Raw genomic sequence first — 125,417 nt, 5'->3', positions numbered from 1 at the left:
AAAAGTGTTTTAATTTATTGCACTCATTCTTTTTGATGCTCAAATTGTCCTGTCTTTGGCCAGAGAGCACCTTCAAGTTAGCTCTAAGTGTATGAACATTTTTAAGGCTTTTGATGTATACCTTATTGCTCTCCAGGAGAGTCATATGACTTTACACACCCACAAGTGGCATGAGAATGTTGGTTTTCTGCTATGGTCACCTACAATGGGCTCTGTAATATATATATATAAAAATATCTGCCAATTTCATTTATAAAAATCACATAAATTTTTTATTGTAATAAAATATATCTAATATTAAATTTACCATTTTAACGGTACAATTCAGTGGCATTAAGTACATTCATATTGTTATGTAACCATCTCTACTATCCATCTCTTTTCATCATCCAAAACTCTTTTTTGGTTGGTTTTACCTAATTATTTCATCTTTATACAAATCTCTATGAACCTCAATTTGCTCTCCTAATACATTATACATTCTTCTATGGTTTAAGTCAATATAGGCAAGTGTTATCTTCACTTGAATCTTTACTACAAATATTGAGGAGGTCAAGGCCACACACAAAGCTGTATAGCTTCCCATTAGAGAGACCTTTCTGTTGATAGTAACCACTTCAGGGGAAGGGAAGTTAAATTTTATTATTACTACATTCTAGACACTTTAGAAACTGACATTAAGAGAGGTTATAGCACACAAATTGAAGTCTGACTGAGCCAAAGCCCACTTTAGTCATATATACCACATTTAGCTTTATAGTTTGTATTATTAAGTCTTGACATCTGGTACTATTAATCTTCAACTGTTTTCTTCTTCTTAATGATTATCTTGGCCAAAGATCAGCAAACTATGGCCCACAGGACAAATTTGCCCCACAGTCTGTTTTTATAAATAAAGTTTTATTGGAACACAGTCATGCCCATTTGTCTATGTATTGTCTACGTTTGCTTTTGTGTTATAAATGCAGACTGAGTAGTTGTGACAAAGATGGAATGGTCTCCAAGTCAAATATTTCTGGCCCTTTACAGAAAAAGATTTTGCAACCCCTAGTCGTGGCTATTCTAAGTTTTTTGTATACTTATAGTTTTAAAATCCTGCTGGGATTTTAGTTGAGATTGCATTGAAACTTTAGGTCAATGGCATCTTGCAATATTGAGTCTTCCAATGTATGAATACGGTGTCTCTCTCCAGTTATTTGTCTTTACCTCAGCAATGTTTTATGGTTTTAGTGTAGCTCTTGTGCATCTTTTAATAGAATTATTCCTAAGTATCTGATATTTTAATGCTATTATTAATATTATTTAAAACTTTATTTTCATCCAGCCAGGGTGGCTCAGTGATTGAGCGTTGACCTATGAACCAAAGGTCATGGTTCGATTCCCAGTCAGGGCTCAATCCCCAGCAGGGGGCATGCAAAAGACAGCTGATCAATGATTCTCATCATTGGTATTTATCTCTCCTTCTCACTTCCTCTCAGAAATTAATAAAAACATATTAAATTTTTTAAAAAATAATTTCAAACCTAAAAAATGTTGCAAAATTAGTACAAAGAATTCTATGTACCATTCTTTTCAGATTCCCTAAATCTTAATATTTTATTACATCTGTTTTATCATTCTCCCTCCTCTTTCATACACACACACACACAACACACACACACACACACATTATTGGTAAGTGGTATTTTTAAAATCTTGTTTTTCAATGCTGCTAATATAGAGAAATAAAATTGATGTTTTATATTGACCTTGTAGCTAATGACTTTGCTAAATTCACTTGATAATTCCAGTCAGTAATGGATTATTTGCCTTTTTAACATACGTCATCTGTAAAGTAAATGACAGTTTTACTGCTTTCTTTCCAATCTTCTATTTCTTTTCTTGACTTATTGCATTGGCTAGGACCTCTGGTAAAGTCTTGAATGTAATTGGTGATAGTGGACATTTTTGTCTTGTTCACAAACTCATAAGAAACGTGTTCAATATTTTACTATTAAATTGGATGTTAGCAGTATTTTGTTGGTATTATAATAAAGGGTATCAACAAAATACCTACAAAACCCAAATGCCCATCAAATCAATTTACATAGCAATGAAAAAGAATGAATTACTGCTACATTTGACAATACAGGCATTCTCATAGGTATAACAAGGAGCTAAGAATGACAGAAACAAAAGAGTGTGTGAAGTTCTCTATCTGGTCACGTACAGAAAGTTCTGGAACAGGCAAAGCTAATCAGAATAGCGTTTTCTAAAGCAGGGGATTGACAAGAGAGGGACATGGAGAAACTTTCAGGCAGCTGGAAGTGTTATATTTTGATCTGAGTGGTGGGCATGTAGGCATATATATGTAAAAATTCACCGAGCAGTATACATACAACTCCTGCACTTTAATAAAAAATGTAAAGTTCTGCTTCAATAGAAAATTCGAGGTTCTCTGCCTTTTACACGGACTATACCGTGTTTCCAGCAGCAGCAGCTGTTATCATCAGCTAGCCCACATGCCTCCAGCTTATCTGCGAAGCTTTCCTGAGAGGTTTTGTCAAATATCCTCTTTGATATCGGGTCTTACCACATCTATGATAGTGTTTCTCAAACTATTTTTCCCCTTTTGTCCAAGCCCTGTGCAATGATGATTTATTCTGGGTTTTAAAATATCCCTATCAGTCAAGGAGATTCGGTGGAAACTCCCTCTGAGAATTCTGATAGTTGTCAGGGTTGTCTGCCCACATAGTCTGAGAGTCACTGGTCTCATGATGCAATGCTTCTTTTGAAAAAGTAAAAAAAGACAATCTGCAGATGACTTGTTCTTGGTGAATTTGGGTTGGAGAGGTCAAGACACTCATAGAGCATTTATTTAATAACCAGTCTAGAATTTTTCCAGCGGTGGACAGTAAGCTCTCTGATGGTGAAAATGCTATAATGATATCACAAACTGGTAAAAACCCAGGACTTTTACTTACTTTGGCACATTTCCTTGTTTGCTTGAGCCAAGTTCAGTGTGGCTATCTGCTATTTGCAATTGAAAACATTCTAATTGACGAAGAAAGGAAACTAACCCTGAAAAATTATCCTGTGGCAAGCACTTCAGAGCCACTTTAAAATTTAAATCTTAAAACAGCCAAATGATGCCATGGCCCGTGTGGTTCAGCGGTCAGAGTGTTGGCCCATGCACTAAAGCACTGCAGGTTCAATTCTTGGTCACGAGTATGTACCTGAGTTGTAGGTTCAATCCCTAGCCCCGGTCTGGGTATGTGTCGGAGGCAACCAATTGATGTGTCTCTCTCACATCGGTATTTCTCTTTCTCTCTCTCCCCCTCTCTCCCTCCCTCCCATCCATTCTCTCTCTAAAAAAAAAAAAAAAAAAAAGGAAAAAATATTGAGTGAGGATTAACAAAAAACCAAAAACAACAACAAAACCCACAGCCAAATGAAGTGAATGTTACTCTACTAACTTAGAGATGAGGAAACTGAGGTTCTGAGAGAACAAATGACCTGCCCTTGCAGCGGAGTCAGGATCCGAATTCAGATCCCAGTCTTACCCCGGTGCTCATGTTCTTTCCACAACTCCTCATCTCCCTCTTCACCACCACACCCAAGTGTGCTCTACACTTTCTGGTTTGAAGACATTTTCTTAGATGGAGACCGACATGAAAATAGACGGTGACTAGTTCTGCTACCTTCTAATCCAGTGATGGCGAACCTATGACACGCGTGTCAGCACTGACACGCGTAGCCATTTCTGATGACACGCGGTCGCATGCCAAGGATGAAACATTTGCTGCTCCTGAGGATGAAACATTTGCAAAATAATGTTTTTTCCTCAAAGTGACACACTACCTGAGTTATGTTCAGTTTTTTGGCGAAGTTTGACACACCAAGCTCAAAAGGTTGCCCATCACTGTTCTAATCACACCTGCCCTACAGTGTGACCTAGCATCTCCAAGAGCCATTTTCCACGGAGCCCTAATGTTTCTCTAGGTTAACAGGTATGGAGTGAAAAAAACAAATGTTTAATGGTCCATTGACTGGGGAAATGCCACTGCGCCTTAGAGTCACAAGTGCATCAGCACTTGACAAGGCTCTGGTAAATCGTGCTATATACAGGACTGGGCAAAAGTAGGGCTACAGTTGTTCGTATGTGAAACACAGTTTATTCTTGTATTATTCTTTATGAATTATTGTATTCTTTTCCATATGAACAACTGTAGCCCTACTTTCGCCATGCTCTGTATAACCCGTTTAATTTCACTTAATTTAATGTTCCTCAAACTTATTTAGGTCACAAAACCCTGTTTTGAAGAGATATTTATTAAAATTTTGGTGATGAGCCCTGACCGGTTTGGCTCAGTGGATAGAGCGTCGGCCCTGGGACTGAAGGGTTCCAGGTTTGATTCTGGTCAAGGGCATGTACCTTGGTTGTGGACACATCCCCAGTAGGGGGTGTGCAGGAGGCAGCTGATCGATGTTTCTCTCTCATCGATGTTTCTAAATCTCTATCCCTCTCCCTTCATCTCTGTAAAAAATCAATAAAATATATTTTAAAAATAAAATAAAATAAAATTTTGGTGATGAGACAGTGTTCATTGGAACAGAGTTTGGGAAAGGCTGAGTAATGGCTCAAACCCTTGCTATCAGAGACTCTGTCTTCTAGCTCTTATGAAGTTTATGTATCTAAACTTTGGTGTAGCAAAGGAAAATAGGCCAACAATCTCTTCCTGCCTTACAGGGTACTATTATAATTCAAATAAGAGATGCGCCATCATAGGTCACATCGGTTGTGTGTGTGTTTGTGCCAGGCATTGCTTACACACTATATACATGAACTCATTTCCCCCTTACTCATTTCCCCCTGACTGCACCCTGTGCGGTGGATTCTGTCACTGTGCAGGGGGAAATGCTGCCCCTGAACGGCTCACAGTCTCTGGTGGAAAAGCCAGGATGTGATCCCAGATAGCGTGGGCCTAGAACCTGAACCACTGCCCCACCCTGCCTCTCTGCCTTTACACGTTGCTGGTGACCAGGAGGCCCTTTGACAGCCTTTACTGTACTTTCCAACCTTCTGCCCCTTCTGCACATCAGCCTTCCTGCTTCTGCCCTGGCCACTTTCCCCCCAAAACAATCTTGGAACTCCTTTCCTGGCGGAGCTGCTGGAAACTCCACCTTGGCACACCACACAGCGTTTCCACCCGGGCTGTGGGCACGACTGCGAGACCGCACATTCCTACCACAACCTGTGGATGAAGCTCTGGAGGAGGGTGCCCAGCCACGGGGGACAGACGCGGCTTCATGGTGTGGCCAGCGGGAGCCCTGCGGGCCTGGGCTTGCTTCTTTCCCTGGGACAGCTCTGGCTTTTCGAGAACTAATGCCCACCTACTAATCCTCTCCCCCTTTTCCTCTCCCTCCCTCTCTTCCTTTCTTCCTTATGTTCTTTCTTAATGTTTAATTTACTAATGGAGAAAATGTATGCAGGGTAAAAGAAATCAAACAGGACCAAAGAGGGTAGTATAAAATGAGGTCTCACTCCTTGATTCTCTCCACACCCAGCTCCCTTTCCCAGGGGCAACCTCTGTGCCAGTTTCCTGTATTTCCCTCTGAGACGTTTAATGCATGGAGGCATATATAGATGTATCACGCCCCATCGGTTTTTCACGAGTCATATGATACTTTCTTTTTTTTTAATATATATATTTTATTGATTTTTTACAGAGAGGAAGGGAGAGGAATAGAAAGCTAGAAACATCGATGAGAGAGAAACATCGACCAGCTGCCTCCTGCACACCCCCTACTGGGGATGTGCCCACAACCAAGGTACATGCATGCCCTTGACCGGAATCGAACCTGGGACCTTTCAGTCCACAGGCCGACGCTCTATCCACTGAGCCAAACCGGTTTTGGCCATATGATACTTTCTTTTTTTTTTTTTTTAAATATATTTTTATTGATTTTTTACAGAGAGGAAGGGAGAGGGACAGAGAGCTAGAAACATCGATGAGAGAGAAACATGGATCAGCTGCCTCCTGCACACTCCCTACTGGGTATGTGCCCGCAACCAAGGTACATGCCCTTGACCGGAATCGAACCTGGGACCCTTCAGTCTGCAGGCGGACGCTCCATCCACTGAGCCAAACCAGCTAGGGCAGTGATACTTTCTATGTTGCTTTTTACACTTAAAAATCTACATGAGAGGTCATTGCATATTCGTGCATGAAGACCTGTTTTGTTCTTTGTAACAGCTACAGAGGACTTAGTTTATTTAATGTTATGTTTAATGCAGACTCTTCTGGCCACAGTGTCTGGCTCAGTTGGCCTTGCCCATGATAGTGAGTTAGGGGTCCACACAGGTGTCTGTGTACACACCTACACAGATACCTACCTGAATTGGGGGGGGGGGGTGCGGCTAGCTTTAAACCTGGACCTTATGGACGAACCCAGAGGGTCTGATGGCAATGACTGACCCTAAGTGCTGGAAGGAGGAGCAGATACATTTATTTTTCAGGGTGGTCATCAAATCTGGATGTGACTAAGTCTCTGTGGACCGCTTCTTTCTCATCCTGGAAGGCTGGGCCAGCACTTTAACACACCTGGGAGGTAGCACATCAGAGCACATTCATAAGAAATGGTTCTTTACAACACTTTGGTGGCGAGATGGGGAAACAGCTTTCCATTACACGCTACACAACTTCACAAAGATCCCCAAACCCCCTTCCGATGCTCAGCACTGCATCGCCCTGCTCCCCAACCTCACTCATCTCCTCTTCCGCTGCAACTTCCTCTCAGCACTACCCTCCCCCACTGTCTGGTCTGAGCAATTTAGCTCGCTAGCCTTCTCCCCTTGGTGCCCTCTCCCTTCCTGCTGCAGCCTGCACAGCAGCGTTTCTCAAAGTGTGTTCTCTGCATCTTCTGCAGCAGATTCACCTGTAGGACTTGCCACCGGGCTCTGAAAGGACTAGGGATTGGGAGAGGAGGGGTCGGGGATCGGCATCACTAGCAAGCTCTCAGAGGCTGCGTAGGTGCACTCGGTAAAGTGTGAGGGCCGGGTGTAAGGTGGCTTTGGGCACCACCCATCGGAGTCAGGTATGTGGAACCAGGTGGATGTGATCAGGTGGCCTGTGGGTAAAAATGCCACCTTCTCAGCATGTGTTCTTCACAAAGGAGCCGTGGTGTAATTACCAAGCCCAGCCTCTGGGGTGAAGGGTGAAATCCCCCTACTGTGCTTTGCACATGGCAGACCCTGCTTGGAGGTGGCATTTTTTTTCCTTTAAAAATTGAGGGAGAATTTATTTGCTGACGTGCACAAAAACTATCTGTGCCGCCTGATACATTTTTGCATAATTACACACCCATAGAACCACCACCCACATCATGAGATAGAGCATGGGCTCCCTCGTGCCCTCCTCCTCGTACCCCCTGCCCAGAGGTAAGCACTATTTTGACCTCCATCATCGTAGGTTTAATTTTGCCCAGTTTTGACCTTTATCTAAATGGAACCATATAAGATGCACTCTTTTGTGTTTGGCCTTTTTGCTCCACATTTGTCTGTGCAATTCATCCAGGTTTGGCATGTAATAGAGATTCAGTCCTTTTTTGTGTGTGTGGCTTTTATTTCATCCTCACCCGAGGATATGTTTTTCATTGATGAGAGAGAAAGAGAGAGAGAGAGAGAGAGAGAGAGAGAGAGAGAGAGAGAGAGAGGAAGGAAGAGGGAGAGGACAGAGAAAAACATCGATTGGTTGCCTCATGCACACACCCTGAATGGAGATCAAACCCACAACCTGGGCATTTGCCCTAACCAGGATTCGAATCCAAGACCCTTACGGTGCACAGGATAGCAGTCCAACCACTGAGTAACACTGGCCAGGGCGAGATTCGGTCTTTTTCATTGCTGTGTGCAAGGGATCAGCAGCCTGTTTCTGTAAGAGGCCAGTATAAATATTTCTTGGCTATGCAGACTCCGCCATTGTAGCTCAAGTGCAGCCACAGCCAACATGCAATAGACTACAAGTTGGCCCGTGGAGCATAGTTGCTGAGCCCTGCTGTATAAGATTTGTTATATGGATTTCACAGCGTATTTAGCTATCCAGTCTCCTGCTGTGGGCATGTGGGTTATCCCCTCTTGGATGCAATGGCTCGTGCTGCAGTGTGTGTTGTGAACATATGCACTCTGTGGAGTGGAAGGTGTGGGACCCTCAGGTCATAAGATGGACGTGCGTGCAGCTTTAGTAGATACTTCCAAACAGTATTCCAACGTGCTTGTGCCAGTTCACACTCACCAGCAAAGTTTCTTCACGTCCTCAATAATACTTGGTATTGCCATTTTTTATTTATTATTTATTTATTTTAGTTTTAGCTATTTGGATAGGTGTATCGTGATTTCTCCTTGTGGATTTTAATTTGCATTTCCCTGATGAGTAGTGATGTAGAGCATCTTTTCCGATGCTTGTTGGCCTCTTGGGTATACTCTTGTTTGAAGTAAAAACTGTGTACTATTTCTAAAAATGGAATCATCTGGGGTTTTTTTCTTGTTTACTTATAGAAGTTTGTTATGTATTTTGGATACAAATCCTTTGTTAGATATAAGTATGGCCAATACCTTCTTTCAGTCTAGGGCTTGCCTTTTTGCTTTCTTTTTTTTAATTTAATTTTTTTTTATTTTATTGTTTAAAGTATTACAAATAGTAGTACATATGTCTCCTTTTTTTTCCCCATTGACCTTTCCCCGGCCTCCCCTACCCCCCAGGCACATGCCCTCACCTCACCCCTTTTTTGCTTTCTTAATAATATATTTTGCCCGGCCGGCCGGCATGGTTCAGTGGTTGAGCATCGACCTACGAACCAGGAGGTCGAGGTTCAATTCCCAGTCAGGGCACATGCTCAGGTTACTTGCTCCATCCCCAGTAGGGGACATGCAGGAGGCAGCCAATCAATGTTTTCTTTCTCCCTCTCCCTTCCTCTCTGAAATCAATAAAAACATTTTAAAAAATAATAATATATTTTAATGAACAGAAGTTTTTAATTATAATGAGGTCCAATTTATCAACATTTTCTCGTATGGCTAGTGCTTTTGGTGTTGTTTAAGAAATCTCTGCCTGCCCCCAAGGTCATGAAGACATTCTTCTATGGTTTCTCCGAGAAGCTTTATGTTTTACCTTTCACATCTAGGCCATTCATTCATTATGAATTAATTTGCTTGTTTGATATGAGATAGGGGTCAAAGTGTCACATGGAAACCCAGTTGTCCCAGTACCAATTAGTGAAAAGACCATCCTTTCCGGTGTGGTGAAGACTGCATTTCACGTTGAACTCTAGAAGGGATCTGGACACCTGTAGTGTGTTTGAAGCTGAGGCTGGTCTCTAGACTATGCCCCGGAGGGAAGAGATGAAGGGGTGGCGTCCGGATACTCTGGGCTGGAATTGTATGGAGGCATCAACTCTCAGGGGGACGAGACAGAGGGAAAGGAGGTTGCTTCCCTCCGTCTGTGAAAGTCTCTGTCTCCATCACCCTTAGAAGGATGTCTCACCAGGCCCAGATGTTTCCGCGGTTGCTGGAAGAACAAGATTTCCAAGAAACTACCCTCAGAAAAAAAGGACCTGGCTTTGCATTTTAAAATGTTTTCATTATTCTTCATATTGCTCCCGCCCAACTTTTGCTTCCGGAAGAAAACAGGCTTTCAACCAAGAAGGACTAAGTAAGCCAGTACTGGCAGCAGCGGTAACCAGGGAAAGTCCTGGATATTTTGAGACTCAAAACTGTTTATTTCTCCAGCAGAAAAAGTGTCCCAGGCTCAGGTTCTGCAGACATCAGACTGCGGACTAATATTTTCCAGGCAGATGACTCCTGTCCAGAGCTTTCCTGGACCGCACCCCAGGGCCTTCTCTCTGGCTACGTGCGCCCCGGCAGGCACTCTGCCATGTGCAAGGGACAAGAAGGCGGCTTTTGTATCCATCGCACTGACACTCGGAGGATGGGGCAGAAGAGTGCTTGCTATTTCTCACCATTTCTGGAGCGTGTGGGTGGGCATGGAGCCAGGGAGCAGACATGGGGTGAGGGCCTTGGCGCTTGAGTTAATGCTGGAAGAGTATTTCATTCTCCGACTCCGGTGTTATCGCTGAGGACCTGGAGTCTGCAGGGGCAGCTGCACCTGGGGAAAAGGACCTGGGTGGGAGGGGTGGGCTCCACCAACCAAGGATTGCAATGGACAAATGCTTTATTTTCTGTCCTATCATGGCAGAGAATGTCAATCATTCACCTAACAAAGACTGAGGCAGGCACCGTGCTAGGCACTGGGCATACGTATATGAACAAAGACAAAAATTCCTGCTCTCATGGGGCCTGCATGCTGGTGTGTGGGAGGAGCAGACAATAAACAAATAAGTAAATTATATAGGATATGAAGTTAAGTTCCGGGGTGATGCATAGAGCAGGCTAAGGGGAATCAGGAGGGTCAGGGGAGGGCAAGGCCTGTCATTTTAAATAGGGAAGGCAGGGTTGGCCTCAGAGAGGAGGTGACACATGAACAAAGGCTCCAAGGAGGAGAGAAAGTGAGGCATGGGTTATCTGGGGGAAACATTATTCATGCAAGGCTTTGGCTCACCCTTAGATTAAGCAAATTCTAGTTTTAAACCTCCATTCCTCCTTTTTTTCCCTTCCTTCCTCCCTTCCTCCCTCCCTCCCTCCCTCCCTCCCTCCCTCCCTCCCTCCCTCCCTCCCTCCCTCCCTTTCCTTTCCTTCCTTCCTTCCTTCCTTCCTTCCTTCCTTCCTTCCTTCCTTCCTTCCTTCCTTCTTTCCTTCCTTCCTTTCTTCCTTCCTTCCTTCCTTCCTTCCTTCCTTCCTTCCTTCCTTCCTTCCTTCCTTCCTCCCTTCCTTCCTTCCCTCCTTTTTCCCTTCCACACACATTAATTAAATGTCCATCATATACCAGTCACTCTCTCACCCCCTATAGTTTTCCTCTCACTGAGAAACAATGGGCAGATGGACTCAGTTGCTGAGAGCTCTCCAGTCCTCATGAAACAGGGCCTGGACTTCTTCAGAAATGCCCCCAATATGGCAGAAGAGATGAGAATTTAGTGATGGATTGTCACTAGAACCTCATAGATACCCCCTGGAATGATACTAAATTGTAATATGTTCACTCCAACTATTTTTTATTTCATCCCAACTAACCTCTATCTTCTGAGGCCTTTGATGGGCATTTTAATTAAACCATGAAGAGCCCTTTGTCTCCTGAGAAGGAGGACTGAAACTTTCCCATCCCTCATCACCCCTCCGCTCCCCCCCCCCCCGCCCCCCGGCCTGGCTGCTGAGGAATGCACAGAGTCCCGAGCAGGGTGGGGATGGCAGGACCCAGTTCTAGAGGCAGTGCCCACCGTGCCCTCCTCCTAGGCTCAGAAGGAGGCTTCCTGGTAGGAACAGCGGCAGCCTCTCATGGGTGGAGCAGTTGCTGGATCCCGGGTTCTGGATAAACATTGTTGAAAACAACCTGCCCCCAGTTCTTGCGTGTCCGTGTGTCTCTCTGCTCTGGCCTGTTGTAAGCAGCTGCGACCCTTTTCAACGTTACACTCCGGCTTCATGGCTTCCCTGGCGTGACTGGCCAGAGCTGTCTGCTGCTGGGCTGTAAATGTCCTTGCCCGGGGGAGGGTCCTCCATCCATCCATTCATCTGTTTTCATTCTGGGGTCATTTAAACATTTTCACTTTCATGTCCCACAGACCTTAACACATCCAACGTCAACTTCCTAATCAGATCCCACCCCTGCATCAGCTCCTCCCCCTGGCTTCCCCGGATCAGTAACTGGCGCCATCAGTGGGTGCAAGAGGCAGCTGCTGCCCCAATCACCCCTCAGGAGCAGGGGAAGGTGGAGAAGCCCTCAGGGACAATCAGGGCTGGCAGCTGCTGCTTGCACCCGCTGATGGCGCCGAGTGATCGGACCAGCGCTGGGCACTGGCAGCCGGTGTGAGTAGGGCTGGTGCTGGCAGCAGGTGTGAGCGCCAGGCAGGACCGCAGTGCCTGGGAGCAAAGAATTTTTAGTATCCACCAGAGGCTCACCCTGATGACAGCAACCAGCGCCCTGCCTTAGTCTGGTGGCCCCGCTCACCTGCTCCACCATCCTGCAGCAGCCAACGCTCGTCATGTTCTGCACACGCCCCCTGGTGGTCATCACACGTCATAGCAACCGGTGGTTCTGGTTGTTCCGCAGTTCAGCCTATTTGCATATTAGCCTTTTATTATATAGGATGTCTAGAACAGGCAAATCCATAGAAACAAAAGACTAGTTAGTGGTTGCTTAGGGCTGGGGGCAGAATAAAATGGGGAGTGACTACGGATGGAAGCAGCACGAAGGACAGAGAAGGGAGGATGTTCTGGGGTGTGTCGACAAGAAAATTCTTGGCTGGACACCCCCAAGAGCCCCAGCTGGTGAGGTCCTGGCCCACTGTGCCAGCCCTGCCCGTGAAGTGCCAGGCTTGCGCCAGCCAGCATGAGTCATGTTCTAGGGATTCAGCGAGCAAAGCCATCCATGTCTTGGTCCACCCTAGGTCTGTCCACCGCAGGTGACCAGCTGGGCATTTCCAGCAAAAATCCCTCTGCTTCTGTCATTTCCATGTCACTCAAGTTAGTACACACTGGGGAGACCTTGGCTACTGAGCAGCCTGGAATTTGTGTGACTCACGCCCTCCAGTGGTCAGTCAAGAAATGACGTGGGGCTCAGGGCCTGTTTGAGACCTAACGCTTGATGGTTACCAGAACTGGAAGGGTTCTTAGAAAGCCTCTTCCCAGCACCTTCCTTTGACAGGGGCGTTGGACATGTGACTTGCCATGGGACACACACGCACGCGCGCACACACACACGCACACACACACACAGCCAAACTCACCTGTCCCCTGGTATACTTTCCTTATGGTTATTTGTGTCCCACTTTCTTAATTTCTGTCACACCTGCAGACCACCTACACTGTTATTGTGGAAACATATTTTTCCCTTGAATTCACTTTTTAAAAAAAAACAACTTAAATGTATTTCTAAAATAAATTTGTATAATTTTCCACAAGTGGAAAATCAGTGAACTGTCACAGACAGTAATCACATCAATAAATACTTCAACTATTACAAGGGGGAAAAAGGTTATTCCAGGTGCCACCCCAAGTCCCCTCTGGATTGCCTTAGGTACAATGACCCCGAGGGCAGGTGGCATGACCCTCTGACCTCCCCAAGAGCCCTGTGGCTCACCATGACAACCACACTCTGATGTGTTGTTTCGTGACTCCTGTAGGGACACCAGGGGCCAGGGCTACTGAGCTGGAGCTTCCTGGATGAGAGTGGGAATTCGCTGGGCCCAGAGACACGTCATCTCCACCGCAGAGAAGGGACACTGACGCTCTCATTTAGAAGCGATGGAAATTGAGGCTTTGCCACAGGCCTAAGCCTCCCTCCTCTGTCCCCTCACCCTGTCTAAACTTTTCCCTCCTTCAAGTGCCCCTTTTGCCTGAAGGATCTAAGCCTTCTCGAGCAACCCCTCCCCCCGTCCCCTGCAGGTCTGGTGCCCTTGACATCTGGGCAACACAGCTGAGCGCTTTGTAGAGTTCTCGAGTCAGTGCAGTGCCCCTCGGCACAGCTCCCTGTCTTCGGAGCCGGGAGGACGCAGGTCTGCATTTCTGGCTGTCCAGTTTTGATCCATGGGTTCTTGAGCAAGTGGGCCACCTCTCTCAGCCTCAGTGTCCCATCCCTCCCCTCCGTCCCCACCCCCCCACCCCCGTAAAATGGGAATGTTGTAGGTGGTGGGACCGGCACCAGGTGTTAGATCCATGGGGTCAGATGGGACCTGGGTTCAGCAACCTCAGTACTTGAGTTCTGGCAAGGAAAGAATTCAGAGCCAAGACTCAAACGATAAGAAAACATTTATTGGGTAAATCACAGAGGTTGGAGAAGTAATTCCTAAAAAAAATGGACTTAAAAAGCAAGTTACAGAGGTAAAGAAAGGACCCTGAGAGCTTAGAAGTGAAGAAGGTAAAGGTGAAGTGCCTGGGAGGAGTGGGAGGGGTGGGGGTGGGGAGGGAAGGAAAAGAGGCAGGCAAGCTGGGTCCTCCTTCCTAAGGGCTGAAGGGTGGAGGTTTTAGGGGAGGTCCCATGGGAAGGTCTCAGTAGAATATTCAGTAGTTTTCCAGGTGTGCCCTTTCCGGGTCTAGGTCTCCACCGATGGATTGGCACCAGGGCAGGGGGTCATCATTCAGTGCAGCTGGTCCTGAAGTCAGCCTTGGTGTCGCTTGTCTGGTTTTGCTGCTTTTCTGGGCCTGGAGCTGAAATACAACTGCGGCCTAGACGTTATCTCTAGGAGGAAAGGTCAGGGGGGTCCAAACAGCATGACCAGTGATATGCTCGGGGAGGAAAGGTCACCCTGGGGACTAGGTCCCACCCTATAACTGTCCTTTGCTAGACACCCAGGGCTTCCGCCAAGGTCACCTTCTGCCCCTGGCCATTGCCCTTGCTCTACTCCTGTCTGTCTAACTGCCTCCCAGCGGAACAACGGCTCTTTCCTTGCAAGGTTGTCACAGGTTGCGTAAAGTGCCATGCACATCGGAAGCGCACGATTCTCCGTGCAGGCCATGTTTGAGCGCCCACTTACTGCGAACCACGGGCATACAGCCGAGAGTGTGACAGGCGCCCCACAAACACATGACATAGAAAGAGCCTGCCTTTGGAGTCTGACAGTTCTGGGTTCAACTCCCAGCTCTGCCCCCAACTCCCTGGGTGATTCTGGCAAGTCGCCTTCCTTCTCTGAACTACAGGTTCCTGCTCTGTAGTTGGAGATGACAGCAGCTTCCTCAAAGAGCTGGTGAGAGGATGCCACGGGGGCTTCTGTGAAGCAGTGGCAGACAGCAGGGTCTCCTTCTTCCTCCCCCCCTCCCCATATTGCTGGCACCAGAGGCTGGCTCTGGGGGAGAGGGGGGAGAACATTCAACCCCAGGTCATACTCAGCTCTTACCTTGGCCTCAATTTTCCACCCCCATCCTGCCACTTCTTCACCTTGCCCCTGGGGTGTGCCCACATGCAGAAATGGGCATGCCCACAGAGGAGCATGAGGTGGGAGGGGGGTCACCTGCAACCCAGCGAGGACCTTGGTCTCAGACCAGGGCCAAGCCTCAGCTCTGTCCCTTATGAGTTGAGGGACATAGGTCTGGTGGCTCACCTCTTTTGTGTCTCGGTTACTTTACCTGTGAAATCGGCGTAATGACAGTACCTTCACAGGGGGCTGCTGGAGGACTGAGTGGGATGATAAAAGCTCAGGACCTGCCTATAGTTTTTGAGCAAGTGCTCCACGCAGGAGCTGTGATTATTCTCGTCTCCAATTATTATTACAGGAGGGCCGGGGAGAAAAGACTCCAAGACAGGCCGTGGAGGTGGTGCAGGAGCCTGGGGCTGTGTCCGGGTTCTGCCCTTCGCAGGGGGAGGGTGGGAGAGGCAAGGCAGGGGACTCCAGGGTTTTAGCTTTGCCACTGCCTGGCTGTGTGATCTTGGACAAGCCATTTAATTTTGCAGAGCCTCAGTTTCCCCACCTATAAAATGGGACCAGTAATAACTCTCACCTCAGCCTATTGCGTGGATTAAACGGTTGATGCGTATAAGTGCTTTCATTAGTAAGTGTCCTCTCTGATCATTGGTTCGGTAGGAAGAGCTTCGAAGTTGCTAACTCCCAAGGGTCCAACCGGAGCGGAACCATCTCCACAACCTGGTGTAGGGACAGATCAACTTTACTTAATGGAAAAATCAGCCCCAGAATGACTGAGAAGCTCCAGTGCTGGGTGGTATTGGTGTGGTGCCCATGCTGTGCTGTAATGAAGAGAGGAGAGCCTGTCTCCACAGCGGCCTCAGAAGCCTCCATCCCCACCCTCCCGGTGGCCCACCAGCTCCCACTCTGCCCTCAGGTGCCCGGCAGCACGCATCTGCAGTGCCCATCCTCAGAAGGAGCCCAGGAGTGCGGCCTACAGGGTGAGCTGGGCCAAGGGCGAGGCAGCCGTGGAGCTCAGATAGCCACGGGGCATGCAGAGAGGGAAACCCAGGCCAACCTCCAGGAGGGGGCCGGCCCTGGACCCACAGACTAGAGCTCTGGCTGGGCATCAGGACTCCCTGTTTGTCCTGGCTCTGAGACTGCCTGCTGTGCGTCCAGGGTGACCCTCTTACCCTATCTGTGTGTCACAATCCTTCTTGTTATTTTTACTCCCCTCCTCGCTGCTCATCAATGAAGAGAGCTTTGGGATAGTGGAGACAGTTACACACAATATTGTGAGCACATCAAAAACCGCTGACGTGTACACTTTAAAATAGTTAAATGGATGAATTTTATGTTATGTGAGTTTTATCCCAATTAAAAAAAAAATAACTGAATGCAGTGTTACAAAAAGAGAAAGAGTAGGGATTTCAAAGCAAATGTGGTGGAGCCCTGCCCGTCTGCAGAAGGGTAACACTTACATTACCCTTCTTGCTCATATTACCTGCTTGCTCTTTGTCAAAAGGTAAATTATTATTCTCTGACACAGCAGGGACCAACAAGGCTTGCTTGGCTGCCTTTTTGCACCACAGCTCAAAGCGTTTTCTTATATCTCATTCCCCACTTTATCGTGGCCGCCCTTTGTCATGTAAAAAGTGGGGCTCACCCTAACCGGTTTGGCTCAGAGCGGAGTGAAGGGTCCCAGGTTCGATTTTGGTCAAGGGCATGTATCTTGGTTGCGGGCACATCCCCAGTGGGGCATGTGCAGGAGGCAGTTGATCGATGTTTCTCTCATCGATGTTTCTAACTCTCTATCCCTCTCCCTTCCTCTCTGTAAAAAAAAATCAATAATATATATATATATATTTTTTAAAAGTGGGGCTTCTTTGAGGTCCCACAGCAACTCAGTAGTCTATTCCGAGAACCCATGACCTTTCAAGTGAATTCCAGCCATGTACTCAAAGCCTGGTGCTCCGATTGGACAGTAACTGCCGACCTAAACCCTGCCGCGGGCCAAGAGTGCCACGTTTGGCGGATGACGGGTTAGAGCACGGCCTGAGGTGATGTGGTAGCCTTGAAACTCAGGCTCATAACTTTCCTAGAATCACAGGGAAATGATTACTAAGCCTTTGCCTTGCACCAGGTGTGGGAGGCAGTTAGACAGACATGAGCAGAGCAAGGACAATGGGCCAGGTGCAGAAGGTCAGCCTCGGGTGTCTAGCAACAGACAAAACTGGCAAAATGAGGACTCACCCTTTGGGTGACCCTTTTCTGCCCTAGCATATTGCTGGTCATGCGGTTTGGACGCCCAGACCTTCCATATCTCTGGTCATGTGGGTTAGACCCCTGACCTTTCCTCCATAGGGATAACATCTAGGCCCCAGTTGTGTTTCAGCTCCAGGCCTAGAAAAGCAGCAAAACCAGACAAGTGATGCCGTGGCTGACCTCAGGACCAGCTGCGTTGACTAAGGACCCCCTGCTCTGGTGCCAACTATTTAGTGGAGATCGGGACCCTGAAAGGACACACACTTGCAAAACTGATGAATGTTCTATTGAGATCATCCCGTGGGACCTTCCCTAAAATCTCCACCCTTAAAAGCCCTTAGGACAGAGGACTCCCTCCCGGAGGCAGGCCCTTGCCTTTTTCCTGCCTTCCTCTCTCCTCGCTACCCCCCTGCCCCGGGTGAATTACCTTTACCCTCCTCTCTCCTAGGCTCCAGAGGCCTTTCTTTTGTCTCTGAAACTTGTTTCCTGAGCCCATTTCTTCTACCACTCACTTCTTACTTCTGTGACTTTCTAAATCAGTGGTTCTCAACCTTCCTAATGCCGTGACCCTTTAATACAGTTCCTCATGTTGTGGTGACCCCCAACCATAAAATTATTTTCGTTGCTACTTCATAACAGGTTGAGAACCGCTAGCAGGGTCGCTTAAGACCATCGGAAAACACAGATATTTACATTACGATTCATAACAGTAGCAAAATTACAGTTATGAAGTAGCAACGAAAATAATTTTATGGCTGGAGGTCACCACAACATGAGGAACTGTATTAAAGGGTCGAGGCATTAGGAAGGTTGAGAACCACTGTGATGTGCTCTTATAGTCTGGGTCTTGGCTCTGAATTCTTTCCCAGCCAGAACCCAAGTACCGAGGTTGCTGAACCCAGGTCCCGTCTGACCCCACCATTCCCACCGCCACCAACACAGGCAACCCAGACACCCTTTGATTAACACCACTCCTCATTCATTCATCATCCCATTATCATACCTTCGGCTAATGGTTTTGTGAGTGCCACTCTGTGCCAATCAGTAGGTGTTGGGGATATTGGTGGTAAGGACAGCACAGTCCCTACCCCTATGGGTAGGGGAGACTCAGAGGGGAGCCAGTCAAGAGATTTGGGTTCCTGCCTTTCTGTGCCACAGACTCACCTGAGACTCCAGGTGCCTGGATTTCCACACCTGTTCAGGGTATGAGGAATCAAAGAAGGCAATGGACACACAGGTAGCTGGGTGGTTATAAGCATCACACACTTGGGGTGGGTCATGCAAGGGAGGCCCCTTGAGGAGGTAAGCTGCCAAGATAATGAGGACGTAAAGGTGCCCCAGGGACTGCATCTGGGAGCGGTCCTCTCCATCCAGGGTGGGAGCATCCAAGAGAGTGAGCCATGCATCAGCCTCAAGTGAAGGGCAGTGCACGCACGTCCTGGGATTTCACTGCCCATGCAATCACATGTTTAACGGATTGAATAACTGCATTTTCTGAAGCAAAACCAACCAGGTGTTCTGATGCCAAGTAGATGGGATTCTAGAGGATTCCATGAAAGGCAAGTAATAGTACCCACCTCGTAGGGTTGTTTAAGAAGTTAATACATGTATTTGCTGCAGGTATAGCCAAAATATGTGAAAGCAGGTACAGGAGTTAGAGTGAAACGAACTCTTAATCATCCCACAAAACGCTGCTCTAGAGTCCTCTACCTTGTGAACCTTCCCTGAGCAATGCAGATTCACCTACTTTGGTGCCGTTCCATCCCTCCATCACTCCATGTACATAATTGTTCATTCCTTTCTTTAGGCTTTGCACTCCTTAGGCTCAGGGACTTGATCTTTCCTCAAGCAATACTGGTTTTCTTGAACAAACTGGCTGAAGTCTCAAAGAGGATGGCTTTGGTATGTTGAAACTCATTGCAGTCGACTACTATTTTCATTCATTTATTCAATTAACAAAGATCCTATTCATGTCTTTTTTTTGGTAACTTTGTCTTCAACAAATTCAATTCATCATAATGCTGCATTTAATTTGGGAAAGATGGCAAGGAAATGAATGGATGATGGCCGAGATGCTTTAGTTAGTGAGATCCAGGGTGTGTGTGTTTTTTCCTTCCATTTTTGTACTCTTCCCTAATGTAGTTGTTATTTACTTTTCTTTAAATATATTTTTATTGATTTCAGAGAGGAAGGGAGAGGGAGCGAGAGATAGAAACCTGAATGATGAGAATCATTGATCGACTGCCTTCTGCACGCCCCCTACTGGGGATTGAGCCTGCAACGTGGGCATATGCCCTTGACGGGGAATCGAACCTGGGACCATTCAGTCTGCAGGCCGATGCTCTATCCACTGAGCCAAACCAGCTAGGGCTATTTTACTTTTCTAATGGAACAATTCATACCATATAGCAATATTTTCTTTGAAGTACTATAATAAGTGAAATTATAAAAAAGCTTATAATTTAAAAAAATAAATTAAAAAATGGTTTCCATATTAGAAGTTATATGATAAAGTCTATGATCACGAAGGAATTTTTTCTCTGTAGAAAATAATTCTACCGTAGCTTATGTAGAGCTGCAGGGTGAGACGTTAGTGACACCACCATCTGAGAGGTCTCTCTGTGCCAATGGCTCCTCTTCCCTTCCCACAACCTCAAGCTGAATATTTCCGGGACCTGTTTGGAACACTGGCACCACCCAGCATCACTGGCCTGCTGTAATCGGGCATTTTCCAGTGTATTCCATACTGTCACTGCTCCCAGCTTCCTGGACTCCTGCCACAAACTGGAAAACTGAAAGGCTGGACAGGAATTAACCAGAGCCACCTGCTGAGATTTTTTTTTAAAAAAATCCCCAGATGTTGAAAGTGAAGCACTGTGGGCTTACCAAAATAAAACCTGGCTCCAGGATGACCCCTTAATCATCCTTGCTACCTGCTAAGGAGCTACTTAACTGCCTTGGACCTGGGACCAGGAAGAGGTGGATTTATCGAGCATCTACCACACGGGGTGATGTCACAGCAGAGTCAAGTCACCCATGGGCCAGGAGTTCTCATCATAAATGAGCTAACTGCACACCCAGCCCGGGAAACTCCCTTTGGAAAAAAAAAGGACCTTTATGCAAAAACGGCTCCCTGAGCAGCACAGGGGGATATAAATACCTCTTAGCTTTCCAGTGTGATCATAACTTTGCAACGAGTTGAAGACTAAGGCTCTCTGGCCCTAGGAAACTCAGCATCGTTGGTTTAAAACCTCTCAGCCAGCCTTGGTGAGGGCAGTTATAGACGGTTCCGAAGGTCTCAAGGCTCAGGTCTTCTCCCCAGTTTGCTTGTCTGTCGAGGCAGCACAGCCGAGAGGTGAGTTGTCTTCATTTCTGGGGAAGCTGCTGTTTGGAGAGGGTTTGCTTCTTCCTGTTTGGGAAGGCTCAGAAAACTTTGGGAATTTTCTGCCTGCAAAGATAAACTGGTGGAAAGCCTGAGAAATGTCAACAAGAGGCCTGGCCATTGGAACAGGGCATCTTATTCAGATTTTTCTTTTTCCTGCAAAAATTTGCTGAGGTTGCTACATTTCAAGAAAAACACTTTTTGGAAATTTCAGACTGGAGAGTGGAAAGTAATCTAAGATTTTTTAAAAAACAACACATAGATTATCTTATCCAATTCTTATAACATGCACCTCTCCCCTCCTGAATAAATTCTTTTCAGATGGATATTTGTTAAGCCCATATTATGGATGAAGAAATAAGTCTGCGTTAAATAACTTGGTCCAGGTCATGTAACCAGTAGGGGCTCTGGAATGCTTACCTGGACCACATTGCCTCCCACTGTAAGGGGTTTTCCAGTGAGGAGGTATGCTGGCTGCAGCCCAGCCCAGACCTGGGCCTCCACTTAGGTTTCCTTTTATTTATTTACTTACTTACTTATTTAATTTTTAAATATACTTTTATTGACTTCAGAGAGAGAGAGAGAGAGAGAGAGAGAGAGAGAGAGAGAGAGAGAGATCAATGATGAGAATCATTGATCAGCTGCCTCCTGCACGCCCCCTACTGGGGATGGAGCCTGCAACCCTGGCATGTGCCCTGACCGGGAATCGAACCGTGACCTCCTGGTTCATAGGTCAACGCTCAACCACTGAGCCACACCGGCCAGGTACTTAGGTGTCCTTTTAGTCTTTTTAAAAGAATACGATTGATCTCAAATATTAAGAGTTGAGTGCATTTTTCACAAATAATTATTTCCCTCCCAAATGACAACAATTGCAACATCTTAAAAGAAAGGCAGCTACAATTTGAGTGCCTTCCCCAGTAACCCGTGTAAAACCGACAGTTGGCCGTTGCTAATTAGAGCTGCTGGAGAAGATCTTGCAGCCTCAGGCAAAGGCGCCCAGGTTTCAGGGCCAATCAGCGATAACTCTTGCTCAAGTCAGGTGGGCTAGCAGGTCCTGTAAAGGAACCCCTCAGGGGCTGTACCCTGACCTTTGAGCTACGGCCCAGCATTTTTCCTTTAGATTGTTATGTAGCTTTGTAGAATGAGAGTCTATATCCGCAGGATCCCCAAAGCCAGCATTGCTGAAGTGGCTGTTCAAGACCTACGTTAGCTTTTGTGTGATCCTTTAGTAAACCAACCCGATTGAGAAGGCCCAGTTCTGTAAACGCTTCATCAACCTTCTGTCACCATCTCCTTCCCTTTCCTCAGCCCCACAGTGAAGAACCTCTGAGTTCAAATCCAGAGAAGTGACCTGCTTTGCAAGACCACAGAGATGGCTCATCACTGGAAGTTTCTGTTCAAAGCTAAGTCACTCTTGACGAAGGAACCAGATATCAACAACAATATCGGAGAAGCCATCCGTGCTCCCAACAGGTAAGCTTTCCCCTGCCACCTCCACCGTCTGCTCATCTCCTCTCTGCTTTCATTCCCCCACCCTTCGCCACCAACTCATAGTTCCTCTCTCTGACCCTGGCTTCTCACTGGAGGACATATCTTGGATGTCAGGTCTGATCTAGTTGCTTCTTGGATGTACCTGTTGGAATTTGATGCAACCACTGTTTATTGTGTGCCTCATTGTGCCTGATGCTGTGTGATGAAGGAGGGGACATGGCACAGTCCTGGCCCGCAAGGAGATGGGACTCTCTAGGGGAAGTATATGGGAAGGGAATGTGGAATCCTTGACTTGAGAATGGTTAGAACTGGGGCAGCACCCTGGCCAACATCTTATTATCCTTTTTGTTTTTTTTACAAGGTTGAATTATTTACTCAAGGTCAATATCTGGAAAGTGGTGGAACTGAGGTTTGAACCAAATTCAAACTCATAAGCTCTACAGTATATGGGTTCTCCTTGAGGGCCTACCATGTGCTGGGCTGGGAAAGGGAGAGAGAAGAGACCCAGTTCCTGCTGTCAGGGAGGGGTGGGGGAAATGGTGCCTTCCTCATTGGTCTGGGGAGGAGTGCATGCAGAACGGGGGGTTAACGAGCTCCATAAATTGGGCTGGGCTGGGACAGAGGTAGGAGGTGACAGGAGAATGCCCAGGCTCTAGGAGCTCTTCTGAGGTAGGCCCAGCTGGACTGCAACCTACAGTTGCAGGGAGCTGGGGGCAAGGGGTGGGGGAGGATATTACTGGAAGAGGAAGCAGCATTGCAAAGGGGATTTTATACCGAAAGCAATGGGAACCAATTAATATATTTTGATTTTTAAAAGTCATTTCCAAAACCATTCAGGTATAAAAAAATAAGACCCAGAACCTATTGTATGTGACTTGGAACACAGTTGAGCTGGGTTGCAGTTGGCTCAGAGTAAATGTGTACCTTCTTTCATTCCACTGTATTCTGGGTTGGGGTTAAATGTACTGGAATAAGTCCAGGAGGGCTCTGTGTACTCTACTGTCGGGGGGCCTGCTGCTCTGTCTTTCTGGACCCCAGGAGTTCTCCTGCTTCCTGCGGAGCAAAGTCAAGAGGCCCTGTGCCTTCCAGATTGCAAGGACCAGGATCTGGGAAAGGACCTGAGGGGGCTCCTGGTGCAACTGCCCGCCCCCCATGTCTCCCACTAAAAGTGATTCCCAGTCCTCCTCTTTCTTTGGCTTCCTCCCTGGAATCACACTGAATGTGCAGAAAAGAAATACACTTCCCAGGGCAGCCCTGCGAGGTGTGTGGGGGGGTGGGGGGTGGGGGGGGTGGGGTAGAGAGCTTGGGCGCTGACCCTGGGGCTGCTGTGTGGCCTGGGGCAAGATCGTTAACCTCTCTGTCCCGCCCCTCCCCAATAAAGCGGGGATGGCAATATGGATTTACCTTCTTGAGTGGATTCAGTAAGGAGGAGATGACATAACAGGATAAGGTTTGCTTTGTAAACTGTAAAGCACTACTGTGCAACCTCCCGGTCCTTGCCCAGGGGGCTTAGCCCAGAGAAAGTCTAGTGGCATCCAAAGGGCAGACTTCCCTGCGAACGGACGCCTGTTGCGGGCATGCGGGTCCCACCAGGACACTCTGGCCCTCTGACCCTCTGGCCCGGGGCTGTGCACGGGCTGGATGGAGCCTGTGCCCAGTCCCGGCCGACTTTCCTGTTTGCTCCTCCCCGGGGCGGGGCTGCGGGGCGGGCGGCTATAAAGCGGCTGGCGTGGAGCGGAGAGGGGAACCCTTCGAACTGCGCCCAGCGGGTACCATGCGCGAGGGCCTGGGTGCGGCGTGCGAGGCGGCCCGGCCCCGGCTCTGCGGGCTTCTCCGCAAGATCCTGCGGCCGCAGCCGGCCTGCGGCTCCCGCCGAGCCAGGTACTGCCACCGGCCGGGTCCGCCCCGGGAGGGAGGCGGGCGGCTCCGCGCGGGCACCGGGCTCCAGCCCGACGTGGCACTGACCCTCTCTGAGCGTCGGTTTCCCGTGAAAATAGGAGGGTTGGAATACCCGTTCCTGCAGGATTCCGATGAGGGTTCGCCGAAAGTGCTCTCTCCTCGGTTGGGACGCCTAAGAGGTTGCAATGCAGTAGCCACAGAACCCAGGGAAGCCCCGCGTGCGCCCGCGAGCCGCGTCGAGGAGGGCTGGAGTGGGAGTTGTGGGTGTTTGGGCACCTGGGTGCTTGCTAGACCTTTCAGCACTGGGGCTGCTGCACCCTTTAGGCCAGATATAAGAGAGCTAGAAGGTTCTTGTTTTACAAAAGAGGTCCGTTTTCCAGAGCTCCTCCCTGACCCCCTCCCTCGGCGGTTGGGTAGGGAGGAGTGGGAACAGCAGGAGAGTCAGGGCCAGGTCAGCCCCTTCTCCCCCCAAACCAGACTGCAGCTCTGGTTCTGGGTCTGAGCGAGCACCACGCTGGCAGAGGGCAGGTCCTAAGGGTCCCCTGTTCCCACGAAGGACCAAGCAGGACCAAGCACAGCTGTGGTTACCCAACTTGCACGGAGTGTCCGAGTGGACAGTGCAATCGTTTGTCAGTCAGTATCCAGAACCTTCATATGCTCATCTGGCTTCTGGTCACCCATCTCCCAACAGCTAGCCTAAGGAAACCTGCTAACCTGGGGAGAAAGGTGACTGTGCATCGCTTTGTTTATTCATTTTCAAATTTAAAAATTGTCCCCATTTACGAAAGGAATTTGTGATCACTGTAAAAAGTTGGAAAATGCAGAGAAGTCTAAAGAAAGATTTTAAATGTCCATGCTCTCATCACTTAATGCTAGGCACTGTTAACACTGACCGGTGTTTTTCTAAGCTTTTACTAGTACACACACACACACACACACAATCAGACCATGTTCACAGTTTGGGGTGTTGTTTATTCTAGTGAAGAAACTGGGCACAACCTAAATATTACTTTTGTCAGTAATAAAAGCGATGCGTGCCCATTTGTCACATTCCAACATCACAGATTTGCATAAAGTGGAAATTGAGAGGCCCTTGTAATACTCTCCAACCCCCTCCCCCTTTGATGTGTGTGCACACCCGGAAAATAGTGCAAAGAACATGGAACACAACCAGCTTTCCTACTAAAGTGCCCCTGTCGTGTGACCCACCCCGGGAGGAGGCATGTGTGGGGTGTGACGCTTGGAGGGGTGCTCATGAGTATGCAGCCAGGGGAGTCACACGTCTTCTGTCCCCTGCAGCATTTGCCAGGAGAGCGAACCTGAAATCCCAAACTAGAACCAATGGTTTCTCTGTGATTTCAGACTATCAGGGTTTTCTCCAAAGGACAGGCTAAATTATTATTTTTTAAAATATATTTTTATTGATTTTAGAGAGGAAGGGAGAGGGAGAGAGAGATACAAACATCAATGATGAGCGAGAAACATTGATTGGCTGCCTCCTGCACACCCCACACTGGGAACTGAGCCTGCAACCCAGGCATGTGCTCTGACTGGAAATCGAACCATGACTTCCTGGTTCATAGGGTAATGCTCAAACATGAGCCACACTGGCTGGGCCAGGTTAAGTTCTTTAAATCTATTGTTTTAAGATAATGCAACCAATATGTTTTATTTTAAAGAGTCCTTATCTTCCAGAAACGCTTACTGAGATATTTAAGGACAACAGGGCATCTCAGACTTGCTTTAGCCAGGGTTCCTCAAACTTTTTAACCAGGGGGCCAGTTCACTGTCCCTCAGACCGTTGGAGGGCCGGACTATAGTTTAAAAAAAAACTATGAACAAATTCCTATGCACACTGCACATATCTTATTTTAAAGTAAAAAAACAAAATGGCAAAAACACCCGCATGTGGCCTGCGGGCCGTAGTTTGAGGACGCCTGCTTTAGACTGATGGTGGGGGCTGAAAGAGTGGAGCTGCAACAGGGCTGGCCATGGGTTGATAATTGTTGATGGGGTTGAATCTGGGTGAAGGGCCCATGGGGTTTATTATTCTATTATCTCCATTGTGTATGTTTAACACTTTTCATAATAAAAATTTAGAATATATAAATAAACCGAGACAAACGGAATGCTTTAAATAAAAATGCTCAAGTCCTCCAAAATGAGTGGGTGGTGGGCAGTGTTGCTGGGCTGGGAGAAGCCGTTATCCGCCCACCCACGATTGTACTCGGCTTTAAAAAAATACTTTTATTGATTTCAGAGAGGAAGGGAGAGGGAGAGAGAGATAGAAACATCAATGATGAGAATCATTGATCGGCTGCCTCCTGTGCGCCCCAACTGAGGATCGAGTCCGCAACCCCGGCATCTGCCGTGACCCGGAATAGGACTGTGACCTCCTGGTTCATAGGTTGATGCTCAACCACTGAGCCACGCTGGCCAGGCTGTACACGGCTTTTGAGGGAGGCATCTCCTGAAGCTTCTGTGGGTCGTCCTTTGGCCCCCAGCATTGGCTCAGCTCTCTTCATGTTGTTTTGGCTTTGTAGAGGGAAGGCAAGAGGAGAAGAGGGAGGGAGGGTGGTGATGGTGGGGTGACTGGATCTGACTGACTGCTTCCCCTGCCACATACACACATCCTCCTTGGCTGGAGACCATGAGCAACTCATCCCCACTCTCCGGACCTCGGTCCCCTCACCCATCAAATGACAGGCTGGCAGAAGGGACGCTGAGACCCCTCTCTGCCCTCAGGTACTCCATCTCATCACAGTTGTTTCCTTTCACAGTCCAGTGACACAGGATGACCCCAAGAGTCACAGCCTCAGCAAGCACCGGAATGAGGCCCCCCAGCGCTTCACGGGGACGGCAAAGGTCAGTGAGTCACAAGGGTGTGGGAAGCCCCTTCCTCCCTCGCCCAGGCAGATGCAGGCTGAGCAGCCTGGTGGAAGCTGGGGTCTGAGCAGTGAGTGGAGACCCAGGGAACACAGGCAGGGGTGAGGAAGGGCTTTGGAGAGCACGATGATCCGTGGTGATCTGGAGTGGTGGCCCCCAAGGTGCACTGGCACCTGGAGGACTTGGCCTGGGTGAGAGGAGACCATTCATGGAGTCAGAAGTGGCACTCCGAAATTGCCCCAGACTCGACAGCTGAGGCTTTTGGTCCCAGCCGCAGCCTCTGTCCCACTGGTTCTCTCTTCCCTAAGTGCTTTGGACCTCAGCATTCCAGGGAGATGGGCAGAGAATGGGGGGGGGGGGGGGAAGGAGGGAGGGAGCTAGGAGAGAAGATGGTTTTCATTTTCTTAAATGCCTCTGTGGAAGGCAGTGGTAGGTTATTCCTCATCCTGGTTTCTGTTCTCAGCAGTATTGACTGTGACAGTAGTCTCCTTCGCATCTAACCTTAGTCCCCACTGTTGCAATTCTTCTGAGGGAACGTTTGGCAGGGTCTTGGGTGAGGAGAGAAGCCTGGCCAGTGGCCCAGGCACCTGGAACTCTGAGCAGGCGCTGGTCCAGGTGGCCGGGCTGCCAGGAAGGGAGGAGGGACATGGATTGACACCCTGGCCTGAGTACCCACCCTACCTCCCCACCCCACCCAAAGCCAAGGCAGGGCCCAGGGGCCAGGGAGAGACCCATGGAATCCTGGAGTTAGAGGCATTTGGAAATCCCTATTTTCTTCTCCCTTTTAGAAATCTCCAGAATCCCTGGTTAAGCTGGATGCACCCCCATCGGCCTGCCCACGACATGTGAGGGTCAAAAACTGGGGCAGTGGGATGACTCTCCAAGACACACTTCACCACAAGGCCAAAGCGGTGAGAAGTCTGGGGCTTCAGGGGGAACCTTTGTCCCAAGTCGGTGAAGCCATCAGAGCCCTTAGAGGATCAGACAGATGTCCCCCTGGGCAAGCAGTCTTCCACTTGGGTGAAGGGTACCGGGAACAGAGACCTGTGTTCCTCATAAATAACAGTAGGAAGTAAATGAGGCCAACTCCCTGTGAACCCCCCTCATGGATAATGGATAATCCAGAGGTGATATTAACGGTTACAGGATCAAATTAATTCTTTTCCAGAGAGACATAGATTTTAGCATAGTATCAGGGAGAACTTTGTAACAGACCTGCCCAAACTTAACTGAACTACATCAAGAGGTAGTGAGTTTCCTGTCACTAGAAGGATTCAAGAGCTATTTATATATATAAAAGCCTAAGCGACCATTCAACCAGTAGCTATGATGTGCACTGACCACCAGGGGGCAGATATTCAATGCACAGGTATGGAAACATGGAACAGACTGATGAATCTCAGAGGGAAGAGGGGAGGGCAGGAAGAGATTAACCAAAGATCTTATATGCATACTAGAGGCCTGGTGCACGGATTTGTGCATTGGTGGTGTACCTTGGCCTGGCCTGTGGGGATTGGGCCGAAACCAGCTCTCTGACATCCCCCAAGGGGTCCCAGATTGTGAGAGGGCGCAGGCCAGGCCAGGTCGAGAGACCCCACTGGTACACAAATCTGTGCACCAGGCCTATAGTTTAGGGATATTAGAGAGGGGTTCAAGCACCCAATGAGTAGTTGTACTAAGTGTTCTTTAAAGCCCTTTGATTTTCTACGTTTGGCATTCTCAATTTAGAATGCATTCTATCTAATGCATCTATGTGGGAAAGAATTGAAAATTTCAAGACTGTGAAAGCAGAATGATTTCCCACACTTTCCAGAAATTATCACAGTTAACATTTGGATATATTTCCCTCCAGTACTTTTTCTATGCCACCCTCTGACTTTGGGATTTCCACCATCTCATTTCAGTTCATTATGGCTGAACACCAATAGTGTGTTCCCAGGAGCCACATCAGCCTCTTTAACTGAGAAGGTAGTTGAGATGTCCCCAGGGATAGAGCTGTTGACTTTGCTCTGGGTCTGGGGCCGGCTGGGAATAGGACCAAGGGGCTGAATCTGGGTGAGGGGGAGCAACCTCAGGTCACACCCAGTGGGGTCCAGCCAGTAGAGGAAAAGAAATCTAGGTGGGGAGAAAGCCTGGTGGACACCAAGGAGGAGGTGCCAAAGGGGTGGAGAGGGTTGGTGGGGTCCTGGAGCAGCCAGAGTGGAAGGACATGGCCCAGAGAGCTAGCCCTGGAGAGGATGGCCATCAAAACTGCCCACCTCACCACCCACCTCTCTCTTTGCAGGATTTGGCTTGCAAGTCCAAGTGTTGCTTGGGATCCATCATGTACTCCAAAAGTTTGACCAGAGGACCCAGGGACAAGCCTACCTCCCCAGATGAGCTTCTACCTCAAGCTATCGAATTTGTCAACCAGTATTACAGCTCCTTCAAAGAGTAAGGCTCACTTCTTGCAGGACCCGCTGCCTCCCCCTTCCTGGGAGCTCTCCTGTCTCCAGCTATTTGTTTCCCTCTGACTCCAGGCCCCTTTCCTTCCCAGATTCGCGATGGATCCAGGGCTAAAGCACAGTCTCCCAAGGGAAAAAGACCCAGAGTGGGTTTTCATCATCCTAAGACCAAGAGGCAGAGCAATAGTGGTTAAAAGTGTGGGTCAGGAGTGTAACTGTTTGAGCTCGAAGCCTGACTCCCCCAGTAACTAGTCCTGCATCCTTGGGAAATCTGTTCACCCTCTCTGTGCCTCAACTTCCTCATCTGTAACAGACGGGGGTGGCAATAGAATCTTGCTCATAAGATTGTTGTGAGGATTTCAAACCATGTCCTGGCTCAAAGTCACCTTGATTGTGACTTGATATGCACATTTTCATTATTAAATGTTTGCAATAGATAGGACCTTGGAGACCACCTAGCCAAGTCCTTCTACAGGTATGAACAGGGAAGCATAGGGACACACCTGAGGTCACCCAGTAGCTAGAATTCTGGCCACCCGACTTGGAGAAGGCTGGCCATGCTCTTTGCACTGAACTTTGTGGGGTTCTACACGCCTGGGTTTCATAAAATATATGACTTTTCACTTAGGCCCCTTTAAAACTTTAAAATAAGAAATGCACAACGGATTGTGAGGCAGAATGGCCAAGAGCATGGATTGGCTGGTTTATGAGCTGGGAGGGGAGCGTGGCTCTTATAGTGCAGCCCCATGTGGCACTCTGCTGCATGAAGTGAGCTACAGAAGTGCTCCTGGGACCCCCATGGCAGAAAGAGTGGTTCTGGTGAGCCCACATGCCCTCTCCTATGGCCAGACAATGTCTGAGCCGCGGGGACCACTTCCTTTTTTTCAGAACTAACAGGCATCATCGCATTTTCAGTGCCTCAGAAATGTGACCTCACGGGGCCAGTGGTCCTCAACCCTGGCTGCGCAGTAGAGTCGCCTGAGGACATTGAAAAATGCTGATGTCAGGGTCCCTTGGGCCACGAGGGTCAGGGCCCCAGGAAGTGGGGGGGCAGCAGACATCCAGGTTCTTTCAAAGCTCTCCAGGCGATGCTAACACACAGCTGGACTGAGAGCCCTATTCACGCGGGCGAGCGCGGGCTGTGTGTTGTGAAACTGGAACCCCTGCAGGGTTCTGGGTGACTGGGAGGCTCCGGCTCCTTGGGCTGTCAGTGAGGTTGTTGACTAATGAGCCTTTCAGGGGGCGGGAATTTTCCCCAAGGGCTTCCTTGGGCCACTATATCGATGCTAACACATTCTGAGCGCTAAGTATGTTCTGGGCCCTGCGTAGGTGCCTTGTGAGTAATGCTCACCACGCCTCGATGAGATTGGCACCATTATTATCCTCCGCATGTTTCAGACATGGAAACCGAGGCTGTGGAGGAGATGAACCTACTCAAAGTCACACATTCTGAAGTCCCAGAGCTAGGGTTTGAACCCCAGCAGCTTGGTGCTAGAGCCCCTGCTTTCACCTCAATGTTCCATGCTGGTCCTGGGGGCTCCTGCTGGTGTCTGGAAGGCAGCTGGGCGGATGTTAGCTGGGGGAGGCCCCCGGGCTGCTCTGCTTCTCCCTGAGGGAAGAGCCGTTTCTCATAGTCACAAGTCCATACCTGGGACCCCCATGAGGTCCTGGGGCTGTGGAGGACAAATGGCAATCCATCTCCACAATTACACGAGCAGCCACAGGCAGCTGGGCTGGTTCAGTCTTTCATGAAGGAAGGAATGTATAGATAGAAATCATAACTTGCTCAATATTCTGTTTAAATCCAATTCACTGATGCCAAGAGCCACTTTTTTTTTTTCTTTTTTCAGAACTAATAGGCATCATAGCATTTTCACTGCCTCGGAAATGTGACTGTATGAAAGTAGTGGGAAAATGTAAAACTGTAAAGGAATGGGGTAAAGATGTAAAAAAGAATTCTTTCTTATATGGTCACATGGTAACAAGCATGCACGAGGCATCTGTGTCCGGGTCATGGCTGCTGTTTCCATGCTTGGGTGCAGCGCAGCCAGTGTTGCTAGGAGCTTTGTTTAGGGAGAAAGGGCTTCCTCACCCTTCACCCAGCAGAGGCGGATCCTTGAAGATAAATGGTGTCAAGTGTTTTGTCTTTGAGCTTTTTCTTTAATCAAGGAAGAGTCACCGGGACACTCTTCATCCACAGAAAGGCCATTTTGTTCTGAGTTGTCCACTCTCCTTAATCAGGAGTCCATTCCTTAAATAGTTTTGTTTGTTGCCATTTCAAACATTTTTGGTGCTGATTGGAAATCCCAAGGTTGTGGTGTGCCGTGTGTGTGTGTGTGTGTGTGTGTGTGTGTGTGTGTGTGTGTGTGTGTTTCAAAGCCTTTCTGCCTGAATGCCTCCCTGTGGGGTATTTTTGAAGCCTGGGAGGGGAGGGGAGGGGAGGGGAGGGGAGGGGAGGGGAGGGGAGGGGAGGGGAGGGGAGCCAGTGTAGAACCCTCTCCTGGGATTGCTGGCAGAGAGGGGCAGAGGTTGAGAAACCCTGGGCTGTGGAGAGCCTGGGCTGTTGGACCCGGCTGTGGAGGGCTCCTCCCAGAGCAGGCCCTGGGGCCCTGCAGGCAGCGTCCTGAGAGCCAGTCCCTGTCAGAGTCTGAGCAGGAGAGCGTGGGAAGGCCCTCAGCATCTCTGGGCTTGCACTCCCCCTAGGGTAGGAGGTGGAAGGTGAAGAGCCTGGGCGTGGCTTCAGGGAAACCTGAATCTGAGTCCTGACTTTGCTCTTTATCACACTTCCGTTCTGTGGGGGTACTTAGCCTCCTAGAACCTTGATACATTTGACTATAACATGGACACAAAAATGCCTCCCTCACAGGCCCAGTGAGACATTGACTGTGAGGGACGTCACCAGTACCTGGCTCCTAGCAGGTACTCAGTGCACAGGAGATGCTGGGGAGGGATTGATGGACTCATCTCTTCACCATGGGAAGGGGGTCGGCTGCTCCCCAGCCGAGTGGCAGGAGGGGACTGTGGCGTGATGGATGCTCCTCTGGGTCTCGCGTGTGTCTGAGGGGGATTGCACACACTCCTTGCTCGTGCTGGCCAAGCAGAGATGTACATGATTAGGGAAGAAGTGCCTAGAAACCACAAGGGTGCTGATGGGATCGGGAGCAGCGACATAGCTTGCAGGGCCCAGCGTAGAATTGAAAACACGGGCTCCCTGTTCCAAAGTGATTCCGAATTTGAACACAGTGACAGCAGAGCGTGAAACCCGGCACGGGGCCCTTCCAAGCTCAGGGCCCAGGTCACTCACCCACGAAGCTGACCTGGCGGGGACGGTCTCCAGGAGGCATCTTGACCTCCTCGTGTCCTGATTCCGTTCCTGCTTCTGTGGACTGAATTAGTGCCCGTGTAAGGCTATCTCCTTGTTGATCTCCCTGATGTCTTCCTGTCCCCCAGGGCAAAAATAGAGGAACATCTGGCCAGGGTGGAAGCTGTAACAAAGGAGATAGAAACAACAGGAACCTACCAGCTGACGGGAGATGAGCTCATCTACGCCACCAAGCAGGCCTGGCGCAATGCCCCACGCTGCATCGGGAGGATCCAGTGGTCCAACCTACAGGTGCACTTCCTTAGAGCCTAGCGGGAGAGGAAGCGGTGGACGGACGGGCCCTGGGCAGGGGCCCCCCCGAACAGCCAACCAGAGCTGTGCCCAGGGCTCCCGGACTGAACCCAGGGCCTCAGCTTCTCTCTGCACACCCCTGAACCTGAGAGGGGCCCCTGTGGGAAGTCTAGAGTCCGATTTCAGCCCCAGGGTTTCCCGCTGATCTTCTCTGTCTGATGTTCAAGTTGGGAGAGACTAGGGGCCAACATCAAACCAAATGACCTTGTTATTATTATTGTGGCAGCCCTGGTGCCGCAAGAGAGGTCGTCTGCCCGGACTGTTTGGATCCTTGGCCCCTAGAAAACATTTTCTTTATCTTAGCCTCCTAGGACAGCTTTACATCGAGGGGATCTTGTATTGCTGGAGAATATGGCAAGCCCTGGGACAGAGCAATCGATGAGCGATGCCAGTGAAAGCAACTCCGCCTGTAACAAAATGTGCTGGAGGCCTGGTGTCCCAGGGGCTCACCTTGGAAAGAAACTAGGCTGGGCTGTGGGAATCCTGACTCATGGTGCTTGCCATCGAGTTTTCTTGGGATTTGGGTTTTGATAGGATCTTCCAAGTGGGGGTGCTTGGGCTCCCCTAGGAGAGCAGGAGAAAGGCTGGACGGGGCAGCCCTGAGGTGGGAGGTGTCGATGCAGAGATGAGAAAGCACTTCTCTGCTCGGTGTTTGGCCCCCGGGGTCTGGGGCACACCCTCGGATCCTCGTGATTTAGCTTCTGATCATCCCTGAGACCCCTGAGTTCTCACGGATCTTGGTGGGCGGGGTCTGGGGGGCTGTGTGCAGGTCTTCGACGCCCGGAGCTGTTCCACTGCCCGGGAAATGTTCGAGCACATCTGCAGACACCTGCGTTATGCCACCAACAACGGCAACATCAGGTGGGAGCCCCTTTCCCGAGGCGATGGCTGGGGTCCACCCACCTCCAGACGCAGCCAGATGATACACATGGGTTTAGGGGTGGCATCTCTGGCTCCAGGAAAAACCAGGGAGAAAGAGAGCGGAGACTCGGGCTTCTTTAGGGAGCCCTAGTAATGAGCAGAGCCTCTGCGAGCTTAGCCCCCCCTCTCGATAGCCTGTATCCTTGGTTTCCTTCAGACTTGGAACCATTTGGAGGGGATGGGGGGTCTTTAAGATGGAAGAGGGAAGGAGACAGTATTTCAGGGAGCGGGGAGGGTTACACAGAGGCCAGGGAGATCTGGGCATGTTGGGGAGCTGCAGGAGTTGGGTTCAGTAGGCTCAGGTGCAGAGGGCTGGGGAGTGGGGGGAAGACAGGAAGGGGCAGGGGACCGGAGGGGGATGGCTGGGAGCCCCCACCAGAGCCAGGTGGTAAACAGCACTGTCCTTGTCTTGGGGAAGGTCGGCCATCACTGTGTTCCCCCAGCGGAGCGATGGGAAGCACGACTTCCGGGTCTGGAACTCCCAGCTCATCCGCTATGCCGGCTACCAGATGCCTGATGGCACCATCAGAGGGGACCCTGCCTGCGTGGAGTTCACCCAGGTACCAGATCCAGCCTTGGAGGGGGACAGTGGAGCCCAGAGGGGGCAAGGTGCCTGGGTCTGCAGACTCACTGGCCTGTCTCGTCCCCAGCTGTGCATCGACCTGGGCTGGAAACCCAAGTACGGCCGCTTCGACGTGGTGCCTCTGGTCCTGCAGGCCGGCGGCCGCGACCCCGAGCTCTTCGAAATCCCGCCTGACCTTGTGCTCGAGGTGCCTATGGAACATCCCAAGTAAGCAGGCTGAGGGTGCTGGGTGTGAGTTAACAGGCATGTCCCCCTCCTTTCCTGAGTGAGACCTCAGTCCTCAGGCCTCTCTTTGCATCTCCTCCAAAGCCCAGTCAGCAGCAGGTGCCCAAAAGGGCTTGCTTTCAAGGTTCCCCTTGTCAGCCTTATACAGCAACTCTGCACTTGTGTCTGGGGCTTCAGACTTATGAGGGTATGTTGATGAGGAGGGGGAAGCGCAGGCTGGGACAGGTGAGGCCCTGGGAGTTTGGGAAGCAGTGACCTTGGGAGAGGAACCCTTGGAGGACTCTGAGATTCTCACTCTGAGCAGCCCAGGCCTCTGTGGCCTTCCTGCCAGTTCTCTTAGCTGTGCCTCGCCTGACTGTGATGAAAGCATAGGTTACAGTGACTTCAAGAGCTCATCTGGTTCAGGCCTTGCTCCAGACAGCTCTCACCATCACAGAAATACCTGCCTATGTTGAGACTCACTACGTCGCGATCATTGGGCCGGGCTCTCTTTCTGTGTGTGCGCCTTGAATATCCTCAACCCAGTCCGCCTCAGGGCCTTTGCACTCGCTGTTCCCCCGTGCCCTTTCCTCGGAGTTCATTTCTTCTTGTCAGGGCGGCATTCCTGCATGTTACCCCCTCCCAGAAGCCCCTCCTGATCTGGAGTAGCGCCCTCACCCTCTGTTTAACACATCACCTGGTTTTTATTTTCCTACTTATTTGTTTGTTTACCTGTTTATAGTCTAGACTGGAGTCTACAGACTGTAAACTCCTTGAGAATAGGGATCTTGCCTTTTTGTTGTTGTTAATCCTCATGTGAGGATATTTTTCCATTGATTTTTTTGGGGGGTGGGGGAGGAAGAGAGAGAGAGAGAGAAATATAGATGTGAAAGAGACACATAGATCGGTTGTCTCCCGCATGTGCCCTGACTGGGTATGTGCCTTTGATCGGGAACCAAGTCCACGACCCTTTGGTGCGTGAGGTGACTCTCTTACCACTGAGTACATTGGCCAGGGCAGGGTCTTGCCTTTCTTGTTCAGCAATATATCCTCAACACCTAGCAGGGTGCCTAGCACATAGTAGGTGCTCAATTATAAATATTTCTGGAATACATGAATACACAAGTGAATGATACTGCGATCTTCACAGTAATCTCACGAGTTTGATGCTATTATCTCTGTTTTGTTGGTGAGGATAGTGAGGCTCAGAGAGGCTAAATAACATCCCAAGTTCACACAGCTGGTCAGCCGTAAGGCAGGACTTGAAACCAGGCTTTCTGACACTGGAGTCCTGAACCACTATGTATTGTTGGGTTCTCAGCACTTGGCACAGGGCCTGTCACATACTTGATGCTTACTACACGACTGGGTGAATTAATGAATGAGTGAATGAATGAATGCATAATCAGTGAAGGACACCTCGTGCACCCATTCACCCCTCCAGGGGCGATGAACTTAGAGATCAACCCTTGGAAAAGAGCTTTCTTGGCTGACTCTTTCTGAAGCTTTTTTTTTTTTTTTTTTTTTTTTTTTGGGGTGGGAAGGTGAGAGTGGGCAGAAGTGAAGGCCCCAATACCCATTGGCTGTGTGTCCCTGCCAGGTACGAGTGGTTCCGGGAGCTGGGGCTGAAGTGGTACGCCCTGCCCGCCGTGTCCAACATGCTGCTCGAGGTGGGTGGCCTGGAGTTCCCAGGGTGCCCCTTCAACGGCTGGTACATGGGCACAGAGATCGGGGTCCGGGACTTCTGTGACGTCCAGCGCTACAACATCCTGGAGGTGAGGAGGACCGTCCGGCTGGGCCAGCGGGAGGTGTGGGCCTGTGGTTTGGTCCCAAGGACTGATGCAGCGCCGCTTCTCTGCCTCTGCAGGAGGTGGGCAGAAGGATGGGCCTGGAGACGCACAAGCTGGCCTCGCTCTGGAAAGACCAAGCCGTCGTTGAGATCAATGTCGCCGTGCTCCACAGTTTCCAGGTATGACTGGTGTCCTGTGGGCCTTTCTGGCTAGAAGGTCAGCTGGCCCAGCCTCGCATGCCATGCTTGACTTGCCCTTACAGCACTGTTCATTTATTTATGCACCAAACAAGCATGGGACACCCAGCTTGCACCACACACGGTGCTAGGTGCTGGGGACACCGACAGATAAGCCCTCTCCCTGACTCGAGGTCTCCTAGTACAGCTCGCATGCTTCTAGCAACAGGCAGCTACTTTCCTCCCAAGACTGGTCCACCCTGCGTTTAAGCACTGAATCCTGTCCTCTCTCGATTTCTCAAGGACTTTAATCCTGAAAATTGGCCCCTTCTCTCTCCTGTCTCATCAGTGTCTCCCTCTCCACCAATATCAATATGGATATTGATATTCCTGTCAATATCAATAGGCTGTCATGGTTCTCATCTCAAAGAAATCAATGGCTAGCTAACCAAATGCCTCCCCCACCCACCACCTTGTTTGCTGTGTCCCTTGACAACAAAACCAAGGAAGGATTTCCTTACACTTCCGCATCCCCCAGCCACTCCCGCCAGGCCTTTATCCCCCACCAACCTTCCGGTCACACTAGAATTCTTGCTGTTTTTCAGACTCACCAATATAGTTCCCACCTCAGGGCCTTTGCGCTTGCTTTTCCCTCTGCCTAGAACACGCTTCCCACAAATCATCCCACAACCGGCCCCTTCCCTTCATCGAGGTGCCAATGTCACCTCCTCAAGAGGAGCCCTTCCTGACCATGCCATATAAAACGGCACCCTCACCCCATCTCCACCCTGTCTCTCTCTCTCTCTTCTTCCCTTAACGCTCTTTATTTTTCTTCACAATACTTATTAGCTCCTAGTATATACTACATCTAATTCTTTCTTTCTTTGTTGTTTTGTCCCCACCCCAGAATGTAAGCTCCATAGGGCAGCAGGTGTCTTGTCTCTCTTGTTTACTGCTCTACCTCTAGAGTCCAGAAGAGTGTCTGGCACATGGTTAAAAAAAAATAAGTGTGTGAAGTGAATGAATGAGAGAGCCCACATCCACATGATCAGTGGTGCTCTTATTTCTGAGCGACAGTGTCCACCCCTTGGACCTACACACAGCAGGTTGGTTCCTGCGTGAGACTGAGCCCACTGGACCCTCTGCGGCTCTTACGCATATAAACACACCCCTTTCTTTTGGGAAGGAGGCATGGGATGTGTGAAGATATTACTTTAGAAGCTGGGACCACCTCCACAAAACTGGCAGGTGCCCTGGTGGCCAAACCACTGGGCAGAGAGTCATTCATTCATTCATTCAGCAAAGTTTTATTGAACTTTTTCCATGTGCCAGGCCCTAGTCTGGGCCACAGACATGAGTGGTGAACAAACTAGACAAAAATGTGTCCTTGTGAAGCGCAGTGGGGAGCTGACATTAAACAATCACCCAGTAAATATTTACGATCACACACTGTTCCCCAGGGCAGGTCACCCCATAGGTAGGTCAAGCTTGTGCTTGATTCAGGGCGGGGGTGGCCTTGAGACAGGACAGGAAGAGCCCCCTGGGGCTGGCCCAGCTTGGGAAGGCCCCACTGGCCACCCATGGACCACACATCCTGACTCCTGGGGCTCCCAGCATCAGCCCCGACACTGGCAGGATGCGGATCTGTCTCAGAAAATCTGCTGATCCTTCACTGGCTCTTGACCATTGCTGGTCATGTCCCGTCACTGTTTTTGAGTCTCCAAGACTTCCTTGTCACTGACCCTCCTTACGGTAAACTTCAAAAGACTTGGCCTCGTTTCCTAATTTGTAAAACAGAGATAATAATTGTCCCTCCCTCCTTAGGTTACTGTAAGAATTAAATGAAATAGATGCAATTTAGCAGAACTGCCTGGCCCATAGCGAACACTTAGAAAGCACTCGTTTTGTTGTTATTATTATTTATTATTTTACTGTCCTTATCACAACAATCATCAATTCCAGAGCTTAAAACTGATCTGGAACCCGGGAGCTGCAATATGTGTATGTGTAAATTTTGGAAGGTGTGAGGGGGCCTCCTGGGACCTCCAGCAGCTAATAGTATCTCCTCTCCTCCTCTTGGCCTTGACCTTGGTTTGTGTCCTCTTTCAGGATTGCCCGTCTCTGGCCTAATTTGTACCCATCTCTCAGGACTCACCTCCTCTTATAAGCTGTCCCTGGAAGCCCCATCTCTCCTCCAGGCCTCTGAGCTAAGCACTCTCCTCTGCCCTCCATCAGCACCTGCACCCACCTCCACGTACCTGCTATCAGACCACGTGAAAAGCGGACTTTTCTTCTTCCTCCCCTAGTTAGAATACAATCTGATGCATGAAGGGGCCTTGTCTTTCATGTCTATAGTGCCAGTGCCTTATGCACTGCCTGGCAGATAGAAATAATAGCAGGGGCCATTATTTGTCCTGTGCTTTACTTGTAATAACGTGTTGCATCCTTTCAATGACCTCCTGAGGAACTGTTAGCATCCCCACTTTACAGACGAGGCAACTGAGGCTTAGTGAGGTTCAGGAACTAATGACTTGTGGTCACAGGGCCAATAAGAGGCCAACGTTGGAACCATTACATGAAGCAAATGTCTCCTGGCTGCATGGGTGGCCTCTGGCATTGAGGGTGTGGCCCTTGTTGGGTCATTGTGGGAAGCTCAGACCCCGTGGCTTTTAATTTGAGGATTTTGGTCACTTGTCTTCCAGACACTATGGTTCCCCCAGTGCTTCCATCCTCTTCAGAGGGGTCTAGTTCCTTCTTGGCCAAGAGAGCCACATCCGTGGGGAAGTGACTCCTGGGATTCTCTCCCAACCAAAATGCACTGTGGTTTGATTTATCAGCATCCAGAGAGAGAGAGCCACCTGCGGGAATTTGGGGAGACCTGTGGGCATGGCCTGAGAAGCTGGACACTGCCCCAGAGGGCCAATAGGAGGCCACCATCTGATCTGTGGGCTGACCATGGTGATGGTGATCTTTCTGGCTCCTTCAGAGTGCTTTCCTTTTGGATATTTATTTTCAGTCCTGAGGAGGGACCAGGAGAAATTGCTGTTCCATTTTACAGATTCCCAGGCCTTCCCATGGTTTACCTGGGAACCCTGCAGTCAACAGACCGCTCTCCTGATTCCCCCATCCCTTGTCTCAACTCCCCCTCTTGCCTCCTTCTGATTTAGAAGCAAAATGTGACCATCATGGACCACCACTCAGCTGCAGAATCCTTCATGAAGTACATGCAGAATGAGTACCGGTCCCGAGGGGGCTGCCCCGCCGACTGGATTTGGCTGGTGCCCCCGATTTCTGGAAGCATCACCCCCGTGTTCCACCAGGAGATGTTAAACTATGTTCTGTCCCCTTTCTACTACTACCAGGTAACAGAGGGCTTTCCTCTTTTCTCTGTCTTGGGAGCTCAGGGGTAGAGACAGTGTGTGTCTGCACATGTATGCGTGTATGTACACATGCATGCATGTGTATGCGTGTGCATCCGCGTGTGCATGTGCATGCTCACTTGTGCAGAACAAATGGGAAGGACCAAGAACACAGACATTCTTAATACTTTTTATTTATTTTGTAAAGGTATTCTTTTTTAAAAAAAAAAAACATTTTTTTATTGATTTTTAGAGAGAGAGAGATGGAACATCGATGAGAGAAAGACACTGATTGGCTGCCTCCTGCATACCCTCTACCGGGGATTGAGCCCGCAATCTGGGCATGTGCCCTGAATAGGAATCCAATGGGGGAAATCTTGGTTCATGGGTAAACGCTCAATCAGCATTCCCAAGTCCAAGCTGAGCTGGGGCCTGCCTGGCTCTCACATGTGCCTTCTTTCCTGAAGGTGGAGGCCTGGAAAACACATGTCTGGCAGGACGGGAATCGGAGGCCACGGAGAAGAGAGATTCGGTTTCAAGTCTTGGTTAAGTAAGTGGGAGTGGCCAGTGTTGACATCTTCCTTCCAGTCAGCCTGCCCTTCTAGGCCTTGAAGGGCAGGGGACAAAGAAAGATGATCTTGATGGAGTTTGGCTCCCAGAGGTCACCACACAAATTCCAAGGGTCACCTGTCACTATTGTCCCAACCTCCTCTCTCCTCCATTTTCCCAAAGGGGCTAAGCAGCAGGTGGAGCGGGCGAGGGGAGGAGAAGGTGGCGAGTCAGGGTTGATAGCTGGTGAGAAACGTGGGTTCTTTTAACTCAACCTGCCCACTTCGAACACTGTCCCCTCACACCCTCCTGGGCCCCCATCTTCCTCTGGAAGGATGACCCGGCACAGTATCTGTCTGTCTGTCCCCACAGAGCCGTGCTCTTTGCCTCTATGCTGATGCGCAAGACCATGGCGTCCCGAGTCAGAGCCACCATCCTCTTTGCGACAGAGACGGGAAAATCGGAAACGCTGGCCCAGGACCTAGGGGCCTTGTTCAGCTGTGCCTTCAACCCCAAGGTACCTGACCCAGCTGGACAAGTGCCGTTCCCCTGCCTGTGTTCAGGGAAGTCTGGGAAAGTGAGAGTGCTTGCTCTGCTCCAGGATGTCTCAGAGCCTGGATGTATGGCTCTACATTGTAAATCAGTGATAGGAGGATAGGTGTGTCCAGGGGTTCTCAAACTTACACAGTTGGTACATTTTTCAGAGTGTTCCAGGGAACATAGGTTGAGAAACCCTTCCTTCCTTCCTTCCTTCCTTCCTTCCTTCCTTCCTTCCTTCCTTCCTTCCTTCCTTCCTTCCTTTCTTCCTTCCATATATTTTTTATTTCAGAGAGGAAGGGAGAGAAAGATAGAAACATCAATGATGAGAGAGAATCATCCATTGGCTGCCTCCTGTACACCCCCACTGGGGATCGAGCCCATAACCTGGGCATGTGCCCTGACCGGGAATTGAACCATGACCTCCTGAATCATAGATTGATGCCCAACCACTGAGCCACATTGGTCAGGTGAGAGACACTTTCCTAATGAGTCCAAGTCTCAGTTTCCATGAGCTGCTCTAGATGAATTTTATTCCCATTCACTGCACACCTTCCCTACAGGGTGCAGTGCTAAATGTGAAGGAGGCAAAGGGTGAATAAAATGCAGACAAATAAAACCCCCAAGGGTGACTAACCCATCCCGTCAGTGCTGGACTTCATTCCTCACCCCTGCAGGCCTCCCAAGGCAGGTGGGCTGGGTAGGAGTGAGGCAGTGACACTCTTTACTTGACATTACCAGAGGAGTTGTCATTTTTGTAACCTGCTCACCCCATTTTTGTGGAAGATACATCCATGCACTAAGAATCCAAAATAGCCATGGAAGTGGTGAAAGTGTTTTGATTTGGGACAGGCAGTAGTTTGGAGGCGGACCCCCCAGCTTGCTGACGTGGTAGTGGTGGGGCTTGAGGCGGGGAGAATCGAGGCCGTGTATTCAAGGAGGTTCATCTGATGGATTTGTTAAGCACTCGCCTTCTCTGTGTCACACCTGTGCTGGGGGAAGGCGGGGGGCCTGGGTGATGAAGGGGGCTAAGGGCCTGGGTTGGGGCAGGAAAGCGCAGGGTGTCTGGGGAGGGCACAGAGGGCTCCAGCGTGGGAACCAGGGCTGATGCCCACCCTCGGTGCCATGCAGGTTCTCTGCATGGACGAGTACAGGCTGAGCAGCCTGGAGGAGGAGCAGCTGCTGCTGGTGGTGACCAGCACCTTTGGGAACGGAGACTCCCCCGGCAATGGAGAGGTAGGTGGCCCAGGTCCCAGGGGTCTGGGGGATGGTAGGGCCCAAGGAAGGGATGTGGGGCTTCAGCATATCCTAAGGCGGACATTTGGGGGGTGAGTGCTCAGATCTCTCTGGGTTGCCTAACATCAGCCATTTGCCTGTGTCCTTCGTAATGATCGCCATACCATGTGCCACCTTTCCTATGACACACTTAATAGATTTCAGCAAACTGATCTACCTTTCAAATTCAACAATTCATGTTTAGAGGAAACTCTACCTCACTGTCACAAATCCAGTGAAAGCCAAACGGAGTTATTGAATTTTAGCTAGATACTATTAGCTGACCATGGCTTGCTTATGTTTTTTTTAAAAAAGAGTAGTAGGCAAGTATTAGAGAGGTGTTAAGGCTCCATTAATACCAATCTGAGACTTTCTCCCTAGTGTTTGAGTACAACAACAACAAAAAGTTGAAATGGGAATAACTAAAAAAAAATGACAGAGGAGAGAATGCTATCTTACCATGAGATCTGACACTATATCTGCTAGGTCATGTGCCACCTAAAATTATCTTGAGGTCCTGGGAAATCAAGGTTATTTTAGAAAATACGGGAACCCTTGTTGCTCTCACCAGGTTCCAAACAGGAAGGAAGCGAGGCTCACTCGCGCCCCCATTAGGAAACCCTCAGGAGCTGCCCTGCTGTAAGGCAGGCCCCCTCTACTGGGCTGGGTGCGGTGGGGGCTGGGCTGTTTCCGGGTCCCGTACTGAGGGTCAAGGCCACATGAGTGGCTAAAGCTGGACTTGTCCCTGAGCCCCAGCCAGGTACACATAACCCAACTTGCATCTGTGGATCTTGAACCTTCTGTCAGATGTGGCCGGTTCTGAAATGGGCCACCAGAAGAAAAGAAGCAGCATTTGCTTTTAGAAATCCTGTCCTGAGACCTTTGTGCTTCTCTCTCTTTCTAGAAACTGAAGAAATCCCTCTTCATGCTGAAAGAGCTCACCAACAAGTTCAGGTAAGGCTGTTCCCACACCCTCTTGTCGGAGCCCTGCCTGATGGGCCCAGAGTCTGGCACTGGGTGTATATTAGAGGGGCCCCTCTGGGATGTCCAGGCATGGAGAGAGCCTGACCTCAAGCCAGGGGATCCAAGCCCCTCTTACAGGTCTGCAGGCCAAACTTAGGGCTGGACATGGGCGTTGGTGACAAGCTTCTGGAGCTAGGGAAGCCCAGAAGGGGGCATACACTGTTTGGCCCTGTGCCTGGCTGCACTGGGAGTGCCTGAGCCCAGCCTATGGGCTGTTGGAGCTGCTGGGAGATGCTTGCATGGCTGGCTCACGCCAGTCTCTGTGTGTGTGTCCTCCTCGGGCAGGTATGCCGTGTTTGGCCTCGGTTCCAGCATGTACCCTCAGTTCTGCGCCTTTGCTCATGATGTCGACCAGAAGTTGTCCCACCTGGGAGCGTCTCAGCTCACCCCGACAGGGGAGGGGGACGAGCTCAGTGGGCAGGAAGAGGCCTTCCGCAGCTGGGCCGTGCAAACCTTCAAGGTCAGTTCATAGCTGGTGCTGCCCCACAGCACGGACAGGGGGTAGTGGTACATTTGTGCCCAGGACATCTGTGCCGGGCATCCTGGGTGGCATGACCTCTGCCTAGTCCTGTAGGCATGGTCCCAGCTGTGGCTGGGGTTGCAGGCCTGTGAGCTCAGGTCGCTGCTGCTCTTCCTCGACCCCCTGGAAGAGATCCACTTGAGACATGTGTCCCTGGGAAGGAGAAGGTAGCAGGACACCTCCCTGACTCCTGGGAGCTTTGGCTTAAGATCCTTTCCCCTTGGATTATCCAGGGCCTCTTGACAACCTGGTCTTGTTGGGGACAGAGAGCTTGGGGATGGGGACCACACAGTGCAGGTCTTTGTTGCCTGAGGTTTGACTCCTCTGATTTAGCAAACTTCTCCCTTAAGCAAAGTGTTTCCCCAGTGGTGGTGGTGCCGCTGATGACGATGGCGCTCACGAACACGGATTCCCTCTGTCTCCTTCCAGGCAGCCTGTGAGGCGTTCGATGTCCGAGGCAAACACTGCATTCAGATCCCCAAGCTCTACACCACCAATGTGACCTGGGACCCGCACCACTACCGGCTCGTGCAGGACTCTCAGCCTTTGGACCTCAACAAAGGTACCTGCCTCCCTGCACCACACGGGGCTGGTTTGCCCTTCCTGCCCGGTGGGGTCTTTGAGCACTGGACCCTCTGAACAGGGGCAGCTGGCCTAGGGCTGCCCGGCGTCTCTCTCTTGTTGCCTACAAGAGCCGGTTGGGGTGCCAGAATCAAGGCCTTGCTTTGTCTCTGAGGGAGGCCATTTAAGGAGGAAGCCCTGGGAGGGAGGGAGGTGGAGAGAGAAGGGGGCCACACCAACTGAGGGCCTCTGTGTGCCAGACACTGTGCTGGGCTCTTTGCCCACCCGCTCTGAGAGAGCCCTGACACTCATCCTGCACGACAGGCACAGAGGAAATGAACTTCAGGGAGGCGATGTGAGTTGCTAGCATGTGGCCAAGTTGAGATCTGAGCCCCACCCTTTCAGCTCCGATGGCAGCCACGTATTGTAAAGAACATTCTGCAGAGGCAATTCCAGAACATTCTGCAGCCTGTGAACGCTCAGTGGTGCCCCCCAGATGCTGTGCCTCCGTGCTTCCCCTTTTGTTATCCCATGCGTCCGGTGGTCCTGCAGATTTCTGCTTGTTTAGGATATCCCCGACTTCCACGATGCTCTCCTGAGGATCCAGGATGTCCTCGGAATCCCCATATTTGGGCATCTGAGTTGCATTTCTCAACACCCAGCAGCAGCACAACCACCCTGGGTCAGACCAAAGGTCCTTATTTGTGATTCAGACACAGCGGGGAAAAGGAAAGAAAACCCTCCCACGCCCACAGCAGGGCCTCCTGAGGGCAGTGTCCGGATGGCATTGACCCAGGCACACGGAGGCTGCCCCGCCAGTGCTTGGGAGCCATTGGCCATTTCACCATCTCTGTCCCCACAGCCCTCAGCGGTATGCACGCCAAGAATGTGTTCACCATGAAGCTCAAATCGCGGCAGAATCTACAGAGCCCACAATCCAGGTAGGGTAGAGCACAGGGCTCTGGGCGATGGTCCACAGGTTTCATTTTAATGAAAGGAAGTGCAGGGCAAGTCAGTCTTTGAGCAGAGAGATGTGTCCACTGGCATCAGCAGTGAGGACCAGCTTGACCGGCAACCCCGTGGCCACCAGAGCCTCTACGTCTGGTCTCCAGTCATCCTGGGCCAGTGTCCCAACTGGGGGCCTGCCTCACTCCCTGCCCTTTGTCACTTAACTCTCTCACCAAAAAGGGGGGTAAGAGAAATTCAACCATTTGGCTCTTTTTTTCCAAAAATATATTTTTTTATTGATTTCAGAGAGGAAGGGAGAGGGAGAGAGATAGAAACATCAATGATAAGAGAGAATCATCGGTTGGCTGCCTCCTCCATGCCCCCTACTGGGGATCAAGCTGCAACCCGGGCATGTGCCCTTGACCGGAATCGAACCTGGGACCCTTCAGTTCACAGGCCGATGCTCTATCCACTGAGCCAAACCAGCTAGGGCCATTTGACTCTTAAGAACTTGCGGGAAAAGTCTAGCAGGGAAGGACTTTCCCGCCAGGGTAGACTCGTGCTGTGGATTCTCTGTAGGTTTTGTTTCTCTGTGCTGTCCTCCCCATTCATTAGCAAAACTGGGTTTTGTTCCAGCAAGAACCGGATTTGCCTCCATCTCTCCTGGAGGGATGCTTTCTTTAGGCAGAGTCTGTGGTCAGGCCCTCGTGGGCTTGGGAGGACTGCACAGGGAGCGGTGCAGCCCACCCTCTCCCCACAGAGAAGCCTCAAGTAGTCTGGTCAGCCTCAGGTCCCCTTGGGTGCCCCGCCTCAGGGGGTGCTGGTGACCATGCTCATGGGATCAGGCAGGAAAGTGAAAGGAGTGCGTATTTCCAGGGGAAAGCGGCCCACCTGCTGGGAGCTCTGGAGGAAGTCCTGGTGGGTTACCAGCAGCTTCTCCTTCCATTTCCAGCCGCGCCACGCTCCTGGTGGAACTCTCCTGCGAGGGCAGTCCAGGCCTCAGCTACCAGCCTGGAGAGCACCTGGGGGTTTTCCCAAGCAACCAGCCAGCCCTGGTTCAAGGCATTTTGGAGCGAGTGGTGGACGGCCCGGCACCCCACCAGCCCGTGTGCCTGGAGACCCTCAGTGAGACCGGTGAGCCCTCTACACGAACCCTCTGCTGAGGCAGCCCCAACATCCTTCCCCCAACCCCCCAAACCCCCAACCAGCTGATGGGCTGGGGCTGGGCCTGCACTGCAGGCAGCTAACCCTGCCCTTCCTGCTGGGGGAGTGGGCCACCCCGGCCTGCGCCTTACAAACAGTTCTCAGCCAGGTGGCAGGCCAGCAAAAAGCGGTGCTTCTTTGGGACTCTGTGCCCAACATCAGAGGCTGGAAAGCCGTTTCCCTTCATTCTTTTGCTTATCTGGCCACTTTTTAAATGATTGACTGATTCCTTTATTTTTCCAGCGCAATTTTAACTGGTCTCGTCTATATAACAGCCAGGCCCTGGGCTAATAAATGAAGAAGACTTGGTGTCTGCCCTCAGAGAGCTCACCACCTAGTACAGGATGCAGATATGCAAGAATATTATTCACCATAATACAATTATAACAGTAACAGCTAGCATTTGTTGGTAATTACTATATGCCAGCATTTTACATGCACTGCCTCTTTAGTCCCCACCGAAGGCATGGTGACATAGAGAGAAATGGGGAAACAGTGTAAAAATGGTGAGGTTTGAAGGTTCAAGTCCCTGATCCAGCTATGTGACCTTGGGTATATGAGTTAATTGCTCTAGGCTTTATTTCTTTTCTCTAAAATAGAAATGATAAGAGCCTTCTCTGTAGGCTTGTTGTGAAGAACAAATGAGTGAATATAAATGCAACCTTCACCACAATTCCTGGCAGCAAATAAACTCAGGAATGGAGGGAGGTTCACTGCCCCACAGGCTAATGAACATCTGTCCAGAAGTCAGAGAATACACCATAAGAGCCTCCTCAGATCCCCAAATATATAACCTCTTCACATTTTCATGGCATTCTAATGTCATACTGCAGCCCTGCCAAGGGTCTGGTTTATTCCCACCCTCCCAGGGCAGTGAGCAGGGCTCACTGAGAGTGTGGCTCCTATTGGCCATTCTCACCGGGGAGAGGACACTGTCCTAAGAAGACAACAAGGCACCCTCTTCCTGTGCTAAGGGGAGGCTCTCCGTCCATGTGGAGAGCACAGCACAGGGTGACAGGCAGGAGGAGAGGTAAACTAGTGAAATCTACCATCTCGGGCCTCCCAGCCGTAGGACTAGCTCCCCGGCCTTAGTTTCCTCAGTGATAATGACACGGTCAGGAATGTGTCCCCCTAAAGAGAGTGGCCAAAGTCGGAAAGCCGGGGTCAGAGAAGCAAAGTCTGGCATTGGACCCCAATGTCCTGGAGAATGTGAGAGAGCCTGACACTTAGGGATGAGGAGACAGAGATGTCCTTGTGACTGTAGGGAGACAGATGTGGCTCATTGGGCCTTGGGTCTAGATGAAACAATGTAATACTAATATTTTTACTTAACGTTTATTGAGCACCTGTGTCCCAGACACTGTACCAGCTATCATACTGCACTATTTCATTCAATGCTCCTACAAACCCAGCGAGACAAGTTGTGTTATTACATCCATTTCAGAGGCAGAATCCAAGGCTCAGAGAGTTCAGTTACCCAGCTAGTAAGTGGGGAGCCAGAGTTTGAACACACATCTACTGGTCCAAGCACCCATGCTGTGACCACCCTGTATAGAGCCCCTCAAGACTCCTTGAGACTCACTACCTCACTCAGGGTGATTGGTGGCTCTTCTAGCACCTCCTGGTATAGGACCCCAGGGGACTGCAGTCATGGGCTCTTCTCTAAACAAGGAACTGGCCTCTGGGCGTACATCAGTCTTTGGTGGACTTAGTCACTATGAGTCTGTAATTCACCTGTGGGTATCAGGTCTGGGTGAGGGAGGGACTGGACTCTGGTGCATAGTTAGTTTATAGGATTGAGTCACCCTGGGTGCCCCTTAGAGGGCTGTTGACCAGCCTTCCCTGCACCCATATGTCTGAGCCCATCTTCCTGCACATGAGTTGGGCACATGAGCCCTGCTGCTGTTCCTGGAGCCAGAACTTCAGTGTCTTCTCACCCCTGAAAAGACAGCTGGAGGGAGGAGGGGGTCTGCCCCAGAGGCCTCATCTCCCTCTGGGAAACCTAAATGGGACCTTTTCCATCTGACTGTTTCCCAGGCAGCTACTGGGTCAGGGACAAGCGGCTGCCCCCCTGCTCCCTCAGCCAGGCCCTCACCTACTTCCTGGACATCACCACGCCCCCAACCCAGCTGCTGCTCCGAAAACTGGCTCAGCTGGCCACAGAAGAACCGGAGAGGCAGAGGCTAGAGACCCTGTGCCAGGTGAAGTTCGGGGCTGCTGGGTGAGGCAGTGGCAGGGGCCTGGAGTTGGGGGAAGCCAGAGCTCAGAGCTGGCCTTTCACTTCCAAGTGGGATCCACCCCAGTTGTCCAAAGAGAGACTTGTCAAAGTCAGGTGGGAAGTCAGGCATCCTGTCCCATCCCATTTCTAGGCACAATTGTGTTGAGTAAACTGGATTTCTCTGAGTGTCTGCAGGATGCAACCAAAGTGCACGTCCTTAGAAATTATCTAGGAAAAGTGAGCCACTGTGTCTTGTCTTTGTATTTCCAAATCTTGGACATGCCTGAGACAAGCCTGGGATGTAGAAAGTGTTGGAGGATGGATGGTGTAGCTGAATGGATAAATGGGCATAATGACAGGTGGGTGGTTGAATTAATAAATTAATAAGAGAATGCGTTAACCCACCTGCAACTTTCTAGGCCCAAGTCTTTGCAAAAAGCACTGAATGTCATTATTACATCATCATTATTGCTAATTATCGTGATTCCATACACCTCCACGGCCATTATTTCGAGGCTGTGCTGCTGTAACTTGGCACACATTTTCTCACTTAATACTAGAAAGTAGGTGATGCTATCTTTATTTCACAGAGGTTAAACAATTGGGACAGGAAATAAGCTCTAAGACAAGCATCCAGTCAAGATTTGAACCCAGGCCTGTATGGTTCCAAATGAGATTATAATAAAGATTTGGCTCATGCCCACACGTTGCTGACAATGATGTTCTCAGCACAAAAGTGAGATCAATGCTACTCACTGGCCTGTGTTCTTCCAGGATAGGAAATACTAGTATTGTCTCTCCAGCTTCATAGTCTCAGCACCCTGGACAGCGCCTGGTATTTTTAAGTCTTTGTTGAGGGAGGGAATGAATGAGAATGAATGAATGAATGAATGAATGAACGAACGAATGAAACCTGGACGGTGACATCCTTTTCCCTCGGAGTGGGGCAGGTGCCCTGAGTAGCTCACTCTGCCCTTACCTTCTAGCCCTCAGAATACAACAAGTGGAAGTTCACCAACAGTCCCACATTCCTTGAGGTGCTGGAGGAGTTCCCGTCCCTGCGGGTATCTGCCAGCTTCCTGCTCTCCCAGCTCCCTGTCCTGAAACCCCGGTACTACTCCATCAGCTCCTCCAGGGACCGCACCCCCACGGAAGTCCACCTCACCGTGGCCGTGCTCACCTACCGCACCCGAGGTAAGGCTGAGGCAGAGGTTTTGGTGCAGTCCAACTCTGCTATTTACTGGACAGCTGTTCAACGTGTCTGAGCTTTGGTCTCGTCAGTAAACACCCACCTTGCAGAGTTGTTACAGCAGTAGGAGGTGTGCGGGAGAGAGATTACTCTGAACCAGGCACTGAGCTCTCCCCTTTGAATGCGTATCATCAGTAATCATGTGAGATGGGTACTGTGTGCTTTTTACAGGTGAGGAAACTGAGGCCACTTGTTCGAAGTCACACCATCAGCAAGTAGAGAACTGAGATTCAAACCCAGGTCGTCTGCAGAGACCAAATACTTAACCACCCTACTCCACTTTGCAGTCCTACTTCTATTGGGGCAACTTAATGAGATCAAATGTGGAAAACACCCAATACTTAGTGGGAGCCCAATGAGTCTTAGTTTCCTGATAGTCCAGCCTGAACACAGGGCTGATTCCGCGTTGGTTGTTCATTCCTTCACACACTCACCCAGCGATGGTTTGTTTCATACTTCTCTACCCTTGGCACCATGGTCAGTGTGGAAATACAGCACACGGAGCCCCTGCCCTCATGGAGCCTCCCATCAAGAGGGTGCAATGAAGAGACCCACAGAAATAGACAGTTTTCATTGTGGATGTGCTGAGAAGGATGTGCAGGGTGCTATGAGGGCAGGGGATGGGGATGGACTGACACAGACTTGAAGGTCCAAAACCTTGTCCAGTTGGGCTTGGCTCCTCCCCTGGAAGGACTGTGCCCCTGCCTTGCCCTTGGTAACAGACCATTGCCTGGGGTGGCAAAGCAGGGGAGCCAGCACACACCTCAGAGCCCTCTGTGCTCTGAGCAGCGCAGTCACACAGTTCTAATCTCTGGGCAGAGACCATTTGCCATGCTAGACAATGTCGCACAGGCCCAGGCTTAGTCCTCAGCCCAGGAGAGGAGAGGCAGGCACGTTCCAGGAGAGCAAGATTCCATCCAGAGGAAAACCAAAGGGACTTCTCAAGTTGGTTGGAGGTCCCTTAAATTCTGGGCCATTGGGAAAGGAATGTACTCCAGAAAAAGCTGGGGTTTCCAGAAGTCAAGGAGGGGCCACACACCATGTCAGAACCGACCGGAAATCTCAGGAGGTTGTCCATCACCCAGGCTTCCTTCCAGTCGGGACTATATTTGGGAAGACACTCTGGGCCAGTGACAGTAGTCATCTCCAAGAGCCCCTTTGTGCAATTGTCATTGGAGCTGAGTGGTGGCTGGGAGGGTCCCTGGAGAAACTCTTAGAAGGAGCATTGGAGTAGGGGTCAGGGAAGCTGAGCTGTGGCATGCTTCTGCTGCTACCTGAGTGGCCTTGTGCAAGTCGCTGTTCCTCTGAGACTCAATTTCTGCAGTGGCAAAGGAGAGGCTTGCCTGCTCTCATGTCCCGTTCCACGTTCACCAGCTCTGAGTATATGGAGGGCAGATCTCAGTACCAGGAGAAAAACAGCTCCCATATTAAAGCCCACAGAGTTCCAAGAGCCACTGGGGCAGTTCACACACTGGGGGTGGGGGCTATGTTGGTCAGGTCTGTGCTGTCCTTGCAGATGGCCAAGGTCCCCTGCACCACGGTGTCTGCAGCACATGGCTCAGCAGCCTGAAACCCCAAGACCCAGTGCCCTGTTTTGTAAGAAGGTAAGCACCCCCTCCATTCTGCATGCGGTGGAACCACTGGCTCTGGGAGTTTGGGGTTGAAAGGGAGGGACCTGGGTGCAAGTGCCACTCTGGACCCCTTGGCCCATAAAGAAGGCATAGGGGTCACACGGGGCCTCTCCATTCTACCTCCTGGCTAGAGGACATGGCCAAGACTCTAGCAGGGATGGAGATGACAGTGATGATGAAGCCCAGAGGACAATGAGGCTCAGCCTCTTTAAAAAGGAGCCCAGGGCAAGGTGATGGCGGGTCAGGCCAGAGGAAATGAAGCTGCCTGCAGGACTTGGGAATCAAATTTGAGATAACTGTCTTCTCCACACCTCCCAACACTACCCCCCAAAGCACACACCCCAGCTACCCAGTCTCTGTCCTGCATGTGCATCCAGCCCCTGGTGTCTGAGGACTAGGGCCTCTCTCTTTCTGTCCCCATCAGTGCCAGCGGCTTCCAGCTCCCCGAGGACACCTCCCATCCTTGCATCCTCATTGGGCCCGGCACGGGCATCGCTCCCTTCCGCAGTTTCTGGCAGCAGCGACTCCATGACACTGAGCACAAAGGTACTGCTGGGGGGTTCTGAGTGTTGGAATGGGGGGCACCAGGTGGCCAGCACCTGCCAGAACTGAGCTGCAACAGAGTTGTGCCACTGCCCACAGACATTGCTTGGCCCCTATCCCAGTTGGCCTCAGCCTGTGTGGGCAAGTGATATGCATGCCCTGGGCATCAGCTTCCTCATCTGTGAGGTGGGCAAAGTACTAGATAGGACACTCGCAGGGATGAAATGAGAATTCAAGTCGGGTGGCCAGCTAGTCAGGCCTTGAAGCCGGCCCTCTGGTGGCCACCCTTGTAACTGCAGCCTGCTGGGTCTTTCAGGGCTCCAGAGAGGCCACATGACCCTGGTGTTTGGGTGCCGGCGCCCAGATGAGGACCACCTGTACCGGGAGGAGATGTTGGAGATGGCCCGGAAGGGGGTGCTGCATGAGGTGCACACAGCCTATTCTCGCCTGCCTGGCCAGCCCAAGGTAATGGGGCAACAGCGTTGGCTGGGAGGAGCATTAAAAGCACAGACTATGGAGGGTGCCCTGGCTCCCCACACACATGCCCCTCACATCTCTGAGCCTTCATCTCCTCAGCTCTAAAATGCAGACAGTTACACTGTCAGAGCGATGCTGGGAAGCTCTACCATTCACCCTTCCAGGAGAAGAGACAGGCCCTGAGACCTTCAGGACTAAGTCAGGGCCACATGGTGGGTTAATCCCCGGGCACAGCCTGCTGAGATCCTCCCCATGAAACTCACTTGCCTGGGGAGAGGTGGTCCAGGCCGCTTTATGCACAACCACAGCAAGGCTGGAGGGCGGCCACTGCTCCCACCACAGGCCCAGGAAACTCTTTACCCCTCGAGCCTGGGGAGTTGGGACAGACTCTTGGCTCCCCCCTTATGAACTTGTCCCATCAGGGCTCCTCCCAGAGCCAGTGCTCCAGGCCCAGTGCTGGGGTCACTGGGAGCCCCGATTGACTTCTGGACTTGTATGTCACTGGGGGGCCCAGGACTCTGTGCCCTGCTCTGCATTACAGTGGAGAGCCCACAGACAATCTGCACTGAGAGAATCCCTTTCTGGGGTGTAGGCAGGTGGGCCTCAGAGCCCTGGGCAGGACAAGCCGCTTGATTGATGCCTCTTTGAAGCATGGTGAATGCAGAATACATCCAGTACCCCATTGGACCACCAACTCCTCAAGGGCAGGGCTGTGGCCAGAATTCATCTCTCTAGGCCCAGCCCAGGACTGTGCAATGTTCTAGGAGGGAGATGCTCAGCATGCGGCCCATCACCCACCTCGTCACCTCCTGATGGCCAGCAGGCCTGACTGCACGCTTGGCTGCCCTCCCCACCCAGCAGCAGGGGCCTGGGCTCACCATCTCCCCTGCTTTCAGGTCTATGTTCAAGACATCCTTCAGCAGCAGCTGGCCGACCAGGTGCTCCACGTGCTCCACCAGGAGCAAGGCCACCTCTATGTCTGTGGGGACGTGCGCATGGCCCGGGATGTGGCCCACACACTGAAGCAGCTGGTGGCTGCCAGGCTGAACCTGAGTGAGGAGCAGGTCGAGGACTATTTCTTCCAGCTGAAGGTATGGCAGCCGGGGTGCGGGCTAGGGATGCAGGTCAGGGCCTGGGCCAGGGAGCCAGGACCAGGGGAGCCAAGCTCAGCACAGTCATGAACATCTAAGGAATCCTAGAGGTGACGGAGGCCAGAGCTGGAGGGTGTCAGAGACCTGACTGTGCAGCCGGGTCTGGTTGCTCAGGTGAACAAAGGCTGACACGCTGCTTTACGATAAGACTCGCAGAGCCTCTAACATGCTCCTGTGCAGAGTGACGCTGCTTCTAAATGTGGAGAAAATATGTAGCATTCACCCAACGTGTATATATCACAGCCCACATTTCTGGGAGCTTCCTGTGGGAAGAGCACTAGGCCAGCTATTCTGACCATCATAAAGCCTGGAAAGATGTTTGGGAGGTCCCCATCAGAGCACGCAGAGGAGGGGTTAAAGATTCTAAGTGAGGTTCAAGCATGATCTAAGCATGACATTTGGGAAGAGAAATAGCTCATGAGTGTAGGAGTGATGGGGAAGCTGGGGAATCTCAGAGCTCATCCTAGCCTGGACCTGATGAATGAGAGGTAGCTGGACCAGCAGGACTGACACAGTGATCCTTTTCCCTTAAAGAGCCAGAAGCGCTATCACGAAGACATCTTCAGTGCGGTATTTCCCTACAAGGTGACAAAGGATGGGGCAGCGGGGCAGCCTAGCGATCCCAGAGCTCCAGCTGCCCTCAGGAGAAGCTAAAGGTGCTGCCGCAGAATTGCAGGATGGAGCTAACTCTCCATTATCTGACGTCACAGGGTCTGGGGAGATGGTGGGAAATTATATCCCCAAGTCTCCCATCTTATTTCCCCATCTCCTTCCCCTTTACTTGACTTGCTACCAAGTAGCAGCCTGCACTGAGTGGAACCTCTTGTCTCCTTTGAGCCCACCCTTCCCTGGATCATGGAGAACTGGGTTGTCCCTGGTCCCTTGGAGAGCAGATCTGCAATGTCAGGCCTGGCCAGTGGGTGAGGATGGATCCTTCTTCTGATTGCACCTCGAGGAGGGACCACCAGGAGGCGACGAGGAGCCACTCTGTGTTTAGCCCAGCCCTTCTCCCCATGTACAGTTATTTATGCCTGTGTATTTAAAAAGCAAACACTAGTCAGCTCCTGAGGCTATTTAGGCCTTCCCTGTATGACTCCTTGATGGAGATATTTATATGAAATGCATTTTATTTTAATCACATTGTGTGTGTGTGTTTTATAAGGGAAACAGCCCTAAGTTATAGAGACTTGGAGACTGTTGGGTGCAGCAGCCTGACAAACCCCTCCCCCACAAAGGGATATGCTAGTTTGACCTGAAATGGATAGGAGGGCAGCACACATGCACCTCATCTGACAACCCGGGATGGAGGGAGGGAGCACAGGCCTCAGCTGAGCCCCACACAGGAGGCATCTCCCGTGGGCGACGGATGGGGTGATGCCAGCTGTTTAGCAGAGGCCTGAGCACAGCCTGTCTTACAGTCTCTGTGTTTTGCTCTGGGGTCTCCAGCATCATGAGAGTTTGGCTAATGATGATTGGGCACATGGATGACAAAGCCTGTGAGGTGTGGCTAAGGTCAAGGACATGGCAGTGAATGAAGGACACACATGTTCCCCGGGGAAGGCTGCTGAAGGGACTGAGCCATGTTTCCTGCCTTCAGTGGGAGCCAGGAAGGCACTCAGCCAGGGCTAAGTGGGAACTGGCAAAATCTGGCTCCCAGCTTGGGTTTGGCGTCTGATTCGTTGGCTCCCTGGCCTCCCTACTCAGATGGGGTGATGGGGCAGGTGAAGAGGACATGCCAACCTACAGGGTCCCAGCAGATCATCAGAACAACGGTGGTCAAGGACACGGTCACCTGGACCAGTGACTCTCATGCTTTCATACACGCAACCTCCTGGGATCTCCTTCCAGTGTAGACTCTGATCCAGGTCTGTAGCTGGGCCCAGATTCTGCATTTGTAACAAGCTCCCAGGTGCTGTAGAACTGCTGGTCCCAGGACTACACTTTAGCCAGCACCCTGGTTCCTGGGGCCCTGGATTCTTCATGGGATTAGCAGGATGTGGGCACGGACCTGGGTCCCTCGGCACTGGCCCAGGGGCTGGCAGAACCCAACACACTGAGACACTTTCCCCAGCACACTAACCCCTAATGCCGGGGGCCCACAGTGGAACAACACACACAAGCCTCTCTTCTGAGTCAGCTTCTCCTGGCTCCAGCTGCCACCTCCTCCCACTGGGACACGGGGCTCTGAGGAGCCGGCCCTGCCGTCAGCCCTCCTGGCCCTGTCCTGGCCCTCCAGGCGCTGGCCCAGCCCTTGGCCCGCCTCAGAAGCTTGGGGCTGTTTCCTGGGTTCACCTCTGTTATCAGGCTTCCTGGCAGAGATTCTGTCTATAAAGCCTGAGGCCGGCTGCTTTCTCCCACACCTGGTGAGGTTTTGGGGGACCCACTGAGAGCAGAAATGGAACTGCACCCCACCCCCACAAAGTAACCCTATGCTCTCTCCTTGGCCAGGACGCCCTGATCCCAGACATCAGCATATCTCCAAACACATTGAATAAATCGCCATGGGTATGTGCCAATCCCGACTTTTTTTTCTCTCTTTATTTGAAGGGCACTGGGAAAGGGGGTGTCCAGCTGGAAAAGGTCAGGTGATGGAGACCAGCAGGTGTCAATCAGGGTCATGTTCCTAGAGTGGGGGAAGGGTTGGTACAGGGTGCAAAGAAAGGTTTAAGGTTGGAGAAAGAGGAGGGGCTGAGGAGACCACCTCCCATGGGAGTGACCCGCTGGTGGCTGGAGCCTGAGGTGGACTTGCATGGAGGGTGGGGATGGGGTCAAGAGGTAGATGAGGGGTAGGCCCGGGCTGGGAGCTTGGGAAGGCCCAGGATGCTCCCTTTCTGCTGAGGGGACTGAACATGGGCTTCTTGCCCTGATGGTCTCTCCTTCTACTGACTGTGCAAACCACACCCCTCATTTATTGATCCAGTCCCTACTGCACTCCAGGCACTGTGCAAAGAGCTGGGGATACACAAAGGGACAAGTCACAATCCCAAGCTCACGGGTTCGGGCAAGGACGGGTGGAGTGACGGAGACAGACATGTAAATACAGTCACAACAGGACATGGTGCCTGGTGTGCAGAGTTTTGAAATGTCCATTGAGACAGGGAGGGGCTGGGGCATCCAGCAACTTGCCAGGCAGGGAAGATGCCCTGAGGAGCCACATTGAAACAGAGCATTGAAGGGCAGTTAGGGGTTGGCTGGGTGAGGTGGCAAAGGGTACTTTGGGCCCCAGGACAGTAGATGCAAAAGCGTGGTGGCCGGAAGGAGCCTGGAGTGAGCAGTGGAGGGTCTTCGTGGGTGAGGTGGCAGGCCGGCAGGTGGGCTGGGCAGGACTGGGGAGGATTCTGCTCCTCCAGCTGGGCAGTTTCAGTTTATTGAGCCCGGGGCCGTTAGGGTTTTTAAGGAGGGAGTAGATGCCATTAGATTTACTTTTGGAAAAGTCACTGTGGCATTGGGTCGGTGTGAGGGGGTGAGGAGTGAGGAGTCAGGTGGCCTAGTCCAAGGCAGTGGCTTCAGGAAGGAGAGGTGTTGATGCCCTGCAGGGATGTTAAGGAAGGGAGGGAAGAATGGAGGTCGCCTCCCAGATCAGGGACCTGGGTGCCTGGTGGGAGGAGATAGGGAACCCTGGGTGGGACGATGGGGCCTATAGGCCCTGCTTCCTCCTCGCTGGAACTAGCCTCTCTCTCAGACCTTCCGTCCTTCCTGCTGACTGCTCAGCCTCCCAGGTTCTCCATGTTTAACTCACTTTTGCTTTCTGCTGCTTGGGCTAAAGTAGGTTACAAGTCCGATCATTTTGCACCACAGGGACATCACCAGTGTCCTGTGAAAACAAAAGGTGCCATGGGGTGAAGAGAGGCTTTAATGAGTCAAGTAAGAGTGGAAAGACGGGGGCCCAGACAAAAGGGAGAAAGCCAGGCAGGCAGGGACAGACAGAGCAGGCAAGAGGGAGAAAATAACAGAGATGAGGATGAAAGAGAGAGGAGCTCATATTTGCTGCAGGCCTACTGTGTGCTTTCCCATTTCGGGAGCGCATTCAAATACTGAAAGTGGAAATAACATCTCTAATCCAGGCGCCTGGGGCCCTGTGGGAATGTGGGCCAGGCCTACCCCAATCTTCCCAGTTTTCACAAAAAGCGAGACATTCAGATTTCCATGTGATATCACTTGACCTGGAAAATGTTTGGTAAAATGCACATGAAATTTACCACCGTCACTATTTTCAGGAGTACAGCCGAGCGGCATTCAGCACCTTCATACTGTGGTGCAGCCACCACCAGCACTCAGCTCCACAACGCACACCTGCTCCTGACCTTGTACATGTTGGCACCACATTCTAAAGGTGGAAAACACAGAGAGAGTCTAGTAGAGCTGAGATCTGAGCTAGATTCAGTTTGATTCCCAAGCTGGTTCTTTCTGGAACCACGTGGCCTTCTAACCAGGGTGGGAGTAGAGAGGGACAGGCAAGAGTGGTAGGATGAGGTAGCCCGAGGTATGTCCACAGAGTCACCTGGGGAGAGATTAGCTTATACATTTGGGCACACCCAACAGGGACTAGTCAGCTTGTGAGTGCCATTTATACTTTTCTTGTATGATTCCTTGATGAATATATTTCTGTAAAATGCACATTATTTTAATCACATTGTGTGTGTGTGTGTGTGTGTGTGTGTGTGTGTGTGTGTTTCATAAGGAATAGAGCCTTAAATTGTATAGACTTGGAGACTGTTGGGTGCAGCAGCCTGGACTTAAATTCTCCACAAAAGGGTGTGCCAGCGTGGCCATGCTGCTTCTCTGAAATGGGGACGAGAGCAGCACACATGCGCCTCTGGAACCTGTGATGGAGGGAGGGAGCACAGGCCCAGCGGAGCCCCCACAGGAGGCATCTCCCGTGGGCGATGGATGGGGTGCGATGCTGCACATGATGCCGGCTCTTTAGTGGAGGCCTGAGCACAGCCAACCTTGCAGTCTCTGTATTTTGCTCTGGGGCCTCCAGCTTCATGAGATTTTGGCTAATAATGATTGGGCACCTGTTCTATTCCCGGCAAAGTGCTGGGGATACCAAAAGGGACAAGTCAATAATCCAAGCTTATGGTTTGGGGGAAAAGGGGTAGGGGGAGGGAGTGACAGAGACAGACATGCAAATACAGTTATAACAGAACATGGTGCCTGGTGTACAGAGTTGTGAAATGTCCACTGAGACAGGGAGGGGCTGGGCCATCCAGCAACCTGCCAGGCAGGGAAGATGCCCTGAGGAGCCACATTGAAGCAGAGCATTGAAGGGCAGTTAGGGGTTGGCTGGGTGAGGTGGCGAAGGATACTTTGGGCCCCAGGACAGCAGATGCAAAAGCTTGGTGGCCGGAAGGAGCCTGGAGTGAGCAGTGGAGGCTGACAGAGGGTCTTTGTGGGTGAGGTGGGAGGTCGGGAGGTGGGCTGGGCAAGACTGGGGAGGATTCTGCACATCCAGCTTGGGAGTTGGAGGTTTATTTGAGCCCGGGGCTTTTAAGAGATTTAAACATGAAATAAGATTTGCTTATGGGAAGGTCACTGTGACAGTGGGTGGGTGTGAGGGGAGAGAGGGGGGAGGGGTCCGATGGCCTGGACCAAGGCAGTGGCTTCAGGAAGGGGAGGCCTTGGTGCCCTGGAGGGATATTAAGGAAGGGAGGGAAGGACCAAGAACGCCTCCCAGGTCCCAGGCCTGGGTGCCTGGTGGATGAAGATGGGGAACCTTGGGTGCACGTGATGGGGCTTAGACGCCCTAGTTGCCTACTGGCAGGAAGTAGCCTCTCTCTCAGACCCCTGTCCTTCCTGCTGACTGCTCAGCCTCCCAGGTGTCCATGTTCAACTCACTTTCTGCTCTTCAGACTCAGGTGAGCCACAGGGACTGGGGTTGGATTGCACCTCAGAGATCATCTTCTCGACAGGGACTGCAAAGCGGGCCTGTTAAAACAAAAGGCGACATGGAGTGAAGAGAAGCTTTAATGAGCCAAGGAGGAGTGGAAAGGCAGGGCCCAGAGAAGAGGGAGAAAGCCAGGCAGGCAGGGACAGAGTAGGTGAGAGGGAGAGAGTAAGAGATGGGACCAAAGAGAGAGGAGCTCATATTTGTTGCGGGCCTACTGTGTGCTTTTCCCATCTCAGGAGCACACTCAAATACCAAAGTGGAAATAACATCTCTAATCCAGGCGCCTGGGGCCCTGTGGGAATGTGGGCCAGGCCTACCCCAATCTTCCCAGTTTTCACAGAAAGCGAGACATTCAGATTTCCATGTGATATCACCTGACCTGGAAAATGTTTGGTAAAATACACATAAAATTTACCATCTTAAGAGTGTATGGCTGAGGGGAATTAAGTGCCTTCACACTGTGGTGCAGCCATCACCAGCACTCAGCTCCACAATGCACACCTGCTCCTGACCTTGTAGGTCATGGGTCCTCAAACTTTTTAAACAGGGACCAGTTCACTGTCCCTCAGACTCTTGGAGGGCCAGACTATAGTTAAAAAAAAAATACTATGAACAAATTCCTATGCACACTGCACATATCTTATTTTGCAGTAAAAAAACAAAACGGCAAAAACACCCGCATGTGGCCCACGGGCCGTAGTTTGAGGACGCCTGTTGTAGATGTTGGCAACACATTCAAACTTGGAAAATGCAGAGAGAGTCCAGTAGACCCTGGGGTGGCCCATGAGGGCGATTTCGTGACCTCGGACATGTATCCCCTCATTGCGCCCACACAGTACCTCCTGGGGAGGCAGTGACTATGCCCCTTGCACAGATGAGGAAACTGAGGCTGGGAGAGGCAGACTCACGTGTCTGAGATCCCACAGCTGATGACAATGGATCTCATGGAACCACATGGCCTGCTAACAAAGGTGGGAGAAGAGTGATAGACAAGAGGGGAAGGAGTCTGGCTGAGGCAGGTGCTCTGGACAGAAATGGTGCCATAAGAAGGATGGGGCAGGGATAGCCAGTGGTAAGTCCTATCCCCAGAGTCACCTGGGTGAGAGATTAGCTGGAACCTTTGGCTCCTCCTAACAGGGCCTAGGCATAGTAGACTGGCCCCTGCACCCAGCCCCTGGGACAGGTGGCATTTGGACAATCTTACGTTGACGTCGATGTGTGTCAGCCCCACGGGGCCGGGGACAAAGACGTTGTCCACACAGTGGAAGGGTACGCGGTGTTTGTACTGCACAAAGCGATCTCCATTCACCATCACCTGTCAACAGGAGCACATAGTCCAGGAGAGGGCTCCCAGACCAGGGCGGGGAGCACACCTGAGCACTAGGACCTCTGATTCTAGAAATTAACCTTTTGCACTCGGATGTTGAGTGTGACTCGACACGGTTAGCTTTAGAATAAAGGAATCGAGAAAAAAGCAAGCGAGTGCAAAGGGTTAAGGCCTGTCTGGTTTTCACCTCCATCCCCTGTAGGTGGGGGCCCAGGCTTCAGGCTGCCCCAGGTACAGGAACACACATGTGATCCCAAATGCAGCCAAACCCAGTCACCACTTGGCTCTAGTTTTGGCTTCTGAGTTCTTGTTTGTTTCCTGCTCTAGGTTTGTCTTTCTCAGCTCACCTGGGATGCCATTTCAATGTGTGCATTTCAATGGGCATAAAGTGCTCATGGGAGCAGAGGAGAGGGGACCTCAGGTTGCACACTGAGGGCCTGGGAGCGCCCTTCACACAGGGAAGCACAGACACAGCCATCCCTCTCCCCGGGCCCAGCAGCCCTGCTCTGCCTGCAAGAGCAATGACTCCACCCCGCAGCCCTGAGCCACCCCTGGGCCTGCAGAAGGGCTGCCACAGCATCACCCAAAACAGATGCTGTCAAGGACCTGGAGAGGACAAGGCTGCAGCAGAGGATGGAAGTCACCTGGAACCCGAGGCCAAAGAGCAGGTGGGGACTTATCAGCTCTTATTTCCTAGCAACAGAAGCAACAGGTGCTGTGTAGGTGCAGGTGAAGAGTGTAAAGTCCTGTTCTCTGTATAATGGCATTGCTTGGGTAATTAGTTAAAGGCTTTTCTCTAGGCCTGATAGTGATAAGGGCGGTAATAGAATGCTGGGAACCACCTAGAATTGTAAGACATATTACTCATGCTCTGTTAACTGTGATAGGTTTATTCTGATTAAAGAAGGCACATTCTAACCTGGCTGGCAGTCCTGTGGGACCTGGGGACTCACCTGGAAATGCAGCCCATCCTCCCCACGTGGAGCAGCCCATTATCATGGAAATATTAACCACTTTGTTGCAGAAACCAGAGCTACCAGCTCTTTGAAGGCCCCAGCCCTTGCATATCACTAGCCCTTTGAAGATCCCCAGCACTTTTGCATACCTCAGGCCTTTGCAATTCTCCAGCCTGCTTACCTGTTAACTGCCCATTTGGCATCCCCTTTGGCTATTTCCCCATCAATCCTTTGTCCTTCTATCCAATAGAAGCAGCTGGCTTATGGGGGGCTGCAGAGCAGATTTTTGTGGATGACCTGCTGCTCTCCCCATACTGCTGGCGGTATTGGAATAAACACTCATGATTCAACCCTGTCTCTGCTGAATTGGCTCAAGTAGTGCCAGGCAGTTCGGACTCATTGGCTGTCTGTTTACAATAGGGCAGGGGAACAGGCAGAGGGAGGGAGGAGAATCCTGCTCACCTGGAAACTGGTGCTCTCCACCAGGATGCAGATCTCAAAGGGCTTCCCCATCTGGAAGGGATTTCTCATTGTCCTCTCCTCCTGTCCCCAGTGTCCTTTCTGCTTGGTGTTACAGACCACATACCCGTCCTCTTCAAACCGAGGGTTGAAGTGGAAGGCAATGTCATTGCCACTGTAGCCGGTCTGAAAATTCACAGCAAACCTAGGCGGACGGAAATCAGTGTTCTGGTTTATTCCAATGGTAGCAGGAGGGCCCAGAGCCTCTGACTTCCGTGTGTGTCTGGGAACTTGCCTACAACCTGTGAGGCAGTTGCACCCATCCCCTTTGCTGCCTTCCTTTGTGTTTACCTAATTTGCGCTTAGTGTGTTTTGTGTAATTATTGCATTTTGCCCTTTCCAGCGTGACTTTCTAGAAATAAGCAAGAATGGGGTAAAGAGCAATGTAGACTCTAGCCCAGGGGTCCTCAAACTTTTTAAACAGGGGGCCAGTTCACTGTCCCTCAGACCGTTGGAGGGCCGGACTATAGTTAAAAAAACAACTATGAACAAATTCCTAGGCACACTGCACATATCTTACTTTGAAGTAAAAAAACAAAACGGCAAAAACACCCGCATGTGGCCCGCGGGCTGTAGTTTGAGGACGCCTGAGCTAGCCTCAGGAAGCATAGGTCTTGGAAACTGATCGCACATTTGCATGAAGATGCAAATCCACGAATATGCCCAGAAGCAAGAGCCTCTCATGCCCAGTGGGCACTGGTTAGAGGCCAGCCCATGGCTGCTCAGTTGGGAGGGGAGAGAACAAATGGAGAGAACATGTGACATTGATGTGGTTTACCTGCGAAGACGGTGTCTAACGGGGGAGGCATGGGATGGATATGGGCTCTCCAGGCATGAGAACTTCCGGGATGTGTGTCTGTTCCTCATCGGAGGTTGGTGTGTGTCCCACACATGAGGCGTGGAGTGGTGCCCTAAAGTTCTTAGGCCTGGACCCTGACCCCAGCTGGTACTGTTTGTCACGGGAGGTGGAGGGAATGACTCAGAACTATGGTCTCACTGAACCCAGGAAAGGGGGTGACTCCCTTCTTTGGGGATGATGACTGAGGCAGTGTTCGGAAAGCCCCCACATAAGTGGATATTCATTTCTGTCTCTCTCCCAGAAGGAAGCTTCCACCTTCAAAACTTCCTTTGGGTTCTAAGGTGAGGAATTAAAACAAAGAACCTTGCAGCCCAGGCAGTGTGCTCAGTGGTTGAGCATCGATCTATGAACCAGGAGGTCATGGTTCAATTCCTGGTCGGGATACAGGCCAGGTTGCAGGCTCAGTTCCCAGCAGGAGGCCATCCAATCAATGATTCTCTCACATCGTTGATGTTTCTATCTCCATCTCCCTCTCCCTTCATCTCTGAAATCAATAAAAATATACCAGACCGCTGTACCGATTTTTGGTAATTTCCGAATCTGCCCCTATACAGCTGTACCTAATTTTTGGTACTTTGTCTAGACCTATTTTATACACTGTCTCCAAGTTCCATCTTATTCTAACCACTTGTTTGCATGTAACTAACATTTTTCTATATCATGTTTATTTTTTTTCTCTTTAATGCTCAGGAGCCCAGGTATAGGGGACAGTTAGGTTCAGGGCCTCAAGTCTGGTAGGGTTAAAAAAAAAAAAAAAGAGTCTTAGCCTCTTTGGCTCAGTGGATAGAGCATCAACCGCTGACCAAAGGGTCCCAAGTTTAATTTCGGACAAGAGCACATGCCTCCGTTATAGGCTTGATCCATGGACCTGGTTGGGGAGTGTGAGGGAGGCAACCAATCAATGTGTCTCTCACATAGATGTTTCTCCTCCGTCTCTCCCTCTTCCTTCCACTCTCTCTAAAAATGATTGGAAAAAAATATCCTTGGCTGAAGATTAACCAAAAAAAATTTAAAAAGAAAAGAAAAAGAACCTTCCAAGGAGCCGGCTCATAAAAGTGCCAGAATAAACTTTTGTTCTGCCCTTTCCCAGACACATGGCCTAAAACCAGCCCCAATCCGAGGTTCTCCACCGAGGCATCTACTCCAGCCATCCCTGATCTCAGCATGAACATAGTAAATAGCCTGCTTCTTGGGGTCACTCTGGTGTCCCCAGCTAATGCACAGCACTCAGGGAAGCCTCCACCCCCACCCCGCTTTCATTTCTTCTGCATCCCCCACAGGGCCAGGCACTGTACCAAGCCCGGAGGTGGCCCATCAGACATTCTATTCAATTCCTGCAGAGCCCATTTGGTGTCTCTGTGGAGGAGGCCGAGCTCTGGGGGACTCCTCAATACCAGCTCCCCCTGGGGGCCCTCAGCCAGCAGGGAAGTGCCCTGGCCCAGGGCCCAGCCAGCCCTCCCTCTGGGGACACGAAAAGGAAAGGAGGCTCCCACTGACTCTGGAACCAGAAAACCGAGTCCAGATTCCTCTGAACATGGAGGCGATCGTTTCTGAAATAGCTCTGGATGTGTCTGTCCCTCGGTGGTCACCAGCTCCATTTCTCTGGTCCCTTGCAACCTCCTGCCCCAGGGGAGAGAGTGCAAAAGCGCCCATGGGAACAAGTGGGGACAGTAGGATAGGAGGTAGGCAGAGGGAGAAGGAGAGAGAAGGGATGGAGGGTCAGAGGTGAGGGCTCAGCTTTCCCAATGACAGGGTTTAGGGCCATCTGGGAGCCTCACCCTCCATAGCGTCTCCTGGAGGCACTCAGGGCTCGGGGAGATGTCACAGGGTGAGTGTGCCTACGCCCACCTGACAGGGAAGGTGATGGTGGAGAAAGTCAACTAGAATCTACAAGCTGAGATGAAGTAGGGTCGGGCCTGGGATGTGAAGGGGTCCAGAAGGTCCCCAGGCCCCATGCGAGGTGATGAAAGGACCACTGGGGACAAAAGACATCTGGGATTGAGACACAGGCTTCCAAGAGAGGGCCGTGTGTGCAGAAGGGCTTCTGTGGGCCCCGTGGGCTTCAGCAGGCAGCCCCCAGGTGGGAGGGCCCCTCCCAAATCAGGCAAGAGCCCCTCACCTCCACACCACCTGGACCTCAGCACGGGCAGCCAGGGCTGGGCCAGCGTTAGAGGGCGCTCGGCCTCTGAGAAGATGTGAAAGTCTTCCCTGAGCCCCAGAGTCCCCTCTTGGGTGGGCGGCAGTGCCGAGGAGATGTTTGTATTTTGAATTGCCTTCGTGTTTTCAAGGAATGAACTTGAAACAGAAAGAGATCGAATTATGCTTGACGCCAAGTTCAAATATTTCCACATCAGCCAAAGAGGGGCCACGGAGTAAGTGAAGGCCGTCATGGGAAGTAAGGAGGCATTGTTTTTGCCTCTCTGGGTCTTCGCGTGCAAAGTTCAATCCGAGACCATAAAGATCTGCCCCCGGGCTGGCCCGAGACTGTGAGCTCCCGCTCTCCCTGTGTCTATGGGGCGTCTACGTTACTGGTGTCCAGATGCTATTGGCAGAGGGCAGGGGAACTCAGCAGTGTTGGCAGGGACCGGGCCCTTCTCTTCAGCGTCCCCTGAGCCAGGCACAGGCAGCTTGGACAGTGTTGGGTGAGCCACTGAGCTGACAGGCGCCATGGTTTGCTAAGGGGCAAGGCTGGGGGAAACAACAGTTCCAGGTACCTGGTTCCATTGGACATAACAACAGTTCCTTTGATAGTGATCACATGTCCACACTGGAGACCCCCTTCGATGGGGTGTGCCTGCAGGGAGAAGACGGCAGTCAGTTAGGGTCCTGCTCCCTCTGTCTGTGTCCTTTGGCACTTGCTAGTGGCCGGCCTGGTGTGTCGGGCAATGTCCCAGGGGCCAGATTCAGGTGGGAATTGGGCATATGGAGTCCCTGAATCCGGGGAGTTACACGTTCATTCTGAGACTGATAAGGAGACTGCCAGGCTCTGAGACCATGTGACCAGGACTGGCCTCCCTTAGAAGGAAGTGACAGCTTTCCAGAGGAGGAAGTAGCATGAACATGGCTCTGAGAGGCGGAGGAACCAGGGTAGTGAGAGGGGCTCCTGGCAAAGGTCCCAGGGCCCTGGTTGAAACTCAGAAACCCAAGGGACCAAAGAGGCCAGCAGCCTATCCTAAAGGATAAACCTTCTGCTCCCCTGAGAAGGCCAAGAAGAAGGCAGCCTCCTGCCCACCCCACCATTGAACAGTGTGACCGTGACCTTTGCCCTCCCAGCCACCTCAGGTAGCACCTGGTCCTGGATGCTCTGCAGCCTCCGGGCAGCCTCCTCCTCTCCTGCTCCTGCTCCCCAGTCCCTCCCCAGGCCCTGGGCAACCTCCGAGGCCCTAGTGAGGTGTCTGCACGCCTCCTAGGCCCCATAGAGCCCACTTTGTCAAAGGCCCTTCCCGGGCCACTTGAAAGGAACAGTGGTTATGGTGAGGCTTGCATCGTTTCAGAGCCAGGCATCATCCAGGTTTGGAGCCTAATTCTGCTGCTCATCTCCTGAGTGACCTCAGGAAGCTTATGTAGCCTCTTTTGCCTCAGTTTCCTCATCTGTAACATAGGGATAAATCTTACCTTCTGGGTAAGATCAATGATTTAGTGAGAAAAGGGCTGGGGAAGAGACTGGCACATAGTAGGTGTCTCTACCACCCCCTTCCCTCTTGGTCTCTCTGAGCAAAATTCCAAATTGGTTTCTTGACATTTTAAAGTTAACCTCCAGGATGCCTTTTATCTGATGTGCTGTTAACCTGCATTACTTAGCAGATAACTACCAGCCCTAGTCAATCTTCAGATTTTTCAAGTAGTTAATGTCTTCCCTAACTTCTCCTTTAAGCCAACTCCCTACAAAAATGAAATGCTTATAGGATCCAGGTAGGTAGGGGACAATAGGGAGTGGTAGAGACTATGACAAAGTAGACACCATCTCTCTCATTTAAAGGGATAGTGTCCTCTCAGCTCTAAGTAATTAATCGAGATGGATTAACCCCTCTGCTGGGTCAGAGCTTGCTCTCAGCTCCTGGCCAGGCCCGGAGGCTGAGGACTCTTTCCTCCTCTTCCTCTCTGGAGGGTCAGACGGTAGAGCCAGGCCCCCAGGCCAGAGGGTGCGCAGCCTCCTTCTGGAGGCCCAGTGTCTCCAGCGGGCACCCAGTCACAGCTGGCACATGGGACTCACTGCAGGGCCAGTGGGAGCCTTTCAGGCAAAGAGGCTGCTGCCCCAAGGGTTCTGAGGAGCTTCTGGGGCCCATTTCCCTGGCTGTTCCTAGTTATCCTGGCAACAGCCCTGGCCATTATCAGGGCCCCCTCGACAGATGAGGAAACAGCACAGAAGGTCTGGTAACGTGCCCAAAGCCACCCAGCTGGTCCGTCAGAGAGTGGGTGTGGATCCCAGCACCCATGCTGTGAAGCCCACACAGGCTGCTTCTCAGGATGAAGCACAGACATCCTGGCTCCTGGCTCCCTGAGGGCTCCCCAACCAAACAGCCAGTCCTGTGCTGCGTGTGGTTCCAGCTCCCACCCTGGTCTCTGAGGAGGCTGGGCCGGATGCGGCCGGCGGGGCTTGGGCAAGGAATGGGGTGAGGCCCCCGAGGCAGACCCTCATGGAGTTCAGCTGGTCAGCGGAACAGCCATGCTGTGTGGTCTTCCTGGCACACTTTGGAGGAAGAGGGAGGTGAACGCTGACTGATGGAAAACAACTGGTCACTGGGAGAGGGTGACTATGTGGGGTGAACAGGTGCTCCCATCGTCTTTTTTGCCTGGACTCCAAGGCCCTGTTTTAAGTGCCGATGGAAGTATAACAGGGAAAAGGCGAGGGGAGGGGAGGTTCTGCAGTTCTGCAGTCTGCCCTTCAGGAGTTGAATTCTGATGATAAGGTGGCTAAATTTTTATGATGATACAAATAGCTCAGCCTATTCCTGGGACCAGAGAATGGTCAGCATTCCGAAGGCAAACTCCCGGAGGCAGGTCAGTGTTCAGGTACAGCAACTAAGTCAAAGTGTGTCCTGGCCTTGATCTGTTTACAAAAATAAAAATAAAATATGTGTATATATATTTTACCAAAAGATTATATATTACTAGGGGCCCGGTGCACGATATTCGTGCACTGGGGTTGGGGGTCCCTCAGCCCAACCTGCCCCCTCTCACATACTGGGTGCCCTCAGGGGATGTCCTACTGATGGCTTAGGCCCGCTCCCCATGCTCCTTTGTGGGAGGCAACCGGGCTGATCAGGGGAAGGCAGCAGCCCCATCACCCCGCTGCTGCAGCCACTACCAGTCACCACAGCCACCAAGGTGTTTTCATCAACACGGACTTCAGTCCCTTCACCAAGAAAAAATGACAATTTTCTTTAGGCATTTTCAAGATGTGTCTTTCATAGGATATGCATTTTTTTTTTTTAATCCTCACCTGAGGGTATGTTCCCATTGATTTTTAGAGTGTGGATGAAAGAGGGAGAGACAGAGAGAAACATCAATGTGAGAGGGACACTTTGATTGGTTGCCTCCTGTATGAGCCCTGACCATGGGCGCCAGGCTGGGGGGCATGCAGGGACCCCTGGGCCGCACGCAGCGGTGGCTGCCAAGGGTCTCCACACACCCCAGAGGCCAGCAGCCAGCCCCCCATCATGTGCGCCAGGCTGGGGGCGTGGACCCAAACTGCCTCTTGATGCTGGAGCATTCCCAAGCGGCTGGGGGCACTATGATGACAGGGGATGTTTCTGTCCCGCCCCCAGCCCCTTGGCTCCTGCACCTATAGGCTCAAAGTGGCCAGGGGGTGTTCTGGGACCCCTGCCACTCAGGACCTAAGCAAGGGGCCTACAGGCTCGGACTGGCCTGGGTCCTGAGGATGTTTGCGGGACCCAGCCCCTTGGCGCCTGCACCCTTAGGCTCCAAGTGGCCAGGGGGCATTCTGGGACCCTGCCACTCAGGACCTAAGCGCAGGCCTACAGGATCTGAGCGGCTTGGGTCTGGAGGATGTTTCCCAGACCCCAGACCTCTGCAAGTGTTTGGGGGCGGGAACATTCCCGCGTCGCTATGGCGACACGGGAATGTTCCCGCCCGCCAAGGCTCCCAGTGGCCAGGGGGTGTTCTGGGGCCCCCGCCACTCAGGACCTAAGTGATCCGCCTGGGTCCGGAGGATGTTTATCGGACCCAGGCCGCTCAGGACCTAAGTGCAGGCCTACAGGATCTGAGAGGCTTGGGTCTGGAGGATGTTTCCCAGACCCCAGACTACTGCAAGTGTTTGGGGGCGGGAACATTCCCGCGTCGCTATGGCGACGCGGGAATGTTCCTGCCCCGCCAAGGCTCCCATTGGCCAGGGGGCGTTCTGGGGCCCCTGCCGCTCAGGACCTAAGCGCGGGCCTACAGGCTCTGAGCGGCTTAGGTCCCAGACCCCAGACTGCTGCAAGTGTTTGGGGGCGGGAACATTCCCGCGTCACTATGGTGACGCGGGAATGTTCCCGCCCGCCAAGGCTCCCAGTGGCCAGGGGGTGTTCTGGGCCCCTGCCGCTCAGGACCTAAGTGCGGGCCTACAGGCTCTGATCGGCCTGGGTCTGGAGGATGTTTACAGGACCCAGGCTGCTCAGCGCCCGCATATGCAAATTAACCGCCATCTTGTTCGCTCTGATTGGCTGTGGGCGTAGCGAAGGTGCGGTCAATTTGCATGTTTGCCTATTATTAGGTTAGATTATGAAAAATATTAAATTATTAATATATTATCAGGTGACAAGAAAAGGTATTAATCACAAACACAGGCTAATAAAGTTCAGTTTTCATGATTAAGAAGATGGGTTTTTCAGCAATCAGGTACCTGACCAATATGACATCTACACTAATAAAAGAGTAATATGCAAATTGACCATACCTCTGCCACAGCCACGGCCAATCAGGAGTGAGTATGCAAATTAAGCCAACAAAGATGGTGGGTTAATTTGCATACACAGGCACGGAGTGGTTGGGCGGGGTGGGATGCCTGCTATGAGGGGGAGGGCGGGAGGTGGAGGGAGCTACAAGAGCAGCTCTCTGGCCGGGAGCAAAGACTGCAGGCTCCCTGGCCGCTAGGTGGGAACATCCTCCGCGTCACTGGTGACACTGTGGATTTTCATGCTGAGCGGCCAGGGGCGGGGCAGAAACTTCCTCTGCATCTGGGAGCGAAGGCTGCAGGCTCCTGGCTGGAGTGAAGACTCTGACCAGAGTGAAGGCAGAGGGTGGCGGCCAGAGTGAAGGCCTGGGTCCCCGGGTGCCAGAGGAAAACCGGAGCCAGCAGCCAGGGGAAGGAAGGCCTATTCTTGCACGAATCTTGGTGCAATGGGTTTCTAGTAACATATAACCATTGTAATAATGTATGAAACCTTTGTTTCCTAGGCACAAATAGAAAAAACTTTTCTCCATTTAACAGACTAGATAAGAACCAAATAAATTCAGTATTAGTTTAGACTTATTTACTTAATCACATCTTATTATTTAATTTATTTATGTTTTTTGTTTTTTTCTATAATTTTTTCAGTTTATATAGACCCTCTGCAATTCTTTGTTTTTTTTATAAATTTATATAGAAATAATTAACTTTAGAATCATTTATTTTTAATTTTATATTTTTTAAAATTATGTAATTTTTAAATTTTAATTGAACTTCTTAATTTTTAGAAACTTTGACCATTTTAGTGACAAGCAAGTAATTACCATTTCTCAGATTGGCAAATATATTTTATAGTTTCTAGAAACAGGTTTCTTATTGGTAAACATACTCAAATTTTAAAGAGATATTTTAAAAATAAAATATAAGATATATTTATTAACAGATTTAAATCCATTTTTAAAGCTTTCCTGCAATAAGAAGCCAAAAGTAGGCAAATTCAGATTAATTAATATAGGGTGTCCCTCCCCACCCCAAATGTATACACACACTTTGAATAATTTTAAAGGCAGTGTTTAGTAAAATACATTTCATTTCCAAAATTGTGCTGTCTGCTGTTACAGTGCATATACATTTTTTAGGACATGGTGTATTTCAGTAATTCATTATTCTAAAATATCTAAATACTTAATAATTTTGATTTTTTAGCCCAGTAAAACTCTAAAGTTCCAAGTTATTAAAGACCTTGGGAAATTAAGTTTAGATATAGGAAGTTTTAGAAAAACCTTTCATTTTAGTTATGTTTATTTATTATGTCTTAATAATTTTATAAGATGTTAAAGTCCATTATTATCCAAGCCATTTTTCTGGCAAATTTTGTAACAGGGATAACACCTTGACAATTTTTAGGAGCCTGGAGAAGTGGCAGGGGGAGAAGACAGATATCAGGCCCGTTGGCTTTAGTGTAAAAATATTGCTTTATATATGTACACACACACACACACACACACACACACACACACACACACACACTAGAAGCCCGGTGCACGAAATTTGTGCACTGAATGGGGGGTGTCTCTCAGCCCAGCCTGTGTCCTCTCACAGTCCAGGACCCCTCGGGGGATATCCAACTGCCAGCTTGTGGCTGGATGGCCTTCTGCTGCTGCATGGCCTGGTGCTTGAGCTTCAGCAGTTGCTGCACGTGCACGGGCTGGGCCACAACGGTCTGTCCTGCGAACACCATCGAGTGAGTGAGTCAAGCACGGAGGCAGGCTCACCTGGAGTTCCCTGTGCTTCCCTGAGTCACTGCGATGTTCATACTGACTGCCTTCTACAGAGAATGGCACCGGGATCAGGCCTAAGCTGGCAGTCGGACATCCTTCTCGCAGTCCAGGACCCCTCAAGGGATGTAGCAGTGCGCCGAGTGGCAGGCGGCCAGGGAGGAGACCAAATAGGGACCGGGTGCTGCACTGCTTATGCTCATCCTGGCCTGCTGTGCCTGCTGCCACCATTCAATAGTGCTGCCACAGAGTTGGGAGAGGCTCCCACCATGGCAGTTGCACTCACCAGCAGTGAGCCTAGCTTCTGGCTGAGCGACACTCACCTTGTGGGAGCACACTGACCACCAGGGGGCAGCTCCTGTGTGGAGCGTCTGTCCCCTGGTGGTCAGTGCACATCATAGCGACCAGTCATTCTAGTTCCACCGAAACAGTCGCTTAAACTTTTATGTATATAAACTAGAGGCCTTGTGCACAAATTCATGCACCAGTGGGGTCCCTCGGCCTGGCCTGTGGGATCGGGCTGAAACCAGCTCTCTGACATTCCCCAAGGGGTCCTGGATTGTGAGAGGGTGCAATCCAGGCCAAGGGACCCCACCAGTGGATTATCGGGGCCGGAGAGGGATGCAGGAGGTTGGTCAGCCGGGGAGGGACAGTGGGAGGGCTCCAGGGCATGTCTGGCCCGTCTCGATCAGTCCCAATCGGCCAGAACCCCAGCAGCAAGCAAACCTACCAGTCGGAGCTTCTGCCCCCTGGTGATTAGTGCACATCATAGCGAGCAGTTGAGTGGCCTTAGCATATCATTAGCATAATACACTTTGATTGGTTGAACGGCTGACTGGTCAACCAGACACTTAGCATATTAGGCTTTCATTACATAGGAGATATATATATGATGGGAGTGGCCCCCGCTGCAGCTTTGGCAGCCTGCTTGAGGGTACTTCTGTAGCTCCGGCCCTTGGGGCATTTAAAAGATTTATTCCCTATATTTTTCTTTCTGATTAGAATCCTTATGATGTAACTACATGAAAGCCTGTATATCAAAAGAGATCTTATCCCATTTCAAAACAGAAACAAAAATAATCACTAAAGTAAAACAATGAGTACTCAAAAGGAGGGACGGGGACTTTAGCTTTAGAATCTTATTTCATACCAACTGGCGCAGCAAGTGACCTTTTCTAAGGCCTGAATGGCACGAAGCTCCAACAGCAGAGACAGAGGATTCAACAGCGAACAGCCAGCTGACTCCCCAAAAGATGAGAAACTAAGCAAAGAATTCTGTAATCAAAGTTACACTATAGACAGACAGGAGCGCGCAGGGAGTTCTCAAACAGAACAGACCGATTTTCTTACACTGGCTAAGCGTTTTGGGCAGCGGATGCCTTGAGAGGGAGAGCAGGGAGGGTCCCTGAGATAAAGAACTCTTGGCAGCCACTGGGAAGCTCCTGCAATCCCAGCTAAGGGTTCAGTCCTCCACAAGCAGGGGGACCCCCAGCTGAGTGGGATACGCCCCCATCTTTAAACAAATTAAACTGAGCCTCAAAGAGAAACACAAGAGCCATTAACAGACACTCTTATGTACAGTATTTACAGGTGCACACAACAGACAAGCGTTTTACACCGAGCCCCTTATCTGTCCACCCCCAGAAACCTCAGAATGTCCTGCGTCCCAGAGTGGATCAGGCTAAGGGCTCTGAGGCTAGGGTTACCCCTATATTACAGATGTGGAAACTGAGGCCCAGACAGGGAAAAGCAGCTCGCCTGAGGTCACCTAGCTAGAAAATGGCTGAATCCAGGAAGGCCATCTCCTAAGTCAGTGCCCAGGCCTGGCTGCTGGGCTCCCTAGAAGCCGTGCTGACTTTCCCTTTATCCCAACAAAGCCCCACTCTTCCGGTGCTGACCAGTGCCCTTCTGCCCTCAGCACCCAGGACAGGACAGGTGCCCAGAGGGAGCTCAGCACCATCTGTGCAATGCACCACTGCGGTGATTACCATCCCTGGGTCCTCAGAGGCAGGTGAGACCGGCCTGGGACAGAGGTTGTGTCAGGATTGCCCCATCGGGCATGTCAGCCCCCCACGAACCCTCTGCCGCCCCAGTCTGGTTTCCTAGGAGACCCAGAGCGGCTTCCCTGGCAAGGCAGCCAGTCAGCTCTGCAGCATCGCCTGTGCCCACAGCCTGGAACTCACTGGGTTCACGAAGGAAGGCGGGTCGCTGCTGAGGGCCATCTCCCACCACGTCTGTGGTCACGGCTGCTCCTCTCACCAGCCAGGTGGTTCTCTGCACTGGGGAGGATTTGATAAAGAAATAGAAACCAAAAGAAAGTTGGGCGGTGTGGTAAGTGAAGCCGGGAGCAAGAGGAAGAGGGTTTAGAGAAAGAGAAAGGGAAAGTGCTGGGGGATGAGGGGCGAGCGTGGGAGTCAGGGACAGGAAAGTAGACACTCCCACTCCCCTGACCTTTCCTTCGCTTCTCCTCCTGTGCGCCACCCAAGATGGAATTGTGTCGTGTCCGGTTTTTGTACAGCATGCTCAGTGACAATGTCCAGAAAACATGGGCTGCTTGACAGGGACACAGGGAGGGGTGGTGGTGGTGCTGGAAGGCCTGGTTATACCCATTTTACACCCAGAGAAACTGAGGCTCAGAGAAGCTAGGGGACATGTCCAAAGTCACATGGCTCACTCGTGGCAGCCCGACCTCTACGAGGACAGTTAGATTCGCAAAAAGGTATTTCTCTCCTCATATAAAGGTGTCATGTAGAAAGAAGTGTTTTCCAAATAGAGAATCTCATCATGGAGGATGTGATATCCCTATTATCGGGTACCCTGGGAGCTTCTGAGGCCCCGCTCTGGGAATGTATCTCTTTCTTCTCTCTTCTCGCTCCCCTCCTCTCTCCCTTTTCTTTTTGGGCTTCAGAATAGGGAGAGGTGCCCTCGCTGGTTTGGCTCAGTGGATAGAGCATTGGGCTACGGACTGAAGGGTCCTGAGTTTGATTCCAGTCAAGGGCACATGCCTGGGTTGCGGGCTCAGTCCCCAATAGGGGGTGTGCAGGAGGCAGCCGATCAATGATTCTCTCATCATTGATGTTTCTTTCTCTCTCTCCCTCTCCCTTCCCCTCTGAAATCAATAAAAATCTATGAAATACTCCAAATGACATGGAGGTCAGGGTTACAGTAAATAAATTGCCATGAACTGGCCTCAGCACCTAGTTAAGGGAAATGATTAAGCGGAGATGAACAGGATAGGCTGGGTTGGGGAGTGTGGAGGAGAGGAGAGCCACGGCGATAATGAACTTACCTGAAGTCAAGCAGGTCCCTGCGATGTGCTAGAGAGAAAACCAATGAGCTACCAGTCAAGCCTGAATGAACAGTTAAGGGTCAGATAGGCGCCATGTGGGCAGAAGGTGCCCAGGGTCACACATAGGTCTGTCTGTACCTCTCTTCCTTCCTGAGCCTTGTCTAGATGCACCAGAATTTGCAAAGATTGACTTCTTTCAGATGCTCCCGTAAACCGAGGTCACGTGTCCCCGCCTGCCACCCTCCTGCCTAGTATATCACTGAATCAACTGGAATTTAATCGGGTTAAGGGGGGCAGAGGGAACAGCAGCACAATTCTTTGCTATCCTCTCCAGCAGCGGGGACACCAGGGACAAGGTCATCACTGATGGGGACATGGATCCAGGGGAACTCTCATTCCTTGCAGATTGGAGTGGGAAATAGCACAACGTGGGAAAACAACTCAAGAGAGATGAGAACAGACATTCAGGACTGCTTCACTCCCATAGCTCCAAACGGGAAACCACACAAGTGTGCACGAGCAGGAGAAAGAAGGAACAGGTGATGGTGCTCGTACCATGGAAGGCCCAGCAACCAGAAGGAGCTGTGACACAGGAAGCCTCCGTGGCCTCAGGCTGGACAATGAAGCTGGGCGGGCAGTCTTCCGGCAGCGGGAGAAGTTCTGGAACTTGATCTGGATGGCCGTCACACAGCTGTTTCACCTGTGTAAGTGACTCATTGCAAATAATTAGGTTTCCATTTCTCCACAGATTAAAAAAAAAAACCTACGAAGAATTACATCATTCAAATGGGACACAAATGTTTTTCATAAGAAAACAGGCTTACACATTTGCCGCTAGTCAGTTAATTCATTTTTTCCTTACTTTAAAACAAATCACAGAATGCTCTAAGTTTTAAATCAGAGTACCTATTCCACAGTGTATGTGGAAGTGTTTAGAGTCATTCATTTTGTGTATCACTGTGCTGTAGTATCAAGTGACCAAAAAGGTACATTCTTCTGACCAGTTTGGGTCTTCTTTTCTAAAAATATGACATTTTTGTAAGCAGTGATTGCAATCATGTTTAAAAACAAAAATACTGAACAGATTCATTTATCTTTTTTAAAATTATTTTATTGATTTTAGAGAGGAAGGGAGAGGGGTAGAGAGAGACAGAAACATCAATGATGAGAGAGAATAATTGATCAGCTGCCTCCTGCACGCCTCCTGCTGGGGATCGAGCGGGGAAACCCAGGCATGTGCCCCTGGCCTGAATGGAATCCAGGACCCTTCAGTCCACAGGCCAACGCTTCATCCACTGAGCCAAACTGGCTAGGGCGACAGATTTATTTCTTAATCCAGGTGATACAAAATCTATGAAATTTCCACAGGCATTTCACTTTCCATGAAATTTCGGGGTTTTTCAAAAATATATATTTTTATTGATTTCAGAGAGAAAGGGAGAGAAGAGAGAGATAGATTGTAACATCAATGATGAAGGAGAATCAATGATGAAGGATGATTGGGTACCTCCAGCATGCCCCTCCTGCAACTAGGGATCTAGCTCACAACCTGGGCATGTGCCCTGACCAGGAATCAAACCCTGATCACCTGGTTTATAGGTCGATGCTCAACCACTGAGCCACAACAGTTGGGTCATGGAATTTCTTGTTCAGCAGGTATATGCAAAAGTTTACATTCACTTTAACCTCATCAAACATTTCCCTTAAAGCTACTCCTTGAGATGTCATCTCAAGTAAATCCTGAATATGGAGCTGCACCTTCTCCATCTCAACACCCAGGAATCTAGATTTGACATCAAAGATGCCCACATCTTCAGTAGATATGATATCAAATGTGACTTTAAAAATATGTTTTTATTGATTTTTAGAGAAAGAGGAAGGTAGAGAGATAGACAGAACCATCAATGACAGAGAAACACATCAATCGGCTGCATCCTGCACATACCCCCCACTGGGGTCTGAGCTCTCAACCCGGACATGTGCCTCTGACCTGGAATGGAACCAGTGACTTCTTGGTTCCTGGGTCGATATTCAACCATTGAGCCACACCCGCCAGGCAAATGTGACATTTTAAAACTGGTTTGTGTGCTGATGGTCGATGCCCAGCAGGACACCCTTCTCACCAGCTTTGCGGCTGTGACTTGACTCGCTTTGCCCTCTTCACCCACCTGGGCTCTCCAAGAAGGAGAGAAGTGCTGACTCATGCTACATCGCGGATGAGCCTGGAGGGCTCTACGCTAAGTGAAATAAGCCAGACACAAAAGACAAATACTGGATGGCTCCTCTCCTATGGGGTCCCTGGCGCAGTCAAACTTATAGAAAAGGAAGTAGACTGGTGCTTTCCAGGCACTGGAGGGAGTGGGAAATGATTTGTTAATAGCTACAGGGTTTCAGTTTTGTAAGTTGAAAAAAGATTTGTGGATAGATGGAAGTGACATGTCAGAGAGGGAACATTTTTCCTCTACCTTATCATTAAATTGATGTGAGACAGATCAACAGGAGAAAAACCAAATACAATTTTGCATGTACAAGGGCTCAATAAGAATCTGAGGCCCACAGGCAGTCAGACAGTTGAGGCTCATACGCTGCCCTAAGGTCAGGGGTAGGGGTAGGTCCTGGGACTTCCCAGGGAAGGAAGACAATTCCCAGGGAGATGGGAAGAACAAATGTTTGATTAACCACGTTTGCCACGCCAGGCAGAGAAGTCTTTCTAGTATAAATAGAGGCCGTCTTTGGTAAGAGCTCTCTTCCTCCCTATCCTAATTCTCTTAAGCAGTTGGAGGGCAGAGGAGGTTTAAAAATATTCCTGAATTTTCTACGTCTTAAAAATAACCAGTTTAAATAATACATATGCCAAAGACACATAGTTGGAGGGTGGGGAGTTTTTGTGCCCCTTCAGTCCTGCCTTTGAAACTTTCCGGGGAAGTCTCAGAAGTTAAGCAGGTAGATTGCTCCATCTCAAGGAACGCGTCTCTTGGTCCTGACCATAGGTCAGTTTAGGGCGCAGGTATGCAGTTGGGTTCCAAAAACTAGGACTATGGCTAAGGCTATCGGGTGTTTCCTAAGGCGTTTCTGTGGAAACACAGGTTAACGCTGGGAGAAGACTGTGCACCCACTCTGAGTCTGGAGTCAGCCAGTGAAGACGATGCCTAGCTGTGTGGCTCCAGCGTGTTTAGATGGAGAGAGGGCAGGCACTGGCAATGCCGACAGCTGCTCTTAGTTTGCAGTGTGACTGTCTCTAGACTCGAGGATTGTCCATACATGTGCTGTGCTGACTTCTCTGAAGTTTATATCAAGTTGTCCAGCTTCAGCTTCCGTGGCTTCAGGAAAAGGGCAGTGTTCGTTCTCCAGGATTCCGAGTCGGAGGAGTGGGGGTGGAAATTGGAAACGTTGGTTTGGAGAGTTGTAGTCAAATGTTGGGGGAAACTAGAAGAATTCAGGATCTGGGCCAGTGTACAGGTAGAAGATAAAAATCTCAAGGACAATTAACAGGACTAGAATCTGATATCCAGAGGGTGCTAGAATTTTTCATAAGGAATCTCTGATGGGACTTTTTAGAATATTTCTGAAGCCAGGCAGCCCAACCAAGGACGTACCATCAGATTTCACCTGGGATACCTATAGATTTGGGTGAATTCCTCTCTTCTCAAGGTCCCCAAAATATCTTGAGGTCCTGGGCCTTCCTCACGCCCCTAGTGTGGCTGTGGGGAACTCTGGAAGCAGGATGCCAGGCTGATTTTTCAAGGGGTTTTATTGGCTCCAGAAGGTCCTAAGGGGAGGCTCTCCATCCATGTGGAGAGCACAGCACAGGGTGACAGGCAGGAGGAGAGGTAAACTAGTGAAATCTACCATCTCGGGCCTCCCAGCCATAGGACTAGCTCCCTGGCCTTAGCCTCCTCAGTGATGATGACACTGTGTCCCCCTAAAGAGAGTGGCCAAAATCAGAAAGCTGGGGTCAGAGGAGCAAAGTCTGGCATTGGACCCCAGTGTCCTGGAGAACGTGCGAGAGCCCGACACTCTGGGATGAGGGGACGGAGATGTAAGAATTAGGAAGTTTTTCCTATCAAAGCTATAGTTCAGATATTCAGTCCATTTCTTTTTTTTTATAACCCTTTATTTTGTTCTCAAATCCACCCAGGCCTCCCTTCCTCGAAAGACAAAGGCATAGCTCTCCCCCATTTCCTGGCAGACAGTTCAAGTCTAAGGTAGTCAAAACCGCAGACATTCCTGTAGGAGACAAGACATAGTTTTGCACCATTTCCGGGCAGACCTTGGACATGGCCCCCACTTGTAACTTGGGCTGCCCTTCTGAAGTGAGACATTCGTGATGGATTGTGAAACCACGCCCTTAAGCCAATCAGGGTGTGGCGCAGTAACACGTCAGGGATCAAAGGAGACAGACTGCCTGTTCTTTGTGCTTGCCCACCGTATTGTTGCTGGGGCATTGCACCCTTCTGCAGAGGTAGAGTGCCCTGTCGATCCATTTTCGAGCGTCTATTTTATCCCCGAGACACTGGTGAAGAGCATTTCCAACAAGAGGTGCCTGGTGACTGTAGGGAGACAGATGTGGTTCATCAGGCCTCTGGTGTAGATGAAGCAATGCAATACAATCAGACCTTCTCAGAGGTCTTAGAGGAATTCAGTTCTCTACCCAAGATGTTCAGGGAAAAAATGTCTTCCTGTTGAATAAGATTTGGTTCTCAACCTGACAACCCTGAGGTCTCAGCATGACAAAAAGCATCTCTTAGGTCACAAACAAAGGAGAGAATGAGGTTCAGTTTCCCCCTAAACCTCCTGTTGTTAACCTCTCAAGAAATCGTGCTGTGAATATTTTTGTGGGCATTTTTTTTTCTTTCCTAGCTGGTGAAATGGATGATTAGGACCATTTTAAAACATTAAGAGGCCATCAAGAGTGTTAATGTTGCTAAGCCTGTGGAAAAAAAACATGATGAAAGGCAGTTGAAGAAGTAGAAGTAAACTTTTGCTGATTTGGATAAATGAAAAGCAGTTAGTCAGTGACAGCATTTCTGAGGCAGTGATAAGTGAAAAAGTGAAGATGCAACATGCTGACTTCCGGAAAGACACCCCTAAAACAAGTGCTGAACGTGATTAGGGGGTTAGATACATTAAAGAAAAGAAGTGTTAGTTCATAGATTAAACCGTACATTAGACATGTACTGTATAAAAGAAAGGTTAAAACAGAGAATCATTTGCGGATCTGGAATGAATTAATTCAATTTACATTGTGTCTAATGGGAAAATTGATTCGGTTTTTTAATAAATCGCTATTCCAACAGCCTTCCAGAATGATTTAAGTTTGAGAACCGAGGTTCTACTGTATTAGTATTTATGCCTGTTAGAAATAAGGCAAAGCCCCCAATTCAGAGGTTCTGGTAGAACACAAAACATACTCGGGAGCCAGGCAGCAAAGCAAACATCTTTACTTCTATGCAGAAGGGTATGCACACAAGGTCTGGAAGCGGGCGCACACCAAGCAGGTGGTCTGCTCGGTTCTGTAATCCCTGACGCATCTCTTGATTGGAGCTCAGGCGCACAGTCTTTCGCAATTGGCTAATTCAAAGGAGGGGGTTGGCCTATACTGTTTCAAGATGGTGGCCCCCAGGAGGGCTGTAGTATGCCATCCGAGGGATTACGGAATTCTGTTGAAAAGAGACCAGGAAATTCAGTGTGGGATTGCGCCTGCACTCAGGCCCGCACACACTCTAGAGGGGTTGCTCCAATGTGAGGCTTCCGCCCCTGGATTCTCCCATTCGCCTTCCCTCTCCTGTCAGCCTTGGTGCAACTTCCTGCCATTGTCCCAGACCCCATCCTGGCCACCTGCCCTCAGCCCCTCCACAGGCAGCTCCCCTAACTCCAGGGCTCCCGGCCGACTTGTACCAGCAGGAGGGAGCGGGGTTGTGCGCTGATTGGAGCTTGCAGACTTACAGGGAACATCTGTCCAAGGGTGCTCTGTACTGTGTGGATGACCATTTGTGTCTGGAAGAAAGAAATGGGGTTTTTAACCTGCTCTCACCAGCGGGAAGACATCCATCTGCCACCAGAGGGCACCACTGAACACACACCCTCCCAGCAGCTGCAGGTGGGGAACCCTCTCAGGAGCCCAGACCAGACTCTGAAAATTGCCTGTTGGCCCATCATCCTTCTCAGGGGAATTTCTCTAGCATAGTTTCACTTTGCAGGAAGACGTAATTCCGGGCCATCGTGTCCACAAACTGGCAGGGGCTTGGGCAATTCAGCTTGTTTCATAATTCATCAGCCCAGCCAACCACCCCTGCCCCCCTTCATACCCCCACCCCCACCGCGGTCAGGAGGGTAGCCCAGGGGTCTGGCCTCAGCTGTGCCAGTCGCCCTGTGGCAGAGGCCTAATGCCTGGCCCTGCCTCCTCCTTTTAACCCACAGGAAGGACCAAAATGAAGAGTTTCCAAAGAGAGAGCAAGAGACTTACAATGGGAGCCGCGATGGCCTGCCAATAACTTGGAGGCTGAAGGGGACGAAAAATAAAAATGGTGGTTAATATTGGTGCCACTGGACAGGTAGATGACAGCCGAAACGCTGGTCAGAAATGCCTCCCAGACTCACGCTCGCTTCCTTCCTGCTCCCAAGCAAGCCTCCCTGAGCCTGTGGTGCCCAGATGCTCACCCACCATCCAGGTAACTATGGTTAAAAACAGGGAGGGGGCGTGTGGAGGAGAGGGGACATCCCGCTGGCTCCTCTAGAGAGCGAGAAGGATGTGTCTGACATAGAACATACAGTTCACCTCAGCTGCCAGGGGCAAAACCATTACTAGCCGTGTCCTATTTTGCCTGTCAGGGTAGCAAGGGATCAAATACAAAATGGTGCCCAGTTGGGTCTGGGTGTATCAGCATACCCTGTCCGCCCAAGGCCAGGGCCAAAGTCGGGCTGCCCTGCAAAGGCTCCCTGGAGCTCCACCATCCTAAGGTCAGTGTGGCAGGTGACAGGGGCCCAACCATGCACCGTGATGAGCCACAGGAAGCTGGGTAGGGAGGCACCCTTGCCCTTGCCCCCACTGCTCAAGTGGCCAAGGAAGGGCCAGGCCCTGCTCCTGTTCCTGCCCGAGGCCCCTCCCCACCCAGCAGACTGGTCTGCTATCCCTGACTGGTCTCCCCTTCTACTGACTGCAAACCACACCCCTCATTCATTGATCCAGTCCCTACTGCACTCCAGGCACTGTGCAAAGAGCTGGGGATACACAAAGGGACAAGTCACAATTCCAAGCTCACGGGTTTGGGCAAGGACTGGTGGAGTGATGGAGACAGACGTGTAAATACAGTAACAACAGGACATGATGCCTGGCGTGCAGAGTTGTGAAATGTCCATTGAGACAGGGAGGGGCTGGGGCATCCAGCAACCTGCCAGGCAGGGAAGTTGCCCCTGAGGAGCCACATTTCAGCAGAGCATTGAAGGGCAGTTAGGGGTTGGCTGGGTGAGGTGGCAAAGGGTCCTTTCGGCCCCAGGACAGCAGATGCAAAAGCGTGGTGGCCGGAAGGAGCCTGGAGTGAGCAGTGGAGGCTGACGGAGGGTCTTTGTGGGTGAGGTGGGAAGCCAGAAGGTGGGCTGGGTAGGACTGGGGAGGATTCTGCTCCTCCAGCTGGGGGACTGGAGCCATATTGAGCTTGGGGCTTTTAGCATTTGTAAGGAGGGAGTAGATGCCATTAGATTTGCTTTTGGAAAGGTCACTGTGGCAGTGGGTCGGTGTGAGGGGGTGAGGAGTGAGGAATCAGGTGGCCTAGTCCAAGGCAGTGGCTTCAGCAAGGAGAGGTGTTGGTGCACTGGAGGGATATTAAGGAAGGGAGGGAAGAATGGAAGATGCCTCCCAGATCAGGGACCTGGGTGCTGGGGGCAAAGATTAAAAAATAGTTAACATATAAATGCCAGAAGTCCATCAGAAGGCTGATGGACTTTGATATTCAGCAAGGGCTGAGAATCAGTATATTATTACCTGCTGTTTGGCTGAATGGCTGAAGGCAGTCCTCTAAGAAGATAATCCTTTTATTGTTTACCAAACCTTACCATTGATGTCTGTTTGCTTTGCTAAAGGTAAAATGTATATTCTAGTAAATAAAAAGCTATGGGTCCAGAGATTCAGGGAGCCACTCCACTAGAGAGTAAGGTTTCTGCCTGGTTCTCCCATGCATTCTAAATTTACATTTCTTGTCTAGTCTATCCATTTATGCACAGCCCCTTCACCAGATCCTGAATCCTTGCTGAAAAAGGTTGTGGCACCTGGGTGCCTTGTGGATGGAGATAGGGAACCTTGGGTGGGCATGTAGGAGCCTGTAGGCCCTCGCCGCCTGCTCGATGGAACTAGCCTCTCTCTCAGACCTTCTGTCCCTCCTGTTGACTGCTCAGCCTCCCAGGTTCTCCACGTTTAACTTATTTCTGCTTTCTGCTCCTTGGGCTCGGATAGGTCAGAAGTAGTCTGACCTTTTGCACCACAGGAACATCACCGGTGTCATGTGAAAACAAAAGGTGCTATGGGGTGAAGAGAAACTTTAATGAGCCAAGGAAGAATGGAAAGGCAGGGGCCAGGACAAGAGGGAGGAAGCCAGCCAGGCAGGTTCAGACAGGGTAGGCCAGAGGGAGAAAATAACAGAGATGAGGACCAAAGAGAGAGGAGCTCATATTTGCTGTGGGCCTCTGAGTGCATTTCTCATCTTAGTGCCGGCTCTTTAGTGGAGGCCTGAGCACAGCCTGTCTTACAGTCTCTGTGTTTTGCTCTGGGGCCTCCAGCTTCATGAGATTTTGGGCAACAATGATTGGGCACCTGGATGACAAAGTACATGAGGTAGGGCTAAGGGTCAGGGACATGGCAGTGAGTGAAGGGCACACCTGTTCCCAGGGGAAGGCTGCTGAAGGGACTGAGCCATGTTTTCTTCTCTCAGGGGGAACCAGGAAGGCACTCAGCCAGGCCTAAGTGGGGGCTGGCAAAATCTGGCTCCCAACTTGGGTTTGGCCTCTGTTCTTTTCCCTGCAAAGTGCTGGGAATACAGAAAGGGACAAGTCACTATTCCAAGCTTATGGTTTGGGGGAAAGAGCGGGTGGAATGACGGAGATAGACATGTAAGTACAGTTATAACTGGACATGGTGACTGGCGTACACAGAGCTGTTGAAAGTCCATCAGATCAGGGAGGGGTGGGGCATCCAGCAACCTGCCAGGCAGGGAAGGTACCCCTGAGGAGCCACATTTCAGCAGAGCATTGAAGGGCAGTTAGGGGTTGGCTGGGGTGAGGTGGCGAAGGATACTTTGGGCACCAGGACAGCAGACGCAAAAGCTTGGTGGCCGGAAGGAGCCTGGAGTGAGCAGTGGAGGCTGACGGAGGGTCTTTGTGGGTGAGGTGGGAGGCCGGCAGGTGGGCTGGGCAAGACTAGGGAGGATTCTGCACATCCAGCTTGGGAGTTGGAGCTTGATTTGAACCTGGGGCCTTCAAGAGATTTAAGCAGGAAGAGAATGAGATAAGATTTGCTTATGGGAAGGTCACTGTGACAGTGGGTGGGTGTGAGGGGAGAGAGGGGGATGGGTCCGATGGACTGGACCAAGGCAGTGGCTTCAGGAAGGAGAGGCTTTGGTGCCCTGGAGGGATATTAAGGAAGGGAGAGAAGGACTAAGAGCGACTCCAGGTCCCGGGCCTGGGTGCCTGGTGGTTGGAGATAGGGAACCTTGGGTGCACATGATGGGGCTTAAACGCCCTGCTGCCTGCGGCTGGAAGTAGCCTCTCTCTCAGACCCCTGTCCTTCCTGCTGACTGCTCAGCCTCACAGTTATCCATGTTCAACTCACTTTTTGTTTCTGGTCTTCGGACTCAGGTGACCCAAAGGGACTGGGGTTGCATTGCACCTCAGAGATCATCTTCTGTACAGAGACTGCACGGGTGTCCTGTTAAAACAAAAGGCGACATGGAGTGAAGAGAAGCTTTAATGAGCCAAGGAGGAGTGGAAAGGCAGGGCCCAGAGAAGAGGGAGAAAGCCAGGCAGGCAATGACAGAGTAGGTGAGAGGGAGAGAGTAAGAGATGGGACCAAAGAGAGAGGAGCTCATATTTGTTGTGGGCCTACTGTGTGCTTTTCCCATCTCAGGAGCACACTCAAATACCAAAGTGGAACTAACATCTCTAATCCAGGTTCCTGGGGGCCCTGTGGGAATGTGGGCCAGGCATACCCCAATCTTCCCAGTTTTCACAAAAAGGGAGAGATTCGGATTTCCATGTGATATCACCTGACCTGGAAAATTTTTGGTAAAATGCACATAAAATTTACCACCTTCACCATTTTCACGAGTACAATGGAGGGGCATTTAGTACCTTCACACTGTGGTGCAGCCATCACCAGCACTCAGCTCCACAACGCACACCTGCTCCTGACCTTGTACATGTTGGCAACACATTCAAAAATGGGAAAACACAAAGAGGGTCCAGTAGACCCTAGTGTGAGCCCATGGGGGCCATTTCGTGATCTCTGACATGTATCACCTCATTGAGCCCACACAGACCTCCTGGGGAGGCTGTGACTATGCCCCTTGCACAGATGAGGAAACTGAGGCTGGGAGAGGCAGACTCACTTGACTGAGATCCCACAGCTGATGACAATGGCAGAGCTGGGATCTGAGCTAGATTCAGTGTGATTCCCAAGCTGGGTTCTTTCTGGAACCACATCGCCTCCTAACCAGGGTGGAAGTAGAGAGGGACAGGCAAGAGTGGAAAGAGTCAGGCTGAGGCAGGTGCTCTGGACTGAGACAGTGACACAGGAAGAGTGGGATGGGGGAGCCAAAGGTGTGTCCCTAGAGTCACCTGAGTGAGAGATTGGCTGGAACTTTTGGACCCACCCAACAGGGCCTAGGCATAGCTAGACTGGCCCCTGCACCCAGACGATGGGACAAGTGCCAGATAAACAATCTAACCTCGAAGTTGATCTGTTTCACCTCCACACCACCGGTGAAGGAGATGGTGTCCACGCGGTGGAAGGGCACGCGGTGTGTGTACTTCGTAAAGTCCTTTCCATTCACCATCACCTGTCAACAGGAGCACATAGTCCAGGAGAGGGGTCCCAGACCAGGGCGGGGAGCACACCTGAGCACTAGGACCTCTGATTCTAGAAATTAAGGCCTGTCTGGTTTTCACCTCCATGCCCTGTAGGTGGGGGCCCAGCCTTCAGAGCTGCCCCAGGTACAGGAACACGCATGTGATCCAAAGTGCAGCCAAACCCAGTCACCACTTGGCTCTAGTTTTGGCTTCTGAGTTCTTGTTTGTTCCTTGCTCTAGGTTTGTCTTTCTCAGCTCACCTGGGATGCCATTTCAATGTGCGCATTTCAATGGGCATGAAGTGCTCATGGGAGCAGAGGAGAGGGGACCTCAGGTTGCACACTGAGGGCCTGGGAGCGCCCTTCACACAGGGAAGCACAGACACAGCCATCCCTCTCCCCGGGCCCAGCAGCCCTGCTCTGCCTGCAAGAGCAGTGACTCCACCCCGCAGCCCTGAGCCACCCCTGGGCCTGCAGAAGGGCTGCCACAGCATCACCCAAAACAGATGCTGTCAAGGACCTGGAGCGGACAAGGCTGCAGCAGAGGATGGGAGTCACCTGGGACCCGAGGCCAAAGAGCCGGTGGGGACTTATCAGCTCTTATTTCCTGGTAACAGGTGCTCTGTAGGTGCAGGTGTAGGTGTGTATCCTCCTCTTATCTTTATAATGGCATTGCTTGGGTAATTATTTACAGGCTTTTCTCCAGGCCTGATAGGGCAGGGGAACAGGCAGCAGGAGGGAGAGAGGAGAATCCTGCTCACCTGGAATCCAGAGTTCTCCACCAGGAAGCTGATCTCAAAAGGAACTCCCATCTGGAAGGGATTTATCATCATTCTCTCCTCCTTCTTAGACCATTTTTTCTGCTTGGTGTTACAGACCACATACCCGCCCTCCTCAAACCGAGGGTTGAAGTGGAAGGCAATGTCATTGTCACTGAAGCCGGTCTGAAAGTTCACAGCGAACCTAGGTGGACGGAAATCAGTGTTCTGCTTTATTGACAAAGGTAGGGGCAGGAGGGCCCGGTGCCTCTGACTTGGCAGTTTCTGGCAACTTGCCTACAACCTGTGAGGCAGGTTTGCACCCATCCCCTTTGCTGCCCTCCTTTGTGTTTACCTAATTTGTGCTTAGTGTGTTTTGTGTAATTATTGCACTTTGCCCTTTCCAGCGTGACTTTCCAGAAATAAGCAGGAATGGGGTAAAGGAGAATATTGACTCTAGCCTCAGGATGCATAGGTATTGGAAACTGATTTTACTTTTACATGAAGATGCAAATCCAGGAATGTGCTCAGAAGCAAGAGCCTCTCATGCCCAGTGGGCACTGGTTAGAGGCCAGCCCACGCTGCTCATTTGGGAAGGAAGAGAACAAATGGAGAGAACATGTGACATTTTGGGGGTTTACCTACAAAGATGGTGTCTAACAGGGGAGGCATGGGATGGATATGGGCCCTCCAGGCATGAGAACTTCTGATATGTGTCTCTGTCCCTCATCAGAGGTTGGTGTGTGTCCCACCCTGACCCCAACTCATACTGTTAGATTTTGGAGGTGACCTGGAAAACACTACCCTGGTATGAAAGCACCCAGGGTGGGGCTGACTTCCTTCCTTTGGGGATGATTGATGAGGTGTTCAGGAAGTCTCCACAAAAGTAAATTTTAATTCCTTCTCCAGAAGGAAGCCCTCACCTTCAAAACTTCCTTTGGGGATAGCTATGGCTCTAAGGTGAGGAATTAGAACAAAAGAACCTTGCCAAGGAGCCAGGCTCACGAAAGGGGCGCAATAAATGTTTGTTCTGCCCTTTCCCAGGCACCTGTCCTAAAACCAGTGCCAATCCGAGGAGTCACTGTCTACTCCTGCCTTCCCCGAGCTCAGCATGAGCATGGTTCATAGCCTGCTTCTTGGGGTCATTCTGGTGTCCCCAACTAATGCACAGCACTCAGGGAAGCCCCCACCCGCTTTGGTGTCTTCTGCACCCCCCACAGGGCCAGGCTCTGAACCAAGCCCAGAGGTGACCCTAGATAGACATTCTATTCAATTCCTGCAGAGCCCCACCCAAATCAGGCAAGAGCCCCACACCTCCACACCACCTGGAACTCAGCAGAGGGCAGCCAGGCCTGCTCGAGTATTAGAGGGCTCTCCAGCCTCTGGGAAGATGTACAAGCTCCTCCCTGTTCCCCAAAGTCCCCTCTTGGGTGGGAAACAGTGCTGAGAAGATGTTTGTATTTTGAAATGACTTAGTATTTTCCAGGAAGGAACTTGAAACAGAAAGAGATCAAATTACATTTGAGCCCTAGGGAGTTTGGCTCAGTGGATAAAGCATTGGCCTGGAGACTGAAGGCTCCCAGGTTCCATTCGAGTCAAGGGCATATGCCTGGGTTGTGGGCTCAGTCCTCGGTAGGGGGCATGCAGGAGGCAGCCGATCAATGATTCTCTCTCATCGTTGATATTTCTCTCTCTCTCTCTCTCTTCTCTTCCTTCACCCTCTGAAATCAATACAAATATATTTCTGAAAAATTGCATTTGATGGCAAATTTAAATATTTTAAGTACAACCAAGATTACTTTACCCAGCAAAGCTATCACTTAGAATTGAAGATGAGAATAAGAGCTTCACAGACAGGAAAAAGCTAGAGGAGTTCATCACCAACAAACCAGTATTACATGAAATGTTGAAGGGTATTCTTTAATCTCCAAAATTTATAGGGAACTCTTACAACTTAACAAAAGGAAGATAAACAATTCAGTCAAAAAATTGGCAAAGGACCTAAATAGACACTTTTCAAAAGAGGACATACAGAAGGCCAAAAGACATATGAAAACATGCTCTAAGTCACTAATCATCAGGAAGATGCAAATCAAAACGGCAATGAAATACTATCTCACACCTATCAGAATGTCTATCAACAAATCAACAAACGACAAGTGCTGGTGAGGATGTGGAGAAAAAGGAACCCTTGTGCACTGCTGGTGGGAATGCAAACTGGTGCAGCCACTGTGGAAAACAGTATGGAGTTTCCTCAAAACATTAAAAATGGAACTCCCATTTGACCCAGTAATCCCACTTCTAGAAATATATCCCAAGAAATCAGAAACAGCAATCAGAAGGATATATGCACCCCTATGTTCATAGCAGCACAATTTACAATAGGTAAGATTTGGAAACAGCCTAAGTGCCCGTCAACAGATGAGTGGATTAGAAAACTGTGGTACATCTACACAATGGAATACTATGCTGCGGTAAAAAAGAAGGAATTCTTACCATTTGCAACAGCATGGATGGAACTGGAGAGCATTATGCTAAGCAAAATAAGCCAGTCAGAGAAAGATAAATATCACATGATCTCACTCATTTGTGGAATATAATGAACATAAACTGATGAACAAAAATAGATCCAGAGACACAGAAGCATTGATCAGACCGTCAAACCTCAGAGGTAACACAGGGGAGGATGTAGGAGGAGGGTAAGAGATCAACCAAAGGACTTGTATGTGTGCATATAAGCATAAGCAATGCACACAGACAGTAGGAGGGTGAAGGCATGTGCAGGAGGTTGGGGGTGGCTAGGAAGAGGTCAATGTGGGGGGCGTAGGAGACATATGTAATTCTTTAAACAATAAAGATTTTAAATTAAAAAAGATATAGATAAAAAAGATTTCCACAACAGCCAAATGAGGGCTTTGACGTGAATGAAGGCCATCATGGGAAATAAAGGAGGCGTCATTTTGCATCTCTGGGTCTTCCTGTGCAAAATTCAACCCTAGCCCTGACCTGCCCCGGGGCTCGCCTTAGACTGAGCTCCTGCTCTCCCTGTGTCTATGGGGAGTCTACGTTAGTGGTGTCCAGATTCTACTAGCAGAGGGCAGGGGTACCATGCAGTGTTCATAGGGGCCAGGCCCTACACATCCAGCATTCCCTGAGCGAGGCACAGGCAGCGTGGAGAGTGTCGGGTGAACCACCCTGAGCAGACAGTGGACATTTCACTAAGGGTCAAGGCTGGAAAGAAACAACACTTCCAGGTACCTGGTTCCACAGGACTGAAGAAACATCCCTTTGACAGTGATCTGATGTCCATACTGGAGGCCCCATGGTGTGGCCCTAGAGAGGGGGACAACCTGCAGGGAGAAGAAGGCAGTCAGTTAGGGCCCTGCTCCCTCTGTCCGATCCCTCTGGCACTTCCGAGTGGCCGGCCTGGTGTTTCGGACAATGTCTCAGGGGCCGGATTCAGCTGTGAATTGGGCATATGGAGTCTCAGTCTCTTGGATCTCCCTGCCTGTGAGGAATTAGACCTGAATTCGGGGAGTTACACGTTCCTTCTGAGACTGATAAGGAGACCACTGGGCTCTGAGATGAAGTAACCCAGAGCTGACCTCTCTGAAGGGGAAGTAGCAGGTTCAAGGAGGAAGAAGTAGCATGAACATGGCCCTGAGAGGGGGAGGAACCAGGGTAGTGAGAGGGGCTCCTGACAAAGGCCCCAGGGCCCTGATTCAAATCTCAGAAACCCAAGGGACCAAAGAGGCCAGCAGCCTATTCTAAAGGATAAACCTTCTGCTCCCCTGAGAAGGCCAAGAAGAAGGCAGCCTCCTGCCCACCCCACCATAGAACAGTGTGACCGTGACCTTTGCCCTCCCAGCCACCTCAGGTAGCACCTGGTCCTGGATGCTCTGCAGCCTCCGGGCAGCCTCCTCCTCTCCTGCTCCTGCTCCCCAGTCCCTCCCCAGGCCCTGGGCAACCTCCGAGGCCCTAGTGAGGTGTCTGCATGCCTCCTAGGCCCCATAGAGCCCACTTTGTCAGAGTCCCTTCCCGGGCCACTTGAAAGGAACAATGGTTATGGTGAGGCTTGCATCGTTTCAGAGCCAGGCATCATCCAGGTTTGGAGCCTAATTCTGCTGCTCATCTCCTGAGTGACATCAGGAAGCTTATGTAGCCTCTTTTGCCTCAGTTTCCTCATCTGTAACATAGGAATAAATCTTACCTTCTGGGTAAGATCAATGATTTAGTGAGAAAAGGGCTGGGGAAGAGACTGGCACATAGTAGGTGTCTCTACCACCCCCTTCCCTCTTGGTCTCTCTGAACAAAATTCCAAAATTCATTTCTTCTTGACTTTTAAGCTAACCTCCAGGATGCCTTTTATCTGATGTGCTCTTAACCTGCATTAACCTAGGAGATAACTTGCAGCTCCTAGTCAATCTTCACATTTCTCTAGTAGTTAACGTCTTCTCTAACTTCTCCTTTAAGCCAACTCCCTACAAAACTGAAATGCTTGTAAGAGCCAGGCAGGTGATGTGTATGAGGGAGATTGTCAGGTAGGGGACAATAGGGAGTGGCAGAGATGGCAGAGACTATGACAAAGTAGACATCAACTCTCTCATCGAAAGGGACAGAAATCTCTCAGCTCTAATCAGGATGAATTAATTAATTGAGATGGATTAACCCCTCTGCTGGGTCAGAGCTTGCGCTCAGCTCCTGGCCAGGCCCGGAGGCTGAGGACTCTTTCCTCCTCTTCCTCTCTGGAGGGTCAGACGGCAGAGCCAGGCCCCAGGCCAGAAAGTTCTCACTGCAGGGGCTGGTGGGAGCCTTTCAGCCAAAGAGGCTGCTGCCCCAAGGGTTCTGAGGAGCTTCTGGGGCCCATTTCCCTGGCTGTTCCTAGTTATCCTGGCAACAGCCCTGGCCATTATCAGGGCCCCCTCGACAGATGAGGAAACAGCACAGAAGGTCTGGTAACGTGCCCAAAGCCACCCAGCTGGTCCGTCATAGAGTGGGTGTGGATCCCAGCACCCATGCTGTGAAGCCCACACAGGCTGCTTCTCGGGATGAAGCACAGACATCCTGGCTCCTGGCTCCCTGAGGGCTCCCCAACCAAACAGCCAGTCCTGTCCTGCGTGTGGTTCCAGCTCCCACCCTGGCCTCTGAGGAGGCTGGGCCAGATGCGGCCGGCGGGGCTTGGGCAAGGAATGGGGTGAGGCCCCCGAGGCAGACCCTCATGGAGTTCAGCTGGTCAGCGGAACAGCCAGGCTGTGCGGTCTTCCTGGCACACTTTGGAGGAAGAGGGAGGTCACTCCTGACTGCTGGAAATCACCGGGTCACCGGGGAGTGAGTGACTCTGTGGGGTGGACAGGTGTGTCTGGCGCCTGTAGGGACTCCACCCACCGTCCTTTTTGTCTAACACCAAAGCCCTGGTTGGGTTTTTGTTTGTTTGTTTGTTTTATCCTCACCCAATGATATGGTTTTTAATTTTAGAGAGGAAAGGAGAAAGAGAGAGAGAGAGAGAGAGAGAGAGAGAGAGAGAGAGAGAGATCCATTGCTTCTGGAATGCACCCAGATAGAGGACCAATCCCACAACCTTTTGGTGATCAGGACGACACGCCAACCAATGCAGCACCTGCCAGGGCACCAAGGCCCTGTTTGAGCTCTTTGCTGCCCCTGCGGGGCTTCCCTCTGATTTGTATAATCACTAGTAGCTTTTGAACCCAAGGACAGAAAAGTACAAACCAGTCACCATGATAAGAAAGTGTCAGGGCCTAGAAGGAGGTCTGGGATCCCCCATCTTACAGACAATGAGCCTAAGGTGACAACTTCTGACCCTGAGCCTCGCCCCCCCCCCCCTTCCTCCTCCCCACACACACTGAGGCACCAACGGGGTCTGGCCCACTTTCTGCAGCTCCATCTCCAGAGCCCTTTCAAGGTGAGCCCAGGGCCATGCCAGGGCCCCTGCTGAGGCGGTTGGAGTGTGAGGCCCAGGCCGCTTCCCCCTCAGGCTGTGCTGCCGCCCACCGCCTACCCCAGCCCCACCCAGGACAGGCCCTGTCATCCACCTCCCGGCCCTTGGGAAACTGCCGAGGCTGGGAGAGGCTTCCACGGGCCGGGCCGGGGCTCAGTGACCTCCTGGGCCTGGGCTGCCACCTGCCTGCCTCCCCCATTACTGCTCTCCCGTGGGCACCTCCCTCCTGGGGAAATCAAGGCACCTCCTTCTCCACCATCTGGGACATCTGGTAAGTGGCCTCATCGTCTCTGAGCCTCAGGTTCTCATGGATGGCATGGGGATAATACAGCTCAGAGGGTTTAAACACGGCCACCCAGACAGGGCCCACACATGAGGCCAAACGGTGGGAAAGGCAGCCCTTTGCATCCCACACTGCAGGGCAGCCCTCCTCCCTCACTCCCCTGAGGGCCCCTCTGCACACACCCTGTACCTGCCCCTTGATAGCTCACCCCCAGGGAGCAGACACCCCTCAGGAGGTCTTCCCTGCTGCCCCAGACTCCTAATCATGCTCAACACTTCAAAAGCCCCCACCACGTGCCAGGCACCATTCAAACGCCCTAGATATGCTACCTCCATCCTTACCCCAATCCTGGGAGGAGGCTCAAGGATTATCCCTATTTTACAGATGTGGAAACTGAGGACCAGACAGGGAAAAGCAGCTCGCCTGAGGTCACCTAGCTAGGAAACGGCTGAACCCAGGGAGGCCATCTCCTAAGTCAGTGCCCAGGCCTGGCTGCTGGGCTCCCCGGAAGCCCTGCTGACTTCCCCTTTCATCCCAACAAAGCCCCACTCTTCCGGTGCTGACCAGTGCCCTTCTGCCCTCAGCACCCAAGACAGGTCAGGCGCCCAGAGGGAGCTCAGCACCATCTGTTCAATGCACCACTGCGGGCAATTATCATCCCTGGGTCCTGAGAGGCAGGTGAGACCGGCCTGGGGCAGAGGTTGTGTCAGGATTGCCCCATCGGGCATGTCAGCCCCCCACGAACCCTCTGCCACCCCAGTCTGGTTTCCTAGGAGACCCAGAGCGGCTTCCTTGTAAGGCAGCCAGTCAGCCCTGCAGCATCGCCTGTGCCCACTGCCTGGAACTCACCGGATTCACGAAGGAAAGCAGGTCGCTGCTGGGGGCCATCTCTCCACCACGTCTGTGGTCACGGCTGCTCCTCTCACCAGCCAGGCAGTTCTCTGCACTGGGGAGGACTTTACTCTGAAACAGAAAACAAAGCTATTTGGCAGTTATTCCATGGGGAGGAGCCAGGAGCAAGAGGAAGTGGATTTAGAGAAAGAGAAAGGGAAAGTGCTGGGGGAGAAGGGGCCAGGATGGGACTCAGGGACAGGTAAGTAGACACTCCCACCCCACTGACTCTTCCTTCCTCTCTGAATCATGTTTGCTTCGTGTACAGGTTCTCAGAGTCTGGTCACAGACATGACAGCGAGTTTCAGAGGCTGCTGTCCGTGGGTATATGGCTGTGTCTCCTGATGGCTGTGTCGCCTAAAGCATGCTGAGTCACAATGTCCTGAAAACAATGGGCTACCCTGACAGGGCCACATTGGGAGGGGTGGTGGTGGTGCTGGAAGGCCTGGTTATATCCATTTTACACACAGAGAAACTGAGGCTCAGAGACATATCCAAGGTCACAGGGCTCACTAGTGGCAGCCTGACCTCTATGAGGACAGTTAGATTCACAAAAAGGTATTTCTGTCCTTTAAAATTCTATTCCTCTTATGAATACATCATCATGGAGAAAAAGGTGGTTCACAAATAGAAACCTCATAATGGATGTTATGATATCCGCTATAGCGGTGCCCAGGGAGCTTCTGAGTTCCCTCTCAGTGAATTTACATCTTTCTTCTCCTTTCCCTCTCTCCTCCTCTCTCCCTTTTCTTTCTGTGCTTTAGAATATGGAGAGGAGCCCTGGCCAGTTTTTCTCAGTGGTTAGAGCATCAGCCCATGGAGCTAAGGGTCTCAGGTTCCATTTCCAGTCAAGGGCAGGCACCTCCATTGCATGTTCAATCCCCAGCTCCAGTTGGGGTGTGTGCGGGAGGCAACCAATTGATGTTTCTCTTTCTCACATCCCCTCCTTCCCTTTCACTCTGTCTGAAAATCAGTGGGGAAAAAATATCCTTGTGTGAGGATTTAAAAAAAACAACAGAGAGAAGTCTATTCAAATGACGTGGAAGTCAGGGTAACATTAAATGAGCTGCCTTTAACTGGCTTCAGCACCGAGTTAAGGGAAATGATTAAACAGAGACTAGCATGATAGGCTGGGCCCAAGGAGCAGATTGGAAGTAGAGCAGGGGGGACGATAAACTTACCTGAAGTCAAGCAGGTCCCTGCAATGTGCTAGAGAGAAAACCAATGAGCTATCAGTCAAGCCTGAATGAACAGTTAAAGGTCAGATAGGTGCCACGTTGGTAGAAGGTGCCCAAGAAAGAAACCGTAGAGGAACCAAGCAACACTTAGAGAGACGGAGTTCATTCCTCCTCCTCCTCCTCCTCCTCCTCCTCCTCCTCCTCCTCCTCCTCCTCCTCCTCCTCCTCTTCCTTCTTCTTCTTCTTCTTCTTCTTCTTCTTCTTCTTCTTCTTCTTCTTCTTCTTCTTCTTCTTCTTCTCCTCCTCCTCCTCTTCCTCCTCCTCCTCCTCCTCCTCCTCCTCCTCCTCCTCCTCCTCCTCCTCCTCCTCCTCCTCCTTCTTCTTCTTCTTCTTCTTCTTCTTCTTCTTCTTCTTCTTCTTCTCATTGTTATTATTTTTACACGCAGGCCCAGAGGAAAATGTCTCTCAAATTCTGGCCGACCAGGTGCTCCATGTGCTCCACCAGGAGCAAGGCCACCTCTATGTCTGTGGGGATGTGCGCATGGCCCGGGATGTGGCCCACACACTGAAGCAGCTGGTGGCTGCCAGGCTGAGCCTGAGAGAGGAGCAGGTCGAGGACTATTTCTTCCAGCTGAAGGTATGGCAGCCGGGGTGCAGGCTAGGGATGCAGGTCAGGGGCCTGGGCCAGGGAGCCAGGACCAGGGGAGCCAGGGCCAGGGGAGCCAGGACCAGGAGAGTCAGGCTCAGTACAGTCATGAACGTCTAAGGAATCCTAGAGGTGGTGGAGATCAGAGCTGGAGTGTGTCAGAGGTCTGGCTGTGCAGCCGGGTCTGGTTGCTCAGGTGAACAAAGGCTGACACGCTGCTTCACAATAAGACTTGCAGAGGCTCTAACATGCTCCTGTGCAGAGTGACACTGCTTCTAAACATGGAGAAAGTATGTAGCATTCACCAAATGTGTATATCAGGGGTCCTCAAACTTTTTAAACAGGGGGCCAGTTCACTGTCCCTCAGACCGTTGGAGGGCCGGACTATAGTTTAAAAAAAACTATGAACAAATTCCTATGCACACTGCACATATCTTATTTTGAAGTAAAAACGGCAAAAACACCCGCATGTGGCCCGCGGGCCGTAGTTTGAGGATGCCTGGTGTATATATCACAGCCCACATTTCTGGGAGCTTCCTGTGGGAAGAGCACTAGGCCAGCTGCTTTCTCCTACTCCTTGTGGGATTTGGGGGGAACCAATGAGAGCAGAAATGAATCAGGTCCCCCACCGTCATCAAAGTAAGTCCATGCTCTCTCCTTGGCCAGAAACACCCTGATGCCAGACACCAACATGTGTCCAAACACAGTGAATAAACCGCAATCACACTGCGCATATGTGCGAACGCCGAGTTTTCTTTCTCTCTTTATTTGAAGGGCACTGGGAAAGGGGGGTGTCCAGCTGGAAAAGGTGTTGTCAGGTGGTGGAGACCAGCAGGTGTCAATCAGGGGAAGGGGTGGTACAGGGTGCAAGGAAAGGTTAAAGGTTGGAGAAAGAGGAGGGGCTGAGGAGACCGCCTCCCAGGGGAGTGGCCTGCTGGTGGCTGGAGCCTGAGGGGAACTGGAATGGAGGGTGGGGATGTGGCCAGAGGGAGATGAGGGGGAGGCCCGGCCTGGGAGCTTGGGAAGGCCCAGGACGCTCCGTTTCTGCTGAGGGGACTGAACATGGGCTTCAGCCTGCACTGACCCCTCCCCCATCCTCAGAAGGTAGGATTTGGACAGCTGGAGCCCCAGTCAGAGGAAAGCATCCAAGCCAGCTGCCTTCTCCACTCCCGGATGGCTGCAGGCAGAAGCAGGACAGACAAGGGCCTGGTCTCTCCAGAAAAGCCCCAGATCCAGGAAGGGCTGGGAGGGTGGGGGCAGCGGCAGGGACAGGGAAGGTGGGGAGAAGAGCAGATGCAGACAGCAGCGTGCTCCAGCCCGAGGTCCCAGGGCAGGAACCCCGCCTATGTCTGCACCAGGGTCAGCTGGACATCGCCTCCCACCTCCAGGTTGTTGATGGCGGGCAGGTTCATCAGGCGGTGGTAGTAGTCAAACAGGTGCTCACCGTCCACAGCGACCTTGAGGCAGTGACCTTCACACTTGATCCACACCTGGACAGACGGGCGTGTCATTTGCACGCCACTTGCAAGGCCCTCAAACCTGAATGCCGGCTGGTGTCCACCACCTCCTGCTTGCCTTCCTCAAGCATTAATTAAGCCCGCCCCTCGCCTGCAGGGCAGTCACCCTGAAGGACTCGCTCTTCATCAACATGTCCTTCTTCCTGTCCTCCTCCATATTCTGTCCCCCTGGCAGAGAGTGCCCTTCCCCCAGGCTCTCCAGTCCGCACACCTGCCCACATGGATAGCTGCTATGCCCCCTTCAGGACTCACCCCCTCTGACAAGCCTTCCCTGCCTTTGGCGACCTGACCCCTTTCTAGTCAAGTCAGGTGCCCCCTCAGGTCATGTCTCCCTCTCCCATCCTCACTCTCCCACTGGGGGCAGGGAGTCTGGCTTGTGCCCCCCATGTTCCTAGTACACAGCACACCGGAATGCTCCCCGCCTACACTTCTGCAGCGGCCACCTGCTAACGGTGTTGGGTCTCTTTCACCCAAACATTCTCTCCACAAGGCAGCCAGGGCTGCAAAATGCCATCATCCCCATCGCAATGCCTAACACTCGCAGCACACGTCACACAATGTCATTTCACTCTCACTTCTCTATGAGATCAATATTGCTATTAGCTCCATTTCTGAGATAAGAAAACTGAGGCCCAGAGCCCTGGAGTCACTTGCTCAAAAGTCACACAGCTGTCTATAAACCAAAATAAATTGCTCTCTGGCTCCAAACCCACCAACGCACTGTATTGAAACCCAAGCTCCTTCCCATGGCCCTCAAGACCCTACATCAGTCATTGTCAACCCTGGGTGAGGAGCGTTGGGCTTATTTAAAAATACGGATGCCCAGGCTCACCCTCTCGCTGGCCTGGGCAGGGCCCGGAATTTATTTTTCTTTTTTAAGCTTTCCAGGTGGTCTGTAATCAGGGTTGAGAACGACTGCTCTGTGATCCTGGCCTCCAGCCTCACCACCCTCTCGGTTCCTGGACAGGCCCCACCCAGGACTCTCCCTTTTGCAATAATAGCTGCTCCCTCTGCAGCCTGCTGGGAACCTCAGATCTTTGTGGGGTGAACTCCTTCTATCACTGAGGTCTCCAGTGCACTGTGGCCTCTGAGAGCTGTCCCCATCTAAGGCAGCGGGGTCCCTGCCCAGGCCTCACTGTACCCCTTTATTCTCTGTTGCTTGGGCACAGCACCTGTTGTGATCTGCAATGACCCTCCCCCACCAAAACTGTAAACTTCCAGGCAGGACCTGGTCTGGCTGCTTCACTGCTACCCTCCAACACCTGGGCTCCTTCCTGCCCCAAGTGGGCCTGGATGGCAGAGCTGACAAATAATTGTTGAATGACTGACTGAGTGAGTGAGTGAGTGAGTGACTGACTGAGTGAATAAATGAATGACCTCACTCTTGGGTTCCATCTGGCACTTATGGGCTGTGTGCCCTCAGGCAAAGAACCTATACTTGAGAGTTTTTCCCTCTGTAAACAGCAGATTCCACCCTCTATTTTATGTGAGGCAGCAATAGTAAAACCATAATAACAATAATTTGTTGGGCCCAACCCTCACCCAAGAGGCCTCAGCCCCCATCTTGTTCAAGGGGCCCCCAGACACCCTCCACCCTCACCCCCTGGAGCTCCAGGCTGGGCACCTTACCAAGAAGGCCTGGCCTCGGACAAAGGGCATATTCCGGGTCAGGCCATACTCCTCAGGCCCCCAACAGTTGTTGATCTGTGTATTGCGGACCACGGCGTTCTCATCGAAACGGGGGTTCATGTGGAAGGCGATGTCATTCCCGGAGCGCAGGTTGATGTGGAACCTGGGGGTGGGCAGCTCACCTGGATCTTTGCCCACTGAGCGCTGGGCCCCAGCCCCTCCCAGAGCTGGGGGGTGGGGACCAGAATGATCTTGGGGTATCTCTCCTCCCCGAGAGCCCAGGCTTACCGCTGAGCGTTGGGCAGGACGGTGCCTGAAATGGTGATGCCCTTGGAGGGGTACAGCCCCCCAGGGATGCTGGTGAAGAACGGTATTGCCTGTTGGGAGGAGAGGGGCAGGTTAGCCAGCGGCAGCCAGAGAGGCGACCGCTGTCTGGGGAACTCTCTGCCAACGTCCTTGAATTTGGACTGTGACCTGAGTTTGACAACTGTGTGCGAGCGTCATATATTTTCAAGAAAGAATTGTGAGAACCCTAGTTGGTTTGTCTCAGTGGATAGAGCGTCAGCCTGCAGACAGAATGGTCCCAGGTTTGATTCTGGTCAAGGGCACATGCCCAGGCTGCGGGCTCGGTCCCCAGTAGAGGGCGTGCAGGAGGCAGCCTATCAATGATTCTCTCTCATCATTGATGTTTCTATCTCTCCTTCTCCCTTCCTCTCTCTGAAATCAATAAAAATATATTTTAATAAATAAATAAATTTAACAAAAACAACAAAAAGAATCGTGATAGCTTTACTTGGTTAGCAAATAAGGAAAATTCCCAGTGTTCCTCAAATTTATGAGCTTAAACTGCCACGAAAAGTCCTAGCCGGTTTGGCTCAGTGGATAGAGCATCGGCCTGCAGACTGAAGGGTCCCAGGTTTGATTCCGGTCAAGGGCATGTACCTTGGTTGCAGGCTCCTCCCCAGCTTGGGCCCTGGTCAGGGCACGTGAAGGAGGCCAATCGATGTTTCTCTCATATCAATATTTCTCTCTGTCTTTCCCTCTCTCTTCCACTTTCTCTAAAAGTCAGTGGGAAAATATCCTCGGGTGACGATTAAAAATAAGTAAGTAAATGAACTGCCACGAAGAGAACTTTGCTGGACACAAAAGGATACTTGGGCTGAGAAGAGGCCCTATAACACGCTTGTGATGAAGGGGCCCTATAGGAGGTGAAAGCTCCTTTCAAAGTCTTCTGATTTCCTGCATGTTAGCTCACGGAAGGGCTGCTTTTAACTTTGTGAGCTGCCCCTCACCTCCCCGCTGCCCTGCACAAACGGAACTGCGCCCTCCCTGAGAAATCACTTACGTAGCTGGGGCTGGGGTACGACCAGGAAATTCAGGGAGGGATTGCGCCTGCACCCAGGCCTCCACGTACTCTAGAGGGGATGCTCCAGTGTGAGGCTTCTGCCCCTGGGTTCTCCCATTCGTCTTCCCTCTCCTGTCAGCCTTGGTGCAACTTCCTGCCATTGTCCCAGACCCCATCCTGGCCACCTGCCCTCAGCCCCTCCGCAGGCAGCTCCCCTAACTCCAGGGCTCCCGGCCGACTTGTACCAGCAGGAGGGAGCGGGGTTGTGCGCTGACAGAGCTTGCAGACTTACAGGGAACATCTGTCCAGGGGTGCTCTGCACTGTGTGGACCACAGTTTGTGTCTGAAAGGAAGAAATGGGGTTTTTAACCTGCTCTCACCAGCGCGAAGACCGCCATCTGCCACCAGAGGGCACCACTTAACACACCCTCCCAGCAGCTGCAGGTGGGGCACCCTCTCAGGAGCCCAGACCAGACTCTGAAAATGGCCTGTGGGCCCATCTTCCTTCTCAGGGGAATTTATCATAGTTTGACTTTGCAGGAAGAAGTAAATGCGGGCCATCGTGTCCACAGAATGGCAGGGGCTTGGGCAATTCAGCTTGTTTCCCAATTCACCAGCCCAGCCAACCACCCCTGCCCCCTTCATACCCCCAACCCCACCGCGGTCAGAAGGGTGGCCCAGGGGTCTGGCCTCAGATGTGCCAGTCGCCCTGTGGCAGAGGCCTAATGCCTGGCCCTGCCTCCTCCTTTTAACCCACAGGAAGAACCAAAATGAAGTTTCCAAAGAGAGAGCAAGAGACTTACAATGGGAGCCGCGGTGGCCTGCCAATAACTTGGAGGCTGAAGGGGACGAAAAATAAAAATGGTGGTTAATATTGGTGCCACTGAACGGGGAGATGACAGCCGAAACGGTGGTCAGGAATGCCTCCCAGACTCACGCTTGCTTCCTTCCTGCTCCCAAGCAAGCCTCCCCGAGCCTGTGGTACCCAGATGCTCACCCACCATCCAGGTAACTATGGTTAAAAACAGAAAGGGGGCGGGTGGAGGAGAGAGGACATCCTGCCGGCTCCTCTAGAGAGCGAGAAGGATGTGTCTGACATAGAACATACAGTTCACCTCAGCTCCCAGAAGCAAAACCATTACTTGGTGTATCCTATTTCACCAGGAGATTAAAAACTAGTATTTAGTGAGGCCTACTGTGTGCCAAGCTCTGGCTTCAGTGCTTTATGAGGGAGGCATCCTTAGCTTCCCTTTTGCTAAGTGAGAGAACAGGCTCAGAGAGGTTAAGCACCTTGCCCAAGCCGTCCCGGTAGCAAGCGATCAAATACAAAATGGTGCCCAGTTGGGTCTGGGTGTATCAGCAAACCCTGTCCGCCCAAGGCCAGGGCCAAAGTCGGGCTGCCCTGCAAAGGCTCCCTGGAGCTCCACCATCCTAAGGTCAGTGTGGCAGGAGGCAGGGGCCCACCATGCAGCGTGATGGGCCACAGGAAGCTGGGTAGGGAGGCACCCTTGCCCTTGCCCCCACCGCTCAAGTGGCCAAGGAAGGGCCAGGCCCTGCTCCTGTTCCTGCCCGAGGCCCCTCCCCACCCAGCAGACTGGTCTGCTTTCCCTGACTGGTCTCCCCTTCTACTGACTGCAAACCACACCCCTCATTCATTGATCCAGTCCCTACTGCACTCCAGGCACTGTGCAAAGAGCTGGGGATACACAAAGGGACAAGTCACAATCCCAAGCTTATGGTTTGGGGGAAAGAGCAGGTGGAATGACAGAGACAGACATCTAAGTACAGTTATAACTGGACATGGTGACTGGCGTGCACAAGGCTGTTAAAAGTCCATCAGGTCAGGGAGGGGTGGAGCATCCAGCAACCTGCCAGGCAGGAAAGATGCCCCTGAGGAGCCACATTTCAACAGAGCATTGAAGGGCAGTTAGGGGTTGGCTGGGTGAGGTGATAAAGGGTCCTTTTGGCCCAGGACAGCAGATGCAAAAGCGTGGTGGCCGGAAGGAGCCTGGAGTTAGCAGTGGAGGCTGATGGAGGGTCTTCGTGGGTGAGGTGGGAGGCCGGCAGGTGGGCTGGGCAAGACTGGGGAGGATTCTGCACATCCAGCTTGGGAGTTGGAGGTTTATTTGAGCCTGGGGCCTTTAAGAGATTTAAGCAGGAAGAAAATGAGATAAGATTTGCTTATGGGAAGGTCACTGTGGCAGTGGGTGGGTGTGAGGGGAGAGAGGGGGGATGGGTCCGATGGCCTGGACCAAGGCAGTGGCTTCAGGAAGGGGAGGCCTTGGTGCCCTGGAGGGATATTAAGGAAGGGAGAGAAGGACTAAGAGCGCCTCCCAGGTCCCGGGCCTGGGTGCCTGGTGGATGAAGATGGGGAACCTTGGGTGCACATGATGGGGCTTAGACACCCTAGTTGCCTACTGGCAGGAAGTAGCCTCTCTCTCAGACCCCTGTCCTTCCTGCTGACTGCTCAGCCTCCCAGGTGTCCATGTTTAACTCACTTTCTGCTCTTCAGACTCAGGTGAGCCACAGGGACTGGGGTAGGATTGCACCTCAGAGATCATCTTCTGGACAGAGACTGCACGGGTGTCCTGTTAAAACAAAAGGCGACATGGAGTGAAGAGAAGCTTTAATGAGCCAAGGAGGAGCGGAAAGGCAGGGGCCCGGAGAAGAGGGAGAAAGCCAGGCAGGCAGGGACAGAATAGGTGAGAGGGAGAGAGTAAGAGATGGGACCAAAGAGAGAGGAGCTCATATTTTTTGCTGGCCTACTGTGTGCTTTTCCCATCTCAGGAGCACACTCAAATACCGAAGTGAAAATAACATCTCCAATCCAGGCGCCTGGGGCCCTGTGGGAATGTGGGTCAGGCCTACCCCAATCTTCCCAGTTTTCACAGAAAGCGAGACCTTCAGATTTCCATGTGATATCACCTGACCTGGAAAATGTTTGGTAAAATGCACATAAAATTTACCACGTCACTATTTTCTCGAGTACAGCCGAGCGGCATTCAGCGCCTTCACACTGTGGTGCAGCCATCACCAGCACTCAGCTCCACAACGCACACCTGCTCCTGACCTTGTACATGTTGGCAACACATTCCAAAATGGGAAAACACAGAGAGGGTCCAGTAGACCCTGGGGTGGGCCCATGGGAGCCATTTCGTGACCTCTGACATGTATCGCCTCATTGAGCCCACACAGACCTCCTGGGGAGGCTGTGACTATGCCCCTTGCACAGATGAGGAAACTGAGGCTGGGGTGGGGGCAGACTCACTTGTCTGAGATCCCACAGCTGGTGACGATGGCAGCACTGGGATCTGAGCTAGATTCAGTGTGATTCCTGAGCTGGTTCTTTCTGGAACCACATGGCCTCCTAACCAGAGTGGGAGTAGAGAGGGACAGGCAAGAGTGGTAGGATGAGGTAGCCCGAGGTATGTCCACAGAGTCACCTGGGGAGAGATTAGCTTATACTTGTGGGCACACCCAACAGGGACTAGTCAGCTTGTGAGTGCCATTTATACTTTTCTTGTATGATTCCTTGATGAATATATTTCTGTGAAATGCACATTATTTTAATCACCTTTTGTGTGTGTGTGTGTGTGTGTGTGTGTGTGTGTGTGTTTCATAAGGAATAGAGCCTTAAATTGTATAGCCTTGGAGACTGTTGGGTGCAGCAGCCTGGACTTAAATTCTCCACAAAAGGGAGTGCCAGCGTGGCCATGCTGCTTCTCTGAAATGGGGAGGAGCGCAGCACACATGCGCCTCTGGAACCTGTGATGGAGGGAGGGAGCACAGGCCCAGCGGAGCCCCCACAGGAGGCATCTCCCCTGGGCGATGGGTGGGGTGCGATGCTGCACGTGATGCCGGCTCTTTAGTGGAGGCCTGAGCACAGCCTACCTTGCAGTCTCTGTATTTTGCTCTGGGGCCTCCAGCTTCATGAGATTTTGGCTAATAATGTTTGGGCACCTGTTCTATTCCCTGCAAAGTGCTGGGGATACCAAAAGGGACAAGTCACTATTCCAAGCTTATGGTTTGGGAGAAAAGGAGTGGGGGGAGGGAGTGACGGAGACAGACATGCAAATACAGTTATAAGAGGACATGGTACAGAGTTGTGAAATGTCCATTGAGACAGGGAAGGGCTAGGGCATCCAGCAACCTGCCAGGCAGGGAAGGTGCCCCTGAGGAGCCACATTTCAGCAGAGCATTGAAGGGCAGTTAGGGGTTGGCTGAGGTGAGGTGGCAAATGATACCTTTGGCCCCAAGCCAGCAGATGCAAAAGCATGGTGGCCAGAAGGAGCCTGGAGTGAGCAGTGGAGGCTGATGGGGGGTCTTTGTGGGTGAGGTGGGAGGCCGGCAGGTGGGCTGGGCAAGACTGGAAAAAAATTCTGCATATCCAGCTTGGGAGTTGGAGCTTTATTTGAGCCTGGAGCCTTTAAGAGATTTAAACATGAAATAAGGTTTGCTTATGGGAAGGTCACTGTGACAGTGGGTGGGTGTGAGGGGAGAGAGTGGGGAGGGGTCCGATGGCCTGGACCAAGGCTGTGGCTTCAGGAAGGGGAGGCCTTGGTGCCCTGGAGGGATATTAAGGAAGGGAGAGAAGGACTAAGAGCGCCTCCCAGGTCCCGGGTCTGGGTGCCTGGTGGTTGGAGATACGGAACCTTGGGTGCACATGATGGGGCTTAGACACCCTAGTTGCCTACTGGCAGGAAGTAGCCTCTCTCTCAGACCCCTGTCCTTCCTGCTGACTGCTCAGCCTCCCAGGTGTCCATGTTCAACTCACTTTTGGTTTCTGCTCTTCAGACTCAGGAGAGCCACAGGGACTGGGGTAGGATTGCACCTCAGAGATCATCTTCTGGACAGAGACTGCACGGGTGTCCTGTTAAAACAAAAGGCGACATGGAGTGAAGAGAAGCTTTAATGAGCCAAGGAGGAGTGGAAAGGCAGGGGCCCGGGGAAGAGGGAGAAAGCCAGGCAGGCAGGGACAGAATAGGTGAGAGGGAGAGAGTAAGAGATGGGACCAAAGAGAGAGGAGCTCATATTTGCTGCGGGCCTACTGTGTGCTTTTCCCATCTCAGGAGGACACTCAAATACCCAAGTGAAAACAACATCTCTAATCCAGGCGCCTGGGGCCCTGTGGGAATGTGGGCCAGACCTACCCCAATCTTCCCAGTTTTCACAAAAAGGGAGACATTCAGATTTCCATGTGATATCACCTGACCTGGAAAATGTTTGGTAAAATGCACATAAAATTTACCACGTCACTATTTTCACGAGTACAGCCGAGCGGCATTCAGCGCCTTCACACTGTGGTGCAGCCATCACCAGCACTCAGCTCCACAACGCACACCTGCTCCTGACCTTGTACATGTTGGCAACACATTCCAAAATGGGAAGACACAGAGAGGGTCCAGTAGACCCTGGGGTGGGCCCATGGGAGCCATTTCGTGATCTCTGACATGTATCCCCTCATTGAGCCCACACAGACCTCCTGGGGAGGCTGTGACTATGCCCCTTGCACAGATGAGGAAACTGAGGCTGGGGTGGGGGCAGACTCACTTGTCTGAGATCCCACAGCTGGTGACGATGGCAGCACTGGGATCTGAGCTAGATTCAGTGTGATTCCTGAGCTGGTTCTTTCTAGAATCAAATGGCCTCCTAACCAGAGTGGGAGTAGAGAGGGATAGACAAGAGTGGTAGGATGAGGTAGCCCGAGGTACGTCCACAGAGTCACCTGGGGGAGAGATTAGCTTATACATTTGGGCACACCCAACAGGGACTAGTCAGCTTGTGAGTGCCATTTATACTTTTCTTGTATGATTCCTTGATGAATATATTTCTGTGAAATGCACATTATTTTAATCACATTGTGTGTGTGTGTGTGTGTGTGTGTGTGTGTGTGTGTGTGTGTGTGCGTGTTTCATAAGGAATAGAGCCTTAAATTGTATAGACTTGGAGACTGTTGGGTGCAGCAGCCTGGACTTAAATTCTCCACAAAAGGGAGTGCCAGCGTGGCCATGCTGCTTCTCTGAAATGGGGAGGAGCGCAGCACACATGCGCCTCTGGAACCTGTGATGGAGGGAGGGAGCACAGGCCTAGCGGAGCCCCCACAGGAGGCATCTCCCCTGGGCGATGGGTGGGGTGCGATGCTGCACGTGATGCCGGCTCTTTAGTGGAGGCCTGAGCACAGCCAACCTTGCAGTCTCTGTATTTTGCTCTGGGGCCTCCAGCTTCATGAGATTTTGGCTAATAATGATTGGGCACCTGTTCTATTCCCTGCAAAGTGCTGGGGATACCAAAAGGGACAAGTCACTATTCCAAGCTTATGGTTTGGGAGAAAAGGAGTGGGGGGAGGGAGTGACGGAGACAGACATGCAAATACAGTTATAACAGAACATGGTACAGAGTTGTGAAATGTCCATTGAGACAGGGAGGGGCTAGGGCATACAGCAACCTGCCAGGCAGGGAAGGTGCCCCTGAGGAGCCACATTTCAGCAGAGCATTGAAGGGCAGTTAGGGGTTGGCTGAGGTGAGGTGGCAAATGATACCTTTGGCCCCAGGCCAGCAGATGCAAAAGCGTGGTGGCCTGAAGGAGCCTGGAGTGAGCAGTGGAGGCTGATGGGGGGTCTTTGTGGGTGAGGTGGGAGGCCGGCAGGTGGGCTGGGCAAGACTGGGGAGGATTCTGCACATCCAGCTTGGGAGTTGGAGCTTTATTTGAGCCTGGAGCTTTTAAGAGATTTAAGCATGAAATAAGGTTTGCTTATGGGAAGGTCACTGTGACAGTGGGTGGGTGTGAGGGGAGAGAGGAGGGAGGGGTCAGATGGCCTGGACCAAGGCAGTGGCTTCAGGAAGGGGATGCCTTGGTGCCCTGGAGGGAAATTAAGGAAGGGAAGGAAGGACCAAAAACGCCTCCCAGGTCCCAGGCCTGGGTGCCTGGTGGATGGAGATGGGGAACCTTGGGTGCACATGATGGGGCTTAGACACCCTAGTTGCCTACTGGCAGGAAGTAGCCTCTCTCTCAGACCCCTGTCCTTCCTGCTGACTGCTCAGCCTCCCAGGTATCCATGTTCAACTCACTTTTGGTTTCTGCTCTTCAGACTCAGGAGAGCCACAGGGACTGGGGTAGGATTGCACCTCAGAGATCATCTTCTCGACAGGGACTGCACGGGTGTCCTGTTAAAACAAAAGGCGACATGGAGTGAAGAGAAGCTTTAATGAGCCAAGGAGGAGCGGAAAGGCAGGGGCCCGGAGAAGAGGGAGAAAGCCAGGCAGGCAGGGACAGAGTAGGTGAGAGGGAGAGAGTAAGACATGGGACCAAAGAGAGAGGAGCTCATATTTGTTGCGGGCCTACTGTGTGCTTTTCCCATCTCAGGAGCACACTCAAATACCGAAGTGAAAATAACATCTCTAATCCAGGCGCCTGGGGCCCTGTGGGAATGTGGGCCAGGCCTACCCCAATCTTCCCAGTTTTCACAGAAAGCGAGACATTCAGATTTCCATGTGATATCACCTGACCTGGAAAATGTTTGGTAAAATGCACATAAAATGTACCATCTTAAGAGTGTATGTCTAAGGGGAATCAAGTGCCTTCACACTGTGGTGCAGCCATCACCAGCACTCAGCTCCACAATGCACACCTGCTCCTGACCTTGTAGATGTTGGCACCACATTCAAACTTGGAAAACGCAGAGAGAGTCCAGTAGACCCTGGGGTGGCCCATGGGGGTGATTTCGTGACCTCGGACATGTATCCCCTCATTGTGCCCACACAGTACCTCCTGGGGAGGCAGTGACTATGCCCCTTGCACAGATGAGGAAACTGAGGATGGGAGAGGCAGACTCACTTATCTGAGATCCCACAGCTGATGACAATGGATCTCATGGAACCACATGGCCTGCTAACAAGGGTGGGAGTAGAGTGACAGACAAGAGGGGAAGGAGTCTGGCTGAGGCAGGTGCTCTGGACAGAAATGGTGCCATAAGAAGGATGGGGCAGGGATAGCCAGAGGTATATCCTATCCCCAGAGTCACCTGGGTGAGAGATTAGCTGGAACCTTTGGCTCCCCCCCAACAGGGCCTAGGCATAGTAGACTGGCCCCTGCACCCAGCCCCTGGGACAGGTGCCATTTGGACAATCTGACCTGGAAGCTGATGTGTGTCAGCCTCACGGGACCGGTGACAGAGATGTTGTCCACACGGTGTAAGGACACGCGGTGTTCATACTGCACAAAGCGATCTCCATTCACCATCACCTGTCAACAGGAGCACATAGTCCAGGAGAGGGGTCCCAGACCAGGGCGGGGAGCACACCTGAGCACTAGGATCTCTGATTCTAGAAATTAAGGCCTGTCTGGTTTTCACCTCCATCCCCTGTAGGTGGGGGCCCAGCCGTCAGAGCTGCCCCAGGTACAGGAACACGCATGTGATCCCAAATGCAGCCAAACCCAGTCACCACTTGGCTCTAGTTTTGGCTTCTGAGTTCTTGTTTGATTATTGCTCTAGGTTTGTCTTTCTCAGCTCACCCGGGATGCCATTTCAATGTGCGCATTTCAATGGGCATAAAGTGCTCATGGGAGCAGAGGAGAGGGGACCTCAGGTTGCACACTGAGGGCCTGGGAGCGCCCTTCACACAGAGAAGCACAGACACATCCATCCCTCTCCCCGGGGCCCAGCAGCCCTGCTCTGCCTGCAAGAGCAGTGACTCCACCCCGCAGCCCTGAGCCACCCCTGGGCCTGCAGAAGGGCTGCCACAGCATCACCAAAAACAGATGCTGTCAAGGACCTGGAGAGGACAAGGCTGCAGCAGAGGATGGGAGTCACCTGGGACTCGAGGCCAAAGAGCAGGTGCGGAGGGCAACATACCTAGTTCTTATATCCTAGCAACAGAAGCAACAAGTGCTGTGTAGGTGCAGGTGAAGAGTGTAAAGTCCTGTTCTCTGTGTAATGGCAATGCTTGGGTAATTAGTTAAAGGCTTTTCTCCAGGCCTGATAGTGATAAGGGCGGTAATAGAATGCTGGGAACCACCTAAAATTGTAAGACATATTACTCATGCTCTGTTAGCTGTGATAGGTTTATTCTGATTAAAGAAGGCACATTCTAACCTGGCTGGCAGTCTTCTGGGACTGGGGACTCACCTGGAAATGCAGCCCATCCTCCCCACGTGGAGCAGCCCATTATCATGGAAATATTAACCACTTTGTTGCAGAAACCAGAGCTACCAGCTCTTTGAAGGCCCCAGCCCTTGCATATCACTAGCCCTTTGAAGATCCCCAGCACTTTTGCATACCTCAGGCCTTTGCAATTCTCCAGCCTGCTTACCTGTTAACTGCCCATTTGGCATCCCCTTTGGCTATTTCCCCATCAATCCTTGGTCCTTTTACCCAATAGAAGCAGCTGGCTTATGGGGTGCAGAGCAGATTTTTGTGGATGACCTGATGCTCTCCCCATACTGTTGGCGGTATTGGAATAAGCACTCATTATGATTCAGTACTGTCTCTGCTGAATTGGCTCAAGTAGTGCCAGGCAGTGCAGACACATTGGCTGTCTGTTTACAATAGGGCAGGGGGACAGGCAGTGGGAGGGAGGAGAATCCTGCTCACCTGGAAATGGGTGCTCTCCACCAGGATGCGGATCTCAAAGGGAATGCCCATCTGGAAGGGATTTCTCATTGTCCTCTCCTCCTCTCCCCAGCGTCCTTTCTGCTTGGTGTTACAGACCACATACCCGCCCTCTTCAAAGCGAGGGTTGAAGTGGAAGGCAATGTCATTGTCACTGAAGCCGGACTGAAAGTTCACAGCAAACCTAGGTGGACGGAAATCAGACAGTGTTCTGCTTTATTGACAAAGGTAGGGGCAGGAGGGCCTGGTGCCTCTAACTTCCGTGTGTGCCTGGGAACTTGCCTACAACCTGTGAGGCAGTTTGCACCCATCCCCTTTGCTGCCTTCCTTTGTGTTTACCTAATTTGCGCTTAGTGTGTTTTGTGTAATTATTGCATTTTGCCCTTTCCAGCGTGACTTTCCAGAAATAAGCAGGAATGGGGTAAAGGGCAATGTGGACTCTAGCCTCAGGAAGCATAGGTGTTGGAAACTGATCTCACATTTGTATGAAGATGCAAATCCAGAAATATGTCCAGAAGCAAGAGCCTCTAATGCCCAGTGGGCACTGGTTAGAGGCCAGCCCACGGCAGCTCAGTTGGGAAGGAAGAGAACAAATGAGAGAACATGTGACATTGATGGGGTTTACCTGCAAAGATGGTGTTTAACAGGGGAGGCATGGGATGGATATGGACTCTCCAGCTATGAGAACTTCCGGGATGTGTGTCTGTCCTTCATCAGAGGCTGGTGTGTGTCCCACAGAAGAGGCGTGGAGTGGTGCCCTAAAGTTCTTAGGCCTGGACCCTGACCCCAGCTGGTACTGTTTGTCATGGGGGTGGAGGGAATGACTCAGAACTATGGTCTCACTGAACCCAGGAAAGGGGGTGACTCCCTTCTTTGGGGGTGATGACTGAGGCAGTGTTCGGAAAGCCCCCACATAAGTGGATATTCATTTCTGTCTCTCTCCCAGAAGGAAGTCCTCACCCTCAAAACTTCCTTTGGGTTCTAAGGTGAGGAATTAAAACAAAGAACCTTGCAGCCCAGGCAGTGTGCTCAGTGGTTGAGCATCGATCTATGAACCAGGAGGTCATGGTTCAATTCCTGGTCAGGATACAGGCCAGGTTGCAGGCTCAGTTCCCAGCAGGAGGCCATCCAATCAGTGATTCTCTCACATCATTGATGTTTCTATATCTCTCTCTCTCTTCATCTCTGAAATCAATAAAAATATACTTATTTTTAAAAAAGAGTCAGCCTCTTTGGCTCAGTGGATAGAGCTTCCAACCACTGACCAAAGGGTCCCGGGTTTGATTCTAGACAAGAGCGCATGCCTTCGTTGATCTTTGGACCTGGTTGGGGAGTGTGAGGGAGTCAACCAATCGATGTGTCTCTCTCACATAGATGTTTCACTGTCTCTCCCACTTCCTTTCACTCTCTCTAAAAATCATTGGAAAAAAATATCGTTGGGCAAAGATTAACCAAAAAAAAAGAAAAAAACAGAAAAGAAAAAGAACTTTCCAAGGAGCTGTGGTCACAAAAGGGCCACAATAAACATCTGTTCTGCCCTTCCCAGACACATAGCCTAGAACCAGCCCCAATCTGAGGTTCTCCCCGAGGTGTCACTGTCTACTTCAGCCTTCCCCGACCTGAGCATGAACGTGGTTCACACCCTGCTTCTTGGGGTCACTCTGGTGTCCCCAACTAATGCACAGCACTCAGGGAAGCCCCCACCACCCCGCTTTCATGTCTTCTGCTTCCCCCACAGGGCCAGGCACTGTACCAAGCCCAGAGGTGGCCCATCAGACATTCTATTCAATTCCTGCAGAGCCCATTTGGTGTCTCTGTGGAGGAGGCCGAGCTCTGGGGGCCTCCTCAATACCAGCTCCCCCTGGGGGCCCTCAGCCAGCAGGGAAGTGCCCTGGCCCAGGGCCCAGCCAGCCCTCCCTCTGGGGACACGAAAAGGAAGGGAGGCTCCCACTGGCTCTGGAACCAGAAAACCGAGTCCAGATTCCTCTGAACATGGAGGCTATCGTTTCTGAAATAGCTCTGGATGTGTCTGTCCCTCGGTGGTCATCCAGCTCCATTTCCCTGGTCCCTTGCAAACTCCTGCCCCAGGGGAGAGAGAGTGCAAAAGCGCCCATGGGAACAAGTGGGGACAGTAGGATAGGAGGTAGGCAGAGGGAGAAGGAGAGAGAAGGGATGGAGGGTCAGAGGTGAGGGCTCAGCTTCCCCAATGGCAGGGTTTAGGGCCATCTGGGAGCCTCACCCTTCATGGCATCTCCTGGAGGCACTCAGGGCTCGGGGAGATGTCACAGGGTGAGTGTGCCTACGCCCACCTGGCAGGGAAGGCGATGGTGGAGAAAGTCAACTAGAATCTATAAGCAGAGATGAGGTAGGGCCGGGCCTGGGATGTGAAGGGGTCCAGAAGGTCCCCAGGCCCCGTGCGAGGTGATGAAAGGACCACTGGGGACAAAAGACATCTGGGATTGAGACAGAGGCTTCCAAGAGAGGGCCGTGTGTGCAGAAGGGCTTCTGTGGGCACCGTGGGCTTCAGCAGGCAGCCACCAGGTGGGAGGGCCCCTCCCAAATAAGCCAAGAGCCCCTCACCTCCACAACACCTGGACCTCAGCACGGGCAGCCAGGGCTGGGCCAGCGTTAGAGGGCGCTCGGCCTCTGAGAAGATGTGAAAGTCTTCCCTGAGCCCCAGAGTCCCCTCTTGGGTGGGCGGCAGTGCCGAGGAGACGTTTGTATTTTGAATTGCCTTAGTGTTTTCTAGGAATGAACTTGAAACAGTAGAGATCTAATTACATTTGATGCCAAGTTCAAATATTTCCACATCAGCCAAAGAGGGGCCACGGAGTAAGTGAAGGCCGTCATGGGAAGTAAGGAGGCATTGTTTTTGCCTCTCTGGGTCTTCGCGTGCAAAGTTCAATCCGAGACCATAAAGATCTGCCCCCGGGCTGGCCCGAGACTGTGAGCTCCCGCTCTCCCTGTGTCTATGGGGTGTCTACGTTACTGGTGTCCAGATGCTATTGGCAGACAGCAGGGGAACTCAGCAGTGTTGGCAGGGACCGGGCCCTTCTCTTCAGCGTCCGCTGAGCCAGGCACAGGCAGCTTGGACGGTGTTGGGGGAACCAGCCTGAGCTGACAGGGGCCATGGTTAGCTAAGGGGCAAGGCTGGGGGAAACAACAGTTCCAGGTACCTGGTTCCATTGGACATAAGAACAGTTCCTTTGATAATGATCTCATGTCCATCCTTGAGACCCCCTTCGATGGCGTGTGTCTGCAGGGAGAAGACGGCAGTCAGTTAGGGTCCTGCTCTTTCTCTCTGTTCCCTTTGGCACTTGCTAATGGCCCCCAGACTCCTAATCATACTCAACACTTCAAAAGCCCCCACCACGTGCCAGGCATTGTTCAAACACCCTAGATATGCTACCTCCATCTTTACCCCAATCCTGGGAGGCGGCTCAAGTGTTATCCCTATTTTACAGATGTGGAAACTGAGGCCCAGACAGGGAAAAGCAGCTCGCCTGAGGTCACCTAGCTAGGAAACGGCTGAACCCAGGGAGGCCATCTCCTAAGTCAATGCCAAGGCCGGGATGCTGGGCTCCCCGGAAGCCTTGCTGATTTCCCCTTTCATTCCAACAAAGCCCCACTCTTCCAGTGCTGACCAGTGCCCTTCTGCCCTCAGCACCCAGGACAGGACAGGCGCCCAGAGGGAGCTCAGCACTATCTGTGCAATGCACCACTGCGGGTGATTTTCATCCCTGGGTCCTGAGAGGCAGGTGAGACCGGCCTGGGGCAGAGGGTGTTTCAGGATTGCCCCATCGGGCATGTCAGCCCCCCACGCACCTCTGCCACCCCAGTCTGGTTTCCTAGGAGACCCAGAGCGGCTTCCTTGCAAGGCAGCCAGTCAGCCCTGCAGCATCGCCTGTGCCCACAGCCTGGGGACTCACTGAGGAACACGAGCTGCTGCTGGAGCCCATCTCTCCACCACCTCTGTGGTCACGGCTGCTCCTCACACCAGCCAGGCAGTTCTCTGCCTGGAGAGGACTTTACTCTGAAACAGAAAACAAAGCTATTGGGCACTTATTCCATGGGGAGGAGCCAGGAGCAAGAGGAAGTGGATTTAGAGAAAGAGAAAGGGAAAGTGCTGGGGGAGAAGGGGCCAGGATGGGACTCAGGGACAGGTAAGTAGACACTCCCACCCCACTGACTCTTCCTTCCTCTCTGAATCGTTTTCGTTCATGTACAAGTTCACAGAGTCTGGCCACTGACATGACAGCGAGTTTCAGAGGCTGCTCTTTGTAGGTGTATGGCTGTGTCTCCTGATGGCTGTGTCTCCTGATGCTGTGTTGCAATGTCCAGAAAACAATGGGCTACTTGAGAGGACCACATAGGGAGGGATGGTGGTAGTGCTGGAAGGCCTGGTTATACCCATTTTACACACAGAGAAACTGAGGCTCTGAGAAGCTAGGGGACATGTCCAAAGTCACACGGGCTCACTAGTGGCAGCCCAACGTCTATGACAGTTAAATTCACAAAAAGGTATTTCTCTCCTTTAAAATTCTATTCGTCTTATGAATACATCATCATGTAGAAAAAGGTGTTTCACAAATAGAAAACCTTATAATGGATGTTATGATGTCCGTTATAGTGGTGCCCAGGGAGCTTCTGAGTTCGCTCTCAGTGAATTTACATCTTTCTTCTCTCTTTCCTCTCTCCTTCTCTCTCTCTTTTCTTTCTGTGCTTTAGAATATGGAGAGGAGCCCTGGCCGGTATTTCTCAGTGGTTAGAGCATCAGCCCACGGAGCTAAGGGTCTCAGGTTCCATTCCCAGTCAAGGGCAGGTACTTCCATTGCAGGTTCAATCCCCAGCTCTATTTGGGGTGTGTTGGCGAGGCAACCAACTAATGTTTCTCTCTCACACATCCCCTCCTTCCCTTTCAATCTGTCTGAAAATCAATGGGGGAAATCCTCTTGTGAAGATTAAAACACACACACACACAAAACAAACAAACAAAACAGAGAAGAGAAGTCTATTCCAAATGACGTGGAAGTCAGGGTAACATTAAATGAACTGCCTTTAACTGGCTTCAGCACCGAGTTATGGGAAATGATTAAACAGAGACTAATAAGATAGGCTGGGTCCAAGTAGTAGATTGGAAGTAGAGCAGGGGGGACAATAAACTTACCTGAAGTCAAGCAGGTCCCTGTAATGTGCTAGAGAGAAAACCAATGAGCTATCAGTGAAGCCTGAATGAACAGTTAAAGGTCAGATAGGTGCCACATTGGTAGAAGGTGCCCAAGGTCATGTTACAAAAAAAAAAAAAAAAAAAAAACAAACAGAGAAGAACCAACCAACGCTTAGAGAGATGGAGTTACATTTATTATTATTATTATTATTATTATTATTATTATTATTAGGCGCGGGCCCAGAGGAAAATGTCTCTTAAATTCTGGGCCCCGTCACACAGGAAGTTTCCTATATTTATACCTTTTTACCCTCTTTGTCTCCCAAATATGGGGTTTTCTGATCCCCTTTGCAAGTTCATAAAGAGCCCCTATGTGCTGGGGCTTTGAGACCTCAACCAAAGGCTTGGCCTGGTGCCAGCACTGATAACTTCGTCTGGGGAAGGTTTAATGGCTTCTCTAAAATGGGAGTAGTCTTATTTTCCTGATTATTTAAGCAAGCAAGCATTTACAGAAGCCAAAATAGCAGGATTAAAATTTTAAACAGCAGTTGTTATATAAGATGGATGCTTCAGTCACATATAGATCCGTACCTCTCTTCCTTCTTGAGCCTTGTCTACATGCACTAGAATTTGCAAAGACTGAATTCTTTGAGATACTCCTATAAACTGAGGTCACCTGTCTCATCGGCCCACCCTCCATCCCCATTATATTCCTGGGTCTACTAGAATTTAACCACTTTAAGGTGCAGACAGCACAGCTGAAGCAGAAAGGCGGGCAAGGAAGGGAAATTCTTTGCTATCCTCCCCAGCAGCAGGGACACCAGGGACAAGGTCATCACTGATGGGGACATGGATCCAGGGGAACTCTCATTCCTTGCAGATTGGAGTGGGAAATAGCACAACTTTGGAAAACAACTCAAGAGAGATGAGAACAGACATTCACGACAGCTTCACTCCCATAGCTCCAAACGGGAAACCACACAAGTGTGCACGAGCAGGAGAAAGAAGGAACAGGTGATGGAGCTCGTACCATGGAAGGGCCCAGCAACCAGAAGGAGCTGTGCCACAGGAAGCCACAGTGGCCTCAGGTTGGACAATGAAGCTGGGAGGGCATGAGGGAGTCTTCTGGGAGCTGAACATTGTTAGGGTTTGGCTGATGATGCGGGCTATGAAAGAATTCACAACTAAGAGAACAGATGCAGTGAGGACATTTATTTCACTTTCCAAGGGAGGAGAGGACCAGGTATTGCTAGTCAATACAGGGCAGGGAACAAAGAGTGGTTTCTGCTTCTAAAGAGCAGGCAATTGCAGGTGCTAAGCAACAGGAAGTGGGAGGAGATTGTGTTGAAGTTGAGCAGATACCAGGGGGGTGGTCTTAAAAAGTCACAGTTTGTTTGCTTTCCAGGAGACAGTCTGTCAGATGTCCCAAAGAGGGGACTTATCATGCTTAGAGCAAATGTTATAGAGTTCAAAAGAGGTTTCTCTGAAAGGGGAGGAGTGTTGGGAAGTTTCCACTAACTAGAGACTCCTTGTTGTGAATTATCCCTGATTTGTGGAAACAGCAGGTAAGAGGAGAATGCCAGAATGTAGTTTGAGTCCTAAGCGGTTTGGCTCAGTGGCTAGAGCGTCGGCCTGCAGACTGAAAGGTCCCAGGTTCGATGCCAGTCAAGGGCATGTACCTTGGTTGCAGACACATCCCCAGTAGGAGGTGTGCAAGAGGCAGCTGATTGATGATTCTCTCTCATCGATGTTTCTAACTCTCTATCCCTCTCCCTTCCTCTTTGTAAAAAAATCAATAAAATATATATTTTTTAAAAAGAATGTAGTTTGAGAGTAGCTTATCTTGTCCCACAGTTTGAACAGAGGAGCCAACAATCTTGTGGTTTAATTACCAGGTTAATGCTGGACGTTGGGTGTGATTTAATGCTGGTGGTCTTGATCTGGTATCTAGAAGGGTTCCAGAATCTGGAGAGGGGGCTGTGTGTAGATTAAATAAGAGTCCAGAGTCGAAAGATAATTTTGGAAGGCATTGGGGGTCAGAGGAGCCTGGCTAAAGAAACCAAGTTCTCCTTGTCTCAGGACCCCTTGCTTTTTATTAACACAAATTGTCCTAAGGCAAAGTGGAGATATACACTTCAAAGTGTAGGGTTTCCTACAGAATCCATTGTCAGATTGGGGAATAGTCAATGGCTGTTCAGGTGTTTGGCCAGTAGGAGGCAATAACATGTAGATTAAGATGCCCTGAGCTGTCTGGCAGCAAACCATCAACCTTTTCAGGTTCAGGGAAATGCCTTTAGCCATTCCAGCAGGCGATAACCTATGTGACTCAGCCCTTGTTGAGTCCCCAAGTTCCATCAACCTTTCAATGAAACTCTTGCAGTTATGACATGCTGGAATTGGTTTCTGGCACCAGGTATTTCTCATAAATTGTGGAAGGCCACAGCAAAGAAAAAGAGAGGGTTTTTTTCTGTCCTTACAGAAGTGTGCTGAAACTTGGTTCTGGTTGGTGGTCCTGTTACAGAATTTACCAGGCGACCGAAAAGTACACAGGAGACTTGGAGACATAGGAAAAAAAAACATTTATTTTCAGATGTTTCGCATGTACTAGTACAATGACTCAGGGGAGACTGTTTCTCTCCAAATCCTGAACAAACCAATATGGAGGAAGCTTTCCCTTTATACCCTTTTGGTTTCTTTGTCCCCCAAATATGGATTGGACTTGCACACCTTTCATGGGCTTTGCAAAAAAGCCCTGTGTGTTGGGAGGGGGGCCGTGAGACCACACCTAAAGGCCTGGTCTGGCACCACTACTAATAACCTCCTCTGAGGGTTGTGTGTTTGTTCATGGTTTATGGCCTCTGTAAAATGGAAGTACTTAGGTCAGTGATGGCGAACCTATGACACGCGTGTCAGCACTGACACGCATAGCCATTTCTGATGACACGCGGCCGCATGCCGAGGATGAAACATTTGCAACTAAAGTCTTGGAGTTAGTTTTTTCCTCAAAGTGACACACTACCCGAGTTATGCTCAGGTTTTTGGCGAAGTTTGACACACCAAGCTCAAAAGGTTGCCCATCACTGACTTAGGTAAACAGGTCTTGCAAGACCAGATAATGGAGGAAGGAGCAGGGACTAGACTATAAGCTAACAGTAATGTGCATTAAGTTACTTGCACAGATTCATATTGCTAGCCCCCTAAATGTCTTATTTTCCTCATCAGTCACACAGCTGTTTCATCTGTGTAAAAACTCATCCAGCAAACTAGGATCTGTGCATGTTACTCTACATAAACACTACCTCAATAAAGCACTGGGGGAAAATCCCTAAGCTCCCTGAGCCCACAATGTCCCAGGGAGACTCAGGGACACCTAGAGTTCTAGCAAACAATCACATAGGTCTCACCTGGTGCTTTGGAGGTGAGTCACAGTGAGTCCAACCCAAATAGGAGAGCTCCAGGCCCTTTGCTCCCACTTGGGGGGGGGGGGGGCGCGGAGCGGGGGGCGGGGGCGGGGCATTGTCAGCCTAATTAAGACAGTAGGGAGGCATCCTCCAGAGGAAGTTCCAGGGCATGGTTGACTTCAGTGTTGTAGCCCAGGGATCACACTCCCAAAGAACCAGTCAGGACTCCAGATAAATTTGGAAAATTAAAGGATAGTTTTATTCAGCCGGCCGGTGGAGCCCCTGGCTGCCAATTGCCAGTGACTCCCCGAGCCTTGGTAGCAAGCTCCTTTTAAGCAGAATTGCCACAAAAACCACATTTATTCCTTCCCACAGTTGTTGTTTCAGAGTTCTGTGAACCATATCTTAAGTTCTCAGCACTTGGCCGAATATTCACTTTGGTGTTATGTAGTGGTTAGTGCATCCTGTTCCGCTGCATACTAGTTTCTTTGTTCTAAGGTTAAGCTTTTGCTTTCTTTTTGGAGGGGAGTGGAGAAGTACCTAACTGAAGTCCCTAACATTCCCCACTGGTTTTATGTGCATGAGTCAAATCATGGACTCATTTTACTTCCTTTAAGGGCATTCTCTGTTCTGTTCCTGTTCTCCCGTCCCCTAGCACATCTAGCCTTACTTAGCCCTGGACTTTCTCACTGCCTAGCAAAAATGTTCTTACAGTTACTAAGGCCCCTAGTACTACAGTCCCTATCAGTACTGTCTACACTAAAGTCTAGTTCCCCTCCTGCAGGCTTTGAGTCTCCTCCTGGCCTGCGTGGAGCCCAGGCTAGGGATCTCACGGGTGAGGCCGCTGGTTGCCAGGATCCAGGCCGTTTCCTGGTGCAGGAGCTGGGAGTGGTGTAGCCAGATCTGGGTGCCGTCTACTTTAACAGCTGTGGGCGTGCTCAGGATAACAGTGTAGCGTCCCTTTCAGGTTGGGGTGAGTCCTTGGGCAGTGAACTTCTTTACCCACACCGAGTCCCCGGGCTGGAAGGGATGTACAGGGTCCGCGGTGGGCACTGGCAGTGCATCTCGAACAAGCTTATGGGTGGCTCTCTGGGAATACTGCAGAGCCTGTAAGGACTTGAGTAAGGGAATGGTTATGAATTCCAGCTTTCAGTTTCTCCCTAACCCTGGGAAGGATGGGGGGAGGTCTACTATACATGATCTCAAAAGAAGGGGGGAACTCCTCCCAGTAGAGGGTACACCTGGCCCATAAGAGGGCGAAGGGCAGGAGGTTAGTCCAGTTTTCACTGGTTTCTAGGACAAATTTAGTTAAAGTACTTTTTAGAGTCCTGCTTATGTCTGTCCAGATTCTGGGCCTAAGGCTTGAGCTATACTTTGAGATACCTTGGCTACAAAAGCGGGACTGTTATCTGATCCTATGACTATTGGCAGCTCGAATCTAGGTATAATCTCCTGGAGTAATTTCTTTTCTTCTTTTTTTTTTTTTTTTAATATATTTTATTGATTTTTTTACAGAGAGGAAGAGAGAGGGATAGAGAGTTAGAAACATCGATGAGAGAGACACATCGATCAGCTGCCTTTTGCACACCCCCTACTGGGGATGTGCCCGCAACCAAGGTACATGCCCTTGACCGGAATCGAACCTGGGACCCTTGAGTCCGCAGGCCGACGCTCTATCCACTGAGCCAAACCGGTTTCGGCTGGAGTAATTTCTTGACAACTATAGAGGAAGTTTCGGTCCTAGTGGGGTATGCTTCAACCCAACCTGAGAAGGTGTCTATGAGAACTAGTATGTACTTGTACCCTGACGCTGGTGGCTTAATCTCTGTGAAATCCACCTCCCAATGCTCTCCTAGGGAATTTCCCTGGGGCCCGAATTCCTAGGGGGGCCCTCTTACCTTGGCTTCTAGTGACTATGCTTTTAATTATCTTATCTAAGCTTGGTAGTACCTGCCTCGCAGAAGTTCAGAAGTCTTGGTGACGCCAAGTGGGTAGCCTGGTGTAACTGGGCAACTAACGTCTGACCTAGAGCCTCTGGGACCAACAGTCTGTCATCTGGTAGGGTCCACCAACCATCTGGTCCTTTGATGGCTTGCTTCTGTTCTGCCAATTCCTCCTCTTGTTTGGTGTAAGAGGGGGTCTGCGTAGGTCCAGGTACGGCAGGGTTACTAAGACGTGTAAAGGCCCCACTGGTTTTAGGGCGGCTTCTTTGGCAGTTTGGTCTGCGGCTCTATTTCCTCTGGCTGCAATTGTCTCTCCTTTCTGATGTCCTTTGCAGTGCACTATTGCAACTGCCCTTGGGAGCCAGATGACCTCTAATAAGGATAACATCTCTTCCTTATTTTTAATGTCCTTTCCAGCTGCAGTTGGTAACCCTCTTTCCTGGGGTATGGCACTGTGTCCCCATCGAAGGGCCTGGATTAAGGTAAAAAATTAGCTTTTTATACTGATGCCCCCCTGTTCAGAGTCTGTGCCTAAATAGTGTGGTCCAGGGTGACTACCGCTGCCCCTGCATATCGGATGCCATCCTGAACATAATTGCTCCCATCCGTAAACAGTACCTTGTCTGGTGATGATAGCGGGACATCTGTCAGGTCTGGGCGAGCTGTTTGTACTGCGTCTGTTACTTCTGTGCAGTCATGAATGGGTTTCTCTGGATCATCATCTGGAAGCAGGCTGGCAGGGTTGATGGCCAGTGTCTTATGGAACCGGACGCGGGGCTGGTCCAGGAGAAGAGCTTGGCCATCTCTCCGGAGCAGCTCGAAGAAGGGCCTCCACAGCATGGGGTGTTGTCAGGGCTAGTTCCTGGCCCAGAGTCAGCTTATCTGCCTCCTTCACCAGCAATGCTGTGGTGGCCACTGCCCGGAGGCACGCTGGCCACCCTGCTGCTACGGGGTCTAGTCTCTTAGGCAGATAGGCAACAGGTCTCTTCCAGGGACCTAGAGTCTGAGTGAGAACCCCTTTGGCAATGCCCCTTACCTCACTCACGTAGAGGTGGAAGGGCTTCGTGACGTCTGGCAAGGCTAGGGCAGGTGCTGAGATGAGAGCCTTCTTTAGCTCCTTAAAGGCCTGTTGTTCTACTTCGGTCCAGTTCAGCAGCTGTGTTCCCCCAGTACTTGAGTATAGAGGGTTAGCAATCTCCGTGAACCCCGGTCCACAGTCCTCTTTGATGTCCAAGGAAAACAGGCAATTTGTCCGGTGGCTTCCTGGACTGATGTCTTCTTAGAGGTTACGGGTCCCAACGGCTCTGTCAAGACTGAATAGGCTGCCCCAGTGTCCACCAGGAAACTAACAGGTTTGTCCCTCACTTGTAAGGTTACCCTGGGCCCTGGGGGCTCAATGGAAAGGAGCCCCAGCCCTGTCAGTCCTCTTCCTCTAAGTTAAAGTCTGAGTCTCCCCTTTTGCTTCTCTAGCTAACCTGCCAGGACATTCTCTCCTCCAGTGCCCCTGCTTCCTATAATAGGCATTCTAATTCTTTCCTATTTGCTGATGGCCTTCTCTTTCTTTAGAAAAGGCAGAGGGAGGAGGGAGCAGGTCCAGCACCCTGTTCCCAGGCCTCCAGCCGCTTGAAATTCAAACTGATAAGCCTGAAAAGGGGAATGGGAGAATTTCTAGCTACCATCTTTAAGCCCCCTAATAGAACATGGTGAAAAGTGTCCAAGGAGTCGCCGGAGGTTCTTGGGTTTCATTGGGGCACAGGGGTCACAAAGGAATTTCCCTCCTCACTACCGCCTCCAGCTACTCAAAACAACCCCTGGAGGGGATGGACGCTGGGTGGGCGGAGGCAGGGAGTGCGGCGCGGGTCCCAGGTGGTGAAGGAAGGCTCCCACCGAGGCGTTTTCATCTGGCAGTCAGATCTCTGTTCCCACTGGGAAAAGCGCTTGCCTCCTGCCAGTGAAGGTGGCGTGGGGGGGAACCAGTGACCCTTATATTGCAATCAGACTCCCTGACCTTTCTGAAAAGCTCCTCTGCTTGAGTGTGTTTCCATTAAAATTACTGATTTTAAAACTATAACTTAAGAGTTGCCACACACACACACAAGGACCAAGTGGCCCACAAAATATTTTCCTTTTCTTCTAAAGATTTTGCGATGTACTTTAATCATTAATCACATCAAACTTAAATGGCCAATTGGAACAAACACTTCTGAGACCGTTTCTCCACCACTGATTAAGACTGGGTGGCGGCAGGTGTCAGAAATAAGATTCATTTAGTTTTTGAGCTTTCTGGGCAGACTTGGTGACTTTGCCAGCTCCAGCTTCCTTCTTATAGTTAACTTTAGAATTTGGTCCCTGCTTTTAACCTCTCTGGACTACAATTGTTACAACTTCATACCTTCAAATTAATAAACATAGACAGAAATGTTGTTAGGCGGGCCAATTCCCCCTCTGACAGAGAGCAAGCACCCCTGGGAAAAAGAAATCCCAGTGGCCACTGGGGGGTTTGCTATCTGTCAGAACACTAGCCTTAAACAAACTAAATGTTTCTTTTTCCTTCTCACAGACTTCCACACTTACATGAACAAATAATTATACCCAGGCAGACAAACAAAATATCAAACAAACATCTGTACTTATACCATTTCAGTAAACAAGTAAGTATTCTTACAGTCCTGGGATCTGAGCAGGGCCTCCCTTTCCCACATCCCAGGACAGGATTCTTGACCCATGTTTTATCAAAACAGAAATAGCACTCATGTTGGACAAAGGAAACAAGACTAATAGACTTGCAAACTCCGCTGCTGCAGCCGACACTTTTTCTGGCTCAGCTGCCACCGCAGCCGCAGGCCAGTGGGCAGGACCAGTATGCTGAAGGGGGAAAAAGTTAAAACCACTCCTGGAGTCCGCCAGAGACTGTGAGGGAAAAGTCATCTTGCAGTCCGGCGTTGACCTGGGAAAAAGAGTGCTTAGGTGGGGAGGGACAGGTTACACATAGAGCGTTATTCCAGGAGAGACAAAGCCTTGCAAGGAACCTTGATAAAAAGCTTAGTAATCCAATCACACAGTCAAAGGTTAAACAGGAAGGGAAGAACCACTCAATGTCCTCCAAGAGGATTTCAACAAACTGACAACAAACTGACAAAACCTTGACAAATCAAAACTCAACAAATAATGCACACATAGGGCCCAAATATGACAGACAAACACAAGACAAAAAGACAAAACAAACAGTCCTGACACCAACACAACAAAACACAAAACAAACACCTGTCGAGAGGGAGAGCCTCCGGCCCCTTCTGGGGGGTCCCTCTCCTCTCTCTCGCCTGTCCTTTGGGAGCAGGGCCTTGGGATTCTGACCCAGAGACAACTGGGACCTGTAGGGGTCTGGGAGGCACATTTGGAGGGGGCCCCATGGGGAGTCCCAAAAAATCACTCTCACTGGGAGGCAAAACTGGGATCTGAGGCTTCTGAGCCAGACTGAGGGGAGGAGGGGCTGAGGGCCCCTTTCCTGGGGCAATGGTCTAGGGAGTCAGCAGCGAGGTCTGGCCCCGCCAAGTGCTGCTAAGACTGCTGTCTCTTTCCCTTTTCCCTTCGGGCGGCAACCTTTACGACACGCTCTCAGCCAATCGGGATTGTCATCTAATATGTCAACCCAGACCTGGATATACGGAATTTGATCTGGGTGTCCCGGGCCACCATAGCCATAGACGATGTCCTGTACTGCCACAGCGATGCCCCAGTCGTACATGCCTTCAGAGGGCCAGTCAACGCCGAATGTTGGCCACTCTGATTCACAGAATTTACGGAGGACCCAGTCCTCTGTTGGATAACCATAATCATCACATCTGTTAGCAAATTCCTTAAAATTTTTCAACATGCACTGTAATGGTGTCGAGGCATGACAGGATTGACTCGACCCCATCTTGACAAAAACACCGAAGATTAGAATGAAAGCAAGGAAGGAAGTGACTGACACACAGAGACTCACAACAAACAGAAACCAACGAGTACTCAGAGGGGGCACTGGAAGAACCCCAAAAACTGACCAGTAAACCTCAGATGCGGCCTCAAACTGCCCAGGATTCTCAAGGGACCGTCACCCGTGAGAATGCGGACCCGGAGGTTATGCTGCGTCCAGCCCTCCTGATGGTCCGCCAGTGGGGATCCCTGTTTCCAGAACTGAACCCAGTGTGATGTTTTGGCACCAAAACATACCTGAAATTTGTCCAGGGTGATGGTCGCAACCAAGTCGTGGTTCAAGGGAGGATCTCGCTGGGGCCTCCAAATGTTATAGTCCAGGGATCACACTCCCAAAGAACCAGTCAGGACTCCAGATAAATTTGGAAAATTAAAGGATAGTTTTATTCAGCCGGCCGGTGGAGCCCCTGGCTGCCAATTGCCAGTGACTCCCCGAGCCTTGGTAGCAAGCTCCTTTTAAGCAGAATTGCCACAAAAACCACATTTATTCCTTCCCACAGTCGTTGTTTCAGAGTTCTGTGAACCATATCTTAAGTTCTCAGCACTTGGCCGAATATTCACTTAGGTGTTATGTAGTGGTTAGCGCATCCTGTTCCGCTACATACTAGTTTCT

At 51.0% G+C, this 125,417-nt stretch overlaps 4 protein-coding genes across 7 annotated transcripts; 1 reads left to right on the top strand and 3 right to left on the bottom strand.

The window, feature by feature from the left end:
• Positions 1-29,216: 29,216 nt before the first annotated feature.
• On the top strand, positions 29,217-54,597 carry NOS2 (nitric oxide synthase 2; the record flags this gene model as incomplete). Its single annotated transcript, XM_079797115.1, has 23 exons — positions 29,217-29,341; positions 32,803-32,965; positions 33,795-33,886; positions 34,365-34,506; positions 34,597-34,736; positions 36,334-36,508; positions 36,601-36,702; positions 39,867-40,061; positions 40,526-40,608; positions 40,980-41,124; positions 42,276-42,380; positions 43,324-43,373; positions 43,728-43,902; positions 44,392-44,524; positions 45,386-45,464; positions 46,424-46,605; positions 48,712-48,875; positions 49,879-50,086; positions 51,658-51,745; positions 52,197-52,318; positions 52,632-52,780; positions 53,689-53,883; positions 54,478-54,597. Exons 1-23 carry the CDS (start codon positions 29,232-29,234, stop codon positions 54,595-54,597), a joined length of 3,117 nt encoding a protein of 1,038 aa, XP_079653241.1. The 5' UTR covers positions 29,217-29,231.
• Positions 54,598-60,973: 6,376 nt separating this feature from the next.
• Positions 60,974-72,127, bottom strand: LOC307115362 (galectin-9B-like; the record flags this gene model as incomplete). Its single annotated transcript, XM_079798591.1, has 5 exons — positions 60,974-60,994; positions 61,038-61,148; positions 62,579-62,780; positions 66,209-66,288; positions 72,023-72,127. 5 exons carry the CDS (start codon positions 72,125-72,127, stop codon positions 60,974-60,976), a joined length of 519 nt encoding a protein of 172 aa, XP_079654717.1.
• An 8,787-nt stretch (positions 72,128-80,914) lies between these two features.
• On the bottom strand, positions 80,915-94,527 carry LOC307115286 (galectin-9-like). The gene is made up of 8 exons (XM_079798457.1): positions 94,354-94,527; positions 90,524-90,615; positions 87,269-87,470; positions 86,388-86,498; positions 85,274-85,369; positions 81,920-81,955; positions 81,400-81,450; positions 80,915-81,113 (listed from the first exon to the last, which is right to left on the bottom strand). The coding sequence occupies exons 1-8, from the start codon at positions 94,390-94,392 to the stop codon at positions 81,048-81,050; spliced, it is 693 nt and encodes a 230-aa protein (XP_079654583.1). The 5' UTR covers positions 94,393-94,527; the 3' UTR covers positions 80,915-81,047.
• Positions 94,528-97,553: 3,026 nt separating this feature from the next.
• On the bottom strand, positions 97,554-125,199 carry LOC307115283 (galectin-9B-like). 4 transcript variants are annotated; one of them, XM_079798451.1, is made up of 13 exons: positions 125,042-125,199; positions 114,248-114,351; positions 113,495-113,574; positions 110,301-110,502; positions 108,842-108,952; positions 107,779-107,874; positions 105,485-105,580; positions 103,209-103,298; positions 101,514-101,549; positions 101,003-101,053; positions 99,654-99,742; positions 99,366-99,528; positions 97,554-97,709 (listed from the first exon to the last, which is right to left on the bottom strand). In XM_079798451.1, exons 2-13 carry the CDS (start codon positions 114,275-114,277, stop codon positions 97,563-97,565), a joined length of 1,191 nt encoding a protein of 396 aa, XP_079654577.1. In that variant the 5' UTR covers positions 114,278-114,351; positions 125,042-125,199; the 3' UTR covers positions 97,554-97,562. The 4 variants fall into 4 exon arrangements, with proteins under 4 accessions (XP_079654577.1, XP_079654576.1, XP_079654578.1 ...); XM_079798450.1 differs by lacking the exon at positions 125,042-125,199 and having other exon boundaries at positions 114,248-114,371; XM_079798452.1 differs by lacking the exons at positions 103,209-103,298; positions 125,042-125,199 and having other exon boundaries at positions 114,248-114,371.
• Between the last annotated feature and the right edge of the window lie 218 nt (positions 125,200-125,417).

Source organism: Cnephaeus nilssonii (genome assembly GCF_951640355.1).
Source record: "Cnephaeus nilssonii genome assembly, chromosome: 19".
NCBI lineage: Eukaryota > Metazoa > Chordata > Mammalia > Chiroptera > Vespertilionidae > Cnephaeus > Cnephaeus nilssonii.
The sequence above is the reverse complement of the archived record's forward strand: the minus strand, read 5'-3'. Positions and strand labels throughout refer to the sequence as shown.

Excerpts from the sequence above, each read along its gene's own strand:
- LOC307115283 (XM_079798451.1), bottom strand. The coding sequence starts at position 114,277 with ATGGGCTCCAGCAGCAGCTCGTGTTCCTCA. Across the intron at positions 99,743-101,002 it reads CCCCTGGACAGATGTTCCCT|GCAATACCGTTCTTCACCAG; the intron begins GTAAGTCTGCAA and ends TCCTCCCAACAG. Across the intron at positions 97,710-99,365 it reads TCCGAGGCCAGGCCTTCTTG|GTGTGGATCAAGTGTGAAGG; the intron begins GTAAGGTGCCCA and ends CCGTCTGTCCAG.
- LOC307115286 (XM_079798457.1), bottom strand. The coding sequence starts at position 94,392 with ATGGCCCCCAGCAGCGACCTGCTTTCCTTCGTGAATCCG. Across the intron at positions 90,616-94,353 it reads TGCTTTCCTTCGTGAATCCG|GTTGTCCCCCTCTCTAGGGC; the intron begins GTGAGTTCCAGG and ends TTCTCCCTGCAG. Across the intron at positions 85,370-86,387 it reads TGAAACAGATCAACTTCGAG|GACACCCGTGCAGTCTCTGT; the intron begins GTTAGATTGTTT and ends TTGTTTTAACAG.